General features: G+C 49.9%; 6 protein-coding genes and 1 long non-coding RNA gene across 18 annotated transcripts; 1 reads left to right on the top strand and 6 right to left on the bottom strand.

The window, feature by feature from the left end:
• Window positions 1-9,482: 9,482 nt before the first annotated feature.
• LOC146428348 (guanylin-like) lies at window positions 9,483-14,745 on the bottom strand. The gene is made up of 3 exons (XM_085079989.1): window positions 14,550-14,745; window positions 11,246-11,435; window positions 9,483-10,406 (listed from the first exon to the last, which is right to left on the bottom strand). The coding sequence occupies exons 1-3, from the start codon at window positions 14,622-14,624 to the stop codon at window positions 10,342-10,344; spliced, it is 330 nt and encodes a 109-aa protein (XP_084936115.1). The 5' UTR covers window positions 14,625-14,745; the 3' UTR covers window positions 9,483-10,341.
• A 4,203-nt stretch (window positions 14,746-18,948) lies between these two features.
• LOC146428349 (coiled-coil domain-containing protein 81-like) lies at window positions 18,949-23,587 on the bottom strand. Of its 4 annotated transcripts, none has more exons than XM_085080063.1 (11): window positions 23,378-23,587; window positions 23,145-23,206; window positions 22,550-22,706; window positions 21,949-22,205; window positions 21,547-21,632; window positions 20,855-20,958; window positions 20,502-20,619; window positions 20,220-20,328; window positions 19,723-19,895; window positions 19,324-19,442; window positions 18,949-19,066 (listed from the first exon to the last, which is right to left on the bottom strand). In XM_085080063.1, the coding sequence occupies exons 1-11, from the start codon at window positions 23,487-23,489 to the stop codon at window positions 19,023-19,025; spliced, it is 1,341 nt and encodes a 446-aa protein (XP_084936189.1). In that variant the 5' UTR covers window positions 23,490-23,587; the 3' UTR covers window positions 18,949-19,022. The 4 variants fall into 4 exon arrangements, with proteins under 4 accessions (XP_084936189.1, XP_084936187.1, XP_084936188.1 ...); XM_085080061.1 differs by having other exon boundaries at window positions 20,855-20,997; window positions 23,378-23,586; XM_085080062.1 differs by having other exon boundaries at window positions 21,547-21,635; window positions 23,378-23,586.
• Window positions 23,588-25,853: 2,266 nt separating this feature from the next.
• Window positions 25,854-63,757, bottom strand: CCDC30 (coiled-coil domain containing 30). Of its 7 annotated transcripts, none has more exons than XM_085080350.1 (23): window positions 63,401-63,757; window positions 62,444-62,564; window positions 56,515-56,690; window positions 53,402-53,552; window positions 49,248-49,363; window positions 47,305-47,397; window positions 46,512-46,612; window positions 45,568-45,760; window positions 41,910-42,008; window positions 41,132-41,284; window positions 39,687-39,830; window positions 38,714-38,871; window positions 37,182-37,422; window positions 35,582-35,755; window positions 34,764-34,973; window positions 34,046-34,203; window positions 33,476-33,623; window positions 32,582-32,703; window positions 31,472-31,613; window positions 30,548-30,684; window positions 30,156-30,267; window positions 28,595-28,662; window positions 25,854-27,980 (listed from the first exon to the last, which is right to left on the bottom strand). In XM_085080350.1, the coding sequence occupies exons 1-23, from the start codon at window positions 63,407-63,409 to the stop codon at window positions 27,758-27,760; spliced, it is 3,249 nt and encodes a 1,082-aa protein (XP_084936476.1). In that variant the 5' UTR covers window positions 63,410-63,757; the 3' UTR covers window positions 25,854-27,757. The 7 variants fall into 7 exon arrangements, with proteins under 7 accessions (XP_084936476.1, XP_084936477.1, XP_084936478.1 ...); XM_085080351.1 differs by having other exon boundaries at window positions 41,144-41,284; window positions 63,401-63,755; XM_085080353.1 differs by having other exon boundaries at window positions 27,843-27,980; window positions 28,595-28,681; window positions 63,401-63,533.
• On the bottom strand, window positions 58,884-62,437 carry LOC146428351 (uncharacterized). Its single transcript, XR_014856182.1, has 2 exons — window positions 62,307-62,437; window positions 58,884-59,052 (listed from the first exon to the last, which is right to left on the bottom strand). It is a non-coding gene; the product is annotated as an uncharacterized LOC146428351 (long non-coding RNA).
• A 1,368-nt stretch (window positions 63,758-65,125) lies between the features above and the next one.
• Window positions 65,126-68,407, bottom strand: PPCS (phosphopantothenoylcysteine synthetase). Its single transcript, XM_085079810.1, has 3 exons — window positions 67,823-68,407; window positions 67,104-67,207; window positions 65,126-65,630 (listed from the first exon to the last, which is right to left on the bottom strand). The coding sequence occupies exons 1-3, from the start codon at window positions 68,343-68,345 to the stop codon at window positions 65,307-65,309; spliced, it is 951 nt and encodes a 316-aa protein (XP_084935936.1). The 5' UTR covers window positions 68,346-68,407; the 3' UTR covers window positions 65,126-65,306.
• Window positions 68,408-68,448: 41 nt separating this feature from the next.
• Window positions 68,449-82,922, top strand: ZMYND12 (zinc finger MYND-type containing 12). The gene is made up of 8 exons (XM_085079809.1): window positions 68,449-68,601; window positions 69,545-69,686; window positions 74,684-74,855; window positions 76,108-76,277; window positions 78,609-78,731; window positions 79,541-79,661; window positions 81,159-81,304; window positions 82,638-82,922. Exons 1-8 carry the CDS (start codon window positions 68,519-68,521, stop codon window positions 82,755-82,757), a joined length of 1,077 nt encoding a protein of 358 aa, XP_084935935.1. The 5' UTR covers window positions 68,449-68,518; the 3' UTR covers window positions 82,758-82,922.
• A 2,393-nt stretch (window positions 82,923-85,315) lies between these two features.
• On the bottom strand, window positions 85,316-98,704 carry SLC2A1 (solute carrier family 2 member 1). Of its 3 annotated transcripts, none has more exons than XM_085079755.1 (11): window positions 98,631-98,704; window positions 98,563-98,588; window positions 93,726-93,818; window positions 90,082-90,242; window positions 89,685-89,925; window positions 89,202-89,364; window positions 88,935-89,122; window positions 88,745-88,849; window positions 88,545-88,646; window positions 88,116-88,319; window positions 85,316-87,092 (listed from the first exon to the last, which is right to left on the bottom strand). In XM_085079755.1, exons 2-11 carry the CDS (start codon window positions 98,578-98,580, stop codon window positions 86,895-86,897), a joined length of 1,473 nt encoding a protein of 490 aa, XP_084935881.1. In that variant the 5' UTR covers window positions 98,581-98,588; window positions 98,631-98,704; the 3' UTR covers window positions 85,316-86,894. The 3 variants fall into 3 exon arrangements, with proteins under 3 accessions (XP_084935881.1, XP_084935882.1, XP_084935880.1); XM_085079756.1 differs by having other exon boundaries at window positions 85,316-86,159; window positions 86,901-87,092; window positions 98,563-98,666; XM_085079754.1 differs by having other exon boundaries at window positions 98,563-98,666.
• Between the last annotated feature and the right edge of the window lie 30,692 nt (window positions 98,705-129,396).

The raw sequence follows: 129,396 nt of genomic DNA on the forward strand, positions 1-129,396 counted from the left end.
TCAAATGTAACTTAACACCAAAATGACAAAAAAATCCACAATTTCCTGTCACTTAACCTCTGCAGGAGTAACCAAGCTGGCATCCCTACTCACAGCAGAAACTCCACACATTTCCAGGGAAACCAATGAGCCAAACCTCTTTTCCATTCACCTGCCAATCCAATGCTCCCCAAGGACACAAAAACCACTGTGTGGCACCAGACTGCATAAAAATCAACTTACACCGTCCTTGCTTTTTCCTTAACTGCCAGCAAAACAGCTTCCAGCTCTCCCACCAGTGCACTTCCTATTCCTTCTTCCACTACTTTCACTCCTGTTTTAATGTTGAGTGAAAGATGCTTGCTGAGTTCTCATAATATGTGGCGAAATCTGTAATTAACAACAAAATGTTTTTAATACTTTTTTCCCTTCTGCATGACAAAGATAAAGGGAGAAAGGTTTAAAATCAGGATCTGCAGATTGTGTTTAACTAGGAACTAACAAATATTCAGGAAAAATATCACTGAATAGGTAATGCCTTTGTAAGGGGAGAGGATAAGTATTGCTTAAAATAAATATTGCAGCCAATCAACAACCAGCCTTCCAGGCTGAGAAGTAAGCCATCTAGGATGATAAGGAAATAACAACAGAAAGAAGCAGTTTTGTGGTTTGAAAACAAGACAACAGAGTTGTCTTGAACAAAGTTCAAGTAAAGGACAAATAATGAAGACTATGGAATGACCACCAAAGCCCACCAGTCAATAGATGGCAGCAAAGACTGTGAAATAAGTAACTCATGTCTGTATAATAATTTTTTTAACTAGGTGTGGTTTATGTTACTGATTTCCTTTTTTGTGTAATGAATGTGTAACAGCCTTGTAAATATAAACTGCATTAATTCATCCAGTGGTTGGGAACACTCATGGTGTGACCCCAGCCCTGTAAATAAAGAATGCCTGCTTAACAGTGATGTTTCATTGCTGTTGAGAGAATTTATTTGTTTCAAGAGCAACTGCTATGGAACATCAACATGTTTGGCTGAGGCATCAGTAAATCAGGCATCTTTAACTTCAGAGGCTGAAGTGAATGCAGGAGCATCCAGTATGAGACTAGGTTGATATGGCTGTTGAAAAGCTAACATGGCTGGAGTCACAGCTATCTGTAATTTTGTGGGGTTTGTTGTCCCTTCAGTGACATCCATTGGATCTGTGACCCCTGAGATCCATTTGTGCACCGTCAGACTTCATGCAATTCCCTCTGGTGGAGCACTGCCTTTCTTAATGCTGGCTAACAGACTGAAAGGCCCTTGGGTTTTTACAGGCTGACACTGTTGAATTTTTCTACTTGTTTAAGAAGCTGGGTGAGACACAATAATCCCTTTCCCCAGTGTCTTGGTTTGAAAGAGGTGTGTGCCAAGGAAGGCATGAACCTGCCTTGGAATAGAGGATATGACCTTTCCCTTCCCTTCCCTTCCCTTCCCTTCCCTTCCCTTCCCTTCCCTTCCCTTCCCTTCCCTTCCCTTCCCTTCCCTTCCCTTCCCTTCCCTTCCCTTCCCTTCCCTTCCCTTCCCTTCCCTTTCCTTTCCTTTCCTTTCCTTTCCTTCCCTTCCCTTCCTTCCTTCCTTCCTTCCCTTCCCTTCCCTTCCTTCCCTTCCCTTCCCTTCCCTTCCCTTCCCTTCCTTCCCTTCCCTTCCTTCCCTTCCTTCCCTTCCCTTCCCTTCCCTTCCCTTCCCTTCCCTTCCCTTTGAAGGTGCAATTATTCCTCCACGGCTGCAGAGGGCGCTGTGGCTCAGAGTTCAGCCATCTCCCTACACTTGGCAATGGCAGACACAGTCAGCAGGAATGGCTTTATTTTACTATATTTTAATAAATATTTTAATAAATACTGGAGATTAAATAAGGTGTTTGGCCTTATACCTGATCATAGTTCTTCCTTTACGAACTCACAGCAGGAGCCAATCCTGATGCCTGCTCTGAATAGCTAAAGGAGATGTAGCAAGAACCTTGGAGCAGCTAGCTGGGAAAGCAAGGATGAGTGAAGACCTGGAGTGGTAGATGAGATATGTCAAAATCGCAGCACATGTAGCTGGAACTAAAGTGATGGGATGGGATGGGATGGGATTGTATAAAAAGACATTCCCATGACACCCAGTTTTGATTTTCTTCATTATTGTGTACAAGTGTATTGTTATTATAGAAAATCCAGGAACATGATTTCTCCTGTACCCCAAAGAACCCATGATGTTTTGAAGTTCCTTTTTAGTAGTGGGGTTAGATATAGCATCTAATTCTAGAACACACTAGGTTCTCAGGAATTCTACCTCCTTAGAGAGACCTTAAGAATTAGTTGAAGGCATTTCTACCCCCTCTTCATTTAATCTATTCCATACATCTGTGATGTTGTTCTAACTGCACTTTCCTCCTCACCTCCTACCAACACATCATCAATGCACTGATCAATCTGCTCTCCTGCCTGAATTTGTATTCACTGAAGGATTTCAGCCAAAGCATTGTGTGCTATCTTGGTTTTTGATCGAAAGGAATAAAGGAGTGTCTTTACAAACAAACTGCTGGGAAGATAAGACCTGAGTCTGCTGGGAAGATAAGACTGATACTGAGAAAAGAAACAATGGGAAGGATTTCCATGGGAATTCCACTGATTGACTTGCCCAAGGCTGTGTTAATAAACTACATGAACAGAGACATAAGAAAAAGAAAAAAGGGGAATGTATTTTAAGGGGGTCTGCATTAGGCATTCTGGGAAGTCTGTACCTCTCGAGTACCTCAGCCAATGGGGAAAGAGAGAGGGAAATTACATCCAGGAAATTAGGATAAAAAGAGGCTGCATCCTCCACCAGTTTGAGAGACCCCATGGGAAATGCCCATGACCTCTCCCTTTATTCATGAATAAAGTCACAGGACTCCTCTGTCCCCTTTTTGGACATAAACCTCTGGTGTTTGTGGATTAATTTTCCTGACAAGTGTTTAAAATACACTGTCCATTTGTGCAAGGTCAGACAGTAAAACAGGTCTAGGCATTGAAGGCTTTTGGCACTGGTTTACCATTAAGCAGGCTGCTGCTCTTCCATATTGATGGTAGCTGGAAAACCTTATTTTCTTCTTTTCTTTGCCTGAGGGCTTGTGTTCCAGACCCTCCACCAGCCTTGTTGCCCTTCTCACCCAGTCCAATCCCTGGTCTGCACAGACACCCAACAACATTGTCCAAACACTCCTGGAGCTCTAGCAGCCTTGGGGCCATGACCATTCCCTGGGGAGCCTGGGCAGTGCCCAGCACCCTCTGGGGGAAGAGCCTTTTCCTGATATCCAACCTAACTCTCCCTGGCACAGCTCCAGCCATTCCCTCAGTCCTGTCCCTGGTCACAGAGCAGAGATCAGTATGTGTTCCTCCCCACACTCCAATCTTCAACCTCCCTGTAAAAAACTCTTCCTTGATTTTCCTCTGCCTTAGGTGCTTCTGTTGCCAACCCAGGGATTTTCTTTCTCCCAGGCTGGGAGGCTTTTCTGATCCTCTCCTGTGTTGTGTCCTGGAGAGACACCTGTGACCCAGTGTGGGACATCCCCTCCCAGAGGATCCCCACAGTGAGGGGTGGCATCCATGGGCTGCTGACTGCTGTCACCCACCTGGGGACATGGGCACAGCTTCTGGAGGCACCTTGTGGAGTGCCCAGGCCAGGGCTGAGAGGTTATGTCACAGTCCCATGCTGAGCTTTATCAGGCAATAAATGTTAACACTCCTCAGCCCTGACTGCCAGAGTGTTGCTGGAATGGATTTGTTATTTTTATGAAGGAGAAGATGAAAGGCTGATGGGACAGGAGGCCCCAATAACCTGGATGCCACCTGACTGAACACCCACATCCTCCCATAAACCTTCACCTCTCATGAAAGTGTTTTGTACCTGGCCCTTGTTGGTTTTGAGTGATGCAGCCTCAGGAAGCAGGATCTGCAATTGCCCCTATTATCCACGGAACAAACATCATTCCTGCCATAAACTCCTCCAGGCAAGGCCCCTGTTTTATTTGCATTCATTTGTTGTTCTCTTTTCCAAGCCAGCTGTCTCCTGACACCATGTACTCACAAACCCCACCAGTGCCTCTCAGAGATGCCAGAGATTATTTAACTGAGGGATCTTTTTCATGCTGCTTCTTGTGCAGAGAATCTGTGACCCAACAGAGGCAAGGCTGGGGTTTATCTCCAGTAGCTGCACATCAACCCAGTAGCTGCTCCTGGATCTTCCCCACTGACCCCTCCAGACTCCAAAATCTCTCCTGCAGCTGGCCAGGCTGCCCTGAGCCTCTGGCAGTCAAATCCCCTGGTTCTCACAGCCTCACACACATGCAGACTCCTGGCTCCCAAGGCTCTTACCCTGCTGGTCAGCTCACCTGGCTGGACACTGGCTGGGATCACATCCCCACACCCCACACAGCTCCAGCCCTGGCACATGAGCCCTTCACCTTCAGTCCCACTCTCAGAGCTCCCTGCAGAGGGAATAAACAGTCCCTGACCCAGGGAAGGATTTAGGAGTGGAGGTTAATGAGAAGCCAGGTCACAGGGTGCTGATTGGGATCACACTGCCTAATAAGCTCTTTACACAGCTCTGGCCACTCTTGTCCCCTGAGCCTTATTTCTGCCCTGTGTTCATTCCTCTCCAAATTCCATCCCATCTTTGGTTCTTCCCCTAAACATCCTATAATAAATCTAATGGGATCCTGAACTTCCCTTCCCCTGTACTTCATGTTTCCTATGCAGGGAGGAAGGGAGAAGAGAGGAGTTGGTTGGAAGCACCTTAAAGCTCATCCAGTCCACCCCCTGCCATGGGCAGGGACACCTTCCACTGTCCCAGGCTGCTCCAAGTCCTGTCCAACCTGGCCTTGGACACTGCCAGGGATCCAGGGGCAGCCACAGCTCCTGTGGGCACTCTGTGCCAGGACCTGCCCACCCTCACAGCCAGGAATTCCTTCCCAATATCCCATCTAACCCTGCCTTCTGCCATTCCCCTTGTCCATCCCTTGTCCCAAGTCCCTCTCCAGCCCTTCTGGAGCCCCTTTAAGCATTGAAGGGGCAATAAGATCTCCTTGGAGCTTCTCCTCTCCAGCTGAACACCCCCAGCTCTCCCAGCCTGCCTCCAGAGCAGAGAGGCTCCAGCCTTGGAGCATCCCTGTGTCCCTCTGAGGCTTTTGTTTACTGAAGATGACAATGTTTTGGTCACATTTTCTGGTCACATGAAATGAGATGTCCTCATTACTAAGGGACACTCCCTCAGCACAACCTACTTTGTTCCTGGAATGCAACAGGAAGAGAATTCTCTGTGTGATGTTCTGTGAATTCCCCACTCTCTGGTGATGAGTTATCTCTGCTGTTGCCTTATCAGGGTTCAGACCTTGCACCCTTCCCAAAAACAACCTGCTCAACGGTTGGATTGCTGGAATGGGACCTTTGTTATTCCTGCAAGTCCCTCTGTGTCTCTGTGTGCTCACTCACCTCATCTGTCCCTGCTGACTTCATTCATCCCAACAGCTCTGTGAGCCCCAAAGCTCTGAGTCAACAGGAGATCAAAGACAAGGAGCAGCTCCAGATCACAAAAACCCAAATGATACCAGACAAGGGGAATTTAGCAAAATGATCAGGCAGTGGGTTCAGAATAATCATAAATACCTCTTTTTCACCAACAAATATGCACCACGCTTGGCACAAGCTCCCAAAATCATTTTAAAAAGTCTTCCAGAGCTATTAAAAGCCCATGTGGCTCATGAGCAAACCGAGACATGGATCCTTGGGAGAGTCACAGAAGTGTCACTGGATGTGCCTCTCTGAAGGATCTGGAAATGACAGACTCTCCATGATTAACCTGCTCCTCACAATTGCCCCTTCACCCTTTTCTTCTCCTCTTTCCCACATTAAAGAAGTTCATCTCCCCCCACATGGTGTGCCATGGCTTTTCCAGTTTTTTCCCAGGTATCTCCCAAGAGAGGGGTTGGATATCTCCCAGGAGATATCAAAAAGTCAAAATTGCCTGAGCTAAATCACCTAACTGACAATTCCCAGCTGGGAGACACCAACCTGTGGGGTATTTGCTATTTACAGCAGATGAATGCTAACAGGGATATTGGGATTCACTGTCACCTCATCCCCTGGAACAGCAAAGCACAACATTTACTGATCTGGACAAAAAGTGTCTCACATGACAGGACTGAAAACAGCAATAAAATACTTTTATCATCAATTCTCATCCAGTGCCTGATAGTGCAAATATCCCAGGCAGAGAAGAACATGGAATTTGTCTTTCAGATTCCTGGGGGAAAAAAAAAAAAAAAAAACCAAGTGAAGCTCCTGGAAAGATCTAAGAGTGTTTCTATCTCAACCCTGATATGTTTTATCAGAACATGTGAAATATTTAATGCAAATTCTCCTTGTCTGTGCCATTGCTTTTATGGACTTTCTATTGCTTATAAACCAAATCACGTCATCGCTGGTACTTTCTCTGACCCTTTGGTTAAAATGTTACCCCGAGGACAATCACACCTTTGTGTGCTCAGGGTTTGCTCAGCACTCCAGGATCCTTGGATTTGCATGGGGTGGGAGCAGAGCCCCACCCAGGGATGAGACCAAACCCCATCGACACTGCCTGCAGTCATTCTGGATATTTTCCAGGAAAAAGCACTGAAATTTTCTCCAAAAAAAAAAAAAAAGGAAAAAAAATTTTAAAAGGAAAAAAATTTAAAAGCCTAATTTGGAATTGGCAAAAACTTCTGTTCTATTTCCTAGGTGGGAGCTAGTCAGAAATCCACTGACATTAAACAAAAAGAAGGGTGGCTGAGCTCTGGAATGAGCTGCTCAGAGAGGCTGTGGAGTTTCCATCCTTGGAGACATCCAAGAGTCATCTGGAAATGGTCCTGAGCACTCAGGTGTCAGGGAGGGAAGACCAGATGATCCTCAGTGTTCCTTCAAACCTCAACCACTCCAGGATTCTGTGAAGAAAAAGATTTCAGCCTTCATCTTTTTCTGCATTTCAGAGGAAGGAAATGCTTTTCCCGGTGAAACAACTTCTTTTCCTGCTTGCCTCAAAATTAAAAAAAACCAAAAACAATAAAAGAGGTGGAAAGAAAAGAAAAATGCAAGAGTCAACAAACATTCTGAAATGCAGGAAGACTATGGGCAAACCAGGATGTGATAATAGCCAGGTGGGTGGGAAGACAGAGGTTAATGGGAATAGAAGCAGATAAACAACATTTCTGGATAGAAGGGATACAGGAATGGGACTAGAGGGTAACGTGGGTGGGAATTGGAAAGAAATGATGGGATTAGGATTTGAATAGGATCTAAAGCTGGTTGGGTGGGCAAAGGACTTTGTTCCAAAAGGAAATGTTTGCCACCATGATCACTAAATACTTTGAAGTCTGTATCCAGTGTTTTAATTTGGAACTCAGCCCTAAATCTCCTTTCAATTTCCCCCAGCACCTCACTGCTGCACCCAGGAATGGGGCAGTTTTAGTACCCAGCAGCAGGAGAGCAGAAAATTCCCTTTTCTCCCTTCCCATCCATACAATCTCCCTCCTTCAGCCCTGTGTTATCATCTCATATCAGCAGAATTGGCTTCTCTTGAGCACAGTGTACAGATAAATTGGTGCTGATTAATGGGGACACTGTCATGCTACAAGAAGTACCCAATAAATTAGAGCAAATCCTCCCAAGTAATTTAAAAAGGCATCACAGAAAATTATGCATTAGTGTTCCCTATGGGTTTTTTCCCTTTTAAAACAACATTAGTCCTTTAAAGGAGTGTGAATGTGCAGAATAGCAGATTTGGGCATAAACATGGGCAAGTCCTACACTCCCAAAATTAGATTAAAACTGTCCTGGGTCAGCACATCAAAGCCTGTATTTGCTTAAAACCTGATTATAGAACTGCACATCTGGGCATTCCAGGATGTTGGATGAGAACTCAGAACCAAGGCCAGGGCAGCTGCTGAGAAAACCTTGTTATCTTGGGGCAATTCCCAAAAACTGAGTGTATCCAAAGTTTGTTCCAGTGGCATCTTCCCTTGCCCAGCTCCCAGGGACAGAGCTCACTCCCAGAGATGTGTCCATGTCTATCCCTGTCCATCCCATCCTTTGCAGATGCTCAATCTCCCTTGCAAGCTGGGAAAAAACCACATCTGCACCCTGGCAATATCTTGCTGAGACATGGGAAACTTCTGATGCAGGAAAACTGCTCAGTGTTCCCTGGGATTAGGTTTCCAGGGGAATGTGCTGAAGATGACTGAGGAAACCTGGACATTTCTCTGCTGTGCCCTGCTGGAGGTGACTGTCACCTTCCTGACCTCCCCATGGCATCCCTGAGCCATGAGAATGAATATTAAGGGACAAGGAATAAATGACAAGAGATGCCTCTGGTCAGCTCCAGGGGTTGGAAGGTGATTGCACCAACATTCAGGCTGTGTTTTTCTCCTCAAAAAGCCCACTCTGCACAAGACCAGGCATGTCTGCTGGGGAATATATTTACCTTTGAATTCCATTTCCCTAAAGAGAGGAGTTCTCTGGACACACTGCTCTGATTTAATGCTTCTCGTTTAGCAATGTTCACAGTAAATGGGATTCAGAGGGAAATTGTGCATCCTCCTGATTCACTTCTATCACAACACTGATTAAACTCTGCCAGCACTTCCCAGATAGTGCTGGCAGACAGGGAAACCTGCTGGATTTAGGGTTCAGCACTGGGGAAAGGCCCCAGTGACCCAGCCTGGACTCTGGGCAGACTGGAATTACAGTATTGATCCTTTGCAGGATCTTTCACACCACTCCTACACCATTCCTTCCTGATTCTGCTCTTTGCCCCCACCTTGTCACCTGTTTTGTGTATTCCTTAGGAACAGCAATACAGAAATCAGACAGGGAATTTCCTAAACAGAGCCCAGAGCCAGAAGTTGATGATCTGTAAATCTGATAGGAGGAGAGGAGAAAGATATCAGCGCCAGGCTGACGTCTGTGCTCTCATTAGTGATTAAACATTAATAGCGAATCGGGGAATTGTATCAGAGAATCCCAGGCTGGTCTGGGTTGGGAGGGACCTTGAAGTCTATCCCATTGCATCAATCCCATCAATCCCATCAATCCCATCAATCCCATCAATCCCATCCCATCCCATCTCATTCCATTCCATCCCATCAATCCCATCCCATCCCATCCCATCCCATCCCATCCCATCCCATCCCATCCCATCCCATCCCATCAATCCCATCCCATCCCAGGAACATTTTCCATTACCCCAGTTTACTCCAAGCCCTGTCCAGCCTGATCTTGGATCTCCATCCCCACAAAACACTGGGATTCAGGAGTCACTTATTGAATGCAAAGTGGAGAAAAGGAATTAACTTTATAATTGGAATGGGGAAAAATAATGGATTTAGAAATGAGAGGGCAAGAAGAATATCCTAAAACAAAACCCACCCAAAAACCCAGCAAAAACAAGCAAACAAACAAAAAAATCCAAATGAATACTAGTTTTTATTTCCTATACAGCATATAAACATGGGCAGATCATTTCTGCACAATCTTGCCCCCAATAAATAAAACTACAGAAAATGCTTTCAACACAATTTCAGCACTGCAGTTTGGAATTTATTTCTGCTAAAGAGAGTTAAAAAAAACAAAAACAACTCGATATCCAACCAGGCAAGAAGTGTTCCTGTGCTCCTCTACACCCATTCCCCAAATCAACAACAATCAGTAGAAGGAACAGTCTGATTTCTGGCTGTCAAAGTGTTCCTAAACACCAGGAATTTATCTCGAGTTCCTTGTTGCAGTTCTGCTACAACCTCAGAGGTGTCACCTGCAGACAGGTGGAAGGGAAAGGAATCCAAAACACTGGGAAGGAAAGGCTGGGAAAGGGGATAACCCAGTGGTGGTGTGTGTAGGGGAGGCCAAATCACAGGCGGCTATTAATGATTAGATGCTACTTAATGGACATTAAATATTAGATATTAAATATTAGCTATTGAAGAGGCTGCAGAAGATACTGAGTTTCACCCAGCTCATTCAAATCCAGACAAAATAATGGGAAATAAACCCCAGGGACCCCAGGGTGACACTTCCATTGCAGTGTCACCCAAGTCCTGCAGCACTGGAACCTCTCAGAGGAGTCACAGCCTCCTTGCTGGCAGAACTGGTGGCACCTGGCCCAGGTGCTGCAGCACTGCAGGGATGTCCCCACGAGCTGCCAGCTCCAGCTTGGCTGCAGTGGGAGATGAAGCCCAGGAGTATTGATTGGTGAAAATACATGATCTTGCCATAGGAATGCACAAACTTCCCAGCTGGACCCATTGCTGTGGGTTTTTCCATCCTCCCTCAGAAGCAGCCAGCACAGGCAGCGTTGGCACAGATCTCACACAGGTCATCCTCAGCAGCCAGGCCTGCCCAGGAGAAAGGAGGGATTCAGTCAGAATCAGAGGGCAGAGGTACATGTCAAAGCATTTGGAGACTCCTTACCATTCCTGTTTTATCATTTTAAAGATCCTCATAGATCCTGCTCTAAGTAAAATTAGCTCGTGCTAAAACCTGGCTTGAGGAATGAAATCAAACATGAATTCTTTGGGAAGTGAAGGGAACATGTGGAAGCAAGAGGACAACAGGACATGGCAGTATTTCTTCCTAGAGTGTCCCTTATACTGGACAGTAGATAAATGCAATATAGTAACATAAAGCAGCAAACACTGCAGCAGCAGCAGCCCCTGGCAGAGGGACTTTGGGCAAGAGGGAATGGCTTAAGCTGAAGAAGGGTAGATTTAGATGAGATATTGGGAGGAAATTTCTCCCTGTGAGGATAGTGAGGCTCTGGCCCAGAGAAGCTGTGGCTGCTCCATCCCTGGAAGTGTCCAAGGCCAGGCTGGACAGGGCTTGGAGCAACCTGGGACACATGGAAGATGTCCCTGCCCTGGCAGGGGGTGGGATAGGATGAGCTTTATATTCACTCCAACCCAACCATTCAGTGATTCCATCATTCTATTGGATGAACTTCTCCATGCTCACAGCAGTGGGATGTGCCCAGGGAGCCCAGCTCAGGAATTTTCCTCAGGGACCTCATGCAGCCCAACCTTTGCAGGAGGAAAGCACATCCCAAAGGCAGCACCAGCCCTGCCAGCTGCCCTCCAAGTGACACAGCAGGAGCTCCATGCCTTTGCCTCCTGCTATTGGAATGTTTAAGGTTCGAAAGTGTGGCAAAAATGAGAACTATGAAACACAAACAACATACTCAGCCTCTTAAAAATCATGGCTGCATCTTCCCTCTTGCACACAGGCTGGAATTCCTCGGGGAGATGTTTCTCTAGGCATGGGGAGTAGGTGGCCATGGGGACCATCATGCGAGGGTTGATGTGTCTGTTCCCCTCCACCAGCTCTTTCAGCTTCTTCACTGACTCCAGGGGGAATTTCAAGTCTCCATCCTGTGCAGAACCAGAAAAAAGAGGCAGCAGGGAGTCAGACCTTTGGCAAATCAATTCCGTTTCAATCAGGAGCTCTCCCAAAAAATATAACAGAGGGGAAAGACAGTGTTGGAAGCAAGCCCAGATAAAAGCTGTGCTGCATGAAGGCAGTGGACAGAGGGAATTTGGGCCTTGCTTACCCCCATGAGAGAGGCCCAAAAAATCTGGGATGGGAAGATCCAGGCTGGGAATCTTCAGTCTAGAAAATATATGACTGGGGAGAGTGACAGAATCCTGGAATGGGTTGGGTTGGAAGGACCTTAAAGCTCATCCCATCCCAGCCCTGCCACAGGCAGGGACACCTTCCACCATCCCAGGCTGCTCCAAGCTCCATCCCACACTCCCAGGGATATGGGGTGGAGATTTACAAAACCATGAGTTGAATGGGGGTGAATGGGAATTTATTTGATTCACTGTTTCTCCTGACACAGCAGTGGAAGTGTCAAGTGCTGGCTGTGACCTGGCAGGATGTGACACACAAAAGGAACTCTTCTTTCACTCCACACATTGCTAAAGGCTTAAACCCTTCGCCCCAAGAGATTGTGGAAGGTTTCCATTCATTTGGAATGTCAGGATTTCCTGAGCTGGAAGATCCTACAGAGATCATCCAGTCCATCCCCTGGCTCTGCACAGACAGCCCAGCAATCCCACCCTCTGCCAGTTTCAAACTTGCCCACACAATCAGTGGAAAACAAGTTTTTGGAAGCATAAATATAACATTTCTGACGCTAAACTCACACCAGGAACTTAAGGAATCTGGGATAGGACTCTGAAAAATATTACTCCATGGTTTAGTTGCTTGTCCCTGTGCATCTGTAAAGGGTCATTCCTCCAGTTTCAAGAGAATTCCCCTTTTTGAGGTCAGAAATTGAAGTTGCAGGTGTTGCAGCTGTTTAACCAAGCCTGCAGATAATCAGAGTTTGGCCTAGAAGACAAATTAGCATTTTCAAACCGATTTTTATCTGCTGTTTTAACCTGATTCCATGGCCAACACATAGTCAGTAAAGTGATGTGGGACATTCCAAGCCATGGCAGGGTTTGGAATGAAATGAGCTTTAATGTCCATTCTAACCCAAACCAGGCTGGGATTCTGGGATGAATCAACAGCTCCTCATCCAAAGAAATGAAATTCAGTGACTCTGATGCAGCACAAGACCAAATACCTGCATTTGTTTCATATCTCATGAACCCAGGGGGGAATGGTGTGAGATAAGAGGGGAGGGGATTTGATCCTGACCTGGGTTTGGGAGGGTTTTTTACAGAATCACAACATTTTGCTGTTAAAGGTTTAAAAAAACCAATCAGATAGACTTTGGACATGCATTCACTTAACTAAGTAAAATTCTTTTCTCTCGCAATCAGTTTATGATCTCACTCAGGTTAATTTATCACTTGAACTCAACGATCTTAGAGATCTTTTCTGGCCTTAATGAGCCTATAAATGTTGATCAGGCACTGGCACTGGCTGTCCACAGCAGTGGTGGAGTCCAAATCCCTGGAAGTGTTCATAAAACATGTGGATGTGGCACTTGGGGACATAGTGGATTGATCACTCAGTGCTGGAGGAACAGTTAGATTTAATGATCTTAAAGGGCTTTTCCAACCTAAACAACTTCCTGATTGTGTGATCAGCCCTGGCTGCCTATGAAAAGTTCCCTTTTCCTGCATAAAAACAGCTCTAGGTTCAGCTGTTGGTCACAGACCTGAGAAGCAAAAACCACAGAACTAAAAACATTTCCACAGGCAGAGTTTCAGAGAAATAAGGAATTGGGAGCAAACTGAGATCTGCAGGTTTTGGGGACAAAAATGAACGAAGGAACAGCAAAATAGAAACAAAACCCCACCACCTCAGGTAAGAAAGATGCATTAGAGAGAGCTAAATCTGACATATAACGGGACAGGAAGGGAAGTTTTGGGAACAATTTCAGAGAAGAGTGGAAGCCAACTTTGTGCAGAGAAGGATCAAAGAATTAGTCAGACCTCAAGGCCCTCAGGTGAAAGGAGTGCAACACACTCAGAGTTCACTGCAAGTACCGGGGGAAAACACAGATTTAATGATTAATGAATGAAGAATTCCAGCTCAAACTCCACAGCTGCACTTCCTACCCTTTTACCCAACATAGAAGCAGCCATTCTCATCTATTTATTGTTTTTATGGCTCTGAGTGGAAAGCTGGGATGTTTTTCACTGGCTAGGAAGCTGTTTGCTCCTCTGGAGACTGTAAATGTTGAAGAATGTTTGAGAGAAAAGAATAGCTTAAACCTGCTACCTCTGGATATCTCTGTCATCCAAAGGACAAAAAGTCCAGGACACAGAGACACCTCATCCCTGGAAAGCTGCTGCACACACGTGGAGAGAGTCAATAATTGTTAAACAAGAATTAGTTTTCCTGGCCCCCAGAGGAAGTTGTTTTCACTGCAGTCAGACTGAATTCTCCCACAGTGTTTCTCAGGATGAGTGCAGAGAGATCCAAAGCTCTCCCAAGGACAGACCAGAGCCCCGAAATACCTTCCTAACCCCTGCCAGGTGGCATGGAATATCAGCCATAGCTGCTGTGCACTTGGAAAATTTCCTAGAGCTCCTCTAATCACTTTTCTGCCTAATAATATTTAATTGGATCCAGCTAAGCTCTTCTTTGCCCTTTTTTTCACAGGCCTTTCATCCCATAAGCTCACAGATAATTTCCATCAAGAACTTCCTGCCCAAAACCAGGTGACACAACACAATTTCTCCTCTGTCAAACCTTGTTTGCATCACTCTCCAAAGGCAGCACTTCCACAACTCATGGCTTTAGGAGAAAACTCCAGGCATGAAACACCTCAGTCCCTAAGGGATGTCAGAGCAGGGATATGGCTGGAGAAGGTAAATAAACAGCAGCAATATTTAGTGATACCTGAAGTGTTTTACACAAGGAAAACCCAGAGCACAGGGAGATGCAGGAGGAAATCAAAGCAGAGCAAAGGAAAATTCGGGTCTATTAACTTAGTTCAAGATTCCTGTTGCAGCCAGCAGTTTAAAAAATATCAGCACTTTGTTGAACTTGTAATACCAACAAATGGAAGAGAACAAACTCACCTGAACATAGACTGCCTGGGAGATGTGCTCCAGGGCCAGGACTGCCAGGACTGCCCAGAAAAGAAAGCTTTTCATAGTGCCTGCAAAGCCAAGACTTTCCTGACCTGGATAGATTTTATTTCCTCTGCCTTTGGCCTTTCTCCACCTTTTTTGTGTCTCTCAGACTTTCTCTCTTCTCCTGAGCTCTCAGGCTGCCCAGCAGTCAGAGCTTTATAAAGACTTCACACAGCATTAGGCTGGTAATCCATTAATCCCAACTTTTTATTGACATATCATAAAGCCTGAGGGGTTCTCAGTTATCTGCTCAGTCACACCCAGGCAGAGCCTGGGCTTTATGAGTTGCTCCCACTTTGAGACAATGGCTGTGACCCAGGCAGGCAAAACATTCCAACCTGAAATAAATAAACTGTGGAGATTGAGCTGAGGCAACACCTGGAAATCCCCACAATTCTGGACACTTTCTGCAGAGCTGGGAGGAAAAAAAGAGAAGTTTGGAAGAAGATAGGAAAAAAATGATCCAGTCAGTTGAAGAGTCAGTTGCCTCTTCTGGGAGTTCCAGGAACTAAGAGGGTAATCACAGAATTATGGAATTGTTGAAGGTGGAGAGAGATTGTTAGAGTTGCCCTCCAAGATCATGAAGTCCCACCATCAACCAGGACCTAGCTGTTCACCATCAACCATGTCCCCAAGTGCCACATCCACACGATTTTTGAACACCTCCAGCAATGGTGACTCCACCACTGCCCTGGGCAGCTCCTTCCAGTGCCTGACCACCCTTTCCACACAGACATTTGCCCAACATCCAACCTAAAGCTCCCCTGGCACAACTTGAGGCCATTTCCCTTCTCCTGTCCCTTGTCACCCCACTGCTGTCAGGGCTTTGGAGAGAGACAGGAAAATGTCATCTCTGCTCCTTGCAGCTCCTAATTAAAATGAATGTGTTCAAAGGCACCAGGGGTGTCATTAAGGACAAAAGGCTGCCAGGAATCAAATCCATTTCTCCATGACTTTCCAACCTTACCCGGAAATCTGGGAAAGTCCCACAGATGGAGAAGCACCAGTGTGCCTCAGCTCGGTTCTGACATCAAGATCCTTTAATCTGTAAATGATTTCTGGAATTTTGTGGGTTTGAATTACCCCAGACACCAGGAGATCAATGTTCCTGATCTCAGTGGAACAGGAGAGGGCAAACAGTCACCTGCTGAGCACCTTCCTCAGATCTCAGCAGTGGTTTATGCCCAAAGGCTGCAGCTCTTGCTGTAACCCAAATTATTGTTCAAGTTACAGTGAAAATCATCTTTCTGCTCAGAGTAAAATTCCAGCACACAAAGCAGCCTGGAGTCCCCAGGCAGAGGGTTTGGAGGGAGGGAATGGGACTTTTCTGATCCAGTATAACCCAAAAATTACTGTAGAGTTGGAGCTGAACTGACAGTGCAGAGTGTGGGTGACACTCCTCTTTTCTCTCCTCTCCTCTCCTCTCCTCTCCTCTCCTCTCCTCTCCTCTCCTCTCCTCTCCTCTCCTCTCCTCAGCCTCATTCATGAAATTTGAACACCTGGAAGGATCTTTATTCCAACAAAATGAGTCTGTTTCCTCTGCTGTAAAGTTTTCTCTGATCTCTGCTGCCCTGGCCAGCAGCCAACAGCATTCACAACCCCACAGCAGCTCAGGCCTCTGCCCTTAATTACTTTAATGTGGGTCAAGGGTGGAACAGAAAAAGGCAGAGCAAAAATCTCTGAGAACATCTCAGTGGGGGAATTTTTACAGCCATTTTCCTCTCCAGAACCTGGTTCATCCTCAACCCTTGAAGCCCTGAGTACAGCTTGGTGGAAACGAAAAAACAGATTAAAGAGGCATTGAGGGAACCAGAGAATTGTTAGGGTTGGAAAAAGCCACCAAGATTATCTAGCCCAGCCTTGGAGAGAACCCAGAGATGGACAAGGAGAGGTGTCAGAAGAGACAATGCTGAACTGACAGACACTGACAGAGTTGTGGTCAGTGGTTCTCCATCCAGGGAGGGTTTGTGTCCCTCAGGATCTCTTCCTTGGGCCAGAGCTCTTTGATCCTCTCTCAAGGACACAACGAGATCAGCACAGCCTCAGCCCCTTGGCAGGGACAGGAAACTGAGCAGGACAGGTGACACACCCAAAGGATGGGGACATCTGGAGGACCTAGACAAGCTTAAGAAGTCCTTGGCAATCTCAGGAGGTCCTGCACATCAATTGAGAAAACCCCCAGTCTGAATCCAGGCTGGGAATAGAGCTTGATAGCAGGACTTGGGGTGGAGAAGGACAAGAGAGGGACAAGTTCACTGCTGGATTTACACTGAAGTTGTCCCAACCTGTGTTCACAACCTTGTATTTGGCTCCCTGAGGTTGCCATGGACTCACTCCTGGAACTTGGCCAGGTCTCTCTAAACTGCATCCCATCTCCCAGGAGTGTCACCTCCCCTGCACACCTCAGTGTGTTGGTCAGTGATTTTCAATGACACTGTGTGTGTCACTGATGGAACCTTAAAAAGCTCTGTTCCCACTGTGGGCCCTCAGGGAGATCCCTTTGTCACTGAGCTCCATGTGAGCTTCTCACCACTACCCTCTCTGTGGCCATCCAGCCAACTCATCAGCCATGAAATTGGAATTATTCCGATTTAGAGAGAAAGATGTTGTGGCTTTGCTGGCCCCTTTGCCCCTCAGTGTCACACAAAACACCCACATCCCAGTGCCACTTCTCTCTGGGCTCATGGAGCTCCAGCTGCTTTGCAAGCTCAGGATGGACCAGGAACTGTCCAGTTGGAGGGACAAGGAGGAGAGCAGAGACCTTCTGCTTACCAGCTCTGCTCCTGGAGGTTCTGTGGTCTCTGAGAACCAGAGAAGATTGGTTCTTTGTCCTTTTTCTGACAGGTGACATGTGCAGGCTTCATCCCATAGACTCACAGATCATTTCCATAAAGAACTTCCTGCCCAAAACCAGGTGACAGATGACAATTTCTCCCTGCAGGCCCAGCCCTGCCAGCCCAAGACCTGGCAGAGGCCAGGGCCAACACCAGAGGAACCCACCTGTGTCCCCAGCTGTCCCACCCTGCCTGTGGCTGTCACCTGGGCTGGAAGGTGGCTCTGGTTGTCCCAATCCCAGGCTCATTGCTTGCTGTGCAGAGGCAGTTCACACCCCGAGGTGTGGGACCTCTATACCTTTATTCCAGGTATTTATTGATATTTGTGCACAGCAGGACCTGGGTGGTTCCCACAGATGTTGGCTCCCTGTTCATTGAAGCTTTATGATATTTTTTATACATTTTAGCAAAGACCTCAATATTCATTGGCTGCAACTTACAGAGTTCCCTTTTTAATTAATACTCTGTCTTCTGGTGGTTAAATGATTGCCTCCCTTCTCACTCTAATTAGTCCACAGGCTCAGTCTTGTCCATCTTTGGAGTCAGTGGGATTCTGGAGTCAGTGGCCATGAGTCAGTTGCCATCATTCCCCCCAAAATCACCTTTCTTCAAGTAACACCTCAGATTGATGAGCTGGCCCTGTTTGCTCCTCCTCAGCCCAGAGGGCTCTGCAGCCTCAGAGGGACACAGACAGGCTGGGGAGGTGGGCTGGGAAGGACCTTCTGAAGTTCACCCAGGGAAATGCAGGTCCTGCACCTGCAGAGGAACAGGCTGGGGTGACCTGCTGGAGCAGGGAAGGACCTGGGAGTCCTGGGGACAGTGAGCTGTCCCTGAGCCAGCACAGTGTCCTGGGGGCCAAGGAGGCCAATGGGATCCTGGGGGCATCAGGAAGAGCATTGTCAGCAGGTCAGGGAGTGACCTTGTCCCTGTGTCCAGCCCTGGGCTGCTCAGGAGAGGAGGGACAGGGAGCTCCTGGAGCAGATCCAGCAGAGGCTGCAGAGATGAAGGACCTGGAGCATCTCTGTGCCCAGGAAAGGCTGAGGGAGCTGGGGCTGTTCAGCCTTCAGAGGAGCCCAGCTGAGAGGAGACCTCAGCCCTGGGTGTCCCTGAGTGCAGGGAGGGTCAGAGCAGGGCCAGGCTCTGCTCCATGGGGCCAGAGATGGGACAAGAGCAATGGGCAGCAACTGCCCAGGAAGTTCCAGCTGCACATGAGGCAGAACTTTGCTGTTCAGTGACCAAGCCCTGAACAGGTGATCCAGAGAGCAGGTAGAGTTTCCCTCACTGGGGATATTTCAGATCCATCCAAACACAATCCTGGTACAATCCTGTGCTCTGGGCTGGCCCTGCTGGACCAGATGAACCCCTGGGGTTCCTTCCAACCTCACACATCCTGATATTCTGTGACTGAACTTGTCCAGGTGCACCACTCCCATCTGGGTCACCAAACACTGTTGTCCCAGCCAGGGGTTCAATCCCTGGTGTGAAGCAGCAATTGACAGCCCGAGGTGATGGATTTCTAGCTCTTTATTCCTGTTCCCATGGTGCCACTTGGCTGCACCCACATCCCAATTCCGCCGTTCTCTGTTCACGGAGCTCCAGTTGCTTCACCAATCTCAGGTAGACTAGGAGCTGTTCAGGGTTCAGGAGGTACAGGGAGAAGGGCAGAGAGCTTCTGATCACCAGGTTCTGTGCTCTCTGAGACACCCCAGCCCTGCCAGCCCAAGACCTGGGAGAGGCCAGGCCAGACACCAGAGGAACCCACCCGTGTCCCCAGCTGTGCCACCCTGCCTGTGGCTGTCACCTGGGGCTGGAAGGTGGGTCTGGTTCAGGGACAGCCCCAGGATCCACCCAGCAGCACAGACACTGCTGGCAGGGGAAATACTGACCAAGGGAATTGTCATGGGACCATTCTCGTAACTTGTTGAGCTGCAAGGCCTTCATGCACTGCTCCCGGGAGACTTTGTAGGGCTGCAGATTGAGCAGGACCTGTTTGGCTCGTGGGGTCCTGCAAGACAGGGACAGTTTCCCTTCTCGCTCCCTGGCTGGAATCCTGCCTGGCTCAGCTCCTGCTGCTCCTTGTCCCCATCCCCTTTGGCCCCAGCACCCCCTTAGCATGGCCACATGGACAGCAGGACCAGGGGCTGTCCCAGGGCATGCCCATGTCAGGGGACACCCAAGGGACTGTACCCAGCCCAGGGCTCAGGGCTGCACATCCTCCATCCCAAAGGGGTTTCTCCCACCTTCTCAACCCTCCCTGGCCCTGCCAGGTGATGCCACACTCTTACTTTGGCTGTGGTCTCCCCACACGAGGGGGTGGTGTCTTCTCCTTTTTCTCTGGGGACAAAGCAGCTGCCACTCCTGCCACAGCAGCCACCCTCTCCTTCCTCAGCTTTTCCAGTGCTCCAGGCTGGAAGGCAGCAGCCTTTCCTGGCTTCCTCGGCTCTACCAGGGGCGGAAGCTGTTATGTGAAGCAAAGGGAAGGCAGCTCAGACATTTTGGCAACAATAAGGGTCCCATCCTGCAGCCCATGGCCCAACAGACAGTTTGGATTCCTCCTCTCTCCCCCAGAGGCCTTGGCAGTGACCCTCTGCTTCCTGGAGAAGCCTGGGCACCAGAGAGGTTCAGTTAAGAGAAAGAATCCTGGCAACGCAGTACAGAACAATGGAGTCGTTCCCCATGAATGGAGGAGCCAAAAACATCCCAGAACGAACACATCCAAAGGGATCCTTCAACAGCCTCCCTGCAGGGGTGCAAGTCATGATCCCACATCCATCTCCCATACCTGGACAGGTCTCCCCTGCTTGCTGGGAGCTGCCAGCCCAGCTTTGGGCACTTCCATCCCCTCGGAGGCTCTGCCTTTCTTGCCAGTGCTCTCAATTGGAGGCAGGAAACTGCAAAGACACCACAGGAGCACTCTGAGAGCAGTGAAGGACTCCCCAAAACACTGCTGCCCACTTCCCATCCTGCAGGGGGAGCCAAGGCCAAGCTGTGGCCAAAGGTGACAGCTCCCCACAGCTGTCCAGGAGTTTGGGATTACCCACAGCCACCTCTGTCAGACTCTCACCTCCCTCTCTGCACTCTTCCCTCATCCTTTTTCTTTTCTTTTCCCGTCGCTTTCCCATCAGGGATCTGATGTGGAGAAAGACGCGGACGAAAGAGGAGGCGAGGGCCGGAAAAGCTCCCTGAAGAAGAAAAAGAGAAATCTCCTCTCAGCTGCATCTCCAGAACACTTTGGACATCAGCAATTTGGCCTTCCTGTCCCTGTCCTGTCCTCTTCCCCGAGGACCATGCTGCTCCATGTCCCACTGCTTCCTTGGGTCCCCATTCAGAGAAAGAAGGACCTTCTGGGACACTTTGGTGGCAGGAGACAGAATTCCCTTTGGCATGGAGGATGTCAGCTCCTGGGAGGAGACATACCCGGAGCTGTTTGCTGCTTGGTGATGGTTTTGCTCACAGTTCCAGTGCCTTGTGGGGAAACACTTCCAGGACGTGGCTGGGACTTCCCATCTGCCTGCACAAATCTGGAATGAAGGTGGGATTTTCCATCTGCCTGCACAAATCTGGAATGAAGGTGGTGACACCAGTTTGACTAAGGGGCAGCAGAGTCCATGGCAGCCTCGGGGGAGAAGCTGTTCCCAGGCAACCAGTTTTCCAAAGGAGACATAAAATGGGGAGTGGGACAAACACTCCATAGGGCTCCTCTCAGCCAGCTCTGGGATCCCCCTTGTCACAGCAGCTTTCCAGGGAAAGCAAACCCACAGAGGAGACTGAGAACATCCCAGGCTCTGGAGACTGTTGGTTCTCAGTCTCTCTCAAAGGAAAAGGAAGGAGCTGCTGGAGCTCTCTGCTCTGTGGTCCCCAACTGCACCTCCAGGGTCATTCCCACAGCAGTGGGAAGGTAAAGCAGACCCTCTTCCCAGGGAATCCATCTGAAGACACTCCCCAAATAAGCCAGAATGGCCATGGACCTTTCATAATTTCAATTCCACTTCCAAAATTCAACACATCCAAGAATTCAATACATCCAAGGATTGCTCCCTCATGAGAGAAGCCAGGACAAAAAGAGCTGCTGGTTATCACCCCCCGTGCACAGCAATAATTGCACTCACTGCGGCAACACGAAGACACCTCCAGGAGGAACCTGGGCAATGTCCTTTTCCATGTGGGCTACGAATAACAGCTTCAGGTTTGGTGACTGCTACAGGGACAGACATGACAGGATCCACAGGGGATTTACCAGCTGCTCTCAAGGCACAAAACCCCTGTGCCACCCCCAGCCCCAGCTGTCCCTCCACCACCCTGTGCCCTACATCATCCCAAATCCATGAGCATCTCCACTGTCTTGGTATTTGGGGACAACAAGGCCGTGCCAGCAGCATCTGCATGGCAGCCAAAGCCCAGGGTTAATTCCCTGGGAGCAGGAGGGCAGGCTGAGCTCCCAGGAAAGCTGCCCAAGGCCACAGCAGTGTCCCCAGGAGTCTGAGGGCACAAGGAACACGTGCCAGACTCACCTGTAGCAAACCCTCTGCCAGGCGCTCTGACTGAGCCACCTCCCTGACCAGGTCCTCAAAGAACCTCATGGCCACGTGGCTGCCCCGGCACACCAGGACACCAATGTCCTTGAACACAAAGTCAAAGTTCTGGCCACTGGACAAGGCCCACTCGCAGATCTTTATGGTGGCCTCGACGCACATGACAATGGTGGCCTTGGGCTTGTGGAGGCGCAAAGCCACCTCAGCACAGACCAACTCGTCAGCTTTGGAGAGCCCTGTGGAGAAACCAGCCAGCACACAGTCACTCAGCCCTTCTGTGACTCTTCACCCAGCAGCAAATCTGTGGTTTTGTGCCTCTGTCCCTGCACTGCCAGCCCAACCACCGTGCTCCAGCCCCACCAAACCTCCCAGCTGGCTGCAGGAACCAGCAGGAATGCTGCTTCCTTCCTTCCCAAGGTGCTGGGGAGCATCAGCCTCATGCCAGGAGATTGTCAGGAACCTTCAGGAGCTCTCCAGCAGCAACCAGCACACCCCAGCACAGCAGGCAGAGCCCTGGAAGGGCTGCTGGAAGGACTCATCCATGTCCAGGGCAAGCACAGGGCTGAAGGGTTCATCTTACCAGGCACTGGGCTGTTCCCATGGAGGAGCTTCTTCCCCACCAGGTATGGCTTGTTGAGATCAAATTCCAGACTGTCTACCATGAAACCTTCCCCTTCTCCATGCCAGATGGGTCTTTTCATAATGTGGATGGTGCCCAGGCCCATCAGCCCGACTTTCTGGAAGCAAAAGCAGGCAGTCAGAGGGCAGACAGGAGGGCTGGCTAAGGGGGATCTGTGGCCTTTCCAGCCCTGTAGCTCCAAGGCCTGAGATGGAGTTCCCAGGAAAGCTTTGGAGAAGAGCCTTTCACCCCAGTTTGTTCCTCACTCCCTCCTCTCCAGGATCTGCAAGATGTGGGAGAAACTCCCAGAGGCTGGGATGGACCAAGGGGTGCAGGAGCACTGCCTGGGCTCTCCCAATGGGTGTCCTCCTGGAGGAGACTCCAAAGAGGAAATCAAACATTCTCCTGCCCAAGTGCCTGTGCCACAGTGGGTCTCTGGCCAAAATGCAGGGTCTGCCTGGGACACTTCTGCTCTCCAGGTGGGGTGAGGGCAGAATGGGGAAGGATCAGGAAATTCCCATGGTCTGAGGGAGGATCATGAGGAAACCAGCCCCACCTTCTTCAGCAGCAGGTCTTGGCGACAGCACTCAGACACACAATCCCAAATTTTAGTGATTTCTGTCGGAAGAGGAGAAAGGCCATGTTGAAGTTGTGAAGTTTGTCATGCTGCCCTCACCTTCCTGATCTCAGATCCCCTTCTCCAAAGGGATTCTCTCCCTGGGCAAAGCCACCAAGACACTGCCAGCCCAGGGAGAGGATTCCAGGGCCTGGGGGAGCTCAGGGCTTTACCATCCTTGTGGAAGTACACGAGATCTGGAGACAGCGCGAGGAGGAAGCCAGGGAAAAGCTCGGAAATGGCTGAAGCTGCTCCTGCCAGATTTCTTCCTTTCCTCCTGTCCATCCCACCATGGCCCCAGGCCGGGGGCACGAGTTGGGACTGTGGGGCACCACAGCTGGGCTGGGCTCTGGCTCTGGGGGAAGTGGATGTTGTGGTTCCAGGGAGGCAGAGCATCCATCCCATTGTGACCTCACGTCTGTCACCGAGGGGCTGCAGAGCCACACTCAGACACCCCTCTGGCCCCCAGGCTTCACCCTGCAGGGGAAGGAGGCTGTGCTCATTATTTTGAGGAGTTTCCCTCACCCAGCCACTGCCCTTCCCGAGGAGTTTCCCACAACTCTGCTGAAGCACATGGGAAAATCTGATGAAAATCGATTTAGAATGATTTACATGGACTGGGAATTGTTGTGTTACGAGTTAGAAATTTGGCAGAGAACAAACCTATTGTCCCAGCTAGCCCTGAAGGATCAGAGGGGCTGAATTCCTGACAGGAGCCAGTTGCACCTGGCAGCTCTGGTCACACACAATGGGAATTTTCACAAAGACAGATTCACCAGCAGTGCAGTTTATTGGAGCAGCAGGTTACAGACTCTTGTTAGACTGAGAGAGATAAATGCACTGGACCTGCAAAATCTGCACAGGATAAATGTTCCCAGGAATCCTCTGATGCAGCTGGAGACACAATCTTTGCTAAGGGGTGTCCCTGCTTTGGGGAGGAGGGAGGAGCAGCTGATTTGTGTGTAAATGAGGATAGCAAGAGTCATAACAGAGATTTCAAAGGCTCTGGGTTTTGGCAAGGGCAGAACAGAATGTGACACCTGAGCATCACTCCCTCTTCCACCTGGCAGATTCCAGGGATATTGATTATCTTGTTTGATAACTCCTCACCCCCTCAGCAGGTGATCACACCCAGCTACTCTCATCACCAAATCCCATGGAAATCCTAATCTCAGGCTGTGTGCCTCATTCCTACCCAGGCACAGAGCTGCAGCCCAGGAGAGCTCCAAGGCACTGGTGATTGTGGGTCAGGAGATGGTTGGCATCAATCATCAGTAATTTCCATCCTGGCCAGAATCCAAGTTAAAAACCACCGGGTTATCCAAAACCTTTGGAAATTGTTTTCAAAACTCCAGCAACAATGCTGCTGTTCACTCAGGCTGTGCCTCAGGTAGGGACTGTTCCAGGCTGTCAGGGAATGACTGATTGTCCTTTGTTCCTTACCTTGGACAAGCAGCTGCTGTTCCTGTCACACTTGGGAGCTCCTGGTACAGTCAAGGGACATTTCACCTTATCAGGAGCTCCCACAGAGCAGGGTGAGGAGGATTCACCACAACTGGTTATTGCAAAAACACTATTATTTGGTTATTGCAAACACCATTTGGTTATTACAAAAACAGCCACAGGGCTGATGCTGGATGCACAAACAGTCCATGAAGTGTAGTTCTGCTGGGTTCACCCAGAGCAGAGTCCCCTGGGTGTGACACACAGGGTGACTGATCCCAGTTAACTGGAGATGGGATTACCAGCTATGGGATCCCAGTGACCCCATACCAGATCCATTCCTGCTGTGGAGCAGAAAGGCAATGCAAAGAGAGGGCTTTGCAAAATCCTTGCTCACTTCTGTTGCTCTGGCTAACTAGAAAAGCATTCTGAGAATGACTCAGCTAAACCAGAGGTGCAAAACAAGTTACAGAATTGTAAAACAATGATTAGAACCAATAAATGCTCACACTGTGGGGCTGTGGTTGGTCACACCTGATGCTGTTCCTATCCTGGTCTGTGGTGTTGGTTAATCACATTTGCTGAGCCTCACAAGTGTGGAAACTCATAACAAACCAACCATTAAAGAACCCTGAATTTTTGCAATGAAGTGTCTTTGCCATACCATCCTAGTGTCCATGTGTGCTCTTAAAAACCACCTCACATTCCTGTGCTGGGCAGGAGGAGAACAAACCTGAGCACAGCCCCAGAGAGCTCCAACAATGCCACTGCAATAACAGATTCACTGCCCATGTCAAAACACCAGACATGGCCTCACCCAGGGATCCACCCAGGGCCTCCCTTCTGAGCAGGAGGAAGGGGACAAAGGGGACAACCCCAGCAACTGTCCCTCCAAATTCCAGGTTGAACTCTCATCCCCCAGGTAGGCACAAAACTGGGGTACATTTTATACCTCATTAACCACAACTGTAAAAGGTCTGTGGTTGGGATTGTGGCCAAACCTGCTGCTCTCTGTGGTCCCATAGTACAGAATATTCCTTGGCAGGAGTTGTTTGATACCAAGCAGAAGAACAAGACACTGTCCTGCTCCATGTTCCTCTCAATGCCACAGCAACACAAACTTGTTAATAGATATCTTGGGATGGAGGAGAGTGAAAGGACACTGAATGATTGGTGTTTACATACATACACACATACATATATATATTTATATATCTGTCAGGTTTATTTGAACACTTTGGTGGTAATGGAAGTCACCTATGTAGCCATTTTGATTATTACCTTTAGAAATATACCAATATAAAAGTATAAAAATAACACTTTAGAAAATACATAAGGGAAAGAAAAGAAAAAAAAAGAAAGGGTAAGAGTAGAAAGTGAAGAGGAAAGGTCTCACCACCCATGGGTGCAGAGACAAGACTTGGTTGTTGCAATTTCAGTGTACATGGTCACAGTGTGGATCCAGCAGGGCTGGGGGAAGCTCCAAAAACACCAAATTCAGTGGGTTAATTCAGGCTCAGGCTCGGTGGGAACACCCAGCTACCTCTCCTGGGGTCAGGAGTTTCACACTGCCTGCTCTAACACGGGGGTCACACCCAGTCCTCTGGTGGAAAGCCCAGAAATGAGTCTGTGGGCCCTTCGGGGGTCTCTGATGCTTTGTGCCCTTCCAAGACCTGACTGCCTCTCCTTGAGTGTGGCTGAGCCAGTTCTGCCCCAGCAGGAGGGATGAAACCCCTCAGCCCTACATGGGAGTGTCCTGAGACCTCCCCTGGGCTCTGGGGTAGCCCAGGGAACAATGAGAGGGGTCTGGGGTAGCCCAGGGCCCAGTGAGGGGTCTGGGGTAGCCCAGGGAACAATGAGAGGGGTCTGGGGTAGCCAAAGGCTCAGTGAGGGGGTCTGGGGTAGCCCAGGGCTCAGTGAGGGGGTCTGGGGTAGCCCAGGGCTCAGTGAGGGGTCTGGGGTAGCCCAGGGCTCAGTGAGGGGCTCTGGGGCAGACAGAGGGCTGAGGATGCACTAAACCCTCCCAAGGAAAGCCAAGGCAATGCTCCCACAGCCTGGGGTGTGCAGAGGAGCCCAAAGGCACAGCCAGGGCTCTGGGACACAGAAAATCCCATGGAGAGGTTCTGTGCATCCCAAAAGTCTCCTTGAGGGCTGTGGGAGACCCAGCAGGCACAGCCAGGGGCTGGGAGCTCCCGAGGGCAGCACCAGGACCTGGGCATGGCACAGAAAACCCCAAGAGGTGGAGATACCCCAAAATGGACAGCAGGGCTTGGGATAGCCTCTAAGGAGAGCTGGGGTGCAGAGGGAGCACACTGAGGGGTCCAGAGCTCCCCAAAACACACAGGGAGAGCCCAGGATGCACAGCCAGGCCCATGGGGATGCACAGCCACTCTCTGTTCCCACCTGATCCGGAGTTCTGATCCCACTGCTTCCCTCTTGGCATCCTCAGACCTCCTCCACTCCCTGTCCTGCATGGCCTGATCCCTCCTGCTCCCCCCCAGGCACCCTCAGAGACCTTCCATTCCACATGTATCTCCTTTCCTTCCCGGGATGCTCAGATCCCTCCTCTCTTCTGCCCCTATTCCATTTCCCTTTGCCCTTCCATCTCCCTTTCTCTCCTTTCTGATTCCTTTGCCCATCACATTTTGCCCCCAGAGCTTCTCTTTCCCCCAATCTTCCTTCCCTACACACTCCCACCCTCTCCCCAGTGCTCAGAAATCCCACTCCCCTCTGCACAAAGCAAAGGGAAAAAGGGGAATGACAGGGTGTGGGCATGGATTGTGGGCACAGGGTGGAAGGGAACTTCTCCAAGTTTTATTTACAAAATTTATAGATTTGGACCGGACAGGGAGTTAAGGTTGAGGGAAGATACTCTTCACCCCACCCCTTTTCCATTGTACTGAGTTTATCTACAAATTCCAGCCTCCAGTGGATCTGGGCTCACACACACATTCACAGGTGGGCAGGTGAAAAAAAGCTGTGGAATCATTTAGTCAGAACACATCCCAGAAATCAAGGAGTCAGTCCGTTTGGCAATTCTCTTCGCAGGCTCTGTCATGCCAGGAGCCCAAATCCTGCAGTCCAGGCAAGGCTGCCCCAACATTGTCAGCTCAGAAGTTCTCAGAGCCCAGGCTGTGGCTCTCATCCTGTGGCAGGGAGGCTGTGGGGGCTGTGGTGTCCCCAGGAGAGGCCACATTCAGGTACCCAATCTCCGAGGGCTGGCAGGGGGACAGGCAGAAGGAGGAGTCCTGGCTCTCAGCCTCTCCCTCAGGCTTCATGTCCTGCAGGGCCTTCAGTGCACCAAGGGGCTCTGGGAGATCTCGGGGTGGGAAGCTGGAAATAAATTTCCATTTTCTTTCACTCTGTGCACTCTGGGTGATCCTCACCCAACACCTCCACGGAGCACAGAGTGATGCTGAGGCTTTTCTCTTGGATCAAAGCTCCACATTCCTCCTCCAGCCAAGGAAGGGAAACCTCAGCCAGCCCAGAACCTGCTTGGATCACCCTGCACTCCATCAGGCCCTGGGGCTGTGAGCAAACCCCCTGAGCTGCAGGGCTCCTCTGCCTTCCCTCGATCTGGTTTGGCACAGATTGGAATGGAAGAACACATCCCAGTGAGATGTAATGTGAACACAGCTCTGGCAGCACTGGGGCTCCAAGTCTCACCACCTCTTTAAACATATAAACACTCCCCCAAAGACCCTGAGCACCAAGATTCCTAAATCCCACAGTGTTCACCAAAACATTCTGAAAATTGGACTTCTCCATCCAACCAGCTGACTGATTTTAATACCATTTTGATGCCATTTTAATACCATTTTAATACCATTTTCTCTAAAATTTGGCAAAAAACTAACGAGAAAGACCCCTGGGAGGTGAAAGCACAGGGTGGAGCAGCCAAAATGCTCCAGTGGCCCCTGCCTGGCTCCTCCTCCCCCCCACGGTACCTGGCACGAGGAGGTGGCAACACCTTACTCTGTGGTTGGCGTTCAGAGCTGGGAATGATCTTCGAGTCCTGCAAGGAGGAACAGAGACTTTGAAAGGAGGAGGTACAGGTCAGACCCAGAATTCCAACAAATCCTGGTCTTTCCAGCCCATCCCCAGCTCCACTGAGGGTTCTCCCCACCAGCTCCAGCCCCACAGAGGTGTTAATCAGGGATTTGTCCTTTGGGTGTGAATTTAAACTAAAAAATCCAAACCAAGCCCCACCAGGGCCAGGTGAGCCCCAAACAGCCCTTTCCCCCTCAAGAGCTCATTTCCAACCTACCTGAGTTCTCTCCAAACTAAAAGTCCCAATAAACTCCTAAATCCACCTGGCTGATTTGAAAACTCTCATTGCCTGGATGTTCCCCATTTCTCCTGCCAAAGTTCTCCATCAGCACAGCCAAAACCTTCACTCAGCTCAGGGATTATTGCTCAGCTTGGCCTGAAGGGTTTGCTTGGCAGGAGGAACATTCCCAACCCCTAACTCAGGGTTGGCTCTCCTTTTCTAGAGCCAACTTTACAGCTGAGCAGCTCTAAACATGCCAAATGAGATTCCAAGGCTCTGTGGAAGGGAATCCCATGGGCAGCAGCTCAGGGATGAGCAGGAGGTGAGTGTGTGGAGTCCTTCAGCTCCTCACAAAGCTCCTCCTCACCACAACTGTTACCTACTCCACATAGGAGCTCTTTCCATCCCAAAGGATGGATTCAGCTCTTCCCCAGCCCCTCAGCCATCAGCTCCTGTGCCTTTCCCACTGACCCCAGTCATGCCTAATGGTTTTTGACTTTTCTCTTTATACCCTTTTTACACATTTTTATACCCTTTCCCTTTCCCTGTACCTTTTACTTCCTATACCTCAGCCCTACATGTCCATAACCCTTGTACTCTGATATTTAGCTCAATTTGGGGCTCTCTGGAAAAGACTAAACATCCTTACTATCTCATAACTAGAGGCTCCAACCTTGGACAGAGCCTCCTCTCTGGAACATGTTTGTGTAAACTAGGCTGTAGCCTCACTTGGGGAGGTGATGGGTTTTGTCCTTTCTTTTTATACATTTTTATACCCTTTCCCTCTCCTTCATAAACACTCCCTGTACCTTAGCCCTACATGTTGATAACTCTTGTACTCTGATACTTAGCTCAGTTTGGGGTTCTCTGGAAAAGACAAAACATCCCTACTATCTCAAAACCAGAGGCTCCAGCCTTGGACAGAGCCTCCTCTCTGGAACATGTTTGTGTAAACCAGGCTGTAACCTCATTTGGGGGGGATAATTAGAATAGGGGTAAAATTACTTCATTTATTAAGTTTCTTATTGGGGGATTTTATGTAGATATGCTAATTTGTGAGGTCCATGAATTTGTGTACACATTGTACAGGTTGTTCCCCTCAGCATGTTTCCACCTTTGACAAGTTGAGCACCTGGGATCCTATTAAACCAAATTAATACCCTTTTTTCCCTCTACTGCTGTGTCTGCCTCTTATTTTCACCAGCTTTAAGGCACCACCAGCACTCCCAGGCTCTCACCTCAGTGTTGGGAGCAGGGCTGCTCCTGGCAAGGCGCTGGGAGGTGACCAGGTGGCCAGAGGGCTGCAGCTTGTCCTGCAGCCGGACATTCTCCTCCTCCAGCATCTTCCCTCTGGGCATGGCACAAGGCACAAGTTATTTTCCTTCCAGCCAGGCTCTGTTTTCAAAGGGGAATTTTCTTTTCCAACCTCAGCTCTCCACAGCCTCCAGCTCAATGGCAAGGAGGTCTTGGATGGGAAAATGGGCTAATTACATCCTTAATTACAGCCATGAAAGCCACTGTGCCAACTGCTGAAGCACAATCCGGATTTTCCTCTGGAATTTTTAAGAGAAAGAGGCACAAAACACGGAAGAGGGAGAATCTCAGGGGGTGGATATCAGTAGGGGCTCACCTGCTCTGCAGGGGGGGAATCCCAGAGCGGAGGTTCCAAGGGGATTCCTCCTGGTCTGATATTTTTTGGAGGAGTCGTCGCCTCTCCTGGAGTAATTTCTCATTCTCAGCAGTGATCTGGGCAATCAGCACCTTCCCCTGAGGGTGTTGGAGGAGGAAAGAACAACCACCAGTTACTCTTGACTCTCTGTCCTCTGCTAACCTCAGGGCTTTCCCAAGGGATCACCATCAAGGATGCCAACTCCTAAAAGCTTGGAATCGTCGTCCCTGGAAGTGCTCAAGAACCACGTGGATGTGACATCTGGGGACATGGGTTAGTGGTGGTGGGTGGATGGTGGCACTTGATGAAGATCCTTATCTTAAAGGTCTTCTCCAACATCAACAACTTTGCAATTCCATACCCTGTTTGATATAAAACACCCCAAATAGAGGTTCTGGGGTCACTCCCCAGCAGGCATTGCTGAGGCAAAGTGACATGGAGCTCAGGCAGTGTCACACTGGGATTGAGGATATGGCTTCCTCTGAGGGCAACCCTGAACCAGGGATTTCCCTTTGGCTTTTCGTTCCTACAGCTTGATTCCCCTGGTCCTTACCTGCAAAGAACTTCCCTCTGCCAGAGGACAGGGATGGATGGGATTTTGGGAAGGAATTGTTCCCTGTGAGGGAGGTGAGGCCCTGGCACAGGGTGCCCAGAGCAGCTGTGGCTGCCCCTGGATCCCTGGAAGTGTCCAAGGCCAGGTTGGACAGGGCTTGGAGCAACCTGGGACAGTGGGAGGTGTCCCTGCCATGGCAGGGGGTGGCACTGGATGAGCTTTACTGTCCCTTCCAACCCACTCCACGCCCTGAATCCATGACTATTTAGGAAGCAGGGAAGCCCCTGCAGCCTCCCCTTGCAGCAGGAGAAGCCCTTGCTGTCTCCTCTCACCTTTTCCACTTGGAGTTTGGACTCGCTGAGCTCATTTTCCAGCTGTTTGATCCTGCTGTCCCTCTGCTTCACCTCGTGGATGAAGGTCTCCTTGGCCCTGCGGATCTTGTCTTTGTGCCTGAGCTGCATCTCGTTGTATTTCCTGGCAAAGCAGGGACAAACATCAGCCTGTGAATCACCCGATGTCACCATCCAGGTGACACCATCCAGGCAGGAATGTCCCAGGTTTATTCAGGCTCCTCAAAGCCCAAACTCAGAGTCTCAGCCACACCCCAGCTCCTTCTGCCTGCCCAGAATGAGCACATGGACAGTCTGGACTCTTTCACTGAGTGTTTGGGGAAGTTTTTGTTGGAAATTTTAATTTTTAGGTGTCAACCAAATGGAAATTGATAAGGGAAAAGGACCCAAAGCATTTTCCAAAAGTGACATCCAGCTTTACAAATCTTTGTCGTTTTCCCTCACAGCCCTTCATAACAAATAAAGGTTATAAGGACACCAAAACTGGAAGTTCCAGGGAAAGGACAAGTTGGTTTTGTTGCTGGGGATGTGGGTGGTTAAGAGAATAACTTTTGAAAGGGAAGAAAATTTAGGAAAACCCTCAGAGTCCAACCATTCCACTGACCATGTCCCCAAATGCCACATTCACAAGTTGGTTGGAAAATTAAGAATTCTAAGCAGCAATGAGCAAACCAAGAGGAGCAACAACACCCACTTCAGTGGGAGCTTCTTTGAGCTGGGACACTGGGGACTAATATTTGTCTCTCCTGACACTTCTGACTTTTGTTCCTCCCTTCTTGTCCATTTGGGCAAAGTGGTTTACTTTTATCCAGTTGGGATAGAAGGGAAAATAATGCCAAAAAAGAAGAGAAATTTCTACTATATAAGGAATATTCGCCCATATTTACTCAAATTCATGATAAAAAAACCTACTCTGCTTCAAAAAGCTGTCTGGAATTCTCTGACAGCAGCCATGTAGGGTGAGCTCACTGCACACAGGGCTGGTGGATTTAGTGCCAAGAGCCTGAACATTGGACAGGAAAGGCCACACTGCAGCCAAATCCAGCAGCAAGCCCAGAAGAAGCCATTCCTGGGCAGGTTTTTGGGCATTACCTGACATAGAGATCCTTCTGGTTGAGGAGTCGAACACCTTCCTCATACAGGGCTTTGTTCTCCTCCTTCAGCAGCACCAGCTGCTCTGAGAGCTTCTGGTTCTCCTTCTGGCACTGTACATGCTGGATGAAGGTTATATTTCATTTGTGTGTGTGACCCCAGCTGGAGAGGCTCCTCTGCCTCCCATCTGCCTGCTCTGCAAAGCTTCTCTCTCTTCAATCCCAGTGCTTCCCACTACAGCCAATATCCATCCATCCCTTCATCCATCCATCCATCATCCATCCATCCATCCATCCTTCATCCATCCCTCATCCATCCATCCATCCATCCATCCATCCATCCATCCCTCCATCCATCCATCCATCCCTCCATCCATCCATCCATCCATCATCCATCCATCATCCATCCATTATCCATCCAACTATCCCTCCCTCCATCCCTCCATCCCTCATCCATCCATCCATCCCTCATCCATCCCTCATCCATCCATCATCCATCCCTCATCCATCCCTCCATCCATCCATCCATCCATCCCCCCACACCACTCCCTCCTCCCCCTAACAAGGAGCAGTGAGGATTTTGGTGCAGAGAAAGGCAGTGAACCCTCCCACCCAACCGACTCTGCCAAAATTTCCCAGCAAAAACTCCAAGTTCTGCAAGAAAAAGGGGAAGGAAGAAACCACCAAGCCTTCCTGGGCCCTCAGAGCTGCATCCCAAGAAACCAGCTGGAATTGGATGCTGCTTTTCCTCCAGCTCCTGTTGAACTCAGTGGGATCTGCAAGAGCTCAGCCCCTGATCAGATATTCCCGATTCCAGCAGCTCCCAGGAGGAGATTCCAGCCCATGATGGTCCTGTTCCCCCTGGATGATGAGGAACTCCCTCACTGTCACTCACCTCACCAGCCTCTGGCTTCTTCTCCTCCTCCAGGACATGCAGGGTCTTTGCCTGGAGCTCCACGTGCATCTTGGCCAGAGATGCCTCAGTCTCCTGGGAATGACGGAGCTGCTGCCTCAGCTCCTCCACCTGCTGCTCCAGAAGCCTCCTGGAAACACAGTGACAGTGACAGTGAGAGCTAGATGTGCCACCTGTCCCCAAGGTGTCCCCAAAACACCCCCTCCTCTCCTCCTGCCCCAGGTGACACGGAGGGGACAAAGGAATCAGCACATCCAGCGGCACAGGAAAGGGGGGATGATATTTTGGGATCATTCCCAGCTGCTCAGGGAAGGGCTGTTGACATCACTGGGCTAACAGGAGAGGCCACAGACCTTCCAAGGCAGAGGAAGCCTCCAACAACCCTTTAGATGTCAGGAATGGGCAACCCCTGGAGATCTCCAGGGACAAGGCAGGTCCAAAGGGGAGACAGGAGGTCAAAGCAATGGTTTGGGTCTCCCTGAACCCTCCCAGGGCAGCCAGGAGCTGCCAGAGGCTCCCAGGGCTGGCTCAGCCCCTGCACAGCACAGAGACCTTTTCAGCTGCTCCTCGTGAAGTTCCTTCTGCACTCGAGCTTCATTCTCCCGAGCTTCCTTCAGCTCCTCCTCCAGCAGCTTCTTGTCAGAAACACGAGCCTCTGCCAGCAGCAGCTGGTGCTGGGAATCCTTCAGCTTTTGCTGGAGCTTTGAGATCTTGGATTAAAATGGACATGGATTAAACTGTCTGAATGTACAGGCCAGTGTCTGAATCAGATCATTCTCAAACCTCTGTGTCTGAGGCATGGGAAGGGAAGATTTCCTTGTTTTGACTCAAAGTCCATTAAAAGCAAAACCTCTGGAATGGCTACCAGATTTTGGGTTAAACACGATGTCATGGATTCCCATCAATTCTTTTTTGACCAAATTTGATCCTGCACACTTCAAAAAAGAATCCCATTATTTCTGCAGGAGCATGCAAAACACAAGGTTTTGGAATTCTCCAGCCAGTAAACAGTAGGAAATCTCCTCAGCAAGAACAGGATTGGGGTTCCCTGTGCCTGCCAGTGCCCCTGTCAGTACTTTAGTGATATTGTGTTTTCAGATGGGCTTCTATTGCCTTGATTATGTTCCCACTAATAACAGGCTTTTTTCCTACAGTATTTAACCAAAGCATCACAAAAAGGAATTTGGGGGAGCAATTCACAAGCTGTTCCTACTTGTTTTCTGCACTAGAGCTGCACAGAACTGCCAAACACACCACACCTCACACTCACCTTCTTTTGTGCTTCTCCTGCTCTGGATTTCTCCTGGGCCAGCCTCTCCTGGAGGCTGCTCTGGAGCTTGTCAGCCTGGGAGCACTTGGAGAGCTCTCGTTCCAGCTCTTTGACCTTCTGCTGGCTCCTCTCCCACTGTGCTGAGAGGGAGGAACATGTTTCTGTGCTGTCCGAGAGTTTGGCCCTGGCCTGCTTCAGCTCAGCTTTGACCTGAGATCCCAGAGAAGAAATCAGATTTATACTTCAGCATAAATCAGCTGGAATGGCTTGGCTAGGCAAGGGGAATGAGATTCCAGAATGAGCAAAAGAGGAATCACAGAAGTAAAGCATGTTTCATTTGAAGGCAGTGAAATTTGTCACAGAATTCCAGAGGAGTCTGGAGAGAACCTTAAGGATCACCTGGTTCCACCCCCTGCCATGGACAGGTACACCTTCCACTAGCCCAGGTTGCTCCAAGCCTTGTCCAACCTGGCCTGAAACATATCCAGGGATGGGGCAGCCATAGCTTCTCAGGACAACCTGTGCCAGGACCTCCCCACCCTCACAGCCAAGAATTCCTTCCCAATATCCCATCCATCCCTGCCCTCTGGCAGTGGGAAGCCATTCCCCCTTGTCCTGTCCCTCCATCCCTTGTCCCCAGTCCCTCTCCAGCTCTCCTGGAGCCCCTTTAGGCCCTGGAAGGCTCTGAGTCTCCCTGGATCCTTCTCTTCTCCAGGTGAACACCCCCAGCTCTCCCAGCCTGGCACCAGAGGAGCTACAGCCCATAATTCCCATGGAGCTGCAGCAGAGCACACTGCAGAGCCTGGCTCTGTCCCTACCTTGGTGCATTCCTGCTGGAGCAGTGCATTTTGCCTCTGGAGGTCGGCGTTCTTCTCCCTTTCATACCTGAGCTCCCTCTCAGCAGAGCTGCACAAGTTCTGCACTCGCCGCAGGTCCTGCCGCAGCTGCTGCAGCTTCTCCTCCTGCTGCTGGAACCTCTCCTCAGACAGACCCTGCAGGAACAGCACCATTGACACAGAAATTGGCTTTAAGGCAGGATAAAGGTGATTAAGGAAGGCAGAAACCAGTGGGATTTAAGGGAATTTGGGCAGGAAGATGGGTAAAGCCTGGCATTTCTCTGTCCCTACACCATGTCCTGCTCCCTTCCCTGTCCCCGCAGGGCTTTAAAAGCCATGTGGATGTGGCACTTGTGGATGTGGTTTGTGGTGAATATGCAGTGATGGGTTAATAGTTGGACTTGATGGTCTTGGAGGGCTTTTCCAAGCTCAATGACTCCATGATTCTCTCCATCCCTCAGGAAAGCCAACACAACTCCTGAGGCTGAAGGGGAAGAGGTGATAACCTGCATGAGGGAACAAATCCCTGTTTAAAAAAAACCTGTCCAAGCAAAGCAAAACCACCAGCTCACTCTGGACTCTTGGAGTCTCACTCAGGCATCCAAGCAGCAGTGACACAGCCAGCCCAGCTCCCAGAGGGATCAGGAGCAGGAGCAAGGTGAGTCCTGGCAGCAGGGCAGGAACACAACAAGACACAGCCTGGGCACCAGGAGGTGTCACCATTGCTCTGCGATGGCTCTTGGCAGGTAACTGAGCTCCTTGCCTCACCCACCTTCCTGGCTCACACACCAAAAGCTCTGCTTGGCTTGCACCAAAGCCTTTCTTCCCAGCATCACTTCCAGCCAGCTCTGGATCTGCATTCCCACTTTGCATCTTCACCCTCTGCTCGTGGGACCAGATGGAATTCACTGAAGACCAAATCTGCCTTCTCAGATAATCCCCAGATAACTTTCCAAGCTGGGAAAAGTCTCGATCCAGCACTGTGGGGTCTGGCAGTGTCAGTTGTCCTGGAGGTCCATTTGCTCCACTGGTTTTGTGGGGTTTTCCCCACCTGTTTCTACCAGGATCCCACATCCACTGCACTCCTTGAGTCTTGCTCTGCTCCACCTGGATGGATTTGATGCTTCTTGGATACAACTGAACTCCAATCCTCTACTTCCCACTCCCACCCTGGCCATACAGACCACCCTGTCCTCTCTCCTCTCCCAAATCCTTGCACAGAAGCTGAGCTCCTCCTCAGTCTCCCCATCCTGAGTTCTTCCATCATTTCCTCCCCGTTAGGCAGGGACATCTGCTTCTCCCTTCCTCTTTCAGCTCACAAGGTGAGAAAAGTGAACAAATTCCATTTAAATCACTTCTTTCTGCCATGTACACTTAGTTAAGTTTATCCAAATTCCCACCACATCCAAAAGCAAGGAAACCACACAGAAAAGAAAGAAATCCACAACACAAGGAAATCAACACATCTCTAATTCCCAGCCATCACTCACACCACAGGACTGGCTTTCCAGCCCACTTCAATTGAGTTTTGCCACTCAATTGGTGACAAAAATCAGGGTGCAGATGGCAAAGCTGCCCATACCTGTTTAAGGCTCCCCTCTAAACTGCCTGCTGGGCTCTGCCATGGGAGAAACCTGCTCTCCCTCTGCTCCAAGCCTGGCATCATCCTCCTGGTGTCTCCGCTGGAGCTCTGCTCCCGACCACTCCTGATGTCACTTTTGAGCTGCGCAATTTCTTCCAGCAACATCCTTTTCTCTTCATTGCTCTCTTTGAGCTGCTTTTCCAGCTCCTCCTTCTTCTTGTTGCTCTCTAGCAATTCAGAGCTTGAAGGAGAAATAGTAAAGGAGAGAGATAACTACACTGATCTGAGGGAAAACACCCTTGAAGGGGGAAAACTTGGGAGGTGAGAGTCCAGTGAAATGCTCAAGTGCCTCGGGAGAATCCAAAGGGGATTCAGTCCTGGCTGCAGCAGTTCTGGGCAAGGGTCAGTCTGCCTGGGACACTTCCCACAAAGCCACGTGTGTCCAAAGGCTCAGCTCCCCCTGGGAGGAGGTTACAGGCTGGCTAAGGAATCCTCACAGTAAGGAATCCTCACATGGGAGCTGCTCTGGGCTCAAAGTCACAGGGAAGCACTGGAATAGGGGCTCAGGTGCTCCAGTCTAGCTGTCTGATTTATCTTCACCCAAACTCCATTTTCTCCATCCAAACTCAAAGCTGTGGCTGCCCCATCCCTGGAAGTGTCCAGTGCAAGGTTGGACAGGGCTTGGAGCAACCTGGGATAGTGGAAAGTGTCTGTCCATGGCAGGGGGTGGAATGGGATGAGCTTTAAGATCCCTTTCCCCCCAAAACAGTCTGGGATTCTGTGACTCTATGTCCTGCATGTCTCAGGCTGTCCAGGCTGGAATCACCAGCCCTGGAAGTGTTCAAAAAACCTGTGGATGTGGCACTTGGGGACACAGGTGAGGGGTGAACATGGCAGTTCTGGGGAATAGTTGGACTCAATGATCCTGGAGGGCTTTTCCAGCCTGAATGAATCCATGATTCCTTAGCAGCTCCCTACCTGCTTGTACTTTATCTCACTACCACTAACCCAGGTCACTGTAACCACACTGGATTTAATCCAAGCCTTTATTTACTAAAAATCCCAGATGCTCCAGCTCCAAACTTGTCCTGATCTACTCAAAAAGGGGAGTCAAACCAACACCTGCTGCCACCTCCCTTCCAAGAACACCCAAATTCCAAGGACTCCCCAGATCTCCACTGGGACCAGGACCAGCAGCTGCTGCCAGCAGTGAGCCTTGAGGAGCACAAACCCACAATAGGAGTTTTTTGGGATCCCCTTGGGACTCCAAGGGAAGAATCCTCCTCCCTAAGGACAGCTCCCATTTAGGCTGCTCCAAATCTGGAAGAGATGCAGAAAAAAGCTTTAATCCTGGCTGAGCCTGATGGCACTGAGGGAATTCACCAAAATCAAATATGCTGACCCAAGGGCAACACAAAGCTGCCAGGCCAGTTTTTGCAAGGAGCCAGCCCCAGGGGGAGTTGGAAAAAACTCAAAAATTAAGCCAGAGAAGACAAGGAGCAGAAAACATCACAGGCTTTGTTAAGGTTTACCACAGCAGTTGTTGTTCTTCCCTCAGGTTTTTGATCTGTTCTTCCAAAAACACTACTTTAGCCATCTGTTCCTCATAGGTCTTTGCATCTGCACAGGGATCTTCCTGTTTCTGCTCCACTTTGGGACTCTGTTCTCTGTCTTGCAGCATTTCAGAGGCCTGTAATGCCAGAAAACACCACGACTTGGATTTGCTTTGCTCCGATGGAAATCTTTTGAGCAGTACAGGGTAAATCATGGGACTCCAGCAAGACATGGCTTGTGATTCTGTGGCTAAATTATTGCAGTTCTTCCCCCTTGAAGACATGTGTGAGTCCTTTTTCCTGCATGGGGAGTAGCTGTGTGTAAACTACCAACAAGCCAGGGTTCTTTATTTGATTTCATCCTACTGTGGCCCTTCTGCAGCTCCCAGGGATTCACAGCATGTGCCAAAGCTCTTTACAAAAGCAGCAGCTCTTGGCAAAGCAGCAGGAGCACAAGGTGTGGATTCAGGTGGCTCTCACAGAGATGCTCCAACTCCACCCCAAACACCTCTCTAAGGATGACTTCTCCACTCCCAATGCCACCTAACCCTGTCACACCAGGTAACAGCACAGCCTGACCCTGAGACTCAAGGAGAAGACAAGAAAATAAAAAGGAAAGGAGGGCAGGAAAGCAGGAATGCATCAGGACAGAGGAACTCCCAGGTGGATCCCAGCTGGAGTCTGCCCAGTGTCAGATCTGCTGCTCAGCAGTGATGAACCCAAACCCTTCAGGCACAAACACCATTATCATCACTGAACACCAACTTTGATTCCTAAAGCTTTTTAATCAACAGCTCTTCTTGAGCTTTCAGTTCCAGGTATTTCCTGGTATTTCAATTCCAGGTCATCTTATCTGCAGCAGGATGACTTTGCTCATATTTGATCAACACACCACAGCAGCTCCTGCTGGCATCAGGCACCACAACAACTGGGAATTCTTTCCATGTCTCACCTCTGGATCTAAGATAGCACTGCCTTTGTGTAGCTTCTCATGGGATACCTCCACAAGATGTTCTGATGTTATGCCTGATGCTCTTTGGAGATTTGGGAAGGTGTTTCTGTGGCTTGTGAGCTCCCAGTGGGAATCAGGCAACCCCTGGAGAGGAAAGAACAATCACTGGAGGAAACAAACCCGAAGGACAAGCTCAGAAAAAGGTTTCTCCTCTCAAAATGTCAAAAAATCTCCTAAAAACAAGAAGAGATTTCCAGGTGACAGAACCAAATGATTTCATGCCAAGCTTGTTTCCAGCACTGTTGGGAAATTATTCATTGCAATACAAGGATGTCACCAAACACACACAAAGCTCTCTGTGCTAAAGGTCTAACACAGGGCTCTGTATTCCATCTCCTCCTGACCCCTTCGATGGCAAAACAGCTCCTCATTCAGGGAGACCACTGGCCAGTGGGTGGCTGAATTCCAACCAGACTTTCAGGGATGGATGATTCGGATTCAAAGGTCCCTGGATCATGAGTAGGTTGAGCAAATGGGAGGCAAGGGTTAAAAAGGGCTCTTCCCATTTTCCCCATCATCCCCCAGATCAGACAATTCCTTCCCATGTGTTTATTGATAGTCTGACCCAGCCTCTTCCTCCCAGCCAGGCTCAGTTTTCATGCCGAGCTTCGATCCCGAGTTTCAGTGGGGATTTGCTGCAGCACGACCAACCCTTGGCCTCTAGATGCCACTGTTCCTCCAGCAGCGCCTCAATCTGTGGAGTTTTGCCAACAGCTCAGGACTCCCATAGGTTTTCACTTGGATTCAAGGAACTGACAGGACTCACAAACTGATCTAAGGCCTCTCAGAGTGCTATAAAATGGGATTTGTCATGGCTGTGACTTGCCAGCCTCCCTCAGGTCCCTTTGCCCAGGCCACAGATGTGCCAATCTCCTAAAACTGTACCCTAATTTTCAGCACTTGTCCTGGCAGCCTTTGGACAATCTTGCTGGCACCACCCACTGTCTCCTCCATGGCCCAGCTGGAATGCAAGAATTCCAGCAACATTCCCAGCAGAGAAACCCCCAGGAGCTGATTTAGCACCTAAATTGGTTCAAGCCAAGTGTGCTGAGGCTCTCAGGGAACCCCCAGCAGGATGTTCATGTGGCTCTGGGGTGTTCTGATTCCTGCAATTAATACCTGAGTCTGAAAACTCCCACTCTGCCCTCCAGAGAATCAGGGTTTGGCTACAAAGGTGGAATGACTGATTTGCTATTAGATTCACTGCAAGGAAAAGTAAATTCTGGAGTTAGAGACGATGCCATGAGAGCAGCTGGACTGAAAACCCTCAGCCAAATGTCTGAAAGTGGAGAAAAGCACCAAGAGATGCCAAGCAGAGAGCTTGGAGGGCACTGGGGATGTTTCATGGAGCAGCAAAGGCAGCTGATTCCTGCAGGGAGTCTCACCACTGGACATACCTGGCTGCCCACAGCCACCTTCTCAGCCCTCAGATCCTCCCTCAGCAGCTCCAGCTCAGATGCCAGCTGCTTTCTCCGTTCTCTCCTCTCTCCCAGCTGGCTTCCCAACTTGTCTATGGTTTCCTGGCAGCTTTCCAACATCTGCAACCAGAAATGTTAAGAGTCACTTTCACAACATCGTTTTTTCTACACAGAGAGAAGATTGCAGGAAATGTGTCTTCTAGGAAACAAGGAGAGGAGGAAAAGGGTTCTCAAACATTTCCAGTGGAATTCCTCCACCTCTTATCCAGGGCTGGCAGAACTTCCACTCACTCAAAATACTTTGGGAAGCTCCTCTCCTACCTCTGTCTGGCAGACACACCAGGCAGACCCAGTTGTTGGGCTGGCAAGGAGCAAATGGACAGGAAAGTTAACTCAGAACCTGATGGGAATCAGCTTTAAATGCACCTGATGAAACCCTTGGTTTCACTAACTCTAAATAAGAATTGAGCACCTTCACACAGGTAAAAAACTTCACTATCATGGGGAGATAATAAACTCCTCAGCTGGGAGAGCTGAAGGCAAAACAACTTCCTAAGGGGAGAGGAGTTTTCATGGAGATCACATTGGCTGCTTTCCTCCAAAAATCAATCCATCTGCATGAGCTGAGGGGCTACAAATCCCCAGGAGATGGTGACAGAGAGAATCCCCAGGAGAGGGTCACTTCAGATGCTCATTTAAAACATTTCTAAGCAGAGCAGTTCATTCCCCAAGGAAAAGCTCTCACCTCCTGCATCTCCTGAGCTCCAGACACCACCTGCTCATTCCCATTCATCTCACTTTTGTTCTTCTGCACCTCAAGCAACTCTGTTTCCAAACTGGTGATCTGCATATGGACAAAGCCCAAGTTAAAACCAAACCAGGACTCACAACTAAATGCACAACTACTCCTAGAGTGCTCCTTGTGCTGCTGTTGCTGATAAGCCCCATGTTGGAAGCAAGGAACAGGAGGGATGTGCACAGCCAGCTCAGCTCATCCCTCATCCTGCTGCTTCCAAGGAGGAAGGAGCCAGAACAAGATGGAATTCTGCTCCACAGAAGAAGTGAAACAACCCAGGTACCTGGTGAAAATGCAAAGATTGCACACATTGTGGTGCTCCTCTGACACAGAGGACCCTGAGACAGCCCATATTGTGTGCTGGATCATCCTTGTTCCCTGTGCTGGGAGTGCTGATCTCATCCAAGCAGATGTTCAACCATCAGGACTCATCCTGGTCCTTTCACTGCTCATGGGAAACTGTCAGTCCCTCCAGAAGGACTCAGGATTTGGGACAGCAAAGAGCTGACCTCTGTGACCACTGACCTCTGTGACCACTGACCTCTGTGACCACTGACCTCTGCTCCTCCTGGCATCTCCTGGCAGGTGGGAGTTTGGACAAAGTCTCACTCTGTGTTTGGATTACCCCCAAGGGCATCTGCCCTGGGGGAAGGATTATTGGTCCTCAAGTAATAAAGGGCTCAGTGAGCTCAGAGCAGCCCAGCTAAGGATCATCCCAGAGGTGCAGCTCAGCTTCTCTCCCCATCAGGGATCCCACAGACCCTTTTCCAAAATCTGAGTCTTGGCACTCACAGTCCCCCTGCCCCACTGCCAGCAGGTGCCTGAGCAGCTTCCCTTTCACTCCTTGGGCTTGAAATCCAGTTTGGGGTTATCTCTAAAGCCCCAGGCTGGTCTGTCCAACTGTCTGAGCTCAGCTCTCCTGGAATGGGTTGGGACACTAGAAGGAGATGAAATCCAACTCCATAGAATCCCAGACTTGGGTTGGAAAGGACCTCAAATCCCATCCAGTCCACCCCCTGCCATGGACAGAGACACCTTCCACTGTCCCAGGTTGCTCCAAGCCCAGTCCAGCCTGGCCTTGGACACTTCCAGGGATCCAGGGGCAGCCACAGCTTCTCTGGGCACCTTGTGCCAGGGCCTCCCCACCCTCACAGCCAAGAATTTCTTCCTCATATGCAATCTCAAAGCCAAAGAAGTGCCAAGTCCCTGCCAGTCCCAGTCCCTTTCCAAAGCAGCACCTCTAAGCCCCTGATCTTTGCTCTCCCTGACGAGCTCCAGGCAGCAGCTAGGTCTGCTGGAGCTCCCAGCAGGGAATGGACTCCAAAACACAGGAAAGCTGCTGCAACACTGCTTTTAAAACAAAGATATGACCTAACCAAGGTGTTAAAAGGTATTAAAAGTGGGGTGAAACACCCAGACCTCTCACAAAAGAGCTTAAGGACAACGACTTCTTCTCCTCTTGCATGACTGGATGATAATTTGGGGTTCAGCAAGATTTTAGAGCCCCAAAAGGGATCTCAAATGCAAAACACACCTTCCCTCCTCACCCTCAGCCAGCCTTTGGTCAGAAGTTGGTACCAAGCAATGCATTTCTTTATTCTCTCTCCAAGCCATTAACTTTTATGCACTTAATTTGTGCTCCCAATCCTGTGCCAGCAGCAGAACAATCCTCACTCTGTATCCTCTTCTCCTCACCCTGAGTCACAGCCTGACCAGCCAAGGCTCCTGCAGCTGTGCCAGGACAGAAAACCTTCCCAAGTCCTTCCCAGCCAGGGCAAGGCTGGCAAACACCCAGCAGTGCTGCCTTCCCCAGACTGCACCCCTTTCCTCCTCATCTCCAGGGCTCTCAAAGCCCCTTGGGAATGCAGGACACAGCTCAGCCACCTCTGGCTGAGCAAATGCATCTTTCCAAGGGTTAATCCATCTCTCCTCCATGGTCCTGCACCCCTCACAATGGCTCTTTGCCAGCTGCAGCAGCTGCCAAGCCTCTGCAGCCAAAACACCTCCCATCTCCTTGGCTCCCAGGGATCTGTGTGACAACCCACGGAGCAAAGCAGGGGTTTGTCCAAACTGAGCATGCACTGTGTTTGGTTTGTGCAGGGCTGTGTAGACTCTGCTCCAAAGGGGAAGAGTTTGGTGTGAGCTGAAGCTCAGAGTTCGACCAAAGCACTGCCATGGTGGACAAACCCTTTTCCATCCCAGCCCAGAGCCTGTGGCTCCTATGAGACAGGAGACAAAATCGGTGCCACCAGCACTCTCATTAAGGTATTTGAACCTGCCTTCAGCCTGTGTTTAGAGGATTTTCCAGAGGCAACTGACAGGGAATTCCTCATCCCTTCCTCTGAACAATCCAGCTTGGAGATGTGTGTCCACCTGGGATATGCTGGCAGCATCTCCTACACCACGTGTTAACCCAACACCAGGTGTTAGGACACATCAGTCCTGACTGAAAACCCAGGGAAGGCCTAAAATCTCACCTCAGGAATCCCCTAGGGACACTCTGGACTGGTGCAGCTGCCAGTCAGGGAGGATGGATCAATCCAGGCTCACTGCAGAGAGGATCTCCAGCACAGACAGATGGAACAGAGCAAGAGCCCCAGCAAGGAAGAGCTCCTGGCTAGTTAGCAAAGCCTCAGATCAGGGAAGAACCTCCTCAGCCAGCCTTTGTGGGGAGAATCCCACCTGGCCACACCAAACTCTGTTTTCCTCTGTTCTCTCTGGCTGTCAATTCCCCAGCTGCTCCCTCTGCAAGGGATCAGGTGCCCTGGCAGTGATGCTTCACACAGAATTTTCCCTGGGCAAGCAGTGCCAACCCAGTCTGTAGTGCAGCACTCCTCACAGAGCTACTCCAGAGGGATGGAGAGTCCCTCCAGAAAACTGAGGCTAAAACCCACCCACTCAGGCAGCATCAGCCTGAGAAGCTTCAGCCACAACTTAATCCCTGCTCAGAGGTGGAGGTGGCCCTGCAGGTGCTCAAGGAGGCCCCAAGGTTGCCATGGCTCTGGAAAAACAGATGTTCAATGAGGTGCTTCAAATCTGTGATTTCCCAAAGGTTCCCATTTGTCACATGCAGATAATAGAGGTTTTCTAGCCACTTCTTGAAGCCAAAGCATGATTTGAGTGGACTCATCCTAATAACAAAGGAATTGCTCCCTGTGAGGCTGGGGAGGCTCTGGCAGAGGGTGCCAGAGCAGCTGTGGCTGTCCCATTGCTGGAAGTGTCCAGAGCCAGGTTGGATGGGCCTTGGAGCAGACTGGGACAGTGGAAGGTGTCCCTGCCCATGGCAAGGGGTGGCACTGGATGGGCTTTAAGGTCCCTTCCCAGTCAAACCAGTCTGGGATTCTGTGAGGGGGAACAGGAGCTGGAAAAGACAACACTGATGTAACACTGGGGAATCTGCACATCCAACCAAGTGCCATTTGCTCCCTGCTGGGATTTTTTCCTTCTTTCCCCCTCTCTCCTGAACTGGCAAGTTTTTCTGGCTGTATTCCTTGTCCAACTACACACAGCAGGGTGCAGGTAAAACATCACTTTATTTTGCCAATCAGAGAGAAAAGCAGCTGGAATGAAAGAAACCCAAACCTTGTCTCTCCCATTCCTTACTCACTTTCTGGTGCAGTCCCTCCATCTCACTCTCCAGCTGCTCCTTCTCCTGCTTGGTTTGGATCTTTGTCTCTCCCAGAATCGACTCCAGCTCTTCATTGTGCTCAACCAAACCTTCATGTTCCTGTTCCAGTTTTTGCAGCTTGTGAAGGAGCTGGGAATTCCTGCCCTCGATGTTTTCCATGGCTTCCCTGCACCTGCACACCAAAAACCAGCATCACCAGGGCTGGAATTGCATCCCAGTTGCTCCCCATCGGCGAGGAAAAGCTGAGGTTTTCCTCACGCTCTCCTGCTGATTTCCAGTCTCACATCCAGCATGGCCTGTCCTTATTTAGATGGGAGTTAGGGGTGATGGGATCTCCACAAGGAATGATGAAGGTCTGGCAGGAAACAGGTCAGGCACAGGGTTGCCAACAGCAGAGAGCCAACAGCAAATTCAGCTGCTGGAGGTGGGGAAGAGGCTTGGGATTCTGAAGGGAAACGAGCCAGAGGGATGGGATCAGCCCCCCTTTCCTCCCTGAACCTGCAGCACTCCTGAGCAGGGATTGGGAGAACAAAGCTTTGAATTCCCTTAGAAATCCCTGTTTACATATTGAAGGTTGAAAGCCAGGTGTTTTGGTGCACTCCTGGAGAGCAACCAAATCCAGAGGAAACTTCCAAGCACCAAAACAGGTTTAAAAGCAACATTTGTGTTTGCAGAGATCCCCAAGAGCCCAACTCTCTTCTTTAAGAAAAGCAACAAACCATAGGAAGTGTCAGCATTTCACTGGAGGAAATGCATTCCTGATTCCTCAGGACTGCATAACCTCCAAATTTTCCCATTTGGGAGCAGAACAAAGTCCTAAAGAATCTTCCAAACAATCCAATAATCCAATCATCCTGCAAGACAGAAGCACAGCACCAGGAACCAGTGGGAAGTACAAGGAGTGAGATTTCTACACCTCTCACCTTTTGTGAAGAGTTTCACCTCCCTGATCTCCATGCTCCTGATCAGGGGCAGCTCTGCCAGCACTGGTGCCTCCATCAGCTCCTGCCTCTTCCCGTGTGCTCTGTGCCCAAGAGAAGATGAACATCAGCACAGAGCTAGGATTGAGATGCCAGAATCCCAGGATGGATTGGGTTGGAGGGACCTTAAAGCTCATCCTGTTCCATGGCAGGGACACCTTCCACTATCCCAGGTTGCTCCAAACCCCATCCAACCTGGCCTTGGACACTTCCAGGGATGGAGCAGCCACAGCTTCTCTGGGCAACCTGTGCCAGGGCCTCCCCACCCTCCCAGCCAAGAATTCATTCCAAATCTCCCATCTAACCTTCCCTCTGGCAGTGGGAAGCCATTCCCTGTGTCCTGTCCCTCCATCCTTTGTCCCAAGTCCCTCTCCAGCTATCCTGGAGCCCATTTAGGGTCCCTGGATCCCTCTAATGTCTCCCTGGATCCTTCTCTTCTCCAGGTGAACATCCCAGCTCTCCCAGCCTGCCTCCAGAGCACAGGAGCTCCAGCCCTCAGTTCATCTCTGTGGCCTCCTCACCCAGCTGCACATCTTTCCCTTGGGAGCACAGAGTGATTCCAATGCCACCTGAGTCTCTCAGAAATAAAACACAAGCCAGGTCAGCTCCATCTCTTGGCCCTGGGAGCAAAACCTTCCAAGCCCAGAACAACCAGGTTGTCACCCCTAGCTGGGGGCTGGGATGCAGAGGGGACCCTGTTTTCCTGGAATGGCAAAGAAAGAGCTCTTGGAAACACCTGCAGGGAGGCTGTTCCAGCTCCCTCAGCCTGTGGAGGCTCCAGCCTCTCGCTCCTCTGGTACTCACAGATCTCCTCCTTGAGCTGCTCCACCTGCAACACAAACAGCTGCCTTCAGTTTGGGTGAAATCTCAATCTTTGTATTTATTATTAATTTGTCACTATTCCTTGTCCTGAGGGATTGGTTGAGATCCAGCTGAGTGGCCTCAGACAAGGAGCAGCAAAAGTGGGAATGCCACAATCCATTAAAGGGTGATTTTCCTGAATTTGTTTCACTTCCTGATCACACCCACGTTGTGTCAGATTCCAGCTGCTCTTTCTGAGGACACCTTTCAGTGTCTTCCATCCGTGGGATCAATGAAATTCCATTATCACCAGCAGCTCCTCACCCCACAGTCACAGCTCATCCCAGACCAACTGCCCACCCTGTTCCTCCCCTGTTCTCCATGAGCCACAGGCAAGAAAAGACATTTCAGGACACAGAGCTGCTGTAGTTGGTAAAAAAGTACATTTTCTACTTTTATAAATAAATATTAGGGGTTTCTCAGCTTCTGTGCCAACAATTAAACTCCATTCCTAAGGAATAAAGGGAATTTGCTTTTAGCTTAACATGTGGCTGAAATGGACCTCAGCCTGACTACATTTTTCTCTGTAGAGTGAACACAATATGTTACATATATCTTTATGGTTTTTGTCTATATAGACTTCTTTTTATATATATATATATATATATATATATATGTGGATTTTAATATTATATTTCTATTTTATCATAATCTATGCATACACATGTGTGTATCCATAGTGACTGAAAGGAGCAATGTCCCACAGCAAGGAAAACATTCTTTGGAATCTTAATAAAAGTAAACAGAGAAATTTGAACTAAATTATGGTTTTTTGCTGTTCCATGAAGAGACTGTGCTGTAAATACAAGGTTTGAGGTGACAGACATGGAAGAACCAGCAACTTTCTTAAATGCAAGGAACAAAACCATATTGTAAAATTCTAAACCCCTCAAATGGGAATAAATCCCATTCAAGACATGATGTGATAAATCTTATTGGGAAAGCATCTTCTCAGAGATACTTGTATTAATTTAACAATACTCATTTGATGTGAGAGAACTGGCAGAGGCAATTCCAGGCTCTCAGGGCTGATCTAAGGAAATCAGGAGACAAGAACAGCAGCAGATTTTGTGCCCAATGGCACATTTTAGTAGGAATCAGACTCTTCTATCCCTTTCTTGTTGGCAACCTTAGTAAGGAATTATCTGGTTGATAGTTCCTTCATTGTTCCTTATTTCTAGGTGGCATTTAGAGAATCCTGGCTGTATGACATCAAGCATTTAACTAACAGTAATGTAACAGTAATGTAATGATAAATCATTCCCTTCAGGGAGCCCACAGAAAACGAGCAAATCAATCAATGTGGCTGAGTTAAAAACCAAAGGGGCCAAGAGGGACCAAAAATGAGCATAAATTTCGAATGGATTTCAAACCAGCTGGTGGGGTGCTTAGGGTAAACTTAGGTAAACTGAACTCTTCAATGCAGTGCAGGGAAAGACACATGTATTTATGTAAAGACACACATGTAAAGACACACATGGAACACATCTTTATGACTCTGTTGACACCAATCAGGAGCAAGGAGCTGATCCCTCTCCACAGGCACAGCAAAATGTGTCCCAAACTCCTCAAGCTCCCACTCAGCTGGAGTGCCTTAAACTTTTTCCTGCATGGAAGGAAGAGTTTGCATTCTGCCAGAGGTGCATTCTGCCCATTTCCCAAATTCTGCTGCTCCATGAACCGTGACAGCCAAACCGCAGCTCTGGAAAGGCTGGGCATAGAACAGGGAGGGGAAAGAGGAAGGTGGGGCAGGTTTGGGAGCAGGGAAGACTTGCAGGAGCAGCCCAGGATGGCTGGCTCGGCTTGGTGGATCCTCACCAGCTCCAGGAATGCTTTCCTCTCCAGGTCGAGTGTCTGCACTCGCGCCCGCAGCGCCAGGATCTCCTTGTCCAGCCGGCTGTTGTGCTCCATGGCTCTCTGCAGCTCAGTCCTGCCTGCACACAGAGCACAGACAGGGCACTGGCCTGGGGCTGTGCAGGCTCCAAGCATGGATCATGGGCTGGTCCAACACATGGGAAAGGTGGGGGCAGCGTGGACAGGTGTGCATGGGAATGCATCCCACAGCCACTGGGAACACATCTCTCATCCACATGGGAACACATCCACTGGGAATACATCCCACAGCCACTGGGAATATATCTCTCATCCACTGGGAATACATCCCATATCCACTGGGAATGCACCACACATCCACTGGGAACACATCCCACATCCACTGGGAACACATCCCACAGCCACATGGGAACACATCCCATATTCCCTGGAACCACATCCCATATCCACTGGGAATACATCCAACATCCACGTGGGAATACATCCCACATCCACAGGGAATACATCCTACATCCACTGGAAACATCCCACATCCACTGGCATGGATCCACATCCATGTGGATGGAAACACATCTTACATCCATGTGGGAACACACCACACATCCTCATGCAAACACATTCCACATCCATGTGGGAACACCTCTTCATGGAACACATCTTCATGGGAACACATCCCACATCCACTGGGAACACATCCTACATCCACTGGGAACACATCCCACATCCATGTGGAAATACATCTTCATGGGACACATCCACATGGGAACACATCCTACATCCACGTGGGAACACACCTCACATCCACTGGGAATACATCCCATATTCCCTGGAAACGCATCCCACATCCACATGGGAATACATCCCATATCCACTGGAAATACATCCCTCATCCACATGGGAACACATCCTACATCCACTGGAAACACATCCTACATCCACTGGAAACATCCCACATCCGCTGGCATGGATCCACATCCATGTGGATGGAAACACATCTTACATCCATGTGGGAACACATCTTCATGGAACACATCTTCATGGGAACACATCGCACATCCACAGGGAACACATCCCACATCCTCTGGAAACATTCTACATCCACTGGAAATGCATCCCACATCCATGTGGGAACACATACCATATCCACCTAGGAACACATCCTATATCCATGTAGGAACACTTCCTACATCCACGGGGAATATATCCTACATCCACTGGGAATACATCCCACACCCATGTGGAAACACATCCCACATCCATGTGAGAACACATCTTCATGGAATGCATCCACAGGGAGCACACCCCACATCCACAGGGAACACACCCCACATCCACAGGGAGCACACCCCACATCCACAGGGAACACACCCCACATCCACAGGGAGCACACCCCACATCCACAGGGAGCACACCCCACATCCACAGGGAGCACACCCCACATCCACAGGGAACACACCCCACATCCACACCCTCTCCCTCCCACAGCAAAGGTTGATATCCCTGGAGATCCAGGTTCAACAGCAGCCTCTCCATCATTATTCCAGGGATTCAGTTTACCTCTGGATCATGAAGGTAAACCTCATTTAAATCCCTCACCTCATTTAATTGGGTTCCATAAACTCTGGAAAACCCAAACAGCCACATTTTGAATTTTCATCACAAAATCCATCATTGCCACGAGCAGGAGCATAATCCCAGCCCGTGGATCTGTGTTGTCCAGGCATTAAAATTTAATGGAATGGCCACAGCTGGAAAAATTGCACACCGAGCCTTCAAGCCTGGATCAATGAATAAATTAATCCCAACACCAATTAATGCAGATTACCAGTATTTCCAGGGCAGAAATAGGAAAAGGTGCTTGTATTAGAAGCGTATGTTGATGGCACACTGGTATCCTCCCAAAAATAGGGAGACAATTTTCCTCAGAGAAAAGGGAAGAAATATTTTTCCCTTTTCAACTTAACATTGGGCACAGGAAATTTTAGTTTAAATTTTACTTCTAGTCAGGCAAAAAAAAAAAAATAAACAAGTCTCCTTATTTGGTTCCAATTTGGAAAAAGCAACAAATTCCTTTTTCAAACCAGGATTCTCATACTGGATTTGCACTTGTGTCCTTCAAAATAAAAAGCAAAGAACATCTTCACAGAATCACAGAATGGGTTAGAAGGGGAACTTGAAGATCATCTCATTCCAACCATCTTCCACCAGAATGGAAATTCCACTCAACAGCCTGTTGAACCCTACATAAATTGATGATAAAATGGATGATAAAATTATGATAAAATGGATGATAAAATTCCAGCTCTTTTCCTCTCACAAACATCCTGACCACCCCGTTTTCCCATTCCTTCCCCCCTATTTTCCCCCTCAGCTGCTTTCAGGGCTGACCACAGGGATGACTCCATAAGTACAACAGTGTTTGAATCTGGCAGCCCTGTTCTGTTTTGGAAAAACCCCACAACATTCCTTATGCACTTTGTTAAATACCATTCAAAGCCTTTCCTCACCAAAATCCCACTAACTGAGCTCAAACAGGTCAGGAAAAACCACATCTCCGATGCACACAAGTTCTCACTGAACCAAAATATGCTATTTAAGGTGGTTTTACTAAAGATCAGTGACCCCACTTTAGGTTTTTAGTAGCAAATCAATTGATTCCCAGAGCAGTTGGCTCAGAGCTCACCAGGAGGAGAAGCTGTGGGGAGACACAGAGCCAGGGAAGCCACTGGGACATTGTCACCCTCATTCTGCACACACAGCACAACAAACCCCACAGCCAACACAAGCATCAAACCCTTACTCACAGTTTGCAAAGCCTTGTATTCATCTGATCCCTCAGAAAGCACAGATTTCCCTGCTCAGGCTACAATCCATGAGAATCCCAGGCTGGAGCTTTTCCATGCTCTGGAGTGGCAGTGCTGGAGCTGCCACAGCACTCAGCCCACCCCTGGGGACTCTGGATCAATCCCAACCCAATACAGGATGGAAAGGCTGGGAATGATGGGACTGCAGGCTGGAGAGGAGCTGCTGGGGCTGGAAAGGAGTTGATGAAGCTGGAGAGGAGCTGCTGGGGCAGAAAAGGAGCTGCTGGGGCAGAAAAGGAGCTGCTGGGACTGGAAAGGAGTTGACAGGGCTAGAAAGGACCTGCAGGGGCTGGAGACAAACTGCAGAGGCTGGAGATGAACTGCTGGGGCTGCAAAGGAGCTGCTGGGGCAGAAAAGGAACTGCTGGGGCTGGAGACAAGCTGATAGGGCTGAAGATGAGCTGCTGGGGCTGGAAAGGAGCTGTCAGGTCCTGGTGCTGGCTGTGTGAGTTCCAAGGAGAGCACCAGGACCTGCAATTCTGCCCTAAACCTGTCCCAGCTAGTGCCACTCTCCTGAAAAGAGTTGGTCCCTGCAAAGGCATGTGGGGCTGGGATGTCACCTCATGCCAGTTGCTGCTCTTCACCAATGAAATTCTGCATCACAGATTTGGGGACAATGCAAGGAAACTCCCAAAAGAGCACCCAGACATCTGTGTGTCACTCAGGACATTTTCCATGGATGTTTTCACTCCAAGAGTAGCTTTACCATGTCTCCCTCCAGAAAACAGTTTATTTCTACAGTCAGAATTTATTAAAAAATCCTTCTAATAAATAACACTTCAGGGCTGGTCAACAACATTTATTTCAAGGATGTGAAGGGAATATTCCCAGCAAGGACAAGGTAGAAAATCACATCCCCACTGCTGCACTTGCTAAGGCTCCTGCAGAGGCAAAATCCCAACCTGCACCTGGACAGCCCTGGGATGAGGAGTCCAGCTGTGCACACAGTAATTCAGCTACTCTGCTTCCACACCAAGTCATAATTCCCTCTCCACCCCATCCTAGGACAGGAATTTCTCCCTGGAGAGGAGCCAGGGATAGGAAATCAGTCCAGCCTGTGCAGCTGGAGCACAGATCAGAGGAGCCCAGTCTCAGAATTAACAGATTTGTAACTGTTAATGACTGCATTCCCACCTCATCGGGAACAGGCTGACTCCTGGCTCTGGAGTTTTTCTGGAATTTCCCACATGCCAAGCAGAGAGGACAGAGGACAGGCTGCCCCCACCCCTCCCCAGGGCTAGAGCAGGCCAGGAGTGGCCACCAGAGCAGTTCTTACCTGCTCCACTGTGCTCGTTTGGTGCATCCAGCTCCTCTGTCACCTCCTGCATCTCTTCCTGGGTCACCACCAGCCTCTGTGGGGCTTCATCCAGACCTTCCACAGCTCCTGCAGGTGATGCTGGTTCCCCCTGCAGCTCCTCCCTGCAGAGCTGAAGCACAAGGGTTAATGTTCCAATGGAAATGAGGAACTCTGTGGTGATGTGACCAAAGCAGAGCTGTTTGTTTTCCCCTCCACATTGGTTCCATAGGAAAAATGTGTATTTCCTCATCTTCAGCACCAGTTCTGGGACACACCAAAGGCAGGTGATGCCCACGAGGCACCCCAAAGAGTGAGGTGTTCCCTGGCTCTCAGCAGAAGGGATTAATTCCTGCCCAGGGTGGGCACAGCCTGAGAATGAGGCAGTGACACTCTGGGCTCTGGGTTTTCACTCCAAACCTATTAAAAACCCTCCCAACATACTTAAGGACAAACCTAAAACCGAGGAGACCACAAGTGTGATGAGGAGCAGCTGAGGGGAGAGTCAGGGGGCCCTTCTGGCTCTCCATAGCTCCCTTACAGGGTGCAGCCAGGTGGGGATCAGGCTGTTGAGTGAAATTTCCATTCTGGTGGAAGATGGGGGATGGAATGAGATGATCTTCAAGGGCCCCTTCCAACCCATTCTGTGATTCTGTGAAGATATTCTTTGCTTTTTATTTTGAATGACACAAGTGCCTCCCCACACTCACAGCAAAGAATTCCTTCCCAATTCTCATCTATCCCTGCCCTCTGGCAGTGGGAAGGCATTCCCTTGTCCTGGCATTCCAGGCCCTTGTCCCAAGTCCCTCTCCAGCTCTCCTGGAGCCCCTTTAGGCACTGGAAGGATCTTTTAAGTTCTCTCCAGAGCCTCCTCTTCTCCAGGTGGACAACCCCAGCTCTCCCAGCCTGGCTCCCAAGGGGCTCCAGCCCTCAGAGCATCTCCATGGCCTCCCTCCAACAGATCCATGTCCTTCCTGTGCTGGGATCCTGGAGCTGGAGCAGCACTGCAGGGGGATCTCTCCAGAGGGGAGCAGAGTCATGATGCTCTTTGGCCTTTGGGGTGCAAACACACTCCTGGCTCATGTCCAGCTTTTGATCCACAAGAACTCCTAAATCCACCCTGCAGGGCTGCTCTCCATTAATTCTTCCCCCATCCTGTACTCATTCTGGGATTGATCCCATCCAGGCACTGGAAATTGAACTCCATCAAGTTCCCTAGGCCACTGCTCAGGCCTGTCCCTCTTTTTTCTGGAATTATATATTCCTGCTCCACTACACCTGCACTGATGGGGTCCTAAGGCTCAGCACGTTGGTTGCCATTGACATTTGGCACTCCAGAGGGTGAGTGAGGTGGCACATGACATAAATCCAGAAGGCATTTCCCCATGGATTTCTCTGAGCTGACCACACAGAGAGGCAGGTTTGTATCCCGCCTTTCTGCTTTCCTAGGATGCAACAAAAGAGTTAATTCTGCTTGAGCAGCCTGGCTAAAAGCTGAATTCATCCCTGTACCAGACAGGAACGTGTCTGGCCCTTCACTTCAGGAAGGGAACAGGTCAGCTGGGAACAAGCAAGGCTACACAATCCGGTAAACAGAGCAAGAGGAGCAATTAACACATTAACCTGTAACGCTGCTGCAGCTCTAATGGTTCTGTAAAACAAGTGGGATACTCCAGGAACAATGGAGTGTTTAATAAACAGTCTCTGCTTCACAGGCACAGTCAGCAATGACATCACTGGGGAGAGTAATCAGTCCCATCAGGGAGATGTTTTCCCGGAAAATACATCTCCAGTGTGCACCAGAGAAAGAGTGCCCAGTGTGAGAACTGTGGAGGAGCTGTGTTTGATTGGAAACAAAGAGCATTAAATTTGTAACAACTCCCTGGAAGTGTTCTGAGGCCACGTTGGAGCAATCTGGTCTAGTGGACGGTGTTCCTGCTCCCTTCCAATCCAAACTGCTGTGTGATTCCATTCCTGTCAGCAGGGAGAAACAGAAAGGAACAAGAGCAGAAGCCCTGACCCCTATTTTAGGTCTTGCTCCCTCCTCACTGCTTGGGAGCTCAGGCACAAACAGCAGCTCCCAGAATCCCAGAGCACTGCTGAACTCAACTTCCATGGAGACATGGCCATAATCAGGAGTAGGGGGAAATTGGTGGCCTTGGAACCATAGAATCAAAATATCCTGAGCTGGAAGGAACCCACAGGATCATCCAGTCCAACCCCTGGCCCTGCACAGACACCCCAACAGTCCCACCCTGTGCCTCACAGCACTGTCCAAACACCCCTGGAGCTCTGGCAGCCTTGGGGCCATGACCATTCCCTGGGGAGCCTGGGCAGTGCCCCAGCACCCTCTGGGGGAAGAACCTTTTCCTGATATCCAATCTAACCCTCCCTGGCACAGCTCCAGCCATTCCCTCAGTCCTGTCCCTGATCACAGAGCAGAGATCAAAGCTGCCCCCAGTGAGAGTCCCCTCAGCCTCCTCTGCTCCAGCTGAACCCAGAGAAAGTCATTCTCACCTAGTGAAGATCCTCAATCACATCACAAACCCCTCAACACAGTATTACAATAAATCCATTTCACTGCTCCTGTGCAGATGTGGGAGCAAATCAAGTGCAAAGTGTGAGAAATAAGAAAGGCATTGACCTACAATCATGGAATCCCAGACTGGTTTGGGTTGGGAGGGACCTTAAAGCTCATCCAGTGTCACCCTGCCACAGGCAGGGACACCTTCCACTATCCCAGGTTGCTCCAAGCCCTGTCCAGCCTGGCCTTGGACATTTCCAGGGATCCAGAGGCAGCCACAGCTTCTCTGGGCAACCTGTGCCAGGGCCTCACCACCCTCACAGGGAACAATTCCTTCCCAATATCCAATCTAAACCTGTTCTGTCCATTTGAAGCCATTCCCCCTTGCCCTGGCATTCCAGGCTCTGGTAAATACTCTCTCCATCTTTCTTGTAGCTCCTTCAGGTACTTCAGCCCCAAGACTCCACAGTGGCCTCAGAGACAAGAAAAGCAGTTTTCATTACAGAAACATCCCAAAGACATTCCTTCCCCAGCAGCTCTCAGGCAGCCAGAGGCACTGAGCAGAAGGTACCTGGAGCCCATCCGGGGTGCTGTGGGATTCCAGCTGCCGGGCTGCCTCTGCCAGCTGTCCCAGCAGTGCCGCCCTCTCCACCAGGAAATAGGCGACCTGTTCGCTGGCAGGACTGCGGGAGATCTGGGATAAACCTTCCTGCTCCAGCATCTCCTCCACCTCCTTCAGCTGGGCTTCTGCAAGGCAAGGCTTGGTGTCAGCACAGGAACAAACAGGACAGGTTTTCCTGGAGATCTGTGTTACTCTAAGCATTCCTCACTGCAACAGCCCCATTTTTTTCCTGCAGCCCAACAGCTACTCCAGTCTCTCCAGCTTCCCACCTCCCTCACTGCCTCCCATTCCCTGCTATCCATTATCTCAGCCCTAGTCCCTCTCCCTGCTATCCATTATCTCAGCCCTATTCCCTCTCTCTCAAGGTTTCTCTTCACACCCAGCCTGCCAAGCATGTGATAGAATCTGTTCCACCCAGAGTTCTCCCAACCTGGTTTATCCTCAGCCCCTTCAACCCTGAGTACAGCTTGGTGGAAACTAAACACCAGATTAAACAGGCACTGAGGGAACCAGAGAATCATTCAGGTTGGAAAAGACATCCAAGATCATCAGTTCCAAATCTCATCAGGTCCAGCCTTGGGGAGAAAGCAAACACATGGACATGGAGTCACAAACACATTTTCTTTGGTAGGAGACACACAAAATACCAGATGACTCCTAGAGACCATCACTGTTTTCCCAAGTAATGTCTGGGAAGGAGGCAGATCTGAATATCTTTAAGAATTAAACTGCCAATGCTTCACCATTTATCCCAAAATAATAGCCAGAAGTTCTCTGTACTGGGAAAAACTTCCAGATTCCAGGGTCTCCAAGGCAGAAAGGTGACAACAACACTTGCAGAAGTCAGTTTATGTTGGGCACCATCATGTTTGTGCAACAAATAGTTGTTAAAGAGACCCCTTGTTGGTGTGGTTGGAATTAACCTGCCAGGAGAAAATGAGGAACCTTTAGTGTCCAGCATGGTCAGGGCAGCAACTCCTGCATTGGATCCAGCAGCTTGTGGAGCCAGGAAAGGGCTTTTCAAACCCTCCCTGTGTCATTCATATTAAAACCACAACCAAGAGACCAAATTTCTAGCCCAGAACAGATTATAAAGATTTCCAAGCGTTATAGGATGGGAAGTGCAGGGAGTTGTATAAAGTGCTAAACTAACGGAGTCTGTGACCAGAGAATTGGTATTTTCTACAGTGGTTAACAAAGCAATTACCAATGGCCTTTTTACATATTTTTCTTTAATGAGGAATAATATGTATGTAGAAAAGACCTACTTAAAGGCTTCATTTATATTCCTTTAATCAGATCATTATTTAATAACTTATATACATTGCTGTTGGAGTGGTATACATTTTGCAGCTCTTTGTATTTTGTGGTAGATGGAATTGAAGTGATACAAAATGCAAATTGGAGGAGGGGTATTCCCACTCTTTCCCTGCTCAGGGATCTAGAGTTGGACAGCAGAGGCTCAGCAGAGCAAATAATCCTCAGGCACAGGACACACAAGCCTGTCCCTCACTCTCATGCAGTGACAACACAGCAGCCAACGCCATCACACCCCCAGGCTCTGATCAATTCCATGTTTCCACTCTGCACAGCCAGCTCGGTGCAGCCCTGTGGATGGAAAACACCCTGCGGTTTGCCAGGCGCCTTCCCCAGGGATACAAAGCACAGCCTGCTCAATAGAGGGTCAAACAGGGCTCCCCAGCAGCTCCTGCTGCAGCACAGCAAAGCAGGCAGTGTGCAGGATCAGAACTGCTCCATGTGCCTCGGGAAGAGTGTATGGATCACACTGAACTGAACCCCAACCTGCCTGGCAGTTTCCTCCCACAGTTTTGCCAAATCACAGCTAAAATTAATAGAAACTGCTCTGGTTTTTGGCCAAGATGGGATCTCCAGTGCCCTGAGCCACCTTCAGCTGCCAGGGCTCTCCTTGTCCCCAGGCTGCAATGCAGGATGAAGTGGTATCATTTTAGATCCAAGACAAATTCCACAGGCTGGAGAGAAGCAAGGATTTGTGAGGATGAGGGATGTCTGCCCCACACAGCACAGGTTACCTCCATGTAAACCCCACTGATTCCTTACAAACCCCTTCCCTTCCCCATCCAACCCCTGCCCCAGGCACTGTCACACCACAGCTCCACTGGTATCTCCCATCTCTGCTCAAACTTGTTTGGAAGCAAATTTTGTATTAATATTTGTATTTTCCTACCCCAGGAATACTCTCAGAAACAGCAACCACCTCACCCCACCAAAGCCCTGCATTCTCCAGCCCTGCTGGGTGTTTAACCAGCCCACCTGTTACAACAAACAAACTCAGACCATGACAGTTTCTTCTTTTTATTCCACTTTTTAAACAAATCCAGGCAGCTCCCCCAGTGCTGTTTCACTGCCATTCCAGTTGTTTTTCAGGAAGGCTTTTGGGAGTGCCATTGATCTGCCCTCCAACAACACCCAGCGTGTTCAGCGAGAGCATCAGAAACAGATCAGGAACTGCCTGGAGGGAAGGAAAAATGTCACTCTGGGCAGAGGTATCAAATGAGGTGAAGCTCAGCTCGATGGCCCAGCATCAACCAGCCGTGGCTGCTCCCTGCAGGAACCTGTGAGCCCAGGATGGGCACAGAGCAAATGTGTGAGTAGGGATTTACTTTGTATCTTCAGAACTGCTCAGTGTCAGTCACCAGCACTAATTATCCTCAGGGCCTAAAGAAGGGCTGGAGAGGGACTTTGGACAAGGGCCTGGACTGCCAGGACAAGGGGGAATGGCTTCCCACTGCCAGAGGGCAGGGTTAGATGGGAGACTGGGAGCAAATTCTTGGCCGTGAGGGTGGGGAGACCCTGGTACAGGTTACCCAGAGAAGCTGTGGCTGCCCCTGGATCCCTGGAAGTGTCCAAGGCCAGGCTGGACAGGACTTGGAACAACCTGGGCTAGTGGAAGGTGTCCCTGCCCATGGCAGGGGGTGGGATGGGATGATCTTTAAGGTCCTTCCAACCCAACCCAGTCTGTAATTCCATGATTGTATGAAACAGCTTTTAGCAGATCAAGCTGCTCCAAACGATCCCAGACCAAGCAGCGTTTCTGATCACTTTGCCTGCTGTTAGGAGTGTGTTCAGTCCTCAGAGCCCACTCAAGGGTCTCCAGGCTCCCTTCCCCAGCTCTCATCTCAGATGGATCAGGACAGATCTGCCACTCACCCTGCACCACTCACAGCTCAAAGCCCCTCCTTTGTACCACCAGCTAGCACCAGCCACTGTCCCCAACTGCTCCTTCCCATTCTCCTTTCAATGCTTCCAAAAGCTACCAACCACCATCCTGCCCTCTTGCCTTGCCCACGTTTTTACAATCCCAGCGGACCAGGGTCTGCCTTTCCACAAGTCCCTTCTCCAGCCCGATCCACTGGATCATCCTGTGCCTGCTGAGACACCCAGATGTCCTGCAAAAATAACAGGGGGAGCAAGACCTGGAGCACAAACCCCATGGGGAGTAGCTGAGGGAGTTTAGGGGTCTCAGCCTGGAGAAAAGGAGGCTCAGGTGGGACCTTCTGGTTCTGCACAACTCCCTGACAGGAGCAGGCAGGTGGTCAGGCTGTGCTCTCAGGGAACAGGGACAGGACAAGAGGAAACAGCCTCAAGCTGTGCCAGGGGAGGCTCAGGTTGGATATTCATAGAAAGGCTGGTCAGGCACTGGCACAGCTGCCCAGAGAAGCAGTAGAGTCACCATTCCTGGAACTGTTAAAAAAACTTGTGGATGTGGCATTTGGGGTTGACCTGCCAGTGCTGGGGGAATGGTTGGATTTGATGATCCTAGAGGGCTTTTCCAAACTAAACATTGCCATGATTCCAAGAACTCTGACGAAAAGCAGAGGCCTGGGGAGCAGACAGGGATGCAGCACAGGGACATGTTAGAGACCTGGAGCAGCCCAACAGAAGCCTTTGGGAATGTGCAGCATCTCCAAACACATCCATCTACTCCATACCAGAGATGGCCAGGGAGATTTTTTTGTGAAGAGGCTGACCTAGAACCATGGACCACAGAATCAAAATATCCTGAGCTGGAAGGAACACACAGGATCATCCCCTGGCCCTGCACAGACAACCAACAATCCCACCCTGTGCCTCAAAGCACTGTCCAAACACTCCTGGAGCTCTGGCAGCCTTGGGGCCATGACCATTCCCTGGGGAGCCTGGGCAGTGCCCCAGCACCCTCTGGGGGAAGAATCTTTTCCTGATATCCAATTTAACCCTCCCTGGCACAGCTCCAGCCATTCCCTCAGTCCTGTCCCTGGTCACCAGAGCAGAGATCAGAGCTGCCCTTCAGGAGGAGCTGCAGCCCCAGTGAATCTCCCCTCAGCCTTCTCTGCTCCAGCTGAACAAACCTGGATAAAAGGACCATGTAGCTCAATAAAGTGCTCCACGAGCACCCAAAACATCTCAGGCTGCCATCTCTCCCTGCAGGTAGGAGTAGGGCTTCCAGATTCTTAAATTATCCACACAAATCCCAGCATGGCAGCCAATGTCAGCAGTGAGGCAGCAACAATTCCTGAACCTCAAAATCTGAGTGATATCCCAAAAAAATCCCTCCAGAAACACCCTAAGGCACCAAAGCCACACAACCCCCCCAGGGACAGCACACTGAGAACAGCTGGATGGCAATTAGCAATTGTTCATGGATACACCGAGATCCATGGACAGAGATCTCGGTTTCCATTCCAGAGTTACTCATTGCTCAACAGCCTCAGGAATCCCTAATAAATTGAGAAAATCCAGAGGAGCAGAGCCACCAGGAGGAAATGATTGCATTCCAGCTTTGGGAACATTCTGTCCTTCTCCTGCCACCTCGTGGGAAGGGAAGGAACCAGGAACAGAGTTTTCTGCCACAGAAAGGCTCCCAAGAGTGCTCATTATTCATTTCAACCTTTGTAAGCAGCGTTTTCCCCACAAACCACGGCTTTAGGTGCCCAGAGACACCAAATTTTTAGGTAAATCCATCTTTGGAAAGTCACACCGCCGGAAGTGCTCCCTGAAAGCCCAACAGATGCTCAAAATTTTCCCAAAACTCCTGTATTTGCTGCCCCAAACAAAGCCTGAATCACAAAGAAACACTTCAAGTTGTGTCATCACCCCCAATTTTACTTTATAGCCAGCATAACACAGCCCACAAAAGGAGTTAATGGTGACATGGGCTATGAGCAGCACTGAAAGTGCAACAGAAGGCTGAAGAAAATCAAGAATTAAACCCAGCAAAAGTGACCCCAGAGTTTGAAAATAAATTATTTGAAGTTAAATGAGTGAAATAATTTGTTTAAACAAAATTACTGAAGCTCTGAGGGCCCTAAGCAACCTGGTCTAGTGGAAGGTGTCCCTGGCCATGGCCAGCAGTGGGACTGGATGAACTTTAAGGTCTCTTCCAAACCATCCTGGGATTCCATGACAATGAGCACCCCCAAGTTCTGAATCACCAGCATAAACAATTCCTGTGCCCCATATTGTTTTAAAAAAATACAGAGTTTGTGTAAACCAAAGCCAAGGGGAAATTCACTGCCTTGGTGGGAGTGAGGAGTCACAGACAATTCAGAGCTGAAAACCAGAGAGCACCATCAATTCTGGTCTTCAAACAGCCTCTGGAAGATGCTTCAAGCAACAACAGAGCTACAAGGAAAACCTGCCAAATTCCCTGAATGAAAGCAGTAAAAGCAGACAAGAACCTCTATATCAATTATAAATCTGTTATAACAGCTCATTAACACTTATAGCAACTTTGTGAACAACAAACCACTGAGAACTCCCTGAGAACTCCCCAAAAAATGCTGCTCAGCTCTCCAGGAAGCTTTCCAGACCCAAACACCTGCCAGTGCATTTCTGAGCTCCAGAGGGAAGGCATTACCCTGCTGCAGCTGCAGCTGTGCCAGCTCCAACCTGAGCTGCTCGTTCTCCTTCTCATACTCAGAAGCAATGGCATCCTGTTCCTCTGTCAGGGTACGGACGTGGCCCACGTAGCTTTCCACCTGGAATAAAGAAAATCCAGCTATTCCTGTGTCTGCCAGAGCTTCCACAGTGAGCCAGCAGCACACAGAGCTCTCCATCCCATCAAGTTTACAGGGTAACGTCAAATATTTGCAGGGCAATATGTTTTATGCCTTTGGAACACCTGAGGATGGTAAAACTTTTACTGGGAGGTCAGGAGGTGATGCAGCTCTGTGGGTTGGGATGTGGAGAGCTTTAGACCATGGCTCTGTGGGAGCTGCTGGGCTCACCAGGTGCTTCTTGATGGCCAGCATGAGGAATGGGGACATGAACCCCAAGTCCCCGAGGGCAGCAGTGTGGCAGTGACACCCCTGAACCTGCTGCTGCTCAGAAGGGATCAGGGGATGCAGGTCTGTGTGCTGAACCCAGGGGGTATCCCAGAACCACTGAGGTTGGAAAAGACTCCCAAGAGCCCAGCCTGTGACAAAACTCCACCTTGTCACGAGACCAGAGCACTGAGTGCCACATCCAGTCGTTCTCTGGACACCTCCAGGGACAGCAATGCCACCACTGCCCTTGGCAGCCCCTGTCAATGCCTGACTACTTTTTCAGTGAAGAAATTCCTCGAGTCCAACCTGAATCTCTCTGGGCACAGCTTGTGGCCATTCCCTCTCTGTCCTCTCTTTTGCTCCCTGGGATCAGGGAACCCAAACCCCACCTGGCTACCCCTCCTCTCCCCTGTCAGGGAGTTCTGGAGAGCCAGAAGGTCCCCCTGAGCCTCCTTTTCTCCAGACTGAGCCCTCCCAGCCCCCTCAGCCGCTCCTGCTGCTCCAGCCCCTTCCCAGCTCCGCTCCCTTCCCAGGCCAGCCTCCCTTACGTCTCTCATGTCTTGAGCCCGCCGCCGCTCCAGCTCGCCCAGCCGGGTCTCTGCTCGCCGCAGCAGCCGCCAGGCCAGGCCCAGCTGCTCCTCGGCCGGGGCCGCGGGGTCAGCGCCCTCCGCCCGCAGCCAGCAGCGGATGGTGTCAGCCGGCACCGGGGGCTCCGCCTGCGGGGCAGCGAGAGCAGCCGTGAGGGACGGGGGAGCGCGGTACCCGACCCCCTCGGGCCGATAATGGGTGTACAGCCGGCCCACCCAACACCCCTGACCGGGCCGGGGCACAGCCAACACCCCGAACCTCCCACGGGCCGGTCCCGGGGGTACGGCGGGCCCCAGACCCACCCCGGGGGTACAACGGGCCCCAGACCCACCCCGGGCCGGTCCCGAGGGTACAACGGGCCCCGAACCTCCCACGGGCCGGTCCCGGGGGTACGGCGGGCCCCAGACCCTCCCAGGGCCGGTCCCAGGGGTACGGCGGGCCCCAGACCCACCCAGAGCCGGTCCCGGGGGTACAACGGGCCCCAGACCCGCCCCGGGCCGGTCCCGGCGGTACAACGGGCCCCACACCGCCCTCGGGCACCCACCGCAGCGGCGGCCACCTCCATGCAGCGGGACTGCCCGCGCGGCGCCATGGCAACAGACCACGCCCCAACAGCCATACTGCGAATGGTTAGGCCACGCCCCACCGCTGACGTCACGCCAGGACAAGAAGGCCACGCCCCCTCGCTCCCGACGCCCCCTGGCGGCCGGCAGTGGGCACAGCGCCGCTCCCGCCAGGGTCACCCCTGGTCACCCAAAAGGGGACAAAAACCCGAACGAAAGACGCCAAAAATCTTCCAGGTTTTCTTCTAAATCACAAGCGGATCTGCTGGAGGTGAAGGGGAAGCGGGCAAGTATATGGAGCCCAGCCTGGAGTAGAGAAGGCTTCAGGGAGACCTTAGAGACCATGCCAGTTCCTACAAGGGATTCCAAGAAAGCTGTAAAGGGACTTAGGACAAGGACATGGAATAGCAGGACAAGAGGGGATGGTTTCCCACTGCCAGAGGGCAGGTTAGATGGGATATTGGGAAGAAATTCTTGGCTGTGAGGGCGGGGGGGCCTGGCACAGGCTGCCCAGAGAAGCTGTGGCTGCTTCATCCCTGGAAGTGTTCTCCTTTTCTCAAACCTCGGCCTCAAGCTTGGATCTATGCCAGATCCATCCCCTGTGCTCTGTGCCAGATGTGGCCTTGCCTTTGTTTACAGAGCTCTGCAGTGACACTCGAGCCTTGTTTGGTGAGAGCTGCCCGAACACTGCCTTGGGAAACTTCCTGGTGCAAATGGAATATGAAGCAAAGCAACCTGCAAATAGCTGGGATGGAAGGAAAACCTTTGACAAAGCTCCTTTAGGGATGCTGCTGCAGCAGCTGAACTGTAGGAACATGGGATCTCTCCTGGCACAAGATCTGCTCCCCAAAGTCACTGTCACCTCATTCTCCTTTTTGCCACCCTGGTTTCACCATCCACTCTCAACACCAGATGATTCCCCACCCCAGGCATAAAACCAGCATATCCTCCCTGCAAAGCCCCATTCCTTCCTGCAGCCATTCCAAAAGAACCTTCAAAGAGGGAGTTTCAAGAAATTCTTTATATACAGAAACCTTCATCATGTCTCCTCCTCCCAGTTCTCCCAGCCCGCAGGACAGAAACCTCTCCTCCTTCAGACACCAGGACAAATATCCTTTGGAATGGTTTCACTTCCATGTATTTTTCTTTCACAAAGCCACACTAGCCATGGCCAAGCTGTAGAAAAGTGACACAGTGTTGGACGGCCCTCCTCAGTGTTCCATGGGGATTGATTGGTCTGTTTACCTGGACAGGGAATCACTCCAGTCCCAGAACTATTCCCTTGTTCAGTCCGAGCTGCTCCTCAGCCTTTCCTCTCTATAAAGGCTGTATGCTGGCCCTGGAGGTAACTCACAATCTTCTCCTCTAATTCCATGCCCTGTGCTATTTCCTCATCAGACAGGGATAAGGGAGTCTGTGAGTCCCTGGTGACAATGATGACAGAGGTCCTCCGCGATTCCAGGACGTTGGCCACCACCACCTGGTGCCGGTATTTCTCCAGAGCCTGCCGAGATTTGTTCAGGAGGATCTGGGGATCTGTCTCCAGTTTGAAGGAAATCACAAAAGCCTCGGGGGCCCAGTCTTTGACCAGGGGTGACAGCAGTTTTGGCACCATCTTCATCGTGATCTGCAGCGGGGAAAAGACAAAAATAGCATCAGTAAAAATACTACAGGGAGTTTTAATAGGAGATGGGATGGGAGAGAGGGAAGTTCCAGCTTTGTTTCATGTTCCATTGACACCAGGAAGTTCAAGGCAGAGTTTGGAGAGTTCTCACCAAACAAGGTTCAAATGACACTGTAAATCTAAATTACATGATCATGTGGTGCTCACAATCAGGGAGTTCTGAGGCCAGGCCACGGGAACTCTGCATTTCCAGAGCTAACCCCATTCTGGGAATATAAACATGAGCAGAGAGGACTAAAAAAAACATTACAACTGCAGAAATCTGAGTTTTCAGCTCTCCGGAATCCAGGCAGTTTATCCCATCTTCACCTTTCCTTCTACCAACTCCTTAATGCATCAAAGTGCCAAAGCATGGGGGAAAAAGTAGGAAATTCTGCTCTCCAGCTTCCTGACCTCTGGATCCACCACTGGGAAACAGGTCTCATGTTTCCAATGCTAACAATAAAGAACGGAGCCCAGCAACTTCTTAGAAGGTAATTAATTAAATATATTTGGTATTTGTCATATAAAGAATTCCAGAGCCACCTGCTCCCATTGCTGAGAGGCAGCTGGGTGCTGCAGTGTTGGACTGTACAAGCAGGATGAATCCCAGAGACATGGAATGGTTTGGGATGGAAGGGACCTTAAATCCCATCTCATCCCACCCCCTGCCATGTTCAGGGACACTTTCTACTGTCCCAGACTGCTCCAAGTCCTGCCCAACCTGGCCTTGGACACTTCCAGGGATCCAGGGGCAGCCACAGCTTCTCTGGGCACCCTGTGCCAGGGCCTCACCACCCTCCCAGGGAAGAATTTCTTCCCAATATCGAATCTAAACCTGTTCTGTCAGTTTGAAGCCATTCCCCCTTGCCCTGGCACTCCAGGCCCGAGTCCAAAGCCTCTCTCCAGACAAAAGGCAGCAACTCAAGTACTCCACGAGCTATTCTTGGAGCACTTCAGCTCTCTGAGACCCAGCCTCTCCTCATCTCCATGGAAGCACAGGCAGCTTTAAAGGAAAACCAGAAGAGCAGGAGGCACCTCAGGGGCCCCTCTTCACATGCACACCACAAGTGCAGATGTGTTGAAGCTGCTCCTATGAGACAGAGCAGCACTGAGCTCCCTGCAGATAACCCACAGCACCACTCACCCTTCATCCCACCCTAAAAATAAACCTGGATCAAAGCAGAGTGGAGCTGACCCTGCCCTGACCTCTCATCTGGGCCCCTCAGTGGAAGATAACAACACAACAGTGCAACTCCAGGATTTCCACAGGCTCTGTCCCTGTGGGATCTCACCCTCCTGCTCCCTCTGACAACATACACGAGCTGCTGCTTTGCAGCTTTCCCAGGTTTTACCCACAGCCAGGAGCAGGGCTCTGGGAGCAAGGAGGGGGTGGCAGAGGGGGTGGCAGAGGGGGCCATGCCCAGGGGGTCTCACCTGCAGGGGTCCCTCCGAGGACTGGATCTTGTGCTCAGGCATCTCGGAGGTTGGGATGTAGAAATCTGACACGGCAGCTGCCAGGTAGAACATGACACTGGAGCCTGTGGGAACATGACTGCTGTCCCCACTGCCATGGCCTTGCCCTGTCACCCCAGAGCCAGCCGGGCTGCCACCCACACACACCAGCCAGGGACCCCTTCAGGGACCCCTCAGCAGCATGCTGAGCAGGGCAGCACTGACTCCACCCTGGCTCCCCTCAGACATGCTGTTCTCCATGGGGGTCTGCCTTGTCACCTCCTCCCAAGCCCCCAGCGACAGCCCAGACCCTCATCAGGGGTCCAGAAGCCCTCTAAGCAAGGGGGTCGCTTTGTCCCCTCAAGCCAGAGCCCCACAGGCCCCGGGGGCACCTCATACCTGGCCCTGGGGTCACCACAAGGGGGTTCTATCATCCATCATGCCGGGGACCTCCTTCCCCCTCAGCTTTTCGCCTGACAACCACCACATCCCATCGCCCTCAGCCCTCCTGTCCCCTCACATTGTCCCCCATGAGAGCTTCACCCTTCCTCCTCCTGCCCCTTCCCACAGCACCACCCTGCTCCCTCCTTCCCGAGCTCCCTCACACTGCACACCCCCCGGGGGTTCATCCTCTCCCGCCCCGTGCCCCACGACCCGCAGGCCACCCGTCCCTCCCTGCCGCTCCCGCCGGTTCCCCGTACCGAGGGGCGCCAGGGCGCGGGCGGCGGCGCGCAGCAGCGCCATGTACTCGGCGAGCCCGGTGAACTCGATGGCGAGCAGCGCGCCCGTCTCGGTGGCGTGTCGGTACTCGCGGAGCGCGGGCAGCAGCGCGGGCAGCGCGGCGGGAGCGGCGGCCACGCCGGGCGGCGGCCCCGGGGTGAGGCAGAGCGCGTCGAGCAGCGCGGGGCCGTGCGGCGGCAGGGCGCGGGCCCAGGGGAAGGCGGAGCGGGCGCGGTGCAGGAAGCACACGGCGTACCCGGCCCGAACGAGCCGCTCCGCCGAGGCGGCCCCGCGCCGGCCGCTGCTGAAGTTCTCCAGGAAGCGCACGGCGCGCGCCTCCAGCGGCACCTGCGTCCCGCCCGATGTCACCAGCGCCACGCGCCGCCCGCGCGCCGCCTGCGCCGCCGCCCACTCCCGCATCCGGCCCTCGGCCTCCGCCACGTCCGCGAAGTTGTCCTTGTCCTCGTCCTTCTCCTCCTTCTCCTGCCCCGCCGCCGCCGCCATGCCTGACGCGTCCCGCTCGCCGGAAGCCACGTGTGTCCCTCCCGGTAGCGGAAGTGTCGCCTTGGCAACGGAACGCCGGTGCCGCCGCCAGGGTGTGTCGGAACTGACGTCATTCCGCTCACCGGAAGCGTCACCATGGCAACCCGGGACGCTCCGGGGGTGCAGGGCCGGCCATGGCGGGGCAGGCGCGCTGCGAGCTGTGCGGGTCCCGAACCGCCCCGCGGCGCTGCCCCGGCTGCCGCCTCACCTACTACTGGTGAGACACGCCGCGGAGCACAGCGGCAGGATGAGGCCTGGGGCGCAGCTCCAGGGGGAGGCTCGGGTCTCGGGCAGAAAGCTTGGGATAAGGCTGAGGATTCGGGATGAGGCCCAGGAACGAGGAGGCAGAACAGACCAGGGGCAGAACGAGAAGCAGGGTTTGTCCCACAACAAGGCCCAGGACACGGGGCCCAGGATGTGGCACAAAAGGCAGCAACACGCCCAGGACAAGGCTCAGGACTCAGAAGGGCCAGAAGGCAAGGGCTGAGAGAGAGGGACAAAGCCTGGGATGTGGTCTGGGACACAGGGACAGGACAGGAGGCAGGAATTACCCCCAGGATGAGGCTCAGGGCACTGGAAGAAGGCCCAGGGTGAGGCCCAGGAAGCAGGAACAGCCCCAGGATGAGGCTCGGGACACGTGGAGAAAGCCCAGGATGAAAAGCAGGAGGCAGGAACAGACCCAGAACAAGGACAGAGAGAGAGGGACAGAGCCTGGCATGTGGTCTGGGACACAGGCAAGAGGCAGGGATTATCCTGGGATGAGGCTCAGGTGCTCTGGAGTGTCACACAAATATCCTTCATACACTCGAAGCAGTCACTGAGTTCCAGAACATTCCCTGTTCCCACAGTGACCTGGGGTGGGTTGGTTTGGGGTTTTTGATTTTTCAGTGTTGGAATCCAGGGGTTTGCTCAAACCTAGCTGTATCAGGAGCTCAGGGAGTGATTTAAATAAGGATTTTAACACAGAATACTGTGGGGACATGGCAGGACAGCACTGTGGAGTGGAAACCTTTGGAAATACCATGGATTGGGTGCCCTGCAAGCAGCCCAGGGGCTGTGGGTAATTCTTGAGGAGAAAGCCCAGAAAGACAGCAGGGAATAATCTTCCCTTACATCATATCCCAGCAAATCCCAGTGTCCTTCTCCCCTCATTTTGCCAGTGGTGTCTCCCACCAGAAAACCGACTGGATCAGCATCCATGGCCACATCTGCCACCTGCTCATCCCAGTCCTGGGGCCTCAGCCCTGTTTCCACTCCGAAAAAGACAGAAAAGATGGCAAGGAGCAGCTGCTGAGGAAGCAGGTGGGTGCAGGAGGGACAACACCACCACTTCAGAGTGCTGCCAGGGGAGGAATTGCAGCTCCTCTCCCTGCCCTGGCTGTGCACAGTGGGACACACCAGGGCCAGACTGGGCTCACCTGGAACTTTCAGCCACACCAGTCTCCAAACCAGCCTGGGCTGTCACTGCCCGATTCCAATAAAACTGGAAGGAGTTTCTTGCCTAAAACCAAGTAGGGGTTTTGCCCTCATAGGTTCCACCCCTTTAGAATTCCTCCCCTCTGGATGCTCCCAAGGAAGATAATGGCACCTCCTTGGCTGATTTGGGATGTGTTTGCAGAGGTTTGGGGGTTGTTTTTTAAACAAAAGCTCAAGAATAAGGGGATTGGGAGCATCCTCTCTGTGATTCCCGAGCCTCCAGCCTTTTCCACAGTTCTTACTCAGTGTCCTGAGCTTCCTCAGTCAGCAGCAATCCAGGATTTTCCACCCTGGCAGGGAGTTGGTCCATCACCCTGGTTAATCCACAATCCAGCTGAGTTTTGCATCTTCCAGGCTGTTTGATGGGAGGGAATCCCCTTTCCCAGAGCAAGGGGGGCAAAGAAACCAAGTCCCCTCCCTTTGTTTTCCAGGCCAACTTGGAACACCCTTTCCCACTAAGTGCAGCCTTTTATCTCCATCAGGCCTCAGGGAGGGGCAGATGTGCAGCTCCTTTCCAGCCCCAGTGATTTTCAACTCCTTCTTTTTCTGTTTATGCAGTGGCAGGAGCTGCCGTTTCACATTGTTGCTAAAATAACCCACCCAGGTGCATCTGCTCCTGAAACTGCTCCCTGTGGAAATAAATTTTCCCTCTCTAATAACTCCCAGACAGAATAATGGGGCAGCAGACAGTGTGCTGGGAACTATCCAACGGTGCCACTGAGGAGAACATCCCTAATCTTTGGAATTTTACATGAATTATTATTGTTTTTAAGGTGTTTCTGGCCCAGGTGTGGGATTTTAGGGACCAGCTTGTTGCTGTCACCTTTGTTGGGAGCTTCCAGAAAGAGGAAGTCCAAAGGCAAAAGTCCTGTTTGGTGAGAGTTCATGACAGGCTTTAGGCAGCAGATTCCTTTTGGTTTTACGGGAGTTGGGCAATGACATCACAGGCTGGTTAGGAAACTTCTGTGTGGTTAAAAATCCCAGGTGAGACTGTTGAGCAAAGTCCACAGAAGGTGTGTCAGGCCAGTGGGTCCCAAAGGGAAAATGCCAAACCTCCTTCGTTCCAGGTTCAGTTGAAGTTGATCCTTTATCAACCTGCAAGGAAGGTTAGAATGGATGTCAGGGGGTGTGGCAGGAGTTTGCATACAGAACTACTTGAAGCTGTTCCAAGGAACTCCACTGCTATTGAACAGCGATGTTGACAGGGATTACATCACTGACTTTACAGCAACTAAAATTATCTCCATACATTCCGACGGGCCACGTGGCTGCCAGCTGAGGGAAGTGCACCTTCATTAGCAAGTTAATCAGCTGGTTTAATTAGGTGAAAGGAAAGACAGCAGGAAGATGGGGCTGGTAGGGAGAAAGTCACTTGATTGGAGTTCACACTGGGTTAGCAAACACAAGCCTGGGTTGGGAATGGCTCTGTGGGCAAGGCAGGGAGAGCAGACTCCGGGTTTTTTTTGAAGTGGAGACTTTTATAGGCTCCTTACCAACCCTTGACAACATCTGTTCCTTGACCTTTGTCTCCAGCCTATTTAAATAAAATAGATCCTGAGAGCAGTCTGTGCTGACACACTTTGCTTTCCTTCTGTCCAAAGAAAGGAGGGAGACAGTGGAAATCCCTCCTTTACCTGCTGGCTTTCCCAGCAAGAGAGAAAGGCTCTTTGTGTCCAGCAGGGTTTGGAGCAGCCAGGTTGGACCTGGGCTGCTTCAGAGGAACTGGGAGAGGGGGAGATGGTTTAGTGCCCTGTCTCACTGGCTGCATCACATTGCTATTCCAGATCCAACCAAAGTGCTGTAAAAAGTTCTTCCTGTGAGGGTGGGGAGGTCCTGACACAGGGTGCCTGGAGAAACTGTGGTTGCCTCATCCCTGGAAGTGTCCAAGGCCAGGTTGGACAGGGCTTGGAGCAGCCTGGGCTAGTGGAAGGTGTCCCTGCCCATGGCAGGGGGTGGAATGAGATGAGCCTTAAGGTTCCTTCAACCCAAACCAGTCTGGGATTCTATGCAAAAAAAGGCCTTTTTGTGGTTGAGGGAAAAGCTCTGCAGTCTCATGGTAACCAGAGAAAAAACCTTCAGCCCAAAGCCTGCCCATGGGTTTGCTGTTTTTTGAACATTCCTGCTGCACTTCACCCACTCCTGCCCAGTGTTTGTTTAGCAAACACAGAGCTCCAGCCTCAGTCAGGACACAGGGAAACCTGGGCACATCCAAATGCCCTGTGGCTCAAGGAGCTGGGAGCTGGGAGCCAGGAGCTTTCATGAGTTTCATTCCTTGTCTGTGCACCAAAGCTTTGTTGATAGAAATCTGCTTCTGTCAATGTAGCCAGCGGGGCTGCCTGCAGACAGCACCTCCAAACTGACAGAATTCCAAGTTTCTGTTTGGAGAAGAGCCTCACCTGCCTGCCTGATGTCAGCTCCCCACAGCCCCTAGGCATGGGAAAAGATCTGAGCCCAGCCAGCCCCAGCACTGCTGCAGGTTCAGCTCCAGCTCACTGGAGCCTTGCCTCCTCCTGAAATCCACATTTCTCCAGACCCACCGTTGGTTTTGCTGCCTGAGAGTGAATAATGGATGTGGCACTGAACCTGAGGGTGTTCCCAACCCCCTGCTCCCACCTGCAGCAGAGCTGGGATCCTCAGCCCCCTCAAACCCCAAAAACTGTGTGGGGCCATCTTCAGAGAAACCTCAAATTGCAACACACATGGAAAGGGCCCAAAGGGCCAGAGGCTGGGGGGAAACCAGGGCAGGGGTAAAAGGAACCATCCCCCAGGGCTCTTCAGCCCAAAGGGAACCCTCCCCCAAGGCTTGGGGCTGTGGTTGGAAATACTCACTGCCCCAGGGCTCCTCTTCCCTCCTGCCCTTCCTTCTCCTCCTGGAAGCTGTGCCAGACTCCAACCCCCAGCTTGTCCTCGCTGCAGATGGTTCAGGCCATGGGAAGCAGCGATCACCCCACTGACAAGGAGTAAAAACAGAATGATGCTGATCTCCAGCACCTGGCAGATGCCAATCTGGGCGATGCCCACGCAGCACGGCCTGCGCTGGTTGCACCAGACTGCCAAGGACAGAAAAAGCAGCCTGAGAAATACCAGCTTTTCCTGCTGCTGCCCCAAGCATGTGCTGGTTTTCTCCTGGGCACCACCTGCTCCCTGGACATCCTTGTGTTTCACAGAATCCAGAAAGGCGTGGAGAAAAAAATCTTAAAGTCCATCTTGTTCCACCCTCTGCCAAGGGCAGGGACACCTTCCACTATCCCAGGTTGCTCCAAGCCCTGCCTTGGACACTTCCAGGGATCCAGGGACAGCCACACCTTCTCTGGAAAACATGCCTTTCCCCTCTCCATATTGTGGTAGCTCAGGAGTTGGCACTGTGTTTTCTGGCTCTTGGCTCTCCTCACCAGAGCAGGGGCTGTTGCTCTGGGCTGTGTTCTTTGAAGATCTCATTTATCCAAAAAGGTGTCTCTTTACATCAGCCAGGATCTCCAGGAACCACTTGCAGGCTGTCCTGGAGCTTCCCTGTCCTGGAGTTGCTTCTTCACCCATGGCACAGCTCTCTGCCTCACTCCATGCAGTTGAAGCTCAGCAAAATGCCAAATCCTGACATCCAGGAGCTCTGGGATTGTGTCTCTGCCCAGTTCAGCCCCAGCTGGAGGCAGAGGACGATAAAGGGGTGAGCTGGTGACTACTCAGGGTCCCACTGAGAGCACTAGGGCAGCACTGCTGCTCTCTCCAGCAGCACCACTGCTTCCCAGGCACCTTTCCTGCTGCACCACTGCTGGGAAAAGCTGATGGAGAAGTATTAGGAGGTGGCTGAATGGACCTCTGAGTAACCTGGTCTAGTGGAACGTGTCTCTTCCCATGGAGAAGGGTGGAAAAATGAGCTTTAAGGCCTCTCCCAACTCAAATCTTTCTGGGATTCTGGGATTCTACAAGGATCTGGGCGCTTTTCCTTGGCATCCCTCTAAAGGCACAGCATGCACAGCTCCTGGCAAGGAGAAGGCATTGGGATGGAGATCTGTTGGTGGAGCTGGGGATTGCATCAGCTGCTCCTGAACGTGGAGAGGCCAAATGGTGTGGAGTGGTAGGACCAGCAGAAGGCAGGGAGCAGCTGTACCTGGCTAAGTTATGGATTCTGACAAAGCCAAACACTGCAGAAGCTGCTGCACCACCAACCCTGTCTGGGGATGGATCTGCTGAGCGTAACACATTCTGCTTTTGACCGCTTTTCAGACTCTGCACTCAAAATCCCAGCCCAGGAGCAGCCAGGAGAGGGTGGGATGAGGCTGCAGCTCCCTGAGAGGAGCTCTCTCCTCACTCCTGACCATGTCTCCAGCAGCTGGAGCTGTGCCCTGCTGGCACCACAGGGCTTGGCTGGCTCTGAGTCACGACAGAGCCCCTGGCTCTAATCTCCTTTCTGGTCTTGTGATGATCATTTTCTGTGCTTCACAGCTTTTATTGCTGCAGCCTTATGAGCCCTTGTCGGGAGGTGTAAAGGATTCTTCATCCCAGAAGACACCACATGACCTGTGAGGATATCCAAAGCTGCTCCTGCTCGGAGCAGGAATGCAGCCAGACTCTAATATGCTCTAATATGACAGCTTTAATGCCTATCTATTAATTACAGCCACAAACTGCATTATGATTGCTGCTTTATAGCTCGAAAACTCGATTTTCAAAAGAGCCTGTGCATCTGTAACCAGCTGGTCTAGTGGAAAGTGTCCCATGGCAGGGATGGGGTGAGACGGGCTTTAAGGTCCCTCCAACCCAAACCGCTGTGGGGTTCTGCCATTTCCTTTCTGCCTGTGTTTTCTCACTCTGTTTCCCTGCAGGAATCCCTCATTGCAGTGGCCCTGAGCACAGCGCAGAGGTTCCTGTGGGCAGGGAAGCCCCTGGAGTCAATCCCTGCAGCCCTGCAGGCGCTGCGCTTCATGTCGCAGGCGCTGGGCTCTGGCTCCGTGCAGCTCGTGCCCATCTACCTGCTGCTGGCTGAGGCCACCACGGGTGAGCATTGTCTACGTGGGAATGCTGGCAAGGGCAAGGCCTGCCAGCTCAGGTTTCCTGTTTCCTTTCCTTAGCTGGGAAGGAGCAGCTCTGGGCTCTCAAGGGCATTGCAGGGATATTGAGCTGTCACACATTCAACCCTCTCACCCCGCTTTGTGGCTCTGGGGAGAAGAGTCTCTCAGGGCTCAGGAGATAATGACTGCAGGTCTCCCACTTCACCAATTCCCACAAGAGAAGCTATATGAAAATCTATTCTTTACCTCCGTGGCCTCGGATGACTCTCCAAAGCATTAAATTCCCAAGGGTTGTTGGTTGTGCTCTTTTCTCAGAGAGCCAGCAAACATTTCAGAGGCTGTAGCACCCAAAGCACTCTCTGATTCATTCACAAATCCTGCTCTGCCTGAGCAGAGCTTTTCCTCATTGTGTACTTTGGACAACATGGCAAATGAGGGCATGGGAGCTGCTCTCCCTGCAAGAGAGCTGCCTGTAAATCACTGCCATTCCAGCAGCACACAAAATGCTCTGCTGGCAGAACAGAGCTGGCTCAGGGCTTGTCGTAAATGGCGTGGTGAGAGCAGGGAGAAAAAATCCTGTGAGTAATTGCAGTGTGATAAGGTGCGAGTCATCAGTGCCTGCCTGGAGTGAACCTGTCTGGGCCACGTGTGCCAGAGGGGTTGAGAGCAACCCTCTCCCATCCAGGGAGACCTCAGAGCCCCTGCCAGTGCCTAAAGGGGCTCCAGGAGAGCTGGAGAGGGACTTGGGACAAGGGATAGAGGGACAATACAAGGGGGAATGGCTTCCCACTGCCAGATGGCAGGGAGAGATGGGATATTGGGAAGGAATCCTTCCCTTTGAGGGAGGTGAAGCCCTGGCACAGAGTGCCAAGAGAAGCTGTGGCTGCCCCTGGATCCCTGGAAGTGTCCAAAGCCAGGTTGGACAGGGCTTGGAGCAGCCTGGGATAGTGGAAGGTATCCCTGCCATGGAACAGGATGAGTTTGAAGTCACCTCCAACCCAAACCAGCCTGGAATTCTGTGGTTTCTGGCTCCTTTTGTAGCTCTCTATGCACTCACCCATTTGTAAATGACACCTGAGCAGCTCCAGAGCACTTGGGAAAGAAGTGGGGAATCCCCAAACTGCATCTCCATATCCAGCTACCCCAAAGGGACAGCCAGCAGTATTCTCTGAGTTCCCAGGTTAAAAAAAGCTCCTTATCCTCCTTATTTCCCTGATTATTCCTGCATGTCATTCCAGGCACTGGCTCTCTCCGACAGGCAGCCAAGTATCTCTCCCAAGCCCAGTGGATTGTCCTCCAAACCCCAGACTGCAGTGCTGCTCTTCAGTCCAAACTGCACCGTGGGCTGGGGCTTTTCTCTATTGCTGAAGGAAACCTGGAGCAGGCTTTGTATCACCTGGCCAATGATGTAAGTCCCAAGGAACAAGGAACACTTCTATTTTAATTCCTTCTCTCCTCCCAGATTGACACAGAAATGCCAGCAGGCAGATTTGGGATCCTGAGATTACAATCCTCACGTTACAAATACCTGAACTGGATAGATCTGAGACACTTGTGGGTCAATGTGTGAGCCAAAGCTGTGTTTTGCCTGTTATCCATATTCCTGTGAAGTGACAGAGAATCATGGAATCACTAAGGTTGGAAAAATCCTTCATGATCATCAAGTCCAACCATTCCCCAGTGTCAGATCCACCCCTAATCCATGTCCCCAAATGCCACATTCATTCATTTTTTAACACCTCCAGGAATGGTGATTCCACCAGTGCTCTGGGCAGCCTGTTCCAATACCTGACCACCCTTTCCATGAGGAAATCTTCCCAATATCCAACCTTGAACTTTCCCTGGCACAACCCCAGGCTGTTCCCTCTCCTCCTGTCCCTGTTCCCTGGGAGCACAGCCTGACCCTGCCCTGGCTGTCCCCTCCTGTCAGGAGCTGTGGATAGCCAGAGGGTTCCTCCTGAGCCTCCTTTTCTCCAGGCTGAGCTCCCCCAGCTCCCTCAGCTGCTCCTCATATGCTCCTCATGTTCCTTGTTTTTACTGCTTCTCCCTATAAATTTCTCCATCAGCTTCATCACAGTGCTGAGATGTCCCAACATTCCTGCCCCAGTCTGATGGAGTTGCTTTGTATTCCACAGATAATTTACATTTTGGCTGTTATTTCCCTCAATCCTTTCCCAGATCTGTCAGCCATTATTTAATTAATGCCCTATTTCCCTATTTCCCTATTTCAATATCTGCTTCAATCACATTTTCCCCATTTCCACCTCTTTAGCCATGAGAACAGTTTGTTACATTGGAAGTGGTCGTTGCCAACTGTGTTCCTGAGGATGCTTTGCTGTCATTTGATCCTCCAAAGCCAGATGAACTTCTCCACATCCTATTTCTGTCCCATGTGGACTAAATTTATCCAGTGCAGAGTGATGCATCCCCACTCCTGTGGAATTTGATAGTGGCTTTGTGTGGGTGTAAATGATGACCTAGAGGGAGAAGAATTAGACCCTTTCTATTATAACACACAACCCTGTCTCTGCTTAGTCTAAAAACCCTTTGGGAATTTGAGATTCCCCCGAAGAAATCTGTCAAAAGGCTTGGGACATTCCCAAAATCCACTTTTTTTTTTTAATTCCCTAAATGTGGTGCCTGAAAGGGCACCAGGTAAGGAGTTTTTTTTTGCTCTTAGCAAGTTCAGGACCTGCCTAGACCTTGGCTGCATGTCTGGGATCTGCTGAGAGTCACACGCCAGCTCAGAATAGCTGGAATGCTCCACTGCCTTCCCACTGTTCCTCCGGGGGGAGAATGGGCTTGGCTGGGGCTGGGAAAGCAGCAGGATGGGCTTTGGGAGAGCTGGGATGGATGGGAGAGGTGGGAAAACTGCCCAGAATGCACTGAGCAGGTGCTGATGCCCCAGCCAGGGGGGATTTAGGGTGTTGCATTTCCTTAATTCAACCCCAAAACACAGATTTTTTAGTATTTTCCTGTGGATAAACTCTGTGAACTGAGTGTATTCCTATGGATAAACCCCAAAATACAGTTTTTTGGTACCTCATTCCCGTGGAGAACTGCCAAATAGAGTTTTTATACCTCATTCCTTTACCTAACCCCCAAAATACAGCTTGTTAGTACCTTATTCCTATGGGTAAGCCCCAAATGCAACTCTTTAATATCGTTCATAACCCCAAAATACAGCTTTTTAGTACTTCATTCCGATGGAGATAACCCCCAAATACAGTTTAAATACCTCAGTCCTATTAACAACCCCCAAAATAACAGCTTTAGTACCTCACTTTTTCACATAAACCCCAAAATACATCCTTTTGGACCTCATTCCTTCAACATAACCCCACAAAATACAGCTCTTTAGTGCTTCATTCCTATGGATAACTCCCAAATACAGTTTTTATTTGGGTTTTTTTTTTCTTTCTATATTACAGTTTTATTTGTTTATTTTTATTTATTTTTATTTTATACCTCATTCCTTTACCATAAACCCCCAAAATACAGCTTTTTTAGTACCTTGTTCCTATGGATAAAAAACCCCAGAGTTTTTAGTACCTCATTCCTTTACATAATCCCAAAAAACAGCTTTTAAGTACCATGTTTTCCAATCACAACCAGATATAACTTACACATAAAAAAACCTGAACATTTGCAATATTATTAATCCACCATGAAAAACTTCCCAGGTTTGACAGGAACATGAACCTCCTGGGATTTATTTTTTGTTCCATATTGATTTCAGGTTTACCTGGCCACTGCTGAGTTTGGACTAAACTCTGTTGAGGCCTCTGGAGGATATTTCCACATGGCAAATGTTTTCTTCCGCCAGAATAAAATGGATACAGCAAACTCGCTCTATGCTGAGGTTGGTAGAACCAAAAAATCATCCTCTGTGTTTTTCTCAGCTTTTTTTGGTGCTCTTTCCAATGTTTTTCCCCTTTCCCTTCAATGGGATGGTGATGATATCAAGTGGCAGTGTTGCCTTTTAGGATCAATCCCAGAAACCCTTTTCATACATAATTCTCTGAGTTAAAACCAGGAGACATAAATCCTGTAATCAGTACAAAGTGCTTAATAAACTGTCTTCAGTTTGGGCAGCCAAACCTTGTGAAAAACCAGGTTTGCTACCAAATTCCCTGTGCCAGAGGTTAGATTCCCAGCAGTACAGAGGGTTTCCAAGGAATTCCCAAAGCCAGGGAAGAGTAGGATACAAATAAATCACCTAAAATTGACACTGGAAATCAATGAAAAGTCACACTGATAAAAGATTTTCGGAATGGATTGCTCGAGCAAGGAAAGCAATAATTATCTAATTGATTTAATAACTGAAAAGAACTATCTTCAATTGGTTTAAATCAAATTTTGTGGAAATAAGGCTTTGGCAGCTGCAAAATCCACCACCATTCCTCTCCCAAACCTCAACTCAGCTAGCTTTAGGTGAACATTTTGGTTAGATTTGTTCAAGCTTGGTGAAAACCCCAAATCAGCTGTAGATCTGAGGGATTCCAGCTGGGCTGTGAGGTTCAGGAGCAGCACGATCCCTCCAGGAACACCCAGCCTGCCTCAGTGACCTGCAGGAACGCAGAGGGGACGAGCCCTGCAGGCCCATTGTTTGGAGAACAACTGAATAGCAGGGATTCACAGGAGTGAAATAATTCCCATGCTTCCTGCCAGGTGAGCAGCCTCTGGCATTGCTGGCTGCTGAGCTCCCTGCAGGAGCACCAGAGGATGGTCCAGGCTCAAGCAGAGATGTCGCCCTTCTCCGAGGATGAGCAAGTCGCCGTGGATGGGATGAGTAAGAGCTGCTGTTGCCCCAAAACCTTTGGGGAGTGGGGGGGTTAAAGATTCCCTGCACCCTACTGGTCATATTGGCAGCGCTGAGGTTGGCATGGTGTTTCCAGAGGCGGAATTTGATGAGGGTGCTGAGTGTTCTTGATGTGGGCAGATTGCCACAGGCTGCTGCAGGAATGAGGGTGTTCTGAGCAAACCCAGCTTTGCCCTTTCTGCCTGCATTGGCCATTTCACAGCTCCCTTGGCACTGACTGGAGCAAAGCAAAATTTGATTCGTGGAATCAATCAGGTTAGAAAGGACCTTTAAGATCATCAATTCCAACCATTCCCACTAACCCACACCCCAGGTGCCACATCCACACACTTTCTGAACACTTGGTGACTCCACCATCTCCCTGGGCAGCCTGTTCCAATGCTTTACATGCCCTTCCATGAAAAAAAATTTCTTCCTAATATTCAAAGTAAACTTCCCCTGGTGCAATTTGATGCTTGAACACTCTCATTTTTCTGCAGCTCCTCCGTCTCCCTTGAATAATTGATGTGACATTTCAGCTCACTGAGGTGGGGTACAGCTCCCTCCTGGAGCAGTAGGACCTGATGGAATAGCCTGGACAGATAATTGGATGCATTAATCAGGAGAACACGTTTGGGAGAAAGGCTGGGGAGTCTCTCAGTGGCACATGAAGGAGCAGAAAGCATCAGGGTGCCCCTGGTACTACCTTGGGCTCCACTGAAACAACACCAGACTCTGTTCCTGGGGTCCTTTCTACCATCTGTGCTAACAAGGACATTGTCAGGAAAGGGAATAACAATTTCTCTCTCTGGAATGTCCAAGGCCAGGTCAGACAGGGCTTGGAGCAAGCTAGTCTAGTGGAAGATGTCCCTGCCCAAGGCAGGAGGTGATGGTCTTTAAGGTCCCTTCCAACCCAAAGCACTCTGGGATTCTGTGATTACAAGAGAAACATTCCTGTAAATCCCATTTCCTGGCACTATCTCAATCAGGAGTTCCCAGAGTAGGGACAACACCAAGGCAGGGCTAAAGGAGACCATCTTTGATGTGACAGGAGTAGAAAAGTAGTTATTTTCCTGCAGCTGTTGTGACTCCACATCCTCTCTAAAGGCTGAACACAAACACTGATGGGATGAAATGAGTCCAGTTCACAGGCATGGAATTTGCATGGAGCTGGGATCACAGAGTCCCAGAAAGGTCTGAGTGGGAAGGACCTTGAAGGTCACCTAATTCCACCCCTTGCCACGAACAGAGACACCTTCCACTATCCCAGGCTGCTCCAAGCCTCATCCAACCTGACCTTGGACACTTCCAGGGATCCAGGGACAGCCACAGCTCCTCTGAGCACCCTGTGCCAGAGCCTCCCCACCCTCAGACCATGTTGAGGTTTATAGTAGAAATGCTTTTCTGTCTAGAAGAGCCAGTTGGGAAGTTCTAAATCTATTCTGTTGCCCAAACCCATCCATCAGGGTGATTTCTCTCTCCATGCAGCCGAAGCCCAGCTCCAGGAAGGAATGAAGATGCTGCGGGCAGTGCTGAGGGTCCGGGAACATGGACCACTGCAGCAGCCTGGGGAAACAGCCCAGGTCCTGCATTCCCTGGCCATGATCTACTACCTGAGCCTGGATTTAGCCAAGGTAGGTTGTGTCTGAAAGGGTTCAGGAGAATTGGCCAACTGCCCTGGGGATCATCCTGTTTCCTGGACCTCTTGTTCCTCAGCGCCTCTCCCAAGCCCACAGTTCTGGTGACTGAGGACAAAGTGCCTCACAGCTCTCACACCAAGAGCTTAGGTGGGATACTGGGAGGAAATTCTTCCCTGTGAGGGTGGGGAGGCCCTGGCACAGGGTGCCCAGAGAAGTTGTGGCTGCCCCTGGATCCCTGCAAGTGTCCAAGGCCAGGTTGGACAGGGCTTGGAGCAGCCTGGGCTAGTGGAAGGTGTCCCTGCCATGGGACATGATGTGAGCTTTACGGTCTCTTCCAACCCAAACTGTTCCATGATTCTGTTACCTGCACTCTGTCAAGGCTGACAATCCTGCTGGATGTGTTTTGATCTCTGCCAGGCCAATGGATCCTGCAGTTATCCACATTTTCTGGGTTCATCCTTTATCTGGGCTGTCCAGGCAGTGTAGATGCCTTCAGATCTGAGCTCAGCAGTTACACAGGGAGCACAACCTGCGCCTCACAGACCTGTCCTTGAGCCAGACCCCCCTGAGTTCAAAGTTTGGTCTATTGGAGTCTGTAATTCCAGTCTGGAATCTGCATTTCTGTATCTTTCTGGCTAAAAATTTAACAGCTGACTGGTAACTTCTGTGCTTTACCGAGAACTGATTTTGAGGAAGTGCTGAGCAAAAACATGCTGGAAATCAGGCCCTTCTGAGATCAGAGTTCAATACCCTGAGTTCCTTCAGCCTGGGTTTTAGGGAGTGAAAAAACAGATGGTGAAAAATACTGTGTTGAAATATCAATGGTCTCTTCATTGTCTTAGAGAAAGCCATGACTGTGGGAGTGTTTTTGGAGACAGAAACAAATTCAAATTAGAAAAAAGATAAAGCTTTATAATTGTGAGAGTGTCTAATCCCTTGAAGAGCTACCAAGGGAAATAATTTAGTTCCTCATCAAGATAAATGAAGGATTTGCTTCAGAGTCAGTACAGCTGGTTTTTTTTTCCCTGAAATAGCTTTGGGAATGTTCAGAGGAGCTTCACATACATTTTTCAGAGAATGTATTAAACAGGAGGTGATGTCCAGCAAGGGGGTCAGTAATCTCCTGTCTGCACCTCTGGATCCTAAATATGAGATCTGCTGGCAGCTTTAGGCTCTCCTGTAAAGCAGCTTGTTCAGGTCACCTCGGAAAGGGAGGCTGGATCTGCTCCAGGCTGCTCCTGCACCGAGCCTCAGCAGGTATTTAACTACCCCCTGAGAAAAGCCAAATTCCTGACAATTCCTGGGTGTTTCTTCTGTCTCATTCCAGGCTAAGGAGGCAGGGATGAAAGCCTTCGACCTGACCAAGCAGCTGCCCCAGCAAGACTCTCTAGAAACCATTGGTCACCTGCTGGAGTTGATTAATGCCCAGTGTTCCCACACCACATAAAAACTGGCTCTGCCAGACCCAGGTGTTTGGCCAGCTTCTCTCTTATCCAGGCTCCTGAACACCACAAGCGTCACAAGCCCTTGGTCCTTCCTGCTGCTGCCTCCTTCTGCTGCCTCCCTGGCTGTCCCAAACTGTTTGGAAAATAAACATTTTGGTCTGAGTTAATCTTCATGTGCTGCTCCACCTCTGTAACCTCTCAGGGAGTAACAGCAGCGGAGTGAGAAACAAAAGCACCGCGAAACACACTGAATAAATCATTATCGACCGAGCTGGGAATGAGCAAACAGCTTCTCACAGCCTCGTGGTACCTGTCTGGGAGCCAAGACCTGCTCAGGTGTGTTTCTAACAGGTTTCCTGGTTTTGCTTTCCACTTTGATGAGGGAGGTCCCACGGAGGGATAGGGGAGGGACCCAGGGAAGGGCTAGGGTGGTGGCAGCTGCTCCTGGGGACCTGGTTGGGCTTGAGGAGGCATTGCAGCTCCCTGCAGAGCCACCCCATCTCCAAACCAATTGCCAGAGAATCCCAGACTGGTTTGGGATGGGAAGGACCATAAATCTCATCCCACTTGACCCCCTGCCATGGACAGAGACACTTTCCACTAGGGCAGGTGCTCAGAATTTTCTCTTTCCACAGAGCTTCTCATAGCTCTGGGCACTGAGAGACTCCTTTGTCCCACTTCCATGGGAAGAACTTCCATCCTGGAGGGACCATGGGAGGCATGAGGGACTCTAAGCAGGATGAAAAGGCTCCAGCTGGGGATTCCAACCTAAAGGAGATGTGGTTTCCTCCTGGCAGAGAGCTGTTGGATCCCCTTGGATCTGCCACCAGCCTCGGGAGGAGGTGCCACCCTTAGGGCCATTCCCAGCTGGCTCCTGCCCAGGGAACAGCGAGACGCCTTGGGACAGAGGTGACCCAGCTGGGAAGGGACAGGGACATCAGAGTGGGGCCACAGGGACACCAGAGTGGGGCCACAGGGACACCAGAGTGAGGCCACAGGGACACCAGAGTGGGGCCACAGGGACACCAGGGTGGGGCCACAGGGACACGGGGAGTGCGGGAAGTGCAGGGCAGCCAGCAGAGCTCATGATCCCTCCCGGCTGGGAAAGGGGAAAAGGGAATCTCAGCCTGTGCCGGGCTGAGCCCTGAGCTCCGATTAAGGCTCATTTACTTCAGGAGGATTTATGAGGGTGTTTAATTGCCTCACCAAGTTGGGCTGGAGTCAAGAGCGCTCTGTAAACGCTTCGTCAAGCTGGGGCCTGAGCAATTAGCAGGGATTGCTGCTGCTGGGGAAGGGAAAACCGCGGGTTCAGCCCCGTTCCATTGCAGGGGGTGGGATGGGGCTGCTCAGGGGGCACGGGGAAGGGTGGGAGACCTCCCAACACTCCTGTGGGACATGCTGGTGGGTGTCTCCACCTCATCAGGTGGGGAATAACCACCTCCATGGGGTGGAGGATGCCGGAAGGGGCTGGAGTGATCATCTCTGTGGGATGGGAGTGCTGGGAGGGGCTGGGACCACCACCTCTGTGCAGTGGAGGATGCTGGAAGGACCTGGAACCACCACCTCCATGGGGTGGAGGATGCTGGAAGGGGCTGAAATTATCTCTGTGGGGTGGGAGTGCTGGAAGGAGCTGGAACCACCACCTCTGTGGGGTGGAAGATGCTGGAAGGAGCTGAAATGATCACTTCTGTGGTGTGGGGGATGCTGGAAGGGGCTGAAATTATTGCCTCCTCGGGGTGGGAAGTGTTGGGGGGCTGTGCCTGCTGGCACAGTGCCCCAGGGCATGGAGGATTTGGGTCAGCAGGGATTTGGAGCTCAGTTGTGGCCGTAATCCTTCGGGTGCTCCCAGGCTGAGCCTGCAGGGCCATGTGGCTGCTCTGGGTGTTCAACAAAACAAACTCAGCCTGGAAATGAAGGCTGTGCAGGGCTGAGCATCTCCTGGAGCCAGGAATGAAATAGCAGAGTGGGGAGAGGAGCCCTGGGCACAGAAAGAACATTCTGGGGAGCTGTAAAAGACATTAAAAGAGCGATTTCCTACACCAGCCATGCCCAGTGTGTGCCCTGCAGGGCAAAGAGCTGCTTCAATAAATAGAAAAAAAGCCTGAAGTGACCAAGATCAGCATTTCTTTGCCTGAAAGTGTTCAGGCTTGCAGCTCTTGGCACCTGCTCAGCTCAAGGGGAAAAAACCCAATCCACAGAGCAGCAGCAACCTCCTCCCTCCATCCTTCCCTTCCCTTGCCCAGGTGCTCCAGGCATGGCCAAGGCTCTGTCCTGGCCAGGGGAGGAGGTTTGGGATCCACAAGGCAGGAAAATCCCCCATGATCCCAGCCTGGGGAGCAGGTTTGGGATCCACAGAGCAGCACAGCTCCAGCCAGATCCCCCGTGATCCCAGCCCAGGCAGCTCCAGGCAATTAAAACCTGGTCATACACCCAGAGCAGGTATTTTGTAACCAGGTGAGTCGTTCCCGTGGTGGAAAAGCTTTGCAGGGACACGCAGACCTCCCGGCTGGCAGGGCAGGGGAAGTCCATCTCCGAGAAATAAAGGCACAGGACACAGGGATTGGGTGGCTGCTCACATTCTCCTTTATTATTCACACCACACACCTTCCCCTTGGCACTTCACTGCAGGGATTTGTTAAAAAAAAAAAACAAAAAAAAAACCCCACACACCCCCCCACAGCTCTGGTGGGGCCATGCCACAACCAGCTGAGCACAGGCATTTGTAAAGAGATTTATTTTATTTCTCCCTCCCCCCACAACCTTTATTTCTTTTCACGTGGGGTCAAATGTCATCACTTCCAAACCAGACAAATAAATTAAAAATAAAAAATAAAAACCAACAACCAAAAAAACCCCTAAAACAACCAAAAGAACCCAACAACCCTCACTGTGGCTTTGGGAATGTGCCAGGAGCTCCCACACCAGCTGCACTCAGGGAAATGCTTTTTTTTTTTTTCTGTGTTTTCAGTTTTGTTTCAAAAGGACAGTATTTCTCATGTGTATTTTTTTTTTGTTTAATATACTACAGCCTGAAATTCAGTGCAATAGATACAACTACAGTGCAGAACTATACAAAAGTCATCCTAACCATGTACAAGCTTTTTTTTTTTTCCTTAGTCGCTATAGAAACTATAACCTTTTTCTGTACCTTTTGTATACATTATACAGTGTGAATATACTCCGAGAATATTTACAGTACTTGGCTTGTCAAATCAGAAACGCTATAACTTAAACGTCTACTATTAACAACCATTGAACAAAAATATATATAATATAAATATCTTCCAGTCTATACACAGAGCAGGAAACGGCTGTATCCATGCGGTGCTGGATTTTGGTGATTCCCAGGATGGGGATGGTGATGGAGGGGGATGTTGTCGTGTGCGGCTGCTGCTGGCGCTTCACTGTCGGGCAAATATTGCCGAGATTAATCCCAAAAAAATTCAAACAAAAGAACACATCCCCCCCTCTCCCATTTTCCCCTCCCAGCTGGAATTCAGGTGAAAGGAGAGGAGCCTGCTGCAGGGGATTGACCTTTCCAACCGATCCATCCGGACGGCTCCGTCCTCCACGCTGCCCCGGGCGGGAGGTCCCCGTCCGCGAACCCACCGCAGGGCTTGAAATCAAGGAGACTTTAAAAAATGACTCATTTTCTTGGTGGTTTTTTTTTTAAAAAAAAATAATAATAATATTAGATTTAGTCAATTTACGTGATTTTTTTTTTTTCTCTATGATTAGAATGTTAAAAAATATGTTTCCAGCTTTTTAAAAGCTTCCTCTACGTGATTTTTTTCCGTTAAATAACTATCGCGTCGTTAATAAAAAACAGGGAGTTGCCCTCCTGCTGGCGGGGGGCTGCGTGGCTGAGTTTTTAAAACACCTATCGGCTTTGAAATCCTGGACGCGAAACCAGCTAAAAAATAAAATAAAATACAATAAAAATCGTTCCTAGCCAGAAAAAAAAAAAAATAATAATAATAAAATAGGTCAGTCTGTCCCCAATAAACCACTGGGGGAGGCTGGAGGAGGGGCATCTGAGCCAAACCCCCCCACTCCCTCCTGCCTGGGGTCTGTACAAAGTGTTTTTGTTTTTTAAAAAGTCCCCCCGGGTGGAGGGGCGGTGGCGCCGGGGGTGCCGGTTACACCTGCGAGTCGGCGCCCAGGCTGTGGAACTCGTCCGGGGTCTTGTCGCTCTGGCCGCCCCCGCCCTGCCGGAAACCCGAGGCGATCTCGTCGAAGGTCCTGCCCTTGGTCTCGGGCACCTTGAAGTAGGTGAAGATGAAGAAGAGCGCGAGCAGCACCGTGAAGATGATGAAGACGTAGGAGCCGCAGAGTTGCTGTGGGGGTGGAGGGAAAGGGAGGAGTGAGTGAGTGAGTGGATGGAGGTCATGGAATTGTGGGTTGTTGGGGTTGGAAAAGCCTGCCCAGGTCATTGAGTGCAAGTACCACCAGGTCCACCCCTACCCCATGTCCCCAAGTGCCACATTCACAGGTTTTTGAACACTTCCAGGGATGGTGACTCCACCACCTCCCTGACCACCTTTTCCATGAAGAAATTTTCTCAATATCCAATCTAAACCTCTCCTGGCACAGCTTGGGGCCATTTCCTATCATCCTGCTCCTTGTTCCCTCGGAGCAGAGCCCAACTCCCACTGGCTGTCCCCTCCTGTCAGCGAACTGTGGAGAGCCACAAGGTCCCCCTGAGCCTCCTTTTCTCCAGGCTGAGCTCCCTCAGCTGCTCCTGGTGCTCCAGACCCTTCCCAGCTTCACTCCCATCTATGGACTTAGAGTGATGGGCCATGGCTGAAGGATCAGCTGGTACCACCCTGTTCACACATGCCATGGCCATCCCAGATCTGGGTCCTCCTTTCAAGGAACATCTCAAGTTCCATAAGGAACTGAGTCCAATTCCTGCTCTGACCACAGGTCCCTCTTCCCAAGGGATCTTAACCCAACCAAACCACCTCAGCCCAGGTCCAACACTGGGATCCAGCAGCAGGATTTGGCACCCAGGTCTGACACCAGGACCCCACACCAAAATCTGGCAATGACATCCAGCACCAGGAACCAGCAACCAGACCTGGCACTTGGATTTGGCAGCAGGATCCAGCAATGGGATCCTGCACTGGAGTCTGGCACAGGATCCAACATCAGGATCCAGCAATGGGATCCTGCACTGCAGTCTGGCACAGGATCCAGCTGGACATTGTTTCTATCCCTGATCCAGAACTGGGATCTGGATCCGCCCTGAACCAACAGTCTGAGGGGATCAGACTGAGACTCCCCTGGATTCCTGGGATCCCCCAGAATTCCCATGCCCCAGTCCCACCCCCCCTTTCCCAGCATTCCAGCGTGATTACCGCGATGTACTGGAAGCCCATTCCCACGATGAAGTTGGAGGTCCAGTTGGAGAGCCCGGCCACGGCGAAGGCAGCAGGACGGGGGCCTTGGCTGAACAGCTCGGCCACAATGAACCATGGGATGGGGCCTGGGCCAATCTCAAAGAAGGCCACAAACCCAAAGATGGCCACAATGCTGAGGTAGGACATCCAGGGCATTTGGTCCTAGGCAGAGGGAGAGGGAGAAGGTCAGTGCCACGAAGGGGACACAGCACCTGGACACTCCAGCTGGCTCCAGAGGAGCCACAAGCTGGAAACAGGAATTCTGGGAGCTCAGCAGAGATGTGGCAATGGGGACTGAGTGCTCAGCCATCACCTCAAGGAGGAACAAGTCCTTCCTCCTCTCCAACCATCCCTCCTCACCCTCCTCCTCCCTCCCCCAGCACTCACCAGCAGCGTGAGGGCGATGGTCATGAGAATGGCACACCCAGCCATCCCTGCCAGCCCGATGAGGTGCAGGGTCCTGCGTCCAGCTCGCTCCACCACGAACAGCTGTGGGATGGACATGGTCTGTCAGCACCTCCCCAGCCTACAGGAAAGGCTCCTTCTGCCACCTTCCCTGGAGGGACCCTCGGGGGGCCAAAACTCACCGAGACCACCGTGAAGGCTGTGTTCACCACTCCAGAGCCAATGGTGGCATAGACAGGCTGCTCCACCCCTGACTTCTCAAAAATGCTGGTGGAGTAGTAGAAGACCTACAAAGGAGGTGCCGTGAGTCAGGTCCTGGTGCTCTGGGTGTACCAAGCAGACTCCTGGCATTCAGATCCCAGCCAGACTCACCGCGTTGATCCCTGAGAGCTGCTGGGAGAGCTGCAGGACGATGGCAATGAGGATGGGCTGGCGGTACATGGGCGAGCGGAACAGCTCCATGATGGTCACCTTCTTCTCCCTCATCATCTGCCGGCTCTCCTCCTTCATCTCCTGCAGGTCACTGCTCACGTCCGTCGTGCCCCGCAGCTTCTTGAGGACTGAGAGGGAGAGGTGGGGTCAGGGGATAGTGAGGACAGTCCAGAGTGCTGGGATGGGCCCTGCAGAGGGGTCACTCACCACTCTTGGCTTTGTTCTCCTCGTTGCGGTTGATGAGCAGGAAGCGGGGGCTCTCGGGGGCGAAGGGCAGGATGATGCACTGCAGCAGGGCAGGAACGAAGATGAAGCCCAGCAGCAGCGGCCAGAGAGAGTCGTTTCCCATGATCAAGTCCAAACCAAACACCTGAGGAGGAGGAAGAGAGGGATTGAGCCACCCATCCCAGCTGGAAAAGTCCTGGTTGGACAAAACTCTGCCACAAATGGTGATCTCCAGGCTGGGACATCCATCAGAGGGATTTCTGTGCTGCTTCCAGGAGGCTAACAGACGTCAATACCCTGACATCGCCCATCCCAAGTCTTCAGATCCCACAGCATCTCTAGCTCCACCCCTCCCACCCCAGCTCCACCTGAAAGGCTGTGCAGATCTGCTACACCTCATCCCTGCAGGCCCTGATGAGGATCAAAAAAAGGGGGAACCCCCCCAAAACCCTGCCCAGTGCTCACCTGTGCGATGAGGATGCCCAGGACGATGCCGAGCTGGTGGAAAGTCCCCAAGGCCCCCCGCAGGGCAGTGGGGGACACCTCTCCCACATACATGGGCACGAAACCCGTGGTGAGGCCGGAGTAGAGGCCGATGATGAAGCGGCCAAGGATGAGCATCTCGAAGGAGAAAGCCATCTTGGAGAAGCCCATGAGGACAGCTGACACGAAGGCGAGGATGTTAGACATCAGCATGGAATTGCGTCTGGAGAGGGATGGAGGGAGAGGTGAGGAACACCAGGGGAACCCCAACAGGAGCTCCTGGCAGTCCTGCAACACCAGGGTGGGGTGAGGCAGCACAACCTCCCCACTGAGGGATCCAGCAGGGATCCAGCAGGGATCCAGCAGGCTCAGAGCTCACCTTCCAAAGCGATTGACAAAGAGCCCCACAGAGAATGAACCAATCATGCCCCCGACGGAGAAGATGGCGACAGAGAGGGACCAGAGCGTGGTGAGGGTGGCGGGGCTGATGGGCTCCTCGTATCGGTACAGCCACGTGCGGTTGTAGAAATCCTCAATCACCTGGAAAACAGGCAGACAAGCCCAACCACGCATCAAACCCGCCCTGCTCCAGCCGTGCCACCAGAGCGACGAGTCCCCGTGGCCACCGCGGCTCACGAGGCCATGCGTCACCAGAGTCACCAGTGTCACCGGAGCCGCCGGCCGGGGCTCGGCTGCAGCCCTGGGGAGGGAGGGAACCTGCTGGGATGCGTGGGGGAAATGCAGCCAGACGGGTTCTGGGCTGGCCCTGCCCAGAGAGGGAGCGACGGCGCTGCCAAAACTCGCCGGGCGGCACGGGGAGGTCATGCTGCTCCCCAGGGCAGGGCAGGAGGCAGGGATGCGCCAGCCCTGCAGGAGGAGGGGAGGAATTCGGGGCAGTTCTCATTCCTTTGGATCTCCTGGAGTTGAATTTGCAGGGTTTTTCCCCCCCAGGATTCTGTAGCACACTATTTCTGCTGTGGTTCTGCAGGACTGTGATGCCAAAATTTGTATAAAACCACCTAAAATTCACAAACCTCGTTGTGTTTCAAACCAAAGCCTGTGTTGGACGATGCCAACACCCAGCACAGACCTTGGTTTGAAGCACGAAGAGCAGCCTGGTTTGTGAATTTTAGGTGGGTTTTGACTATTTTGTATATTTTCATATAAATTTTGTATCTTTTTAAATACAAAATGTATACACTTAGTACAAAATGGATACATTTATATACATTTTGTATATTTTGAGTGTATTTTTAAAGCCAGCCCATCACTGGCAGCTTCACCAAGTTCCTGTCCCTGCCCACGGCTGGGGCATGGCCGAAATGACCCTGCAAAGGTCCCTTCCAGCCCAAACCCTTCAAAATACCTAAAATTATTTTAAAGTCACCCATCCCCAAACCACCACAACAAAGGGCTCCATATCACCCCACCAAGCCCAGCTGGAAGGAGCAGAAATTCCAGAGATTCCCTGCTCTGCTGGGCCTCAGATCACTGCACTGGAGGGTTTCACTCCCAATTCACTGTTTACTCCATTGTGCTTCACTTTGCACTTTTCCCATCAATTCAAACCCAAACAGGAACCCTGGCAGTGACAGCACAAGAAATACACACTGGGCTAGGTACAAGACCCAATAGCATCATTATTTTTCCAAGTTGTTCCTTTTCCAAAGCACATAAACCATTAGAATTTCCATACTTAAGTGATTTTGTTCCCTCCTGTTTCACCTGCAGGTTTGGATGCTTTTCCCCCTTTTCCCAATATCCCCAAAATAAATAATTTATTGGATTATTGGCAAAGTCTGGGCTGGCTCAGGCTCTCAGTAGGGCTAGGGGGTCTCTGAAAATAATATCTCCTCCTGCCCCCTTCCTCCTGAAAAAAGGGATGCTTGGAAGAACCCAACCCTTTTTTGGGAAAGGATGAGATAAAGAAGAACCCAACAATTTTTTGGGAGAGGAGGAGATGAAAAATGGGTTTAAAGGGAGAAGGGTGGGGAAAAAAACGGTTTCCCCAAAACTGGAGCTTTCCCCTCCCCTCTCATCTCAGCTGAGCATTGTGATGCATCCCCATCCTGCAGCTCCATGAATCCCAATCCTAGTGCATCCCAATGCATCCCAATCCCAACTCTGCATCCCTGTGCATCCTCATCCTGACCCTTCACTCCAGGTTATCCCACTGCATCCCCATCCTGTGCCCCAATGCATCCTGAGGCATTCCTGTCCCAGTCCTGCACCTCCATGCATCCCCATCCTGCACCCCAATCCTGTGCCCCAGTTTATCCCAATGCACCCCCATTCCAAGTCAGTGCATCCCAATCCTGAGCTGTAATGTGTCTCCATCCCAATCCCAATCCCACACTTGAAGTGTCCCCAGCCTTAAAGCTGGGATGACCCCACTGTGTCCAGCTGCACAGGACAACCCTCACCCCACCTTCCCTCATGCTCCCAACACAGGACTTTTGTGTGGGAAAAACACATCCTAGTTTTTTGTGGGATGGATAAGGTCACAGTTAGAATTGTGAGGTTTTGGGGGCTTTTTCCATGGTTTTTTCGGGATACCACCAACTTCCCAGCCTGTTCATCCCACCTCCCTTCATGCTCCCACACAGAGCATCCCAAATCCTTCCCCCCAACCCTTGTGACTTGTCCTGCACTAGGTGACTCCTCCTGGCCTGGCTTCCCTAAAATCATGGGGAAAACTCTGGCAACACCCATCAGGAGGGTCTGGCTTTGGTGGGCAGTGGTGCTCAGTGCCATGGGAATGATCCCTGCCTGTGTCACCCAGAGCAGCCAGCTGGGAGAGGATGGAGAGAAATCCTTCATGCCAGGCAAAGAAAGCTCCTCCTGGGCTGTGGCTCCAAGCAGGGTGATGATCACAGCATTCCTGCTTCCCACGGTGCCAGGGCTTGGGAAAACGAGGGCAGATGTTGGGCAGCAGCTCCTCAGTGCAATCCCAGGGATTTCCCAGCTCCAGCAGTTCAAATGCTGCTCCATCTCCCATCTCTCCAGCAGGATGCTCAGGGCCATCCCAGAATGGACATCCCCAAGATCAGATCAGTCCAGGTGAAGGCAGGGAGGCATCAGGGTATGTCAGGAAGTTGATGCCTTCAGCAGGACCCTGCAGGTTCTGGGTGGGAGCTGCAGCCTCCAGCCACGTGGAATCCTGGGATTCAATACTGTGTAATGCAACACCTCCAACAAATTCCTGGTTTTTTTTCCTCTTCCCCCCACTGAAGGGGCCTGGGCAGTTTTTCCACAGGGTCTTCTCTCCCAGGAGGAGTTTTCTCGATGCTTGAGGTGACATTCCAGAGCTTCTCACTGGCATGGGATTGAACTCTGGCAGGTGGGTCCTGCCCTGGTGGGTGGAATTCTTTGGGATGGTGACACTCAGGGCAGCTCCAGGCTGTCCCTCCACACCTTACCCCAGCACAGGAGCTGTGCCCAGGGAGCACCACAAGGGAATTCTGAGCTAACTGTCCAAGCCTTTAACACCTCAAACAGCCACAAAGTTTGAGAAAAGCCACATTTTCCACAGACCACGTATCTACCAGCAGCTGGAGGGTCCTGGTGCTACATTAGGGGAGCAACCAACACCTCCTGCACTTCATCCCCTTACAGCACTGCCCAGCCAACCCTCTCTCCTCCCAGGATGTTGTGCTGAGATGCAACTCCAGGACAGACCTCCCCAGCAGCCACTCAGAGTGACTCAAACCTTAATTAACTCCCAGACCTTCACTACGAGCCGAGGTTAAAAGTTCCACCAGCCACACCCAGACAGCATCCTGCAGGCACTGCTGGGATTTTTCCCAACAAAAACGCCAAGCAAGGAGGAAACAAATTCTCCCGGGAAGGCCGGGGCTAAATAACTCCCTCTCAAATCCCATTACAGCCCTAAGCTGCCTAGCGGGATGTACTATTTTAGCCAGGCTGGCAGTGGAGGCAAGTTTGTTTTTGGACATGGTGGGGGGTGTGGAATTTTGCGAGAGAGGGGCTGGAATTTCCCTCGGGAGGGTTGGGAGTGCTCACCTTCTGCGGGGCGTTGATGACACCAGTGTTGTACCCGAACTGCAGGGAGCCCAGCACCGCTCCTCCCACAGCCAGCATCAGGCGAGCCGTCATCTGCCAGAAAACACAGAGAAAGGGTTCAATCTGGGATCCCCCCAGTCCTGTCCCCCCTGCCAGGGCAATCCCAGGGCGCTGCACAGGATGCCGGGAAGGAGGCAAGGATGAATATTCAGGATAAAATACAAAACTCGCTTTTTCGGGCACCGAGGGGGAAAAATAATCACCGAGGGGGAAAAATAATGTTGGGGTGGTTTAAAAAAAAAACCCACAGTTTGGGGGATTCCAGGAATTTTGGCCCAGGAGGGGGTGGGAGGTGTTCTCTGGGCTCCAAGGGTCTCCTTGGTGGCTCCACATGACCATTGGGCAGTTGGCCAGCGCTGGCCACTCCTGGGCACAGCCAGGTCTCCGAGTGTCCAGCCGAGGATGCTCCGGGAAGCTGCAGCTAACAAAGCTTTCCCATCACAGTCTCATTAAGAGTCGCTGAGCAAAACCCCAGCTAGCTGGCAAAGCCTTCCCAGGCCTCCTCTTCCTCCCGCCTGAGCTGGAGCAACAATCAGAGCCTTGTTTGGGAGCGAGGTCAGGGCAGGCCAGCGCTTGGGCCACCTTCGTTAGCGGCCCAATTATCCCGGGCAGGAGATTTTCCCGGCACTCGAACCAGGATCCGACATTCCCACTTAATCAGCTTTGGGATGAGCCACGTGAAATTCATAAGCCCCTTAATTTGAGGGGAGGGGGGAAAGGTCCTCCCTGAATACCAACGTGTCACCCCAAGGATGCTGCCACGGCGTCTTGGATTCGTATTCCCGAGGGATTCATGCCTCAGATCCCACCTCAATGAGGAGGGGTGACTCCAACTCGACCCCCAGAAAGGGTATTTTTTATATTTAAGAACCGTTTTCCTCTTTTTTTTTAATAAATAATGGAATTAATGCTGCTGCCTGACCTCGCCGCTCCGGCCAGTGCCTCCCTCCCCGTGAAAGTTCCCAGGGAAAAAGCAGAGGGAATGAAGCCAGTCCCGTTAATGAAGCTCATTAATTAGGCTTGGCCCCAACACAACTAATCAGGGAGGTTTTGGCACTCGGATTTGGTCGGTGCTTCGGAATAAATCCACCCCGAGGAGAAAACACTGTGTTTGGGAGGTTATGAACAGGCTGGGAAGTTGGTTGTATCCCAAAATAAAAAGTGGAAAAAGCCCCAAAAGCTCCACAATTCTGTGACCTTATCCATCCCACAAAAACCTAGGATGGGAAAGCTGAAAGCACCTGTTGTTTGGAAAAAATCTTATTAAAAAATGATGTGTTTTTGGGGGGATTTGGAGGGAATCGGGAGGTTTGTGGGATGGGATGATTTTCTTTTGCTTTTCAGGGATCAGCCTGATTTGTTTGGGTCCTGATTTTGCCTTTTCCTGGCTGAAGGGCAACCCAGGAGCTGCCAGGCGCTCCCCCAGGAAGGGCGAGCTCAGGTGAGTCATGGCTCCAGGGATGGGGATGCAGCACTGCCATGAACTTTGCTCCAGGAAGGTGACAGGTAACAACACCTTGGTGCTCCCACACCAGCCACTACCCCCCAAAAAATAAAAAAAGAGGGGGGAAAAAAAACCAAAAAAAAAATTTAATTTATTTTTCCTTTTTTCACATCAGGAAACAGAGAATTTTTCACGGCTACGTAAAAAAAAAAAAAAAAAAAGAGATTTTTGGATTAAATTCCATTTTAAAACCCTTTCTATTTTTACTAAATTCCAGCAGTTTGAAGAGGTGAAAGGGTAAAACTGGCAGGAAACCGCTTTTTTGGAGGCTGTTCATCAGTAGGGTTAGGGTGAGTCAGCTGCTCCTGCTCCCTCCCCAGCTCTGATCCGGGAGCCCTTCGGCTTGAACTTCACCATTAAAGGCAAATTTGGGGGGAAAAAAATAATTAAATAAAATGAAAAGTCGGTTTCTTTTTTAAGGGCAGCTTTGCCCAGGCAGCTCTTGCCAAACCCCATGTGGAGCTGTGGGGAGACTCTTTAACTCTTTGCAGGAAAAAGCAGCTTTATCACAAATTTTGGGGGCAAATCCCCTTTTATTTCCATAAAATCAACTTATTTAAGCCGAGCCAGACTCCAAACTCTTCGCTTTATCCCTAAGAACTCCTCTATATTACAGCAAAGCCGGAATTTTAATAATTTTTTCAGTATTTGTTTTCTTTTCAGCTGCTTCCTGCTTCCTCCCCAGCTCCAACACGGAAGGAGGATGTTCCGAGGATTCCAGGGGGTGGCAGTGCCCCCCAAACCTGCTGCCCTGGGCTTTACAACTCTATTTTTAACCCTTTTTTTTTTTCCTCCCCCAGCCTGGAAGGACTTTAGGATACAGCCCACCTCATGGATCAAGGGAATGGATTAAAAAATTCAAATTAAAAGCAAAAGAATAATAATAAATATGAATAGAAAGATATTAAAAGAGTGGGCCAGCAGGGAATTGCAACCTTTTTCACTCCAGCATGGAGGATTTTGGGATGCTGCTGCCTCGTGGAGAAAGGAAATCCATAATTTCTCCAAAACAATACTAAAAAAAGACTCCCAGAAGGGAATTTCAGCTTTTTTTACTCCACTGCAGAAGGATTTGGGCAATTTTAGGATGCTGACTGTCTCATGGATTAAATGAATTAATAATTGCTTTAAAAGCAAATTAGCAATAACATGAATAAAACAAAGGTCCCAGGAGGACATCCCTTTTTTTTTTTTTCCACTCCAGCATGGAGGATTTTGGGATGCTGCCGCCCCGTGAAACACGGAAATTACTAACTCCTTCAAAACAATGTTTTTTAAAAGTATCTCAGGAGGGAATTCCAATTCTTTTTTCACTCTGTCATGGAGGATTTTGGGATGTCCCGTGGAGCAAGAAAAATTAATAATTCCTTTAAAATCATAACAACAGTAAAAAAGGGAGATCCCGGCGGGGGATTTTGGGGGAATCCACATGGCAAAGACCCCATCAAAATGATCCACGAGGATTTAAGGAGCAACCCAGATGCTGCACCTGAGTGATCCCGTCTGGGGACAGAAGGGGGATGTGGGCAGTGGGCACAGTCCCTTTGCACACTCATTTGCACACTCCTGGGAGCGAGAACACACAGAGAACACACTGCAGCTACCTCCCAGCCAGGGAAAACCTCACATTCCCACTAAAAACCAGGAAAAATCCACTCCAAACCCCCCGGAGGGGATGTAAAACCAGAGAATTTGGGAGTCCCAGCAGCACTGTGGGGCAGGGTGGGATTTTGGCTGCGGGAGAGAAGCGGAGGGGGATGGGAAGCAGATCGGAGCGGCGGAATTTGATGTTTTATTTATTTTCCTTCCCTGCTTAAAGGTCATCCAGGGACGGCGACACGATCCCGGCGAGTTTTGCAACTGCGACAAGCACGGGAGAGGTTTTTGCACGGAATGCGCTGGAAAAAAAACCCCGGAATGTGCCAAAAAAGAGCCCATCCTGGATTAATAACATCAATTATTAAACCTAAAGGGGGCTGGGGAGGAGAGTTCGTCCCCCACCTCCCAACCGCCAGCTGCTTCCATGCAAAATCCCGTTTTTTTCCACGCCAAACACACTCGGGATGAAAGCATCAGCGCTCGGCAAACCATCCCAGCGATTAATTACCTCTCCCAAAAAATTAATCATTTCTAACCCAAATCCATCCAAGGGGGGTTGGCAGGGAGCTGGGAAAGCGGCGGGAAGGCGGCTGCGGCTCCGCTCGGGGAGCGAGGAGTTAAGCGCGTCGGTTTGGTGGAGACGAGAGGAAATTTGTGTTTAATTCCTGCCCCCATCGCCGCGCTGCCGGCCGGCACGTTCCCCAATCCCACCGCTCTGCCCGCAAAACAGGCGCTGCGGGCCAGCCGGCCGGGAATAAATTCATTTAAAAATAATATCGATGCATAGGAACTCCATTCAGTTGGAGAAAATTGTATATTTCGCGGCTCCCAAGGCGGTGGTGATGGTGGGAAAATGAGGGAGTTGTTTTGTAGGGGTGAAAATAGCAAGAGGGATCGTTCCCGGCACATCTTTAATGAGGAGAAAATCACGGTTTGGGGGGTTAATTACATTATGTGCCGCCACGGAGGCGATTTCCTAACACACATAGCAAAAAAAAAAAAAAAAAAACAAACCCAAAAACCCAGTTGGATTCAGCCCAGCCATTCTCCGACGGGAATATTTGGGAATGTTTTGACGGATGGGATGAACCAAATGGAGATTCCTGTCAGTGACCCGCTGGAATTACCCGGCAGGACCGTTTGGGGCTTTTAACCCCCAAATTGATTACAAACTCATCAATTTGGGGTGGGGGGGGATGCCGAGGGGTGTTGGGGGATCCCGGGCGCTGCCGAGAGAGCTCAGAGCGTTTAATAACTCAAAGTTTGGGGTGAATTAATGGAAGTGGGTCAGGAGCTCGGAGCGGGATGTGCCCGGCAGGACCCCAAACCACCCTGCGGGATCCGGAGGGTCCCGGCCAGGTCACCCCAGCCCCGCACCCCCAAAAAGCCACCTCGTCCTGCCCGGGCCACCTCGCTCCCCGCGAAACGGGCCAAAACGGACAGTTTGGGGTCGGTCCCGCAGGGTTCCGCATTTCGGGGGAAAGGGGGGCCGAAAGTGGCTGCGGAGCGAGCTGCGGGGGGGGGTTAAAGAGAGCCGCTCCTTAGGGGGTTTCACGGGGTTTGGAGCGAAAATAAAGCCAAACCGCGCCGGCGGCGGTGCGCGGGGGCGGATTGGCCGCGCTCGGGGGCGGCGCGGGGCTTGTGTAACGCGGGGCGGGGGGGCGGCGGGCTCACCTTGCTGCCGGTGTCCATGGCGGGGCCAGGGCCGGCGCGGCGGGGCCGTGCGGCGGGCGGGCGGGCGGCGGGGCCGTGCGGCGGGGCCGGGGCGCTGCGCGGGGCGCGGGGCGCGGAGCGGAGCGGGGCGGAGGCGCGGCCGCCGCACGGGCATTGGAGCCGCTTAAGAGCGCGGGCGGAGGCGGCGCGGGGCGGCGGCGCCCATTGGGCGGTGATGGGCCGGGGGCGGGGCCGGCCGGGGGGCGGGGCCAGGGCGGGGCGGGAATGGGGGGCGTGGGAGGGGGCGCGCGGGGGGCGGCGGCGCGTGCGGGGCTGCACGTGGGCGGAGGGGGAGGGGAGGGAGGGGAGTGAGTGTGAGAGAGAGTGTGAGTGTGAGTGTGAGTGTGAGAGTGTGTGTGTGCGTGAGAGAGAGTGTGAGAGAGTGTGAGTGTGAGTGTGTATGGCTGTGCACGTGTGAGTGAGAGAGAGTGTGTGTGAGTGTGACACTGTGCACCTGTGTGAGTAAGAGCCAGAGAGTGTTGTGTGTATGTGTGAGAGTGTGTGTCTGCCTGTGCACGTGTGTATATGTGTCTGAGAGTGTGTGAGTGTGTATGTGTGTGTGAGAGAGTGTGTGAGTGTGTGTATGTGTGTGTGAGAGTGTGTGGGAGAGAGTGTGTGCTTGTGTGTGCACGTGTGAGTGTGTGCATGTGTGAGAGAGTGTGTGTCACTGTGCACGTGTGCGTGCAACTGTGCCTCTGTGTGTGTGTGAGTGCATGTGTGTGCCAGTGTGTGTACATGCGTGTGGCTGTGCATGTGTGTGTGAGAGTGAGAGTGTGAGTGTGTGCCACTGTGCACGTGTGTCTGTGTGTGTAACTGTGCTGTGTGGGAGTGTGTGTATCACTGTGCACGTGTGAGTGTGTGTCTGAGAGTCAGTGTGTGCGTGTGGGGGGTGTGTGTGTGTGACTTTGCCTGTGTGGGAGAGTGTGTCACTGAGCACGTGTGTGTGTGTGTCTTTGTGTGTGTGTGTCACTGTGTACATGTGTGTGTGTCTGTGTCTGTGTCTGTGTGTCTGTGTGTGCATGTGCATCTAACTGTGCCTGTGTGGGAAGGTGTGTGTGTGTGTCACTGTGCACATCTGTGTGTGTGTGCCATTGTGCATGTGTGTATGTGTGCACACATCTCTGTGTATGTCACTGTGCATGTGTGTGTGTCTGTGCGTGTATCTGTGCCTGTGTGTGTGTGTGTGTCACTGTGTACACATGAGTGTGTGAATGTGTGTACACATGTGTGTGAGCGTGCAGAGCTGCAGGCGTGGGGAGTGCAGGGGGTGAATGTCACTGTGTGTGAGTGTGTGAGACACTGTGAGTGTGTGTCACAGTGTACATGTGTGTGAGTGTGTGTGCGAGTGTCTGTGTGACAGACAGTCTGTGAGTGTGTATCTGTGTGCCACTGTGTGTACATGTGTGAGTGTCTGTGTGACAGACAGTCTGTGAGTGTGTGTGAGTGTCACTGTGCATACATGTGTGTGTGAGCATCTGTGTGGCACAGACTGTGTGAGTGTGTGTGTCACTGTGCATACATGTGTGAGTGTGAGAGAGACAGACTGTGTGTCACTGTGTCACTGTGTGTGTCACTGTGTGTGTCACTGTGTACACGTGTGTGTGTAAACATGCACATGAGCACGTGGGGCTGTGCATCGCTGTGCACATGTGTGTGAGTGTGAGTGCAGGGTGTGCATGTGTGTGCACTGCGTGTGTGTGAGTGTGGGGTGTGTGTGCACATATCTGTGTGCACCGTGTTTCTGTCAATGTTCACGTGTGTGATTGTGTGCACAAGCGTGAGCACGTGAGCTACATGTGTGTGCAAGGCTGTGCACTCCTGCACACGTGTGTGAGCTCACAAGGGGCTGTGTGGCTCTGTAGGCATTTCAAGGCTTTGCACACCTGTACACGTGTGTGCAATGGGTGTGTCTGTGTGCACACGAGTGTGCAAGGGCTGCACGGCTGTGTGTGTGCACGAGTGAGTGAACACCTACGTGTGCCCAGCTCTGACACCTCCACCCTAAAATTCCCCTTTGCCCCCAAATTCGTGCTCAAAAATCATAAAAAGTCACTGAAAGCCTAAAAGGTGGGTGGAAAATGCAATGCTCCTTGTTGTTCTTGTAAAGAAGAAATGGAAAGTGACCAAAAAATGAAAAAAAAGTCCCCAAAATTTAAAAAATGCACGAAAATTGAAAAAGCACCAAAGCAGCACAAGGAATTATGATGCAATAATTGCGCCACAAAAAGATAAAAAGAGAGGGGAAACGGCAAAAAATGAAAAACAGTTGACTAAAAGTGGTACAAAAATTGAAGAAAAAGGGAAAAGATAAAAAGACAGGAAAGGAAAAATAAAGTACAAAAGTATGCAAAAAAATTTAAAGCCCGGGGAAAACAAAAAAAAAAATAAAAGCAAATATTGCACCAGAAAAATCATCTTGAAAAAGAAAAAAGAAAGAAAAGAAAAGAAAAAAAGAAAAGAAAAAGAAAAAGAAAAAGAAAAAGAAAAAGAAAAAGAAAAAGAAAAAGAAAAAAAAAAGAAAAAGAAAAAGAAAAAGAAAAAGAAAAAGAAAAAGGAAGGTGCAAAAATTGTGCACCAAATGCACAAAAAGTTGGGGGGAAAAAAAAAGGAAAATTCACAAAAATTTAAAGGGGGGAAAATGTGAAGAAAAGACACCCAAGGAGCAAATCCCAAAACCACTAAAAAGGCAAAAGCAGGAATTGCACTAAAAAACCGCAAGAAATGACCACAAATACTAATTCTACTTCCTAAAACTGCCTGATTTTGCCCCAGATTTGGCCATTCCAGGCAATTCCCCACCACCAAACCCCACGAAAAACCCACTGGATCCAGCGCAGCCCCTTTCCCCTCCCGAGGGACCCAGGATGGGGTTTTGCCGACTCGGCATTCTGCGGGACCCTCGCCGCCGCCGCGGGAATGCTGATGGAGGGAAACGGCCGGAGCGGGATAATCCCGGCGGGGCCGAGGGGCTGGAGCGGATTTAGGGGATTTGCTGCGGGGAAAAGGGTTAAAACAACACCGGGGGGAGGGGGAGGCCCGAGGCCACCGGGATGGGCTCAGCCATTCCAAGGGGTTGGCTGGGGAGCGAGGGAGAGAGGATGGGATCGGGGAGTGGGGCTGGGTGCAGATGGGAAACGGGGCGGGAGCAGCCTCTCTGTGGGATTGGGGTTGGGTGGAGAACAGGGACAGAGCAATGGGATCAGCCTCTCTGTGGGATTGGGGTTGTGGTGGAGACCCCAGGACACAGGGATGGGATCAGCCTCTCCATGGGATTGGGGTTGGGTGGAGAACAGGGACACAGGGATGGGCTCAGTGGTGCTGGAGGACAGAGTGATGGGATCAGCCTTTCCCTGGGATCCAAATCGTGCTGAAGACAGGGATGCAGGAATGGGATCAGCCTTTAAATGGGATCCAGGCTGTGTGGAGAGCAGGGACAGTGTGATGGGATCAGCTTTTCTGTGAGATCCAGATCGTTGAAGACAGGGACAGAGTGACAAGATCAGCCTTTCCGTGGGATTGGGGTTGTGTGGAGACCCCAGGACACAGGGATGGGATCAGGGAGTCCAGTGGTGCTGGAGGACAGGGACAGAGTGATGGGATCAGCCTTTCTGTGGGATCCAAATGGTGTTGAAGACAGGGATACAGGGATGGGATCAGCCTTTAAATGGGATCCAGGCTGTGTGGAGAACAGGGACAGAGTGATGGGATCAGCTTCCCCATGGGATTGGGGTTGTGTGGAGACCCCAGGACACAGGGATGGGATTAGGGAGTCCAATGGTTCTGGAGGACAGGGACAGAGTGATGAGATCAGCCTTTCTGTGGGATCCAGGCTGTGTGGAGAACAGGGACACAGGGATGGGGGATCAGTGGTGCTGGGGAACAGGGGCAGAGCAATGGGTTCACCTCTCTGTGGGATCCAAATGGTGTGGAAGACACACAGAGATGAGATCAGCCTTTCTGTGGGATCCAAATCTTGTTGAAGACAAGGGCAGAGCGATAGGATCAGCCTTCCCATGGGATTGGGGTTGTGTGGAGAACAGGGACACAGGGATGGGATCAGCCTTTCCATGGGATCCAGGTTGTGGATCAGCCTTTCTGTGGGATCCAAATCATGATGAAGACAGGGAGGCAGGAATGGGATCAGCTTCTCCATGGGATTGGGGTTGTGTGGAGACCCCAGGACACTGGGATGGGATCCAGGTTGCGTGGAGAACAGGGATGTAGGGATGGGATCAGCCTTTCCATGGGATCCAAATCATGTTGAGGACAGACAGACCTATGGGATCAGCCTCTCTGTGGGATCCAGGTTGTGGATCTGCCTCTCCATGGGATCCAGGCTGTGTGCAGAACAGGGACAAAGCCTCTCCATCCTCAACCCCTTCCCCACCACAGATTTGGGCTCTGACCCCCCAGCACAGCCCCCCAGCCCTGGGATGTCTCCCTCAACCTCTCACTCCCAGCAGACGAGGAAATCTGAGCTCCCAATCCCTCCCTTATTCCTCATCACTCGTGACGACCTTGTTACCTCACAGCCTCTCCCATCCCGCCCCAGTCCCACCCTCGGGAGCACTGGGGACACACAAGTTCCAGTGACACACGGGATTCAGGGAGGGATTTGGACAAAACTCCTGTTTTTTCAGGTGAAATCCAGGCTGGAATCACTTTTCCAGGGGTGTTTTTGGGGTAGTAAAACTGGCATCACAGGATGGATCATGAGAGAATTTGGCTTTGCTGGGACTTGATGTCAAAACCCAGAAATCCTGGATTACCCCCAAATATATAGGGAAATTTAAGAATTTGACCCCTAATGCTGAAAATCCTTGGGATGGAGTTAACCCACTTCAGGGGGGAATTTATTTCAATATTCCCAGTATCATCCAACATGTCTGAGACTTGAGGAGCTTTAAAGTATTCCCCTGAGCCAAAAGGTTGGGTTTTATCCTCTTCAAATCCAGCCCAAATTCCCCAAAAATGGTATTTCTGGAACTCCACCATCCCAATTGCCCCCAGATCTCAAAAAAAATCATGGAAAAAATATTCAGGAGTGCATAATTCTGGCACAACAACCCCAGTCCCAAACAGCTGGACCAGCTGCCAACATCTGCCCGGCGCCGCGCCCTGGTGATGCCGCCAGCATTCCATGAATTGGGTCAATCCAGACTGTTTATCCCATCCTGAGGCCCTTTGAAGATGTGGATCCAGACAGGGTCAGGTCACCTGGCAAACCTCAGCCCAGGTGACGAAATTGGGGATAAAGTCCATCTGGAAATGGGATTTGTCATCACGTTGGGTTGGGCAACGGCGACACAACTTCCGCTGGGATTTCAGCCTTTGAATGCCCTGGAGTGGCTTTTCCATTGGGGTGTTGAGTTGCTCCCATTAGGATTTTTGGCTCCTTACCTAGGAATGTCCTGGTGCAGGTGTAGGGATGTGACAGAGCTCCTTAATATCCTTAATATTTGGATTTAACAGCTGGATCTCCTTGGATTTCACTTTGTATACTTAAACCTGGATTAGTTAAACCGCAGGATTAGTAAAACTGGGATTAAAGTGCTTTAAACCCTCCAGTCCTTGGGTTAGAGAGGAAAGGAGAAAAGTCCCAGGTGTGAAAAAGCGGGAATGCTGATCCAAATGAAATCAATTATTATAATTTAATGTAGCCCAATTAATAAATAAAATGTTTTCCAGTCCAGGCAGCAACTTCCTTGTCCTAAACTGACCTGGTTTTGCTGGCTTCTCACTCAATAAACACCTCAAAGATGGGAAAAAAAAGGGAATTTCTGATTTCTCCGTGAAAAGGGGGGAAATTACCCCCTGAGTTGTGGCTCTTTAGAAGGTGAATTTTCCTTTCCATCCTTTATTTCGCATTTTTAGGGCACCGTGACGTGGATGAAAACATGAGGAGAAAGGAGGTCGGGGCTAAAAATAACGTGGTGAGTCACGGGCAGCACGGGGAGTGTTGTGCTAGAGCCGAAATCCATGGGAAGAGGAGAGGAAGAAATCCGTTTTCCCTTCGGCTTCACACGTCCGTGCATGAGGATTCCTAGTCCTTCCCCAAGATGAAAGAAGAGGAGGGATAGATGGATTTTTCATGTATTATTGTCTATAAATATGTATTTAATCCTGCTTTTCCCGTTCCAGAAAACCCTCTTGGATTTCCCAAAGAAGCCTGAAACAGCCAGAACGGCAGAAAAAGGGGATTTCCCCTCTTTTCCATTATATTTTGGTGAATCAATTCCCACTGGCCTACGATTGTTCTCCTTGGGGAGCTATTTCTGCACTCAAAGGCTGTTAATGACGATAATTAATCATTAATGATAACAAGCGGATAACGGCCACTCCCAGGGCTTCATTTACAGGGATGTTCCCTTTTTTGGTTTAATTTTTGGATTAATCCTGTGATTTTATTTTATTTCATCCCTTTGCCGTGATGTGGAGGATTCCATGAGGTGGTTTTTCTGGGAGAGCTGCTGAGTTTTTGGGGTTCAGTCATTGGGATTTTTCTCTGCCTGGGGTGGAAAAGGATGGAAAAAATGGTGGGATGGGGAGAAAAAAAGAGATGGATTGCAAAGAAAAATGGTGGAATAAGGAGAACAAAGTGGAATAGGGAGAAAATGGGTGGAATAGAGTGAAAAAAAGGTGGAATAGGGAGAAAAAATGGATGGATTAGAGAGGAAAAAGAGTGAAACAGAGACTAAAAAAAGAGTGGGACTGAGAAAAAAGGTTGGATCAGAAAGAAAAAAGGTGGAACAAGGAGAAAAAAAAGGTTTAATAGGGAGAAAATGGGTGGAATAGGGAGAAAAGCAGGAAGAACAGGGAGAAGAAAGGTGGAATAGTGGGGGGAAATCGGGATAGGGACAAAAAAGGTGGAATAGAGAGAAAAGGTGAAGATAAGAAAAAAAAGGTGGAAAGGAAGGAAAATAAGAGGGGAACGAAGAAAATTAGTGGGATAGTGAGAACAAAGTGGAATAGGGAGAAAAAAGTGGAACAGAGTGAAGAAAGGGTGGAATAGGGAGGAAAAAAAAGGTTTATTAGGGAGAAAAAGAGTGGAACAGAGAGTAAAAAGGGTGGGACTGAGAAAAAAAGGTTGCATAAGAAAGAAGAAAGGTGGAATAAGGAGAAAACAAGGTTTAATGGGGAGAAAATGGGTGAGTCAGCATTAAAAAAAGTTGGAAGAGAGGAAAAAAAAAGGTTGCATTAGCGAGAAAAAGGGCGAAGTAAGTTTTTCCATGTTGTTGCCATTCCTGGCATATTCCCAAGGTTTGAGTCCTGGCTTTGGGGGAAAGAATCCTGCAAGGAATCCTGCAGGAATCCCAAAGGAGCATCCTCTCCACTCCAGCATCACCATCCCGATGGGAATCCACCACACCTGCTCGGATTTGGGACTTTTCCAGGTTTTGGGGGATTTTGCTGGGGCAGATCTGAGCATCCCACAGAGCAATCCAGTGTTTGCTCCCAGACTGATGAATTTCTTCACAGGCAGATTCTGATCTTCCCATCCCATATTCCCAGCCAGGCTTGGAAAACCCCTAAATCCCGATTTTTTTTCACCCAAAATAGTCATTTTTGGCAAATGTAAGGCATCCTGATCACCCTAGAGCTGTCGGTGTGGAAGGATCCTCCTTCTGCCCTTTGGCATCCCTGGAATGCCCAAGAATTGGGACCTGGAAAAGGGCTGGAGGAGGACTTTTGGAATGAATTTTGGGGGATTTGGGGTCAGAGGGTGCAGAAATGTCGGGGTGTGAGCCAGGAGGGTACAGGGTGAGGTGCTCCATGCATCCCACTGCGGGTGGAGAAGGAGATCCCATCTTTTGGGATGCTCCATTTTTAACCAATTAATTTAATTAACGATTTCCCTCTTCCTGCAAAAGGTACATTTTTCCCCCTGGGCCCACCAGAAAAATGTGGGTCCAGGTGCCTTTGACATCCCAAGCTGGAAAACACCAGCAAGAGAAAGAAAAGCCCCAAAAATCCTCATTTCTTCCATTAAAAACCTCCGAGGCTCCAGACAAGACAGGCTTTGCCTCCCCAGTCCTCAGTGGCCTGGGAAGTGCCCAGTGTGAGCCCCAGGAATGGGTCAGAGCAAGCTCCGTGAGCAATTCCCGCCCTGGAGGAAGGTGCATTAATCCCCATTACCTAATTAACTGCCTGAATAATAATGAGTCAGGTATTTGTGTGTCATCAGCCCTCGGCTGCAGGGACATGTCGGAGACAGAGAGTGAGGCTCAGCAAATCCAGAAGCTAAAAATTCCTCCAGTTCCTTCCAGGACGGTGCAGGTTTTTGGATAATTTTGCATAATTCCAGGAAAATTAAATTAATTTTTGGGGGGGTAATTTTTCTCCCAGGATGATTAGAGTTGATTTTCGTGGGGTCTCTCATGCTCCCATAATGATACAACTTGATTTTTTGAGGAATATCACTCTCCCAGTGTGATGTGATTTAAATTTTGGGGGGCAATGTGAATTATTTGGGAGCATCACTGTCCCAACATCAGACAATTTGAATTTTGGGAGGGGAGGGGCTCATAAGCCTCCCAGGACAACACAATTTGAAATTTTGGAGGGATAGCACCCAGCCAGATGGAAAAAATTTGATTTAGGGGGTTCATTATCCTTTCGGATAATGGAAAAATAATTCCATTTTGAGGTGCATCACTGATCCAGGATAATGGAATTAATATTCTGGGCGATTATCATCATTTCAGGACCAAGCAAATTGATTTCTCGGGGGACAACACTGTCCCAGGAGGATGATCTTGGATTTTTGGGGGGATATAGCCCAGCCAGGACAATGCAATGGGATTTCTAGGGAGGTTATCATCCTCCCACTATGGTGAAAATTGATTTTTGGGGGGCTTAGTGGTTTCCCAGGACACTGTCATTCAATTTTGGAGGGATCATTATCCTCCCAGGATGATGCAATCAGACATTTTGGGGATCATCACCCACCCAGCACAACACAATTCAGTTCAGGGGTGGGCATTTATCAGCATTCCAGGATGAGGAAATCAGATTTTTTGGGAACAGCACCCAAAAGGGTGCTAGGACAATGCAACTCGATTTTTGTGAGGTTCTCCCCACACCCTTTAACCTGGCCCAGCCTCACCCGCCCTCTCCATAACCCCATTCCCCAAACTCATGACTCAGCGGCTCCCAAAAAAAACCCAGGAGGCAAACTGCAAACTCCTTTCCAAGAGGAAGAAGAAGAAAAGCCACGCCGACAGCTCGCTTCCAAAAAAACCCCAAACCTTCCCAAAAACGCCTGTGTCAGCTCAGGGATTTTTTGAAACTTTTTTTTCCTGCTTTATGAATAATCAGGAACAAAAGGTTGGATCAACATGGTTGTGATTATTGTTGTTGTTGTCAGCATTGATGGGAGTGACAACAGTGCTTACAACCCTTTCCTCATGGATTTGGGGATTTTCTCCCGAGGTTTGGAGGTGATACAAAGCCCTTGGATGAAAGCAAGGGAAAACATTCCCAAAAAATTCTGGCTTGGGTGGATTTTCTGGCAGCGCTGGGTCACCATCCCCCTGCTTCTCCCAATTAAAAGAATTAAGGGAAGGAAATTGGAAATGCAGCCCCTCGTCGGGAGCAATTAAATCCCGCGGGTTAATGAGCAGGATTTAATTAGGAAAAGGGAAAGTCTCCATTCATTAGGTGGAAGTGGAGACAACAGAGTGGGGGGCTCAGACCCCCCAGAGATGGGGGTGATGGGGAGGGCCTGGCTGGGAAAAAGGGGGGATCCATGCTGTTTGCCATGAAATTCCCACATTTGGGGGTTTTCCTGGCTGGATTTGGCCAAGGAGATGCCAAGAGGCTTTTTGAGTCATTCCCAGGCGTTCTGCAGGTGTAAGGATCTCAAACCCGAAGCCGAGGCGCCAGTGGGTCTGGAATTCACTGATGGCCAAACTGGCTCTGCTATCTCCCCAGGTGGGTTTTCCTTCTGCATTCCCGGGGATGGAAATGGGGTGGGGGAAGGTAAAAGCCCCGAGGATGTGCTGAAGGGTGGCCAGGAATGTCCAGCTGTATCCCAAATATCCACCTTGATCCCACGTCCTCCCATCCACCACGTGCCTCTCTAAGCATCCCAGGCTTCCCTTCCCACGCAATCCTATGGAATTCCGTGCAATCCCAGCGGAATCTAATGCAATCCTGTGCAATCCTATGGATTCACCTGATGAAATGCTGTGCAATCCTGTCAATAATCCCATTCAGTCGTCCCATGGAATCCCATGCAATTCCATGCAATCACCCCACGGAATTCCATAAAATACCATGCAACCAACCCATGAAATTCCCATAGAATCCCCACAAGGAATCCCATTAAATAACCTGTAACCATCCCATACAATTCCCATACAGTTCCCATAAGGAATCCCACTAAATAATCTGTAGCCATCCCATGCAATCATCCCCTACAATTCCCATACAATCCCCACAAGGAATCCTGTTAAATAATCTGTAACCATTCCATACAATTCCCATCCAATTCCCATCCAATTCCCATACAATTCCCATAAGGAATCCCATTAAATAACCTGTCACCATCCCATACAATTCCCACAAGGAATCCCATTAAATAATCTGTCACCATCCCATGCAACCAATCTATGAAATTCTCATACAATCTCCATGAGGAATCCCATTAAATAACCTGTAACCATCCCATGCAACCATCCCATCCAATTCCCATACAATCCACGCAATCCCATGCAAGATGATGAAATCCCATGCAATCACCCCACGCCATCCCACGTTATTCCTGCACAATTCCCATGCAATCCCAAAATCCAGCCCCCCAAGGCAGCAGCTCTGCTGCATCCCACAGGAAAGGTGGGATCAAGTCGGGTGAAGCCCCTGGCAGTGGTTTTTAGCACCGAATTCTTTGCATAAGAAGGAGATAGGAAAATGCTGGAAAAGTGCTTCCCAGCACGTCCCGGCATGCCGGGGAACCAGCCTGGCTGTGAGTGTCCCAGAGGGGTTGGGGGATGCCCAGAACATCCCATAAAATCCGAAAACATCCCCCATTGGGGTCCCTCGGGTGCTGCAAGGTGCTGTTTTGGGACTGAGGGGTTCCAGCAGCACACAGCGGGATGGTGAGTGATGCTGGTGGGGTGGATTGGGATTTTTAGGAATGTCAAAGCGAGGTCACCCCAGATCCTGCTGGGGCTTGCCCATTCCCACGCAGCCGCTTTGATCCTTCCGCACTTTTCAGTCTCTGACATTCCTGTGGTTTTGGAATTTTACTTTGTGTTCCCCAGCCTGGGATTTCAGGTGGATTTTTCCCTCTTTTCCATATTTCCCAGCGCATTGAGATGGGTCAGCATTTTAGGGCTGAACCCCCATTTCCCAAGGACCTCCCAAAAATGCAGGTCAGCCAAAAAACTCTCCCTTCCCAAAACCAAGGTCAAATCCTGGCAACACCTTCTAAAAACCACTCCAGCCCAGAGCTGCTGGGACCTGCCCTGCTCGGCCACCAGAGCCCCAAAATTTTGGGAGGTGGGGTCAGGTCAGGGCTTGTTGCTACCTGCTGCAGCCCAAGGCTGGCCTGAGAAGAAAGGCTGAGTCTAGGGAAGATCATGACATGGATAGGAACCATTTCCCAGTGGGAATGGATGTGGGGGATAAAGGAGATTGAGGGGTGAAGGACATCTCTGAGGTGAAGGATATCCATGGGCTGAAGGACATTCATGGAATGAAGGATGTCTCTGGGGTGAAGGACATCCATGGGGGGCTGAAGGACATTGGTGGGGTGAAGATCAACCACAGGGTAAAGGATATCTGTGCAATCAAGGACATCTGCAGAGTGAAGGCCGTCCATGGGGCCAAAGTCATCCATGGGGTCAAGGTCATCCATGGGGTAAGGAACACCTGTGGAGTGAAGGAAGTTCAGGGAGTGAAGAACATCTGCAGGGTGAACAACCTCCATGGGGTGAGGGAAATGTGTGGAGGAATGAAGGACCTCCATGGGGTGGACATTTCATGGGGAGAAGGACACATGTGGGGGAATGAAGGACATTCCATGGAGGAGTGAAGGACATTCCCTGGGGTGACCATGGGCAGATGTCCTGGAGCACCATTTGAGCCAGAGGTCCTGCTTTGGGGACACCCAGGGACACTGTGGGGTGGGGCTGGATTTTGGGATGAGGCCCCAGCCAGGCTCCAGCAGCACTTCCATGCTTTGGGGCAGCAGGAGGAGGAGGAGGAGAAGCAGAAGGAGGAGAAGGAGAAGGAGAAGGAGAAAGAAGGAGAAGGAGAAGGAGAAGGAGAAGGAGAAGGAGAAGGAGAAGGAGTTCCTTCCTCATTCCAAGCCCTTGCACAAGGGTGGGGTGGGCGTGTGTCAGCCTGAGCAGGCGATGGGCACTGTCTTGCCCGGGAGCTGACTCCTCCCTGCCTCCTCCCTGCCTCCTCATCCCCTCTTCGCCCGTTTTTTGGGATGCTCCAGAGCTGGATGATGGAAAAAATCCCCTTGCACACTCAGTCCCTCCTTCCCCTCGCTCCCCTCTGTGCTCACTCCCCTTGCACACTCGTTCCCCTTCCACTCTCCCTCCCTTTGCTTGAGAACTCCCCTTGCACACTCAGGCACTCTGCAGCTTGGTGCCCTTGTAGGATTGTTCTCCTTGCACACTCACTGTGTTCCACCCTCCCTCCTTGTGCACACTCACTTCCCTTGCTCACTTGTACCTTTCATATGTGTTCTCCTCTTGCACACTCCCCATTCCCTCCTGCGTTCCTCATTCCCTTCCACACTCATTCCTGTGCAAACTCCTCATTCCCTTCCACACTCCCATTCCCTTCCACACTCCTAATTCACTCCCACATTCCTCATTCACTCCCACACTCATTCCCTTGCACACTTCCCATTCCCTTCCACATTCTCTCCCTTCCTTATTCGTCCTTTCCTTCCACACTCCCCATTCCCTTCCATCCTCCTCATTCTCTCGCAAATTCCTCATTCTCTTGCACACTCATTCATGTGCACACGCCCTATTCCCTTGCACACTCATTCCCTTCCACACTCCTCATTCCCTCCCACATTCCTCACTCCCTTCCACACTCATTCCCTTCCACACTCATTCCTTTCCACACTCATTCCCTTGCACACTCATTCATGTGCACACTCCTCATTCCCTTCCACACTCATTCCCTTGCACACTCCCATTCCCTTCCATCCTCCTCCTCCCCTCACAAGCCCCTCACTCCCTTCCCCACTCCCCTTGCACACTCCTCTTGCACACCAGCCTCTCACAAAGAGCCGCCAGGCCAAACCCAGCTAAAGGTCTTTAAAAAAAGGTCTCTAAAATCCCTTTCCCCCTAAAATTCCCAACCCTCCCCAAACCATGGGATCTGTGGGGTCAGGCCTGACCCACCTGGGGTTCTGTTTTCCCCCCAAGCTGCACAATCCCAGATTTGGGGTCCCCCCGGTCAGGACTGACCCCCTTTCCCACGCCCGGCCCCCCCCGGGGTTATTTTCTCTGCCCCCCGCGGTGGGAGCTTTTCTCTCCCTTCCCTTCCCCTGCCCAAGGTTTCCTCCCGGCTTCCTGGCCCGCCTGTTTATTCCCAAATCCCAGATTTCTTTGTTTGCCCGACAGTAATTTTCCATCGAGGCTCCAGATCCCGCGTTGCCCACCTGAAAAAATTCGTGTGGCTCTGAAACCACAGCGCAAACCCATCGCATTTATGGGGTTTATCCACCCAAATTTTGCTTTATTTTCCCTCCAAATCCTGAAAATTAATTTCCCTTAAAACTGGGAAAATAAACTTGAGAGAAACAACCAAAAAAATTATAATAAACGTATTTCTGCGTGGAGGACCTTGCCCAAAAAAAATCAAATTTCTCAAAATTTGGGGGAAATTATCATTTTGCATCCATCAAAAATTGATTGGAATGGGAATCTGGGATAGCAGGGAACAGTGGAAGGTTTTTTTTTCCTGGGTTGTGGATTTCAGGACTTGGGGAGGTGTTTTACCTATGGAGGAGAATGCTGAGGATGCTGGTTTGGGATGAGCCAGCAGTTGGTACCCAGCTGGGATGAGGAGCTGAGATGCTCAGACACATGAATATTATAAACATAAATAAAATATTGATTATATATCAATATATGGGGGGGGCTGGGTGGGTTTGGTATTAAGAAGCTGCAAAATTAGATGCAAATATATGTATTTGGGACTTAATTGGGATTTTATTTTCATGGGAAAGCCACAATAAAATATATTTATGGAGGGTTTTGGAGTGTTTTTTGAACTAGAAAAATGAAAAAAATATAAATATATATTTCAAAATATATATATAAGGGAGGTTGAGGTTGTTTTTCCACTAGGAAGTTGCAAAATTAGATTTTAAAAAATGTATTTCGAGGGTATTTTTGCATTAAAAAGCCACTGAAGTCTATATATAGATATATATATATATATATGGCAAATTTGAGGGTCCTTTTGCACTAGAAAACTGTAAAATTATGTACAAATACAGAGAGAAGGTTTGGGGTGGTTTTTGCAGCAGAAAGCCACAAAATTATATATCAGTTTAAATATATGGAGAGTTTGGTGTTATTTTTTATTAGGACGATTGAAAATGTATTAAAAAACCATTCTATTGGGGGGTTTGGGGCCTTTTTCACTAGAAAGCTGCAAATTTGTATCTATATTTAATATATGATATACAAGTAACATTATTATGTCATATAAATATAATATTATCTAAAATAAATATAATATTAATTCATTGTGATATGTTGTGCAATAAATATATGGCAATATAGTTTAAAATAACAATACAATATAATATAGTATAATAGATATGAAAATATATATTATATTACATATTACATATAATAAAATATATTCTAGAATAATAGAATAGAATAAAATCAAATCAGATAATTGTCCACATTCCAATATACTAATCAAATATAATATTATCTAATGGTGACTGAAATAAACAGAATTAATAAAAATACACTCAACAAATACTCCAAAAACTCCACATTTTAATCTTTCAAATCCAGTGGAAAAACCTCTTCATCCTTTAGTCTCTTTTCCCGAGGAAAAGTGGAGGAAAAACTCTCAAATTAAAGAAGAGAAAGAGAATTAGTGACATAAATGGCACCAGACTGAGACCTCAGATCCACCAGAGGAGGTGATTTTGGGGGTGAATTTTTCATCATTTTTTCAGAATTTCCCCTTTAAATCCCTCTAATAGGAGAAAATTGTGATTTTTTTTTTCATATTTTCTGTAATATTTCCTTTTTTTTTTTTTTTCCCCACAAAATTTCACCCTTCATTTCCACCAGTGAGGGAAATATGACTTTTTTGGGGTGGATTTTCTGTATTTTAGGAATGTTTGATCCATGAATTCACTGAGAGAATTCAAGGCTGAGACCTTGCAAACTATGGAGCCAACCGTGAGCTCTTAAATGCCACTGGAAAACAAGAATGGTGACATTTTTGGGAGAATTTTCCACCATTTTTCCACAATTTCCCATTTAAATAACCCTGAGGAGGAAACTGTGATTTTTTTGCTGCAGATTGTCCAAATTTTTTCCCAAAATTTTCCCCCTTAGATGGAGGAAGGAGCAGATTTTCCCTAATTTTTCCGCAATTTCCCCCTTAGATCCAACTAAGAAATTTGGGTAAAACTGTGATTTTTGGAAGCAGATTTTCCAAGTTTTACCCAAATTCTTCTCTTAAACTCGCCCAAGGGGAGGAACTGTGATTTCTGGAGAGGATTTTCCATCATTTAGGAGAGCTCAGCCCACGGAGGAAGGTTTTTTGGGATGTTCTGCAGCATCCCAGCACTGTGGGTACCACAGGGGGTGAGCACAGGGATGAAGGAGCTGCAGCATCATCCCAAATCCCCAAATCCTGACTATTTTTTTTTTTTTAAGGAAAAGCATTTTCTAACAAGTTTAACCCACGGTGGAATATTTTTCCAGGTATTTTCAGGCTCTGATTCCCTGCTTAGGGAGATTTTTGGGGGTTTGGTGCCTCCGTGGGTTGTTTTCCTCTTCCCAGAACAGCTGGAGAACAAACTTTAAAAAAAAATTAAATTAAAAAAAGTTAATAAAATAATAAAATAAAAACTAATCAACTCAAGCCCAGCCGAGGCCATTCCCGGGGCAGGAAAATTCCAGAAAGGTGGGAAAAAAACCGTGTTTATTTAATTTAGGAAACGCCAAAAAAAAAAAAGAAACAAAAAAAAAAAAACCCTGCCGGTGCTATTGAGGGCGGGATGTGGCTTTGTGGGGAACAAAGCGCCGGGAACCCCCGGGGAGAGGAAAAGGAGGAGGAGGAGGAGGGAAAGGAGGAAAAGAGGAGGAGGAAGGAGAGGAGGAAGAGGAGAGTTCTTCATCCTCTGCAGCTGGAATTCCCTTCCCGGCCAAGGGATGTGCTGGAGCTGCTGGGGAGTTGGGGAATTGGGGAATAATAAATGGAATGGATGGAATTCTTGCGTTTGGCATCCCTGGGGATCGATGGGATTGGGTTTGGGGTTTTGTGATTTCGGTTTTTAGTGTTATTTGTTGTTTTATGGGGTTTTTTTCAGTGTTCTTTAGGTTTGTTGCAATGGTGTTTTTATTAGTTTTATATTCATTTAGTTTTAGTCTTTTGCTTATATTAATTTTAACAGTATTTTAATTTTTATTTATTTTATTTAATTATTAATTAACAATATTTTAATTTTATTTGTTGGTTAATATTCATTTCTTTCTCATTCATTTTGATTTTTTTCTATTTTTTATTCATTTATAATATTTTTTCTGTTAGCTTTCTATTCGTTTTTGCATTCTTTTTTATTATTCCTTTTTATCTTCTTTTGTGTTTGATTCATTTTGTATATTTTTTACATTTCTATTCCTTTCTTTTTGCATTATTTTATTCCTATATTCTTCTCATTTTTATATTTTTCTCATTTTTATATTCTTTTTGATTCCCATTCTCTTCCCTTTTTACCCATTTTCTACTCTATTTGTGCTTTTTTAATTGTAATTAATTTGTTATCACTTTACTCTCCATTACTTCTGGTTTATATTATTTTATTATTCTTTTTTTCTTATTTATATTAATTTTCATCTTCCTTTAGTTTCTTTTTGCATCCACGTGATTTTTTCCTTTCTTTTCCTGGCTTTAATTTTCCATTATTTTATTTTCTATTCTTTATCTCCCTATTCCCATTTTTACCCTCCTGCATTTATTCTTTTTCCCTTTTTTCTCCCATTATTTCAATTTCCCTTCATTACCTTTTACACCATTTGACTTCCACGTCATTTTCCTTCTCTATTCCTTCATTTTCAGATTATTTATTACCTTTTCCCAGTTATTCTGCCACTAAAACACTAAATTTTGCCTTTTCTCCAACCACTGTTCAGGACAAGCAGCCTTAAAGGGAAATTTTCCATCTGATACCTCCAATCTTGGTGGAAAAAATAAATTTATTTGGGGTAAAAATGGGTTTATTGGGGAATTTGGAGCTGGAAAAGTGAATTTTTGGAAGACTCCAATGGTCCCAAAAATGCAAACCCCATGGGAAGCCCTGAGATGGGAAATGGGATCTCCTGAGGGAGAAATGGGTGGATTTGGGCTAAAATGAGTTTTTTGGGGATCCCACACCTCCAAAATGGGTTTATTTGGGATCGCAGAGCTGCAAATTGGGTGTTTTGGGAACACAATGATCCCCAAAAAAATGAGGTTTGCCTGGGGACCCCAATAGTGCAAAATTGGTCACCAAGGAGTGCAGAAATGTGTCTAATGCTGCAGAAATGGGTAAAATGCTTCAAAAATTATCCTTTTGGGGATCCCAACAGTGCAGAAATGGGTCCTGTGGGGCAAGAAAGCAAAAAAGGGTCATTTGGGGAACACCAAGAGTGAAAACTGGGATCCTTGGGGGATCCTTTGCTGCAAAAATGGATTTTTTTTTTTAGGGGGAATGACAATGCTGTAAAATTAGCTCTTGCTGGGTACCACAAGATGGAGAAAATGGGCTTTTGGGGAACTCCAAGAGTGAAAAAACTCTCTTGGGGGATCCCAGAATGCAAAATTGATCTTTCTGGCAAGGATCTTACATAGTAAAAACAGGTCTTTTGGGGGTTCTAAGGGTGCAAAATCGGTGGGTTTTTTGGGGACCCCAATCCTACAGGGGAACCCCAATGGGGGATTCTGAGCTGCAAAAATTTGGGGAACCCCAAATGCTTCCAAAATTATTTTCCTGTGAGACCCCAACCTCAAAATTGGGTTCATTGGGGGAATCCACCCTACAACCCCCCTGTTGATATTCCACATGTTTAAATTTGGGGAGGAATCCCCTATATTCCAGTTTGGGATCACCCAAATTTTGGGGCACAACCAGCCCTGACAAAACTCTTTTCTGAGCCAAAAAGGGATTTTTTTGGGTGCTTTTTCCGCGGGTTTTTGCCTCAGTCAGAGCACGGGGCTGAAGGAATTAGAGGATTATCCAGGGAAATCTCAGCCCTGAGCTCTGGGAGGGTCACTGCCAACTCCATCATTTCCCAAAACTCGGCTTTGGGAAGAGGAATATCCATTTGGGGTTTCAAGGGTAATTCCCATGTGGAGCAGGGTGGGAATGCCATCGGGGATTTGGGACCCCAAAGTGTGAATCTGGGGGGCATTTTCTTAAATCTGGGGGGGATTTGTGGGAATTTGGGACCCTTTTTGGTGCAAAGCTCCAGTCCCAGCTGGGGAATTTAGTGTGTCTTTCCTTGAATTTGGGAATTTGGGAATCCTGCATAGCTGGGAGCCCTTTTTGGGAATGCCTTTTCTAGAGAATCAGGGATCCTTTTTAGGGGATTTTTGGGGTTTTGTTCAAGTTTTGGGGCCCTTTTAGTGAATCAGGGCTCCTTTTTTTAAACCTTGGACACCTTTTAGGGAATTGGGACCCTTTTTTAGGGAACCTGAGTTGTCTTTTTTCAACCCCAGAATCCCATTTTTGGAATTTGAGTGTTTTCCTACATTTGGGGGGAAGGAATTGTGAATCAGGGCTCATTTTGTCAAACTTAGGTTTTATTTTTTTAAAATCTGGGACCCCTTTTTGGCAAACTTGGACCCCTTTTAGGTAACCTGGGGTGTCTTTTTGCAACCCTGACACCTAATTTTTCAAATCAAAATCACTTTTTTCAACCCTAGAACCTCATTTGGAGAACTTGAAGCAACTTTCCTTAAACCTGAGGAGGTTTTTTTTTGGCAATCAGGTCTAGTTTTCTGAAACTTGGGGACTTTTCTTGAATCTAGGACCCCTTTTTGCAAACCTGGGACTTCCTTTGGCAAATTTCCTATCCCATTTTCACAAACTTGGGGTGTCTTTTTCCAAATATGGAAACAGCAGCATCCAAACCTGGAAGAGTCCCTGGCCATGAAAAAAAAGGGGATTTGGGAGCATCTTAACAGAAAAATAGAGATTAATTTATGTTCAATGCTTTGCTCAAACTCAAAAGGTTGCAACATCTCAGTATTTCTCTCTAGAAGCTCCAATTTACCAAGGAAAATTAAAATATCGACAGATTTTTAGCATTCACTCCTACTTCTGGCCATTCTTTCTCATATTTGAGTGGATTTTTTCAGCTTTCACTCCCATTCTCGGCTATGTTTTCTCATTTCCAGGCAGAACAAACCCTCATTTCCCCTTAAAGCCCCTAAAACTGAGCCTAAAAGCTGCAGGAGGCTGATTGAGGGCAACGTTGGGGATGGAGATTCCCATAAACCTGGCTGTGGGATTTGGGGGCACGTGCCCCAGCAGGAAATATTTTCAGGCATCTCTAGTTTGATTTCAGTGTTTCATTAATAAAGGAGCTATTCTTTGGTAGGAGCTGGCAGGGGGATTATGCTGAGCTTGAGGCCGGAGTCTCCTTTCCTAGGTTAGCTCCTTTGCTGGGAAAAGGGGTTGGGAATTTATATGTTTATGTTTTGTAGAAATACATCTGGAACTCTGGACTGATATATATTAATAGATAAAAGACATATTATAAATTATATACAATATATTCTACTTTTTATGTTTCGTTTACATAAGAATTAATATCTAGAAAGATCAATTAATATACATTTTATATATAAATTATCTATGTAATTTTTAGGTATTATATATATTATAATATATATTATTTTTCAGAATTTCCCCTTTAAATCCCTCTGACAGGGGGAAACTCTGATTTTTTTTTCATATTTTCTATAATATTTCCTTTTTTTTTTTCCCCACAAGATTTCACCCTTCATTTCCACCAGTGGGGGAAATATGACTCTATGAAACACATGAAATATGACTATAAATTATATATATAATTTGCAAACCCTGGGATAGCTCAGCCTGGGGGATTGAAACCTCCCTTCCCCAGCACCACAAAAAATCCTAAATACCCCAAAATCCCCCTTTTTCCTTCATTTGAAGCATCAAGATGAACCCAGTGCATTGGGAATTTTTTCCCTCCACATATTCCTGATGATGGGATGTCAATCCATGGTGAATCACCTCCCAAAAAACTCTGCCAGGAAGGATTTAGGGGTTAAAAAAAGCCATGTTTGCCATGGATTTTCATGCCAAGCCAGACTGGGAGGCTGTGCTGGGTGTTTCTCCAACCCATATTGGGCTGGACATGCCATAGGATGGAATGGGAGTTTATTTACATTAAATTTCTCTCGCTAGTGCAAGGGGCTGGAAAATCCAACGTGACAGCTCCGCCAGCCTCTTGGCCTCTTTCCGACCTGTTGAGCCGAAATAATTCCCTGGGTTTTTGTTGGAGGTTACCCCAGTTATAAAACGCAGAGGAGAAGGGAAGGAGGCTGGAAAAAAAGGGAATTTGGGGATCTCCAGGGCTTCCATTGCCCCACAGTGTGGAAATGGTGTTTTGGAGAGCGGAAATGAGGTAAATTTGCATTTTCTTATCCCAGTGTGGTTTGGGCTGGGAGAGACCTTAAGGCTCATCTCATTCCACCCCCTGCCATGGACAGGGACATCTTCCACTGTCCCAGGTTGTCCCAACCTGGCCTTGGACACTTCCAGGGCACTTCCAGGCAGGATCAGCTCTGTCCCACTAAGAACATCCTCCTCCTCCTCACCACATCCCAGCCCAACTCCCCAGTGTCACCCAACATGGAATCTTGGGAATCTTGGTGTCCCTGCCTTGGTTCTTCTCCTCTTTCACTTGACCCTGGAGGGTCCCTACTGGCCACAGTGTCCCAAGAAAGTGACACCAGCCCAAGGGCTGAATGTCCTGACTGGCCAACACCTCATTCCTCAAGAAGATCTTTCCAGGCACTTTCCCTGGTCATGGGGATGTGGTTTCTCCTGGTCAGAGGAGACAGTATGGTTGTTATCCCAGCTTCTCCTCTCTCATCCCTCTCCCCCAACCCATCCAACTCTCCATTACTCACCTCTTCTCCTGGAGAGAGCAGGAACTCCAGGATGACTCAAAAGGAAGCAAAAACACTCTTTCAAAGTGTGGGAAAAGGAAGAAGCCAGTGGGTAGATAAACAATCACAGGCCAGGAGAGAAAGGAGGGAGGATGCGACTCCATGGGACTCACGGTGGGAATGGGATCTCACCTGGGATCACGTGTGCAACCTCCAGCAACAACATTCCTCCTCCTAGGAGAACCCAAAATACCAGGAGCAGGTTCTCCAGGAGGTTTCTCCAAGGGTACAAACCCACACTGGAGGTTCTCTTGGTGTGAACAAGAGCTGAAGGTCTTGGGGAGGGTAGGGGATGAAGGTTCTGCAAGAGAAGCAATGAGGCTGGGCTGGAGAACCAGAGCTTTGAAAAGGAGGAGCTGGAGAAAATGCTGGAGAAAAGGCCACGTTGGAGGTGTCCATCCATTCAGAACTCCAAATATTCTCAGCTTCTTCTCCTGGAGAGAGCAGCGACTCCAGGATGACTCAACAGGAGTTTTCAGCTCTCACTTGTACACAACACGAGGACGGTGGGGAGGCTTTGTGGCCAACATGGGTTAAATATCAGCCAGAAGGCAAAGCTGGAGGAGAAACTCAAGCAGCACCAGTTCAGCTCTGGGCAAAGTGAGGGAGAAGAGTTGATGCCAGAGGAGCCAAGGCAGATCTTGGTCACCACATCCACTGGGAAAGCAACAAGGAGGGTTTGAGTTGGTGGAACAGTTTGTGTCAGTGACCTCCAAGTGCCTCAAAGCCATCTGGCTGGAGAGGCTGGAGCTGCCCTGTCCCAGCTTCACCCCATGCCAGAGCAGACATGGGAAGGACATCAGAGCATCATCCATGAACCTCTCAGAGGGGAGAGCTAAAGTTTGTGTTTATTTGGGGTCAGGCACATCTGGGTAAAGCAGCTAGAGGTGACACCACACTTTTGTCCCAAAATCACCAGATGTGCCCCAAAAGCAACGTGGAATCAGGCTGGAGGCAGCTCTGGGATTTGGTCACCCATTCCAAGACTCAATATTTGGTCAAAAGCAGGAGAGACCAAGCAAATTCCTGGGGTGTTTCAAATGGTCCCAATTCGTTGTTAATCAGCAGCAGAACTTCATCTCCACTCAAGAAAATTGATTTTTTTGCAAATTTTGGTGGTTGATCCAGGAAAACACCTCCCTGGGAGATTCCCAGGAGCTGGGTGAAGGGCTGGGAAGCATCACCAGCAGCACCAAAGCATCAGCACATGTCCCAAACCACGGTGAAGAGCTTGGAGAAGGCATCAGCATGCTGCTGGTGTGGAGAGATAAACACCCTGGATCCACAGGAAAAACCCAAGGATTCGCTTCCCAAAAAAATGCTGATCCACCAAGGATTTGGGAGGTTTACAGCTTTATGTCCTCATCACAAGTTCAAGGAGAATTTTGCTGTCAGTGGGTCAGGTTTTCCTGCGTTTTCCCCTCCTTGGGTTGATTTGGAGGACATTCCTGGCTGGAGGGAAGCAAACCCAGCTGAGTTCCCCAGGATTTACCAGCAATCACATCTTCCCTCCTCCTAGGAGAACTCCAAATACCAGAAGCAGGTTCTCCAGGAGGTTTCTCCAAGGGTTCAAACCCACGCTGGAGGTTCTCACGCACCCACGGGTGACTGGACTGGTTGTGGGGTTGGGTGAATCATCAGCGTGGGTGAAAACCCTCTGACCCAACTCCTCTTCCCTTATTTAGGATCTCAGGGGTGAAACCAAGAGGTTGGGATGGGCTGGAAACTTCTCAGACCAGTTGTGCAATGTCTTCTTCAACCCCATCCCACAGCCAGCCCTGCTCTGGGCTTTCATCTCAGCCTCTTGCTCCAGGATTTGGGATTGCAAAGAGGGAAATTTCCAGCAAAAGGCATTTCCGTTCCTGATCCTTTGCAATTTGGGTTTTGATATATGGAATTTTCATCAGGGGGTGATACTGAACATCTTCCTCAATGTAAAATGGGAACCAAAAACACCATCAGATCATGCTATTTAGGGAAATTTTCCAAAGGAAAGTGAAATTCCACCTGTAGAGTAGTGCCAGAAGGAGGGAAAAAACCCAAGAAATATGGAATATTTGCAGCTCTCCAACCCAAATCCACGTAAATTTGTTTAATTGGTGTGGGATTGCTCATCCAACAAGGTCCAGGGTGGGACTGTGTTGACATTTTCATGGAATAAACATTGGGAATGAGATGATCTGGGCAGGTGTAGGAGCTGGTTTGCTCTCTCTGTGTTACAACTCTGTGACAGAGGCTCAAACAAGCATCAAATTCACCCAAAATGGCAAAAACGCAAATAATTCCCCCAATTTATGGGCATTTTTATTTATTATTTAAATTTCCCACTCCAGTCGCAAGCCTGTTGCAAACCTATCGTAAGGCTATTACAAGTCCGTCACAAACCTGTTGCAAACCTGTTGCAAGCCCACTGTAAACCTATTGTAAATCCCTTGCAACCTCATTGCAAGCCCACTGCTCGTTGTCTGTTGTAATCTCATTGCAAGACTGTTGCAAGCTTATTGTAAACCTACTACACCTCTGGCAAGCCTGTTGCAAACTACCTGTAAATGCATTACAAGCTTATTGTACACCCATAATAAGGCCCTCATTCCCAGCCTACTTAAAGCCTGTTGTAAGCTGCCTGTAAATGCATTACAACCCCATTGTACACCCATAGTAAGGCCCTCATTCCCAGCCTACTTCAAGCCTGTTGCAAGCTTGTTGTAAGCTGCCTGTAAATGCACTACAAGCCTATTGTACACCCATAGTAAGGCCCTCATTCCCAGCCTACTTCAAGCCTGTTGTAAGCTTGTTGTAAGCCTATCTCAAACCCCTTGCATCCCAGCAGCAAGGGAAGGAGGAAGCCTGGAAGTGAGGCTGGGATCAAAGGAACCCTGCTGCTCCCAACCTCCCCGGGCTGATTTCCCAGCCTGGACTCCCCTCCCTTCTGGTTCCAGTTACTCAGAGGCTCCAGGGCTTCCGTCACGGCTGCGTCCTGCACGTCACCACTGCCACCCCACGTAGCTGGAGCCCTTCGGATCCTCCTCACCAGGGCCTCAGGGATTTTCCACCCTCCAGTGGGAGCTTTGATCTCCCACCCAGGCAGCTGCTTCTCCTTAAACCGCGGAGAGCGGAGTGCAGGGTGGGATGGTGGATGAATCCTCTGCTGGGATGGGCTGAATCCACAGGCAGCCCTGGGAGAGCAGGAGCAGCACAGCCAGGAGGCTCCCCAGGATGAGGGAAAAGTGGCAGGATTGGGGTTCAGACTCCTGGGATGTGCTCAGACTCCTGAGATGTGCTCAGACTCCTGGGATGTGCTCAGACTCCTGGGATGTGCTCAGATTCCCGGGATGTGCTCAGACTCCTGGGATGTGCTCAGACTCCTGGGATGTGCTCAGATCCCTGGGATGTGCTCAGATCCCTGGGATGTGCTCAGATTCCCGGGATGTGCTCAGACTCCTGGGATGTGCTCAGACTCCTGGGATGTGCCCATGTGGAGAGAAGGCATTGCAAGGCCATCGCAAATCCATTACAAACCCATTGCAAGCTAATTACCAACCCCTTGTAAGCCCATTGCAAACCCCTCGCAGGCCTGTTGCAAACCCCTTGCATGCCTTTTGCAAGGCCATTGCAAGCCCGTTGTAAACCCCTTGCAAATCCTTTTCAAGTCCATGGTGAACCTGCTGCAAACCTCCTGCAAAACCTGGAGGCCCATTGCAAACCCGTTGTAAACCCTTTGCAAGCTCATTGCAAGCTCATTGGGAAGCTTGAAAGTCCATTTCCAACCTTTTGTAAACCCATTGTAAACCTCTTGCAAGACCAATGCAAACTCATTGCAAACCCCTTGCAAAACCACTGCAGACCCCTTGAAAACTCATTGCAAACCCATTGCAAACCCTTTGCAGCCTCTTTGCAAACTCATTGGGAACCTTAAAAGTCCATTTCAAACCTTTTGTAAACTTCTTGCAAGACCAATGCAAACTCATTGCAATCCCATTGCAAACCGCTTGCAAAAGCACTGCAGACCCCTTGCAAGCCCATTGCAAACCCATTGTATGGCCATTGCAAACCCCTTGCAAACCCTGTTGTAAGCTCCTCTTAAGCCCATCGTGGACCCATTGCAAATCCTTTGCAAATCCTTTGCAACCTCATTGCTGCTTCATTGGGTACCTTTGAGGCCCATTTGAAACTGCTAGCAAACCCATTGTAAACTAATTGCAAATCCATTGCAAACCTCTTTCAGTCCCATTGGTACTCTCTTGTGTAAACCCATTGCAAACCTGTTGCAAGCCCGTCACAGGTGCTTTGCAAGCTCATAGTAAGCTGAACTCTCACCTCTCTTTTTTTCCTCATCCCCCATTTTGCAGAAGCCCCCCAAACCCCCACTCCTTGATCAGCAACTCACACTCACTTTCCTTTAATGAATTTTTTCCCGTTGGAAAAACTCGGGATGGTGGAAGGCGACAGATCCCATCCCTCCCGCCCCCCCTCCGGCCCCCGCCGCCGCGCCGGGGCATCACCCCGCTGCTCCCAGCCCAGCCGGCTCAGCAGAAGCCGCCGCCGGGCTCGTCGGGCCCCTCGGCTTCGTTAGGGCTCATTAACGAAGATCCCGTCTCGCTTTTCCAAGCTGTCAGGGAACATTACCGTCGGGGACCCCTCGGCCCCGGCCGGCGGGCTGGGAACGGGACGGCAGCAGGAGGATCAAAGGCCATGGGTGTCCCGCTCCAGCGGGGCAGAATAATTTAATAGAGAAGCTGATAATTTATTTTTACAAGGGTTTTTTTCTTGCTCTTACCAGGTTTTTTTTTCTATTTTCTTTGCAATTACCAGTCTCGATTCAGCCCGTAAATCTCTCTGCCAGCCCCGTCCGCTCCCATTCTACCTCCACCACGAGGAAAATGGGGTGTTTTTTTTAATTAAGCTCCAAAGTTTTTTGGCAAATTCCACTTTTCTCTTTCCAGGGAAATTAAGATTTACTGGAAAGGCCGGGATGGGCAAGAGGGAGGTGGCGGGATGCCGGTGTGTTACCACTGCTCTCTGCTGGACCTGCTGCATTTCCCGCAACTGGAGCCAGACACTTCCCAGAGCAGGGGAGGAGGAGGAGGAGGAGGAGGAGGAAGGATGGTGCTGAAGCAACCCCATCCTAAGCATTCCCAGCCTGGGAAAAGCAGGTGGTGGGGGAGATCCATGGCCCTGGGGACAGCAGTGCAGTGTCCAGAGATGCCACCCCCTCCTTGGCACTGCCACCCTCTCCCTGATATTCCCACCCTCGGCACAGATTTGTCAGCCTTTCCCCAGCACTGCCACCCTCTCTCTGGCTTTGCCACTCCTTTTCCATCATTTCCACCCCCTCCCCATCATTCCCATCCTCTCCCCAATCTTTCCACCCTCTCCCCAGAGCTGACAACCTTTCCTTGGCATCGCCACCCTACTCTTGGCATCGCCACCTTCTCCTCAACATTCTCACTCTTCCCTCAACATTCCCACCCTCTCCCCAGCATTGTCACCCTCTCCTCAGCATTTCCATCCTCCCCCTGGCATTCCCACCCTTTTCCCTTCATTCCCACCCTCTCCCCGGTGTGCACCCAGGCTCAGGCTGCAGTGGGGAAGGATTTTTTGTGCTTAGGAAATCAAAAAGACTGGACTGGATGCACTGGGAGAAGGTTCCCAGGGTGAGGGAGGGCAGCTCAGCCTGCAGCTGAGATTTCTGTGGGAGTCTTGGTCCGAGTGAAAATCCCCCAGGTGAAAATCCTTCATGTCTGTGAACTCCAGGGCCTCAGCAGGGCCTCCGAGGGTGTTCTGCAGTGCAGCATCCGGGAAGACACAGGACCTTCAAGGATGTTAAATACACAGATATTTAATGCTCCAGCCCCAAACACCCCAGAGCGATGCCCCAATTTTTAATACCTTAGTACTAAATACCCCAGAGCTAAACATCACCATGTTTAATGACCCGAAGATGAATACCCCAATGACTAAAATGACTTTTAATGCCCCAAAACTAAATACCCCAGAGCTGAACATCACCATGTTTAATGACCCAAAGATAAACACCCCAATGTTTAATACCCCAGAGCTAAACTCCCCAATGTTCAATGCCCCAGTGCCAAATGCCCCAAAACTAAATACCCCAGAGGTATACACCCTCATGTTTAATGCCCCAATCCTAAATACTCCAAGCTAAACACCATGATATTTAATGCCCCGGAGCTAATCACTAAATGTTGAACATCCTAGAGCCAAATTCCCCAATGTTTAATGTTCCAGTGTCAAATGCTCCAGTCCTAAATACCCCAGAGCTAAATGACACCAATGTTTAATACCCCAGAGCTAAATTTCCCAATGTTCAATGCCCCAATTTTTAATGCCCCAACCCTAAATACCCCGGAGCTAAACACCCCCATGTTTAATGCCCCAATACCAACTGCCCCTGAGATAAATTTATTAATGTTTTAAGTATGGATCTAAATGCCCCAGTACTCAATGCCCCAACAATAAATGCCCCAAGGTTACTTGCCCCAACCATCTATATGTATATTTATATATTTATTTATTTATTTATATATATATATAAATACCCCAGAAATGAATTCTCCTTTATGCATAGATCTAAATGCCCCAGTGGTAAATGAGCTGGTGCTAATTACATGAATTCTGAACGGCTCAGTACTAAATGCTCTGATGTTTAATGTTCCAGAGCTAAACACCCTCATGTTTAATGTCCCAGAGCCAAATGCCCCAGTACTTTATTCAAAATTCACCACTACTTTAAGCACTGGGGATAAATGCCAAAGATTAAACTCACCACTGTTAATGCACCAATGTCTTTATGCAGCAACAGCAAATTCCCAGAACTAATTTCCCCCATTTTAATGCCCCACTGCTCAATGCCCCATTGCTAATGCCCCAGCCCTAAATGCCCCAATGTTTAACATTCCAGTGCTAAAAGCCCCAACACCAAGTGCCCCAGAGCTAAATTGATGATTTATATGTTGATCGAAATGCCCCAGTGTTCAATATCCCAACCCTAAATGCCCCAGAGCTGATTGCCCCGATGTTTAATGCCCCAGTGCCAAATGCACCAACACGAAAAGTCACTTCCCTAAATGTCCCAACGCTGAATGTCCCCATCCCTAAACACCCCAGAGCTAAACACCCCCACATTTAACTGCCCAGCCTTAAATACCCAGAGTTAAACATCCCGATATTTAATGCCTCAACCCTATATCCCCCAAAGCTAAACACCCCAATGTTTATTGCCCAGTGCTTTCTGCAGAGACGCTGAATGTCCCAGTGTGAGAATGTCCCAGTGTGAGACATCCAGAGCTGAATATCCCGCTGGGAAACACATCAACTCTGAGCACTCTTTTGCTAAATGCCCCAAGCCCTAAATCCCCCAGTCACTAAACGCACCAGAGCTCAGTGCCCCGGTGTTTAACGCCCCAGGGCTCAGTGCCCTGCTGGTAAATGTCCCGAACCTTAGTGCCCTTTTCCTAAATGTCCCGGTGCCAAATTCCCTGAACACTAAATATCCCAATGCCAAATACCCGGGAGCTAAATGTCCCGGAGTTTAATGCCTTGGTGCTAAATTCCCCAGGGACTAAATTCCTCAAGCACTAAATACCCCGGAGCTCCATGCCCTGGTGTTTAATGCACCAATCCTAAATGCCCCGATGCCAAATTCCCCAGACACTAAATTCCCTGGATGCTAAATGTCCCAACAGTAAATACTCCCAAGTTTAGTGCCCCAAAGCTCACTGTCCAGATGCTAAATTCCCCAGGAACTAAATGCTCCAAAACGAAATACCGCAGAACTCAATGCACTGAGTTTTAATGCACCAACATCAAATATCTCGGAGCCAAATGCCCCGATGCCAAATTCCTCAGACACTAAATTCCCCAGGCACCAAATTCTCCAGGCACTAAATTCCCCGGAGCTCAATGCCCGGGTGTTTAATGCACCAACGCTAAATACCCTGGAGCCAAAAGCCTCGGTGCCAAATTCCCCAGGCACGAAATTCCCGGGATGCTAAATGCCCCAACATTAAATTCCCCGGAGCTAAATGTCCCCGTGTTTAATACCCCAGAGCTAAATCCCTCAATGCTGAATTCCTCAGGCACTAAATATTCCAGGCACTAAATTCTCCAGGCGCTAAATATTCTAGGCACTAAATTCCCCGGAGCTCGATGCCCCAGTAGCTTTCGACTCATCCTGCTTTAAAAGCACCAGTAAAAAAATTCCCATATTCCCATCACAATCTAAAGCAGCGGTTTTGGGAATCATCCCCACCCATCTCAGAGCTTAATCCATTTCCAAACTAATTTGGGGGTTTAATTAACCCAACAATGGTGCAGGTTTAAAGCTCTACATCCACAGGCTGTGGATTCCCAGGAATTATTTGGCACCCGGCAGGATTCCAGCTGAGAAACAAGAATTGAATTCCTCCCGTGTGGATCTTGTAGGATAATCATGAGCTTGGCGCTGTTAATGCTGGTAAATCAAGGATTTAGCGGCAGGGAGGTGAATGGATCCCCCAAAAAAGCCAGCGCTGGTGGGGTTGGGGTGGTTTGGGATGGACGGAGGGATGGTGGGGGCAGAGCTGACCCCAAGCGGATGGAAATTGCAATTCCTGCTCTGGGAGCAGAAAACAGAGGATTTGGGGGGAAAAACGGGGGGTAATTGGGAAAAAAACAAACAAACAAAAAAAAAACCCACAGCAGAACAACCCAAATCATTCTACACTATAAGACCAGGAAGGGAAAAAATTGTGCAAAAAAGGCCAATTTGGAGCATCCAGAAAAGCTGGGAGGAGGGGATGGGACGGACAGACCACGTCAGCGTGAGATTTCCTTTGGAAAAGTACCTGAACCCTCGGCAAATAAACGGAATAAACCCCCGAAGACGTCTCCGAATATTTACATAACCTCGGTCATGGCTTTTCCGAGCATTCCTGGGGCGGAATGAGGGTGCTGAGGGTGGGCAGGGGGTGGCAGGAGGTGGTTGGGGTCATGGCAGTGACCTCTGCATCCCGGGCTGGGCGGGGAAGGGATGGATGGATGGATGGATGGATGGATGGATGGAGGGATGGAGGGATGGACGGACGGACGGATGGAGTCCCTCCTGATGTCCTGCATTAAAACCCTTAGGGAAAGGACACAGTGACACTGGGCAGTGGCACTTGGGGAAAACTCCACTGCAATCCCCGGCACGCCTCAGAAAAAGTTGAAGTTTTGCCCCCCAAAAAGCTCTTTGTGCCCCCAAAAAAGCCTATTTTTCCTCAGAAATGGCATTTTTTCACAAAAAAAAAATCCCCTTTTCTCCAAAAGCAGATCTTTTCCTCAAAAAAGGGCATTTCTTCCAAAATAAGGCACGTTTTCCCACAGAAAAGTACC

This window comes from Lichenostomus cassidix, chromosome 21 (genome assembly GCF_008360975.1).
Source record: "Lichenostomus cassidix isolate B80296 chromosome 21, HeHo_3.0, whole genome shotgun sequence".
Taxonomy (NCBI): Eukaryota; Metazoa; Chordata; class Aves; order Passeriformes; family Meliphagidae; genus Lichenostomus; species Lichenostomus cassidix.

Coding starts and splice junctions, on each gene's coding strand:
- LOC146428348 (XM_085079989.1), bottom strand. CDS start 14,624: ATGAAAAGCTTTCTTTTCTGGGCAGTCCTGGCAGTCCTGGCCCTGGAG. Junction 11,436..14,549: donor CCCAGGCAGTCTATGTTCAG/GTGAGTTTGTTC, acceptor GGTTCTGCACAG/GATGGAGACTTGAAATTCCC. Junction 10,407..11,245: donor CATGATTTTTAAGAGGCTGA/GTATGTTGTTTG, acceptor TCTCCTGGGCAG/GCCTGGCTGCTGAGGATGAC.
- LOC146428349 (XM_085080060.1), bottom strand. CDS start 23,489: ATGGACAGGAGGAAAGGAAGAAATCTGGCAGGAGCAGCTTCAGCCATT. Junction 20,998..21,546: donor GGTGTCTTCGTGTTGCCGCA/GTGAGTGCAATT, acceptor CCTTCATTCCAG/ATTTGTGCAGGCAGATGGAA. Junction 20,620..20,854: donor CAAGCAGCAAACAGCTCCGG/GTATGTCTCCTC, acceptor TTTCTTCTTCAG/GGAGCTTTTCCGGCCCTCGC.
- CCDC30 (XM_085080350.1), bottom strand. Junction 42,009..45,567: donor TGGAGGGACTGCACCAGAAA/GTGAGTAAGGAA, acceptor GTCCATATGCAG/ATCACCAGTTTGGAAACAGA. Junction 37,423..38,713: donor GAAGAACAACAACTGCTGTG/GTAAACCTTAAC, acceptor TTCTCCTTCAAG/CTCTGAATTGCTAGAGAGCA.
- PPCS (XM_085079810.1), bottom strand. CDS start 68,345: ATGGCGGCGGCGGCGGGGCAGGAGAAGGAGGAGAAGGACGAGGACAAG. Junction 67,208..67,822: donor CCGCGCCCTGGCGCCCCTCG/GTACGGGGAACC, acceptor ATGTTCCCACAG/GCTCCAGTGTCATGTTCTAC. Junction 65,631..67,103: donor CCTCGGAGGGACCCCTGCAG/GTGAGACCCCCT, acceptor TCCCCGCTGCAG/ATCACGATGAAGATGGTGCC.
- ZMYND12 (XM_085079809.1), top strand. CDS start 68,519: ATGGCGGGGCAGGCGCGCTGCGAGCTGTGCGGGTCCCGAACCGCCCCG. Junction 76,278..78,608: donor TGTATCACCTGGCCAATGAT/GTAAGTCCCAAG, acceptor TATTGATTTCAG/GTTTACCTGGCCACTGCTGA. Junction 79,662..81,158: donor AGTCGCCGTGGATGGGATGA/GTAAGAGCTGCT, acceptor CTCTCCATGCAG/CCGAAGCCCAGCTCCAGGAA.
- SLC2A1 (XM_085079755.1), bottom strand. Junction 89,123..89,201: donor GGAGAACAAAGCCAAGAGTG/GTGAGTGACCCC, acceptor TCTCCCTCTCAG/TCCTCAAGAAGCTGCGGGGC. Junction 88,647..88,744: donor CAGCCTTCACGGTGGTCTCG/GTGAGTTTTGGC, acceptor TCCATCCCACAG/CTGTTCGTGGTGGAGCGAGC.